This window comes from Pseudopipra pipra, chromosome 6, assembly GCF_036250125.1.
Source record: "Pseudopipra pipra isolate bDixPip1 chromosome 6, bDixPip1.hap1, whole genome shotgun sequence".
Lineage (NCBI taxonomy): Eukaryota > Metazoa > Chordata > Aves > Passeriformes > Pipridae > Pseudopipra > Pseudopipra pipra.
Window position 1 is genome coordinate 56,453,554 of NC_087554.1, and position 142,982 is coordinate 56,596,535.

Sequence of the window (142,982 nt, forward strand, 5' to 3'; positions counted from 1 at the left end):
CCTTGATTTTCGTGGGAAGGAAGCTCAGTGCTTGTTGGGATGTCTTCTTATAAGTATTTCCTCTTCTACAGTTTTACTGGCAGCTAAACAAATAGTTTCCCTAGTGCCAAATAAGTTCCAGCTATGCAACAATTTTTCCACATGCTTTCAGATGCTATAAAACAGCTTTATCTCCATTCTGTGTCTTGGGGTTGAGTTATTTTTTAGTATCTTTCCTCCTATTAATAAAAAGCAATGGAGTGATAAATGTGTGTTTTATGCAATACACATCACTGTGGATGGATCTTGCTGCTTCCAAGGGTGCAGCCAGCTTCTGCTGTATGCAGGATCTACATAGCCTCCTGTGAAACAGGAAAACCAACAGAAAGCATAACCCCAGGGAGCCTTTCATCAGCCAGGTGAAGGAGCAGGTTCTCTGCAGGGAGAGACCAGAGCCAAATCTAAACAGAAACCTCTTTACCTTCTTTGGAGACGTTACCATTTGCTAACATAAAATCATATAGAATCAGTTAGGTTGGAAAAGACCTCTGAGATCATCAAGTCCAACCCTTGATCCACTACTGCCATGGTTACTAGACCATGGCACTAAGTACCACGTCTAATCTCATCTTAAAAACCTCCAGGGATGGTTAATACACCACCTCTCTGGGCAGCCCATTCCAATGTCTGATTACCCTCCCTGTAAAGAATTTCTTCCTAATATCCATCCTAAACCTACCTTGGCAGAGCTTAAGACTGTGCCCTCTTGTCTTACTGATAGTTGCCTGGGAGAAGAGACCAACCCCCACCTGGCTACAACCTCCTTTCAGGGAGTTGTAGAGAGTGATGAGGTCTCCTCTGAGCCTCCTCTTCTCCAGGCTGAACAGCCCCAGCTCCCTCAGCCTCTCCTCATAGGACTTGTGCTCGAGTCCCTTCCCCAGCCTTGTTGCTCTTCTCTGGACCTACTCCAGCACCTCAATATCCTTCCTGAACTGAGGGGCCCAGAACTGGACACAGTACTCAGGGTGTGGCCTCACATTCACAGAAGGCCAACAACCTGTCAGGTATCCCTATAATCAATAGTATTATAGATAATATTGACAACAGATTATTACAAAAATGGTCCCACTTTACATGTGTAAACTTGACAAATTTCTGGTTTCAAGTACCTCACAGTTTGATATCATACCAGATTCTAGCTGATTACTGACATCTCTTCAATTCTTGCTCTCTCCACCTTTCCATACCTGTCTGCAGAAGCCTTTCCAAACCAGAGAAGTGTGTCTGATAAAGACCCTGTTTTTTCCTACCTACACAGACTCTGTTAATTGCTTTTAGGGGCAGAGATCCACACCAGTAGGTTAAGATGAACATTTTCTAAGCTGATCAGTACTTCATAATGCTTCATTTATGGGTTATATAACCACGGTATCTCTAACAGATCAAAGAGATCTAATTTTCAGGGTCTGAGAATTTGGAAATGAAGACTATGGCGATTCAAAGACCCTGAGATAAACTTTTCCCATCTTTAAAAGTTACTAATTGACAAACATAATTGCAATGAAGCATGTTTTCATATCAGAGCTTGTAAGTGTGTTTGCCCAGGTATGCTTCTTTTGCTCCTCCAAAATACAGTCGCTGATAAAGATGGATGGCTTTTGACAAGGAGCATGAATCATTTTCAGAAATCTGATGAGGTGACTCTGTGCTCAAATGGTTTTGCATGAGTCCAAAAAATGCTGAGCTTGGAGAATACCCTTGTCTCCATGTGTGTTTTGTAGCATCAGTAATACGTACCTCGGGAGCACTTAATCTACAGTATCAACACTATTTATGGCGTCTGGAGTTTTACATGGCTAAAGTAATTACTATGATAAATGCCAGCAATATTTTAAAATTAACATTGAAGTTTCCTTCGATTTAGAAGCAGAAGACACTTAATTGGCAAAGATGGGATTACAGTAAGTTCCATTGCTAATTAGGGTCTGATTTTGCATAGCTAATGCACAGAGGAATCTGTATTTTTATCCTGAAGTCAGTTGGTTTTCCTGAATTCAAGAGTGCTGAAATGGCCAAAAGATCAGGTCTGGTGATTCTTTTCCTTATTCACTTCCTCAGTGACTTCAGCTTCACCTTTTCCTCCTGGTGTAGGAGTCAAGAAGTCTTCTGTCCCTCTGAGCATAATCTGTGGCTTAGCTACCAGATGGACAGAGAAGGGCAACTCCATCTATTCCTTCAGCCCTGTGGTAACTCACACAACCAGTAACAGCAGAGAGGCTCAAGAATGGTCCCCAGCTTCCTCCGAATCACTTCCAAAGCACATGAGTGTACATCTTCTTATCAACCTGAGGTCATCAAAGGACTGGGACAATTCACAGGCATCTTGGAAGCTATCACCACCATCAATAAGAGAGCAGGACTGAACAATGCTGTCCAAAGGAGCAGGTTCAACCTCTGCTGTTGACTGCTCTGCGGCTGCAACATCATTTGTTGGTCAATAAAATGTTACAACATCACAGTGTAATTTTTGTGTGGAACCCCAATAGACAAAAACAGTCTCCGGGATGACAACACTTCCTCTGAATTGGTAAAGGAGTTTAGAGGAATTCCAAAATATTGAGCTATCAGAAAGTTGTCTGAGAAATTAAACATTCTGTGAGACCTTTGGATCACATAGTTGAGCCAGTCTAATGGTCACTGCACTGAGAGAGGTCAGTTCTTGTCCCTGCAGCCTACCTGCTTTCTTTTCCCCGTGCTCCCAGCTGTGTGTTCCTGCTTCTCTATTTGTGGTTGAGGTGGTTTTCTTCATCCTTGCTGGACTGATTGAACTCTCCAACCTGGCAGAAAACTAATGCAACAGAAAGTTGTGTTGGTTCATGCAAGGGTCAGGCTGGCAAACAAGGGCTGCTGCTGGAGTGCATGTGAGGGTGAGAGGAAAAGGAAGGGGAAAGAAGAAGGGAGAGCTCTTTTTTAGTGAAAATTAGTATATTGAGTCACCTTGACTGTGTTGTGTGATCATGCCTTCCATTGGGGAAGGGAAATTTCTGTTTCAAAGAATAGACAAGCAGTGCAAAGTCTTCTCCTCCTTCATCCTTTCAAATCTGCTGTAAAGTCAAATGAGCTAAGGACTATTTCTTGGCAGTAAGATAATTTTGGGGAATACTCCATTTCAGCAGTTATCTCTGCAGAAGACAGATATATTTGTGCTGAGAAGGCAGAACAGGGAACTCTGCACTACTCTTAGTTCATCTCTTTTCAGGAACAGATACAGTTTTTTAAACTCTGAAAAAAAAATGAATGGCTTCTTTCTTTTGTCAAACACTTGATCCTGCCTATAGTACATCTCTGTACCACCCTTCAGGGCCACAGCCTTTAGGCACTAACCATGCCTTGCAATCATGGTAGTATTACCAACATATAAACTGCATAATAAAGTGAATATTAAATTTTATACAGGCATAATTTCCCCTTCCCCTTCTTTACCACCAGTGAGTTAAAGGAGCCCATCTTTCATAGGCATGTCAAAGAGCTATAGTTCATGCCTGGGAGAAAATTACAGTGTTTATAGCAACTTTATAGTAAAGGGATGCCCACAATGCAAATAAAATGCAGCACATCCATGCAACACTTTATGACAGCCTGACCTCCTGCAGAGCCATCAACAGGCTACAGGTCTCCAGTGTGTTCCTACATGGGTTTCTTCAGCACATGGGAGAAGGTGATGGCACGTGCCACGTCCATCCCCTGACCTCTCTCTCTGTGGTGCCTCTGCTCTACCTAGGTTTTTAAACACTGAGTTGATTAAGTTATGAATCATGCTTTCTACTCAGTGTCCTCTGTCCCTGAGCCCTGCTCACAGTCCCTGATATTGCTAATAAAAGACTGTCTGTGCTGTTTCAAAATGAGCAAAATTTTCAGGCATTGAACAGAGTTAGCAGATACCTGATATAATCATATATTCAGCTTCAAGGTCTTCATTTAACCTGAACACAAACTGCAAGGCCTTTCCCTCTTTTCCTCAGGAATTACTCCTGTTTTGCATTCCAGAACACTTGTCACCCTGGTGAATATTAATTAAAAGTTGCAATTAATTAGAATGTCAATTAATTCCTTTATTTTATTCTTCAGGGTAATCTTGTATTCTGTGCAAGAGAGAGCAGCAAGTAAGCTTACCAGAATGAGATAGAACAAATTTCAGTGTTAAGTGCTGCACTTTGAATCCCGGAAGAAGTGATTGTCTGGCCAAGAGAGGGAAAGAGGTTGAGGGAGTGCATCTGTGACAGCAGACAGACCAGCATATTGCAACAGTTTGGGGACCACCTATGGCCAATTTAGGAGTTCCAGCTGTGATTTTATGAGTGCTCTGCGCATTTATGAGTTGGGATCGTCATTTGTTGCAGGCTCACAGTTTATCTTAGAGAGATGGGATTGCAGCTCAGTGACCATCTCTGAAACAGGAGGTGGTCAGGACCAAGACAACTGTGCTGTAGCAGAGCAGCATCTGCTTATGGCCTCAGCAAAACTATTTTTCAAGGCCTAAATTCTACCAGGGTAGAAACCAAGCAGGAAATCACCAGTGTGACCACAATGATCACAAGGCAGGAAGGGGATAGAAGCTGAAACTGCAGATTTTTTTTTCACTAGAGTTGAAAACTTTTTGAATCAAGGAAAATGTGAATGTGGGGGGACACTGCAAGAGTCAGCAGAAGTGCTGTAGTTACCCCAACAAGCATGTGCAAAGGAGTTAATTTTGGTATAGCAGCAGCTTTGCCCTGTGGTGTAGACTTACCCCAGGTGTTGCTGAAACAAAAAAGACATGTTGGTATATTTGAACATGGTAATTGAAAAGAAGTGAACTTTCTATCCAGAATGTCACCATGAGAATCATTATTTTTTTGGTATATAATATGGGAATTCTGATCAGTCCCTTCCACAAACACTACAGCTAATCTTTAACTTGTTTTAGAAGGAGAACACTAATCACAGCAATAGGCGTGGGAGTTTATTAACACAGGGATAAAAATTCCCATACGTGTAAAATCAACATATTGGCATTTTGTTTACCTGGAATTGATGATCTTCTACTCTGTTATTGTTTAATTTCCTTGCAAAGTTTCTCAGAAACCATAGTTATTGTATCTTGCTTCCTCCTCTTCCTCTCCAAGGGCAGGGCTTTCCAGATCAAGGCAAACAATGAGTTTGCACAGCATCCTCACCAGACATAATTAAATGCTGCTTTGTATACCTTTCCTGTCAGCTCACACAGATGATTCTTTTGAGAAACCTGAATTGCTTTTTAAAACTACTTTAATAATAACTGACCACAAAATGCAGTGCAATATAAATACAGCCTTTCCTTTTCTGTTTTGTGTTTTACTACAGTATTTTTCTAAATCCAGTTACATCATCACCACAAGCAGGATTTTTCTTACCAAAACGTCAGCAATGTGTCTTTTGTACCTAAGCAAGTCACCTTGACTCTGTCTACAGGCACAGAAGCATTTCCAAGACATCATTCATCTCATTCTAAAATAGATGATATGAACACTGGTGTCAAATACCTTCTTTCCATTCACTGTAGCAGGGGCCTTGCGTTACCAGCTCTGAGGTAAACACAGGCATTTTAGGGCAGGTGGCAGGCAACTTTTTCCATGAGTCTTTACTGGACAGAGAAAATCCAGGAACTAGCCTAATTTTTGATTCTGATTTTACATCTTTAATGTCAGTTCTGTAATGGTTGGGTCTTCCATAATAGAGGACATTAATTTGAGTAAAAATCCATAATTACTTTTCTTTCTGCTCATTTCGGCTTTTATACAAAAATTGCAGAGATAAAAAAATAATCTCAGGTTTCTAAGGTGATTGGTTTTCAAGTTCAGACTGTCAAATGACATGGTTACAGGTTGGCACATAGAAATCATGTGTTAGATTTGACTATGTACTGTTCCACTCAGGAGTTACATTCCTCTAATGGAGAAACAAGGGGGCATCATGACACAGTTCCAAAGACCACCAACGAGTTTCTCTTAGCAAGACCAGCTCTGCGTGTTTCTAGATTATAAAGAGGGAAGATGCTATTCCAAATGGGGACTTCAAGGTATTTAACTTTCAAAGCCTGAAATGGGAGATCTGCTCAAACCAGCACTGCTGCTGAGAAAGGCACATGAAACTGGGCTACATTCGATGCTGCTTCTGAGACCGAGTTTTAGTGGCTGAGCATTTGAAATTGCTGTCTCTAAAGTTCCAACTGGGATGTCAAAGGATTTCATTAGTGGCTAGCACTGTGGATTGGCTGGCGGATCCTTACACATACACCCAAAAGCATAATGCACATCTCACATACAAGGGAGATGATACTTGCAAGTTAGGCCCCAATTTGTAGCAGTATAACCTCAAACTGGAGGCCCAGGCAGCTGGAGTTTATTGAGGTGCAGTCCAGGCAGTGGCTTCCTTTTGCTGTCATCTCCAAACAGTCCCTGTCCCCACAAGTTTCTTCCCTGCTCTTTTGAGACAAGCCACCCTGACAATGCCCATGCAGTAGTGGGAAAGGAAAGCATGGATTATCTTGACAGAACTCTTTAAATAAAGTCAATTGACTGGAAAAGTGAGTATCTGCCTAAGGCTCCTTGCTCTGGAAGGACCCAGACTACTTCACTGCACATTCTTGTAACAGTATTTGTCCAAGCTTCCTCCTGTGATAGCAAAAAATGACTGTCTAATTGGGTAGAGCAGAGCATCAGATTAGCACACAGTACACTGAATAACATCCCAACATCTGCTGTCACAGATTTGCTGACAGCTGTTTCTGCAGAGTAGCTGGAAAATCTGATAATCCTAAACATGAAATTTCTTGTTATCTGTGCAAAGGCAAGTGCCAGTCTCTAATATGACCCTAAAGGACAATCTGCAGTATTGAGTAAATGCTGCCAGCCGTGCCTGGACGTCTCCTTCGGCACATCCTAAAGAACACACAGCTGGACACAGCTACACCAGGGCTGCCTCCCACAAGGTGACACTTCTAGCAGCCTTCCGGTGCCTAAAGGGGCAATAGAAGAACTGGAGAGGGACCTTTGACAAGAGCATGGAGTAATAAGACAAGAGGGAATGGCCTCGAACTGAAAGAGAGTATGTTTAGATTAGATATTAGGAAAAAATTCTTTACTGTAAGGGTGGTGAGGCACTGACAAAAGTTTCCAGATAAGCTGTGGATACCTCATCCCTGGAAACACTCCCCTGGAAACACTCAAGGCCAGACTGGATGAAGCTTTGAGCAACCTGGTCTAGTAGAAAGTATCCCTGGACATGGCAGGGTGGATTGAAACTAAAAGATCCCTTCCAACTCAAACCATTCTGTGATTTTAGGATATATATGAAGAAGCACTTCCCGTCCCCAAGGGGTGTTTTTCATACTCCATGGTTTTATTCTATTGGAAGCATCAGAGAGGATCCATGTTGAAGACCTCTGCCAAAGTGAACCCAGGATAGACTTATGACTGATGTGGACATTCCACAAAAGTTCTGAAGCCTCTGGAATATTTACAAAAAGTTTTCTTTCACCAGGTCCTGATTAACATGGGTGGGAATGAACCACTTCATGCCTGTTCTCTCTCCTTAATGAACCCATGTCCAACCAGACTGTAAAGGGCAGTGGAATTTAGCACAAACATACAACTGGGTTTATTTTGTAGTGAAGACCTGTTCTTGCAGGCATTCAGAAGATGCTTGTGAGCAGGGATGGAAACCAGGCAAAGAGCTGTGTGAACAAGACTGAATTCTGCTGCCCCCATGCCAGGTTTAGCAGAGATGTGCTCATGGAGTTTACCAGGGCATTGGTGCTGTGAAACACTCCTTTTCTGATGAGCCCAGTCCCGTGCTGAAACCTGGGTGTAACATTTGGTGGCTACAACTTACTTTAACTTCAATGGTAAAGAATGAGAGCAAAGTAAAACTCTGAAGCTTTTCCCTTAATTAGCATTTTAAAAATTGCTTTTACTGTAAATGACACATAAACACAAATAATATTGAGAATCAATCCTAATAACACTTTTGCAAATCACAGTTATCTGCATGGCAGCCCACAATCAGCAGCAATCCAGACACGTGTGAAATCCTGAATACAGACATTACTGAAGAGGCCCATTAAACACAATTCTCATTCCTGGTTTCACAGATTAGTGAGTAGCTGCCATGCCCAGATGCCATTTCACGGCCAGGTAGCAGCAAGGGAGAAGCAGAAGTTCCTTCTGTGGTGGGTGAACTGGGCCCTCTCTGACAATTGGGATCATGTGTAACCCTTTAAAACACAAAAATCCTAAAGAAAAAGGTTTAATCATCTCTGAAGAGCAGTATTGAAAATTACCAAGCACTGTTGTAGCAGGTCTGTTAGATGGGGAGAAAATGGGAATATTTCTCATCTTGGTGTTTTGCCAGTTAAGGACACAGTTCTATAGAGCTGCACTCTTCCCACAGTGCTGTAGATTTTGGATTTGCTCCTGGTGAGTCATGGGGATATTGCTCCAAATGCAATTTTAGCAAACAGGTTCATGCCCCAGAAACTTTTAAGTTTGGTTTTAAAGACATGATTTGCATGTTACAGATCCAATTTATGGAGATTGCCAGTGCCCTGTCAATTGGTGGCTTCATTTCCCCCAACACATTAGCTCCTGTCAACAAGGCAAATTTGACTCTACCTGAGTGCATTATCAATGAAAACTGCTGTCCTCATGACATTTATAGTACATCCAATTGATGCAGAAGAGACACCAAACCTCCTATTTTGTTGCTCCAAAAGGTGCCAATTTCAGAAGTCTAAACACTGATTTTAGAAGTCAGATGCTGGTGGCTGATGTATTAAAGCCTGTATTTCACAGACAAAAAAAAAACAAATAAAACTGCATCCATTTAAGGTGCCTGGATGTCCATGTTATCTTTGCCACAACAGGCATATTCCCCATTCCCTCCTTTTGCCTACTTTCTAGCCTTTAAAGGGGTTTGAGGTGTGGAACAAAGCAACTCACATAGGTGTCTCCTCCAAAACACAAGGAACTAAAAAACAGAAGGGAACTGCATTTCACTATTTACATATAGAAATTATCACCATCCCCAACACACCTGAACATCACCCATTTGTGTTTGTGCTATAGCAATGGTAGCACTGACCAACTAACAAGCTCCAAGTGGATGCTAAAAGAGAAGGTCCCTACTGTGAGGTGGATGATTTGGTTCTCTGCACAGACCTCCTCCCATGGCCTTACAGTGACAGTGATGATATGTGCCACATTCCTGCCTGAACTGGAGAATATATAAACTTGGAGTTTTGGAACCTTTTTACCACTCGTGGGATCCAGAGGAAGACTGCAGCTCATCGCTCTCAACCAGACTGCAGCTCACCACCCTCAACTGGACTGCAATCACCACTTTTGACCAGACTGCAACAGCTCTCCCACCAGCAGGTTTTTTTCCCCTCTCCCTTTACTTTGGACTCGGGGGGGGGGGGGGGGGCGGGCAAGAAACACCACTTTGTTCATGCCCCAGGGTGCTGGGTTATACATTTGGGTTTTGTGGGTTAAAACCAAATTGCTTGTCTGTATAACCATACTTATTGTATTATTTTATTGAATTGTTATTCTGACTTATAATCTCTCTTTTGAGTTGAGTTCATTTCCCCTGCTGGTTAACTTTTAAACCAGCACACACACACAGGCTAATGTTTGGACCTTTCAGCCTGGAGAGAGACTTTTTTAATTTCAGCAAAACATATTTCATATCATTAGCTTATTACATTAATTATTTTTTGTTATTTCACATTTTTAGTGCTTTGTAATTAAGCCAGGAGCTGTGACAGAGCATGAGTTACAGTGCAGCACCTCATGCTTTTGTGTTCCTAACCAGGAGCCTGAGGGCCGTGTGCCACCGAATGTGGAAACTATGAATTTACTGGGCTGTAAATGATACCCTCGTGTGTCTTATTGAGAAGATAAACCAGCTCACAAAGCAGAGGATTTCAAGACTAAGGATAAAAACCTCTACTGCTCCCTGGACTGAACTGTGGACCACTGCACAAATAGTCAGAATGAACGAAAAGGATACTACTGCTTCCCTGGTACCCCAGAAACATTACCACAAACTCCTGTTTTATCCTTAATTTCAGTGGTAGACACAAAATACTTTACTGGGTGTAAATTAATGAAGTTCCAATAGGTCAGATTTTATTTATTGATCTCTGTGTCTTTCCATCAGCAGAAACTCAGAGTGGCGCTGGCCATCCAGTTGGGAGGAATATAGTCACGTTCTTTCCAGCTGGGAAGCTAGCCTGATTTTCTAATCACAATCTTACAGACCTGAAAGAAGCCAAAGGAAATGTAATTCTAGGGCACATGGACACTTAAATCCCATTTTAAGCATGATAAAGGTTTAAGTGCCTGAGCCTCCCTGTCCTCACTGGCTTTCACAGTCAGTTTGGGTTCGGGACCAAAACTTTATGTGTTACCCTTTAATTTATGGAACTAGATGTGTGTTTAGCCATATTAATAAAAGTTATACTTTATCCCATTGATTTAGGAAGATGGGTCTCGGTTTCCAAATCAAATCAGTGCTCAGGTTAATGACTTTGCAAAGGTCGGAAGCCACACAAACTGACCCTCTGTGTGCTTTAACCCATTGCTCACATGAGATACAAGCCAATTTATACCTCTTTCAGGGAACCTGTGTTCGTATATTTTACTTTAGATTTGTCCCACTTAAGAGCACAGACACACTCAAGGCTGACCCTGGCTTCCCATGGTCCCAGCAAATCCTTTCCACTAACAGCCCCTGGGTCCCAAACCACAGCTTGGAAATGAGGCTTAGTCTCCTGGCTGACCCAAGCAGTAAATCATTATGTGGTTTTGAATAAAATGAGAAATAACATTAAAAAGGGGTTGGGATGGGAGACCAACATCTTTTGAGTTTTGGTAATTTGTGTAAGTATGCATCCAAATTCCAGAGCTTTGTGATCAACAGCTAGTTTTGCTGTGAAGTACTGTAGGAGCAGCATCTCCATAAACCACACAGGCAGTGCAGGGATCAACTGGATCCCTTCCAGGTAAATAGCCTTGCCCACGTGAAGAGCTAGAAGAATCTTCCTCCTCATCTCTAGGTCGTTTCAGTCTCACCTCAAAAAAAACCCAAAAAACAGAAACCAAGAGAAAAAAACCACAACAAATCCAGGTCTTGTCCCTTCACTGTGTCTCGGCAAGAAGCTGTTAACACTCCTCCTCACCACAGAGCTGTCTTTGCAGCTTTGGGAAACAAACACATCATTTATGCTCTTATGAAGTATTCCTGTTTTATATATGATGCGTTCAGACCAATCAATCTTCTGTCTTGGTGGCCTGTTTAGAGACTCAGGGAGCTGGCATTGATTAAATGCCTATAATAGAGAGCATTAATTTACCGGTCAGTGGAAAAATCACCATTGTAAATTTTCCCAGTCAGTTTGTATATCACCAAACGATATGCAGCATGTTCTGGGTGTATGTACTGAACTGCTCTCGTACATAAAGCACATTCAATTAGCAGCACCAGCATTGCTAAAGCCGGCCACAGGCAAAGATCTGAGTATTATTCTGCTGCTCTCTTTAGGATTTGTGCCTGGGACTTCACAGTCTCATAATGAATGAAGAGCAAGATCGCTCAGTGTCTGAAGACCCATAGGGAGCCTACAGCATCCCATGGGACTGGGAAAGAATTGTCATATTTCATTCTTTTGGTTATCATACTACACTGTTTATAACGTAGTTAAGATTATTTTTTGCCATAAAGGGGAGAAAAATATTCTGTGTTTGTGGAAGTACTGGAGGCTCCCTCATCTGTTGAATTTGCGATCCCAGCTGAAATATCACATATTATGCCCTTGGAGAACAAGGAGGTAGATCACAGGGCCGTAAGGGGAGGCAGCAACTAGTTTCTCTTGAGCAGTGAAACTTTAGATTTGCATTCCCCTAATCAAAAAATGTTCAGATTCAGACTGTAGGTAGCTATCTCAAGAGGAGGTATCCAGCTCCTTATTGTGGCTGTAGAGGAGGGCATGAGGGTGAGAGAGGAATGAGCTGAGTGAGGAATAACTGGTTTTGGCAGAAGGAAAAGCAAGGAATTGCCCTCTATAGGTGCCCTGGGTCACTGAGGAAAAAGATGCTCAGTAGGAGGTGTTGGGGGAAGGGCAAGGAGAATGAGTGAAACATGGCAGCAAGAAGGAGGTGAGAGCAGAGGAAAAGCTCATATCTGCTTAAAACTCTCCTCTTTAAGCTTTGTCCAGTCAGGTTCATGCCCCCTGTAGCGCTCGTGGCACCCTCCAGCTGCTACAGTCTGAATCCCTCCTCCCCAGCCATGGCACAGCCACAGCAGCCCCTGGATTGCCCCTCCATCTCTCAAATCAGTAAACATCAAGTAAAAGAAAGGTCAAATTCATCCTGCCTTTATTTTCCAAACATCCACAGAAGGAAAGGAGATTCTTCCTGTGAGTAAAATGGGCTGTTCCTGCCTCAGTGCTTACTTTACAAAGGCAATGACTTCAGATCCATCAGTCTTTCTCTTCGAAGCCTGACAGTAAAAGTGTGGTTTCCCCAAGCACTTTCTACCCTCAGGCATCCAGGACCTGCGAGGTTCTGGGCCTGCAAAGTTAGTTCACCCAGACCTCCCAAGGACTCCCTTACTCAAACCTCCTGGCACAGGAGTCAAGACATGATCTTTCCAACTGTCAGCCCTGCAGAATTAATCAAAGAGATGGAAATCTCCCCTGCCATTCATCACCACTGATAAAGGTCCTGCCAGCAGCACTGAGCTCCCAATTTTGCTGCTGATGCACAAGGCAGGAGGTGACCCAGTTCACTCTTGCAGAGCCGTCGTGACTCTGCCACGCAGTGCTGCAAAAAGCTTTCGTGCACCAGAGACTTGCACAGGCACGGCTTCAAGTCACAGATGCCTGGTAGGAATGCCTGAGTTATGCAGAAGGGTAGCATCCTTTCAGAGATTAAGGTCAAGGCTTTGGAAAACTGTTCATGATTTCAATAGTTTGACTCTTTCTGGGTGACCAGTTAAGTTATTTTTAAAGGCTCATATCTTCAAAAAGAACTGAAGAGGTTTTGGCAGCTTCTGGAAGGCAGATCTTTTCAAGGGCAGAGTAAATCTTTAGGTACAAACACTACTAAGCTCTAGCACTCGGAGCTGGTGAGACTGGAAGCTGTTGTGAATTGTTGGTTGCTGGGAAGCAAAGTAGATGGTTCAGTCACAGTCAGCACTATAGCTGCTTCCAGGCTGAGGCTGATCTTATCCCTCTCAGCTGTCTGGGTCTGGCTGGGGAGATGAATATCCAAAGCTTAAGATGTGCAGTATCCACTATTGAACTTCCACAAATTTGAACAGCCTCACATAAGCGCCCAGCATCTGCTCCACACTCACTTCAGTCCTTGCACAAAGGGTTAATTTTACTTGCAGGTCTCCCCGCTATGCACAGGTAAATCCCAGTGCATTTTTACCAGAATGATTTATAAGCCAGGTTTAGAAAACTCTAGTCTCTGAAGTCTGTTGTCAGAGTTAATGGAGCAAGAATATAGAGTGCAGCATCTTAGGGTTGCAGTCACCTCTCGATAAAGACCACCTGACAGTTTCAGGTCCAGATCTCTGCTGTGTTTGTCCAGGCTGCAGTCACACCCCCAGCTGCAGTGCAGAATTGCCTTTCCTTATGGACCACAGGGCCAAGGTGAGGCAGAGATTTCTTCTTGAGCTTTCCATCAAAAGGCTGAATCATTTGCAGCAACCTGTAGTTTGTCTCACTTTCCCCCTTTCATTTCATCCTGCAGAAAGGCAGAAGAGTTCTTTAGTTTATAAACTGCACATTGCTACCCAAAATGAAGGAATGGAGGTGACTGGTACAGAAAGAGAAAGGAGTGTGGTGTTTTGCATGGCATGCCTTGTTTGCAGCCATGGAGAGCAGTATGGCTATTATCAGGCCTCCCAGAGCAACGATCCCACATAACAAGACCAAATACTACTAGATGAAGGCACTCATGTTGTATCTGTGTACTTAAGGGTGGCTTAAATTGCCTCATAGAAACCCACCTAGACAAGATTGTTTCATCAGCTTTTAAATTCCCTGAGGCACTAAAGGATCTTTTGCCTGTTTGATAAAAGGTTCCATATTAAGGAAAAAAGCAAAATGAGGGAAAAGCTCTCTGTGTGAAGGAAAGGCAGGCATAAACTGAAAACCCTGTATTATGCCCCAACTCTGCTTTCTAGCCCCAAGAAGCACAGACAAGATATAGGTAGCAAGACAAAATGAAAGAGAATCAAAATGCCACCTGAATACCAAGAATAAAAAATGTGTAAAAAGCAAAATCCTGGCTAATAATTAAGTCATTGATATGTCATTTTCAGAATTATCTAGGAGGAAAACAAATGAGAAATGTGCCAGTTTGCACACTGTTGAGGAGCAGGGGCAAGGTCTCCGGCATCATGTGGTAGTGCTCTCCCTTCTATGCCGAGATCAAGAAGCTGACCATGTGCTGGGCTTTAAAATCAATTCAGTCCCCAGCCAGTGCCAGTAATAAAATGAGTACATAATGCCACCTCCTGGCTATAGTCGAGGACACTATAAAAACCTTGTTGGAAAGATAGTGTTTTGTCCCTCCTGCACTGAGGAGGATGATATATATCACTTGCTTGTGGAAGTCAAATTTCTCTTGCTGACTTAATCCCAGAGCCAAAATTAATCAGACATCCTAGCTAACAGGATCAGGAAATGCCATAAATTATGCTGCCTGCAACCTAACAACAGCATTAACAGGACGAAGAAGGTGGAGGCTTTTTTTTGATTAATCACTGTTTAAGTTGCCTAAAGAACCTATGAAACCTCCTGCTGGCTGACACAATGAGCAACATTTTATATTAACCCATATAAGGAAATGTCTTTAAAAGTGATGGATTATGCAGATGTGAGATGGGACTGTGTGATGTGGTTACCAAGAGCTGCAAGTGGCATGGTGGGCGCCTCTGCTGCTCCAAGCCCACCACAGCCCTCCCCACCATCCCCAGCCTACCCCAAAGAGGACACTTGTAACCCCAGTAGCTGAGCACCCTCAGAAAAAGCCACAAAACACAATGAATTGGATTGAACTGGCTGAAAGCAGAGCTAGGAAGTTTATGCAAACAAAAACAGTGGCAAATTTTTGGTGCTTTTTTAAAAATTATTTTACACGAAACAGCAACTCAGTACCCAGGGGAGGGATAGGAAAAGGAGATTTCATTTATGGTTTCTCTGGCAGCCTCTAGAACAGCATTGCTCTTTTCTGTGCAAGGAGATGTTGAGAAGCACCCAGTCAGGTGCTGCTGTGCTGGCAGCCCATCCTGTGCCGGGGCCTACAGAATGAACACGAATGGAGCTCCATAGCAAGCCAGCCCCAAGCACATGAATGTCCCCTTCTGGAGCCATAAACACAGCATCCCCCAGCAAACCTGCTGTTTTCTCTATCTTGCAGGAGTCTCTATACAGGAGAAACCCTGGGTTCTGCTGCAGGGGGTATGTTGAGTTTCCCGTCTTCTTTGGTCAGGATTTTTCAGATCCACCCTCTCTCCACTCTTATCGAAGTGAGCTGCCTCCCATCCACTGCTCCTACTGTTTGCTCTCCTGAGAAGTCTCAGCACTTTAAAAATACACTTATTTTCACTCTCTTAAAGAGATCCACTTATTGGGGTGGAGGGTTTTCAGACCATTCTTCACTGTGCTGATTGCACACCATGATTTTAAATCTACATAAAGTGGGCAACTAGAGCTTCTCAGGTGGGAAAAGCTGCATTTTACACTCTTTTTGCTCTGTTAACATTGAACATAATATACACAAAGCAAATGAGAATGAAGTCTCAGAGTCAAGACAAACTGTTATTATTGCCAAAACCCCACTGTCAGATGAGATCATGGCTGGATAGATCCTTTAGGGATCTGCATAATTTTAGGTGCAAACTGATCAATATAGGCAATCAGTTTTCTCATTCTCTTTACCAGTAAGCATTTCTGCATGGGCTGAAAATTTCCACCAACATAATCTTTTTATGGTAATTTATCCACAGTAGCAGAGTGAGAGTTTCACAGAAGAGGTAGAAATCACCAGTGCACTTGAACTCTGCAAAATGTTTTAGAAGGATTTCTAGTTAAACTTCACAACACAGGGTGAAGGAAGTATCTGTCTCCTTCCTAACCTCCCAGGCTAATGCACATCTCCCTGTCCCCACTGGACACAAGACATGTCTAGCAGCTTCTTGCTCTCTGATTTAATTCCCTTTCCATGTAGTCAGGGGTTCCTGAAAGACACATTCCCCTATTTGTCCTTTTCTGGTATGATGTCCTGACAAATACTTATGCCTTGATGGCAGTCTTGCTTCTTGACCCTACTGCTGTGTCCAGGCAGCTCTGTCTGACGAGCAATCCCTCACACAATCCCTGCCTTCCTCCTGGGTCTTCCAGCCATCCTGACTTCTGCATCAAGCTCCTGCCTGTCCTGCCTTTGGGACGATCTTCAAATGCCTGTGCTGGTTTTTTGCATACCCTAGAGAGGAGAGTATAAATATGTATAATTACACATCATTCCCATGCTGTCTGGAAGCTTGGTGAAGGTACAGGCTCAAACATGCCTAAAGCAACCAGGCCTCTTTCCTGCCACTTAAGGCAGTGGCTCAGGGGACAGTCGGAATAATCAAGACAAATCCACAGCAGGAATGACTTTAATCCCATGAAGAAAATGAAATGGCAAGAAAATACGTCACTTGAAGCCTGACTGAGAACATCCCCACAGGAATTTAACTGGCCTGAAATGATGTGCACCTGTTTCAGACCTGACTCATCTTCACTTTGCTGAGCACTGACAAACCCCAGAGGCTGCATCCTCCACAGAGAAGTGTGCTTCCTTTTTGTTGAGGGTGGAATCATGCACTTCACTCTCAGGAGGGAAGCAAGAATATATTTTATTGATATAAAACAGTGAGTTAACAAAGTTCAGTGGTAAATGCAACAGTGGTTTAACAAGATTTGATGGCAAGGTACACTTGAGAATTTACTGCATAGAGGGCAGGGTCAGACAAAACTGTCAAGGAGACCCTGCCATTAAGTCATGAGGTTCAGAAAGGACCCCCTTACATTCTAAACAGCTTCTCAAAGGAGAGTTCATGGGCAGCTGGATCCAGACTTCATCCCAAACTTGGTCAACAGTTTATGTCTAAAGGATTATATATGCACAATCCTTTGTATCACTTAATTAGCTAAGATTTCAAAGTTTCAGTGCACATACTCCCAACTCACTTACTATCTGATGATCTGATGTGATAAGGAATCTCTCAACCTCAGGAAGGCACCTTAAAAGATATTCCTTCTCAAGGGGAAATCCTGGCACACAGTCCACTCCTGTGCAGGAGAGCTCAATGGGCCCAGGGCTGTCCTCTGTTTATGGAGTAAGATAATGGAGTCACAGACATATTTGCATACAGACTACAGATGCTAATTTCTTCCAAGCTTGTCTTGAGTCGGACCTTGACCAGCCCTGTAGTTAGGTAGATGCAATGCTCAAATTAGTCTTTGGCTAATGAGTTCCTATCTGTCTCCCTCAAATCCACTTAGAGCCACATGCAGCCATTATGACCAGACACATCCATTACGACCATCACTGGTGGTTAGCACTTGAATAAGTTGGGAAATAAGGGTCAGGTTGGGAGGTAGGGGGAAGTACACTTACACCTTTGAGGCTTGCAACAACCAAGTCTCCCAAGAAGACAAAGAAAGTAAATGAATCAGTGATACAACAACTTACACCTTGCATTAGCATTACCGAGGAGTTAAAAGACTGACCTTTCCCTTCTGGAGCCTTGATTTCTAAATACCCTGTTTCAGTCTGTGCATATTCACCAGCTTCAGGTGAGCCTTTCCAGACCTCATGGCCAAGGACTGCACGAAGCTCACCTGCTCCCACCACAGGAGCTGCTGTTCAGTGCAGTAACACACCAGTGTGAAGGTGGCAGGCTGTGCTGCAGCCCCTCTCCTGTACGTTCGGTGTCATTTGGGTTTGCATTGCCCCTGGGGATGCTGAGGGTGCCCATGTCAGATGCCCTTCTCACTGGCTCTGCCAATTAAACTAGACAGGCCAACACTATTGCCTTTACTAATTGATGCAGCAAGCACACAATTAAAGGACCCCCCATTGCTTTGCATTCTTACCCGGCTATTTGACCAGGTGGAGCCCTATCACGCACCTTCCTCTCAGCAGCTACCTGTCTTTCCAGCTGCCAGTCATTAAATGTCACCCCTCTCCCAGGCTGTGGGATGATGAATGCTCTCCCGACTGCTCCACATATCAACATGCAGGAGGTCAGACACCCTCTCCACTGCCACCTCCCAGTTCGTCTGATCCAGCAGATGGATCCCCTGGTGCCTTTGTCTGCCCTGACCTATTTCTCCCTTTCATCGTCTGCCGACTGAATCTCTGGGGTGTCTGACTCACCATACATGTGGGGATGCTGCCCACACATCTCTTCTCTCCTGGTGGCAAATTAACCTTTCATTTTAGGTATGGGGATGGCCTGCAGTAATTTCCCCTGACAAGCTGTGATCTCTTCCTCACTGAAGCCAAACAATATGCAAAACACCTGCCCTCAGACCACCTCCAGCATTCTGGCAATGGCTCTCCCACGTTTCTCTGATGATGGTAGTCTCAGGGCAAACAGGATCCGTTGTCTGGGAAGACTGCTGGCTGAGGAGTCCCTGGGGTACTGGCATGGATATCCATCCTTCCTTCTACTGTCTGACTGACAGTAGGGATGAATTTGGATGGAGGCATTTCTCATACCCTGCAAGACCATTTGGTACCCTGGAAGGTGATGACGAGGTGCAGGGGACACTGAAGACAACTGTGCTGGCAGATGCAGACTAGTCCAAGAGACCACAAGAACCCCAGGCAGTGCAGAGCAGAGACTCCCAGGCTAAGCCTTGGACACTGTGGAGGAGCTCATGCTGGGCTGGCACTGCTGCAAGGAGCCTGGTCCAAGCTACCAGCCCAGGTGTTTGGCTGTGAAAGACTGAGTGACACACATGGCTGGGGCTTTTCTGAGGCTAGCAGAAGGGTATCCATCCTGTTGTGGCACCTGCAGAAGCCCACTCATCCCCTCTTTTACAGCCAGCAGACAGAGGGTCAGCAAGCAAACAGGTGCTATCAACCTCTTGCTGCAGCTGTGCCTTGAACAAGGATCAAGCATGCAAAATATGCACTGAACTCACCAACCACCTAGACAGCAAGGGGAAGAGTTGGAGACAGAAAATAATTCTCACTGCTTTACTGTCTGTCTTTGATTTATGCCACACAGTTATTTTGGGAAGCTATGGACTGAGATGCTGTGTAAGCAGTGACTGCTGTGTCTCAGTTATGGCAAATGCTCATCCTCTGCCCCACATGACTATACTGTCTAGACATGGCTTTAGAGGAGACTCCGCTGTGTGGCCGCTGAGCTGCGTGTGTTGCAGGAAGCAGGATCCACTGAAAATCCTTTTTTCCTTGCAGATTCCCCTGTATCAGGGGCTATTCCCAGCAGCAGATTTGAGCAGATCTGGTTTGTCTGTAAAGAGAGGTAGGAGGGCAGGGTGGGAGAAGGGTAAGAAGGAGATCTCTCTCCAAGCCACTTGTAATAAAAGGTGAGAGATGGCTCTGAAATGCTATTTGATGATATATCCTGATATAGAGAGAAACCGTAGAGGTGGTTTTTCCAGGAGTCTCTGAGTCTTTGCACCAGTGCCATTAAGGGCTGGACACTGACAGATTTGTATTAGCTGAGCTGAGCTGCAGAGCCAAGTCTCTGAAGGATTCATCCTGAGTCTGGGCTTAATTTCTTCTTGCTGAGAAGTGCTTGTGTCGAGTCTTAGCACAGGCACATCTAATAGCAGAGCAATCAGGCACTCCAAGGCTTAATGCAAGAGTACATGCACAGGGAAAGCGAGTGAGAAGAATTTTGATTAATTGCTATGTATTAATTTGCTGCTGCAGTGGATGGAATATTTTCTTCAAGCTTTTCTGAGAGAGACAACACGGAAATGTTTTACACAGCTGACTGGCCTTGCAGTCAAGCCCATTTGCTGTTGGTTAACTTTCAGCCCCACACTAGTGAATGAGCAGGACAAGCAAAAGCATTTTTTCACTTCCTAAGGCAGCAGAACTCACTGATGTGGCATAAAAAGAAGTGCATTACAACAGTAGCTGTTTTAGATAGACTCATAGAATGTACAATCCCCCTTTAAAAGCCTGTCTATTGCACAAGTGCTCATTTTGTGGTTGTTTGTTTGGTTTTTTCCCCCCCCAAGGAACAATCTGATAATTTATACCTGAACAACCTAATCGGAGATGGTGTCAGTTCTGGAGAGGGAAATGCAGGAACCCAGAGCTGAGCATGGACAGCTATGTTGAAAGCAAACACTTTCATCTTGTCAGGAGTGTTTTGTTTGTGTCTGATTCAGAACTGCGAGGAACGATAACCACAAATACTTCACACGGTCCTTTGAATTTAATAGCTCACATGGGCTACTCTCTGAATAACTGCCTTTTATTTTACGACTAAATTAATATTATATACATGGGAGAACAGCTAAAATACCCAACAGGGTAAAAGAAATGATTGCTGTGTTGAAAAATATAAATTTTTATGCACAGAAGTTATTAGTAAAGCCACATTCCCCAGTCCATTAATGTGCACACATTTAAATTTTCCCTTTTTTTTTTTCCTTTGACCTTTCTTTTCAGATACTACAGCATATTATCTTAAAGCTTTAATAAAACAGTAATTCACTCATGCTTTTTATGGCCTACTAATTTGTGTGTTGTGCCATATATTGGGTTTCACAACTTTTATATGCAAATCAATAAAAACTCCTTTGATATTTCATTTAAATCATTGAATAATTAACACATCCCAGCCCCCAAGTTAGCTATACTGTGAAACGGAATGCTAGCACTCACAAAACTTCAAGTAAAAGGAAGTAAAGCTGAAGATATGGAGAAATCCATCTTATTCTTAAAACATGATCAGAGAAACTATACTCAGGAAAAGGAAAAAAAGGTGAGAAAAATCTCGTGCCTGGGAAAAAATAGCCCTGAATATGTATCATATTTGCAAATGGGAAAAAAAGGGGAAGTGGAAGCAGTCAAAAATACTGGTATAAACCTCTTTGAATATGTTACCTGAGTTCTAAGAAATGCAAAATGCAGTACAGTCTTCATGGTTTGGGATTTTCCAGCTCCACCCACCACACCAGGGCTTTACCTGGGCTTTGCAAGGACATGGGCCCAAGGGCCCAGGCTCCCTGGCTTTAACACTCTTCCCCACATAAGCAGAACTGTGGGACTGTTCCTGACTTCTCCAGGCATTGCTGTGCTCCTGGCTTCCTTTTTAGGCTGGTTTCTCACAGAAACTGGTTGTCTGCAGTCCTACCACTATATGTAAGTCTTCTCCTGGTAGCCTCTAAAAACCCAGGAGCCAAGTCTACATTTTATAGAGTGCTAAGGTCTCAGAAAAATGCAAGTTCCTACAAGTCTCATAGAAAATATGAGGACAAGCAAAGGCAAGAGAGGTGATGTGTCCTAAATGCAAAGGCTGAAGTCTGAGCCCACGGAAAAGGCACATAATCCATGTGAGAGAGGGACTCTGTCAGGCATGACTGGCCTAGTGGCAACCCAGTGGTTCTGAAGATAATCCTGGGAATGCGAAGCCTGCGCAAAGGAGTCCTTGAGGCATGCCAGAGTTTGCAAATAGCCTGAATCCCAAATGTCAGGAGTATCCTCCTTGATTGGATGTTGTGCTGCCTGCACTGCTACACAAAGCTCAGCAGCAATGGGACAGGATTTAGGTGTATGGTGTATATTTTACTAAAGAGAGAGAAGATCTGATGGATGCTATTCCTTAGCCACTTGAGAATCTTCATCTGAGTGAGGGACAGGACTTCTTTTGAACTGATCAAAGCAGTTAAAAGATGTTCCCATTCTCTGCTCCCTGGACTGTCTGCATCAGCCAGAGCCAACTGCTCCTTGTGCACGCAGGAAAGGAGACAGGAGAAGCTGGCAGGAGAAGCTGGCAGTGCAGTGGCTTGTTGCTCTGAGCCTTGTTGGGAGTCACACAGTAAAGAGAGAGCCTTAATCTCACTGCCTGAAGGATGGAGGGCTTGGTCTGAGAACACCACTTCACAACTGGCCTGGCTGCACATGATCAGTGTTTCAATGCACTAAGGTACTTTCATTTATTGTCTATTTAAAGGCCCCTGCCACTCAGTCTGGTGTTGGGTTGTGCCAGTCCAAAACTGCCTGGGGAGTCCAAAACCCAACACAAGATCACTGCACAGTCATTAAATACTGAAATATTTTGAATTTTGCACACCAACATTGGCATTGTTTCTGGATTTTTACCTGTTGTAGATGGAGAAGGAAGAATTAGAGAAGAAATTAAGGACAGACTTTAACTTCGTCTTGTTTAAATAATGAGTATTTATTTAATTAACATCTGCAACATCACTTTAAAAGGAGAGCACTGCACTGAAAAAGACATTTGATCAGTGAAGAATGCATGGCAACACCATAGCATTTGGTATTTGCTGATGTCAACCACCAATAGAGACATCCCTTCTCCAAAGGAGTGATGTGTTACTCAGAGGATGCTGATTTCATTCTCTGTCTGTCAGGAGTTTTGCCCATGGTAACAGGAGGAGCAGAGATAACGCAAGCCCCATGTTGGCCTGCCATTTCATCACCTATCAATGAGGTCAAGGACAAGACAAAAAAAGTCAGATTTAAACAGGCTGGTCCACACATTACTGAATGTTTATATTGCCTATAGAGAGCTGGGACACGAGGGTAATTGTTACACAGATGCATTCAAGATTGAGGGTGCACTGTAAAAGCTGCCTAGTTCTAAATGTGCATTGGGAGAGTGCTTGACTACATTCATCACTATCTTGGAATAATTTTATGTTAATTCTTTAAATGTCAGTTGTTCGGATGTTTCTATGTTGCACTTCTAGCCTCCAAGTTATTTCTTTTAAATTGTTGCATACACCATTTAACAGGTTCTATGCTAAAGGTCCCATTTTTTTAATATTGATTTTCTTTTATATCTTGCAGCACAAAATTAGCCAGGGCTCCTACTCAGACCCCTGTCACCGTTTTGTCTTTATTACTTCTGGTACATTTTCAGTGTTTTACATTTAAATTTGTGCACTTTGTTTTATTGTGCTTGTAATCAGCTTAATTTATTTTCTGTCTCTGTTTCTTCCTACTAGTTAAAATGGACACACACACTCAATGGCCATCCACTATCATTGAACCAAAGAGCACACATCACCCAGGAAAGTTCATTGTGGAGGTATCTAGGACTATTGCCTGAGTCATGTACTTGTCTTTTCAGACCTCAGAGATTACTAATTTCTGAAAGTTGAGTGAAGCCTGGCTGGGTTCAATCAGCTCATGTCTTTGTATGCTCCATCAATCTCAAAATGGGTAAGAAAACTGCTTAATAAATTCTTTAACAAGTAGTGTCCCTGTAATTAAATGAGGCCCAAGAAAAAAGTACTGCAGTAAGTGTTTTATCAGCTTCACATCCTTATTAAAGTCCTGAGCCTTCAAAAGCTTTCCCAGGTGTGTCCCAGGAGCACTGGGCCTCACCTCTTTGACTTTAAAGATGTTAGCTACAACAGACCATGGGGCTGGGGAATCACAGAGGGACTGTACCAAGAGGCAGATCCTGACTCCCCAGCAGGATGAAATGGACTGATATGCTTTACTGAGAGTTTGTCTCACTAGCTTAAGTCCATGATTACTGTCTTAAAAGAAGAAATCTGCAAAGCACAAATCCAAGCCACAATGCAACTGAACCTCCCTGCCTCTCCCAGAGCTGGGATGCACCACAGACACTACCACCAACTCTTTGCATGAGATTACACAGAATGCCAGAGCTCCCTTTTTGGCTGGAATATTTCCCCTCCTCACCTTTAAAAATTCATAGATAACTATAAACCACCTTCTACCCAAAGTCTCATTCAGTTCTTAGAGCATCTTAAAACAATTTACCCCTTAGATGTTTGCGGCATCACTTGGCAATTTCACCTCACGGTAGAACACCCAAGCCCAAGTGCTGCTGAAGCCACAGCTCAGCAAAAACGCTTTTTTTCCAGCTTTTTTCCAGCCACGTTATTTAGTTGCAGGTGCCTGAGGATGAGAGCTGCTTCACTTGCTGCCCTCTCCTGAGCCCAAGGGAGTCCCAGCCCAGGGCCCCCCAAATCACAGCAAGGCTCAAACTAGAGCCACTTGGGTACCAGGAGTGTAGCAGCCAGCCTGGATCACAGGGGACAATGCCTGGTTTAACCATGCCATTGAGAAACCCTCATGAGAGCCCCAGAGCAGTAAGACAACACACAGAGAAAACAGCGGAACCGGAGCAATCAGCAAAGCAGTGCGAGACGTCACAGGGAGGCCTCAGGTGTGAGCCACAGCGCTGCCAGGACTCACGAGCTCTTCATTCTCCCTCTCTTTGCAGAAGAGGAAAGCTCATCCTTGTAAACCTCCTTCCCAGGTGGGTTTAGCAAGGCACACCAAAAAGTGATACGCAGGGACATTGTGGATTATGGACCCAAGGCATTAATGCAAAAGGATTCGTGGTAGCCTGCAAAAACAGTGAGCCTTCGGGCTGCCAAAAGGCACATAAATAGGAAAGTACCACCACAGGCCAGATAATCAGCTGCTAAATGAGAACAGCTACTGCAGGCAGTGGAGCTGTGCTGATGGCTGAGAAGCCATCCTCCTTCCTCCTCTTTGTATTGGAAATCAGTCAAAAACGTAGCGAGGATATACCACTGGGAGTACAGCAATGCCCCGGTTTTGCCAAGGGCTCTTTTTAAATTTGTTATCATCTCCTCATGGGAGGGGAAAAAAAAAATCTTTCATCCTCTCTCTGAGCAATTGCAATCAAAGAAAAAAGCACGATTAACCCAGGATCACTCTAAAATCATACTCGTGTCACCACTTGACCAAATTCCCAAACTAACCCAATTCTCCAAACAAATAATGATAGTTTTAATATATACATTTAGCAAATGCAAGGATTTTGCTTTGCTATGTAAGTTTAATTACTAATTAATATTTATGCAGCCATTGGCTGGAATTCTGCAAGTCACATAAATAAATATTAACTTGTAGATGATTTTAAAAAAAATGCATCTGAAATTTATTTGTGTGACTCTCTATTATTTATTCATTAATTCATGTAGAATTCCAACTCCTCTTCATTCCAGATGGAGTGGGAGGGAAGAAGGGAGCTCCCTTGGGACTGATGTGCATGGTTTTAATTCTCAATTTAGTCTCCATCGCTACAAATTAAACATTTAAAAATTCTAAACAGGGTGTTTAGCAGTGCTGGCATGTTCAAATCCATCAGCCTGCAAGACCTGGCATTTCTTCAGGTGCATAATAGTACAAGTTGAGAGTAATATACAGGACCTGAGCAGAAAGGCCACCTTTTGTGTTGTGCTTTTGGCCAGTGAAGGAGTCCCTGCATCCAAACTCTCACTGAGGTCAGCGGGTGCTTCGCTCGCTCCAACGTATGGGTTAGAGGAAAAATCAAGGACTGAGGCTGCAGCAAGTTTCTGAATTTTGAGCAATGAAAATACCAAAGGAGCACCTTCAGGGGGTTATTTTGCTATTAATTTTTAGCATGCCATCAAAAATTTGAGGGCTTCTAATTGCAGAAATACCTGACTGGGGAATTCAGGCTGTTGAGAGCAGCCTGTCAGCTTGGCTGTGCACACCCATCCCAAGTGCCACATGTGTGCTTACAGCCCAGCCTCAGCCACCATGCATAGAGGAAGCATTGCTGCTGGTTCTGGGGCCCTGGTTACCACCTCTCCGCCATCCTGCTGTCTCTGGCTGGACATATTTTGGCAAACAACTCTTGCTACACTTCGCCTGGCTGCCTGCAACAGTGACGGCTGAGGGGAGGTGCTTGCAGAGGTCCCGTGAACATTGGAGAGGGAGAGAGGAGCACCAGCTAAAAAGCACAATCATGGACCAGCTCCAGTCTCTCTGTCTCAGTATTTAAAAGCAGGGGATTGGGACTGGTTTATTATCCCCCTTGCCTGGGCCATTGCCAAAGCCCAAGTCACACATGATTCCTCTTCCCAGGGTCCCCATAAAGCTCCGATGCGTGATAGCTCTCAGGAGCCCCTGATTCCCACAAGGTAAATATCAACTGAAAGAGAACAAATTGTATATGCTTAATTACTGAAGGGACTAATTAAACAGTGAGAGAACAATCCTTGGGAACAAATAGTGATGCAAGGGAGGTACAAGTACCCCAGTGACACTGTTGGCCTCATCTCACAGCTCCAGGACCACATGAGGAGCAGAGGAGGAGAGGGACAGCACTATGGCACATCTGGACTGTAGGAATGTCTGCTTAACAGCAGTGCAGCACAAAAATACTTGGACAAGAGGTCTGGGGCCAATACCTGAGAGACCACGAGTCTTTTTGCAAGTGTGTGTGCACTGCCTCCCTCCTGGATGGATTTGGGATTGAAGGACTGCTGCAGCCTGGCTCTGTGGGGCTAGGATGTGAGGAAATCTTAGGGTCTAAGATGAACCAATGTCAGGCAGGAAGGAGAAACCTTTTGGGTACTGAAAACCAGCAGATCTGACTTTTCTTAGTGTGGATATCTGGCTGTGGCCATTACCATTAAGGCAGCCCTTTAGAGCCAGAGAAGTGGAGTGAACACAACTCAGCCCTTCAAAGATCACAGGAAGCAAAGAGGCTACATACATCTTAAATCTTTCCAGCTGTCATGGTCCAAGGAATGGCTCCTTTAAGCATCTCTCTGATGTTTTTTCTGAGCTAAATTTCTTAGCTAAATGCAGTCATTTCCAAGTAGTCACCTCTAAAGGTGCTACCTTATGAACACAGGCTTGTGCAACCTTAAGACCTCAATAATTGAAGGCTATAACTTTTTAAGAAACAGAGATTCTTCCAGTTTAAACTATGCTGTATAAGTTTCCTGATAATCACACAGCACCACAGGTAGGACATTAGAAAGGAGAGATGGGGAGCATTAAGGGATGATATTGCCAAGCTTTTATGGTGGATTTTGCACATCTTCTGAAGTGAGTATTAAAACCCACAGTCAGCCATTCAAAAAGCCTGCAGAGATCAAAATCCCAACAGCTAAAATGATGTATGTCTGCTCCTAAAGGAACTTAAATAAATTGAGGTGCTGGCTTATACCCACAGCAATCCCCAAGGCACTGACAGCCCTCACTTCATTTTTAACCTAGAAGGAGAGGAGTTCCTAAAAATATCATCGAACTATCCACATTTTCTTGCAATCACTTGCAGTTTGTCTCTGTAGTTGAAGAGGATTGATGTCTCCTGGCATGGGAGGCTCACCAGGGTAGTGTTAGTGTTGCAGCATACCAGGAACAGAGAACTGTTTATCTTAATCGCTTGGCTGCTGCCTGGCACAGCCAACTCCTCTCTCTGTGCTGCTGCATTCAGGAGCTCTGTGGATCCAGACACAGCTTTATTTCCTGATTTTTCCATCCCATTTCATCAAGGCAGTGATGGCTGGAAACACTTGTTAGTAGCACAATTTCAGCCTCACACTACCTGAATTCTGCTGATAAGATTAAGCTATAGTCCGAGACCTTATTGGTTTATATTTCACAGCTACCAGGTATCTCCTAGAAAGCAGTTTCAATGCTATGTGGTTTACATCTATTACAACTGGGTTGCCAATAAAAATGCAAAAGTACCTTAAAACAATGCAATTTGAGGAAATGTCACAGAAATTCCATCTAGGTCTGTAAAAGAGTATATATATTATGGTGCAGGAGATAGCAAAGCTGTAGCGTTATTGAGACACTTAAAGTAATATCCCTTATTACTGCAGTGAGCCCACATTCATCTGGGATTTCATGTGGGCTGACAACAGTTCCAGCTTCACTCTGTCCCACACCAGCAGTGTGGTCCAAAGACAAAGGGTGTCCCAGCCCACCAGCATGCATTTGCCAGCTGGAACTTTGGAACGGCTGCAAAACTCTTTCTAGGGGATAGGGGAGTATGCAGAAAGCACCAAGGCACCTCTTTTTTGCTGGACTCCAAAGCCAGCCCTACAAGGCAGAGCTTTCTCAGTTGTGTTGTCTCTGCTGCCATCTTTAATCAGCAGCTACTGGGTTCTTGCTCCTATTTTTCTCTAATTACTTTTTTCTAAATATTTTTGTTGCTGTTTTTGGATCAGGTTTGGGGTTTTGTGGTTTTGGTTGGTTTTTTTTGGGGGGGGGGTTGGGTTGGGGTTTTTTATGGGGCTGCTGCCTCCTTGAAATAGCAGGTTGGAAATCTGTTCTGCCTCAGAATTTGCCTCCCACTGGGATGGAAATTTCAAAACTGCATGTAACATTGTAAACGTCATATTTCCCTACATGATAAAACTTCCAGGTAGATGATGCTCTCCTTGGCACTAGAGACAAAGGCCGTTCATGTCTGAAAAATTAGGCACATCTTCATACTTCATCCAGCTGACGGTTTGTGGGTTAGTTTTGAGCGCAGGGGGCGGGAGGAGCGCGGGGAGCGGAGCCCCAAACCGTGTCTGGGCTTCCGACTCCCTCTGCTGCCACGAGCCGGCTACTGCTGCCAGTGCGAGTCGGACAGGGACTGGAAGGATTCGGCACACCCAGCACCAGGCAACACAGAGGCAGGGGAGAGCCGCATTCCCACCGGGAAGTGCTTTCCCAGGGCTGGAATCTATGGGGAATAAAAATCCCCATACCTTAGATTATTTGCCAGAAAGTACTTGGAAGAATGAGGGGGAGAGAAGCAGGGGTCAGTGTCGCCTCCGGCACACGGAGCTGCGATGTCCCTCTGGGTGTCTGCATGACCCCATGACGCATTGGGCCAGCGAGGTCTCAGCCCAGAGAAGCAGAGTTCATCTGCAAAGGCATGCACACGCTCCACTGCCACTGCTTCCCATCCTTGGCTCCCCTAAGACTGTACCTCGGTGCCCTGAAACGGGAGGACATTGGCTTGTAATATGTTTCCTTCCAGAGAGGCAGCAGCTCCCAGTTCCTGCAAAGCTGGGAGAGCCCAGGCACTCCTCCAGGAGTATACATCTCCCCTCTTCTTGCTATCGATAGAAACCAGACCCACTCACTCACCAATTAGAAAGCAAATCTAGCTTGTTTGCATTTTATTCTACAAACTGCAGACAAAAGTGGAATGAAAACTGATCAACTTAATACTGTCACCTTAGAAAAGGACATCCTCACCAGAAAAACAGTACAGGCAAAAATCTGCTGCATACACACAGCTTGCAGACTTGTAGGGACTTTACTTCAGAGCTGCAGCTCTGGGCAAGGTCACTTCGTGAAATGTGAATAAAACTTCATGTATCACTTAGAAAGCATAGGGATGTCTCTCAAGAACCACTCCACAAAGTGTTTCCCTGCAGGGTGTGCAGCTCCTCTGGAATGACATAGGAGCCACTCGTGGGGCAAAGCCTGCAGACATGTATGACTTCTGTGTGGTAGTAATTACAGAGACTTTGGAAATGGAATCAAATCTGGAAAAAAAAAAAAACTATTTAAGACTTTTTTTGATCTGCTGAGTCTGAGAGTGCCCTTCTACTTTAACTGTGTCCATGCCCTCAGCATTCCTGGAGGCAAAAGAAGCACTGTTGTCTCTGTGTGCACCACAGAGAACTGAGAGACAGAGGACATAAGGACAGGCTTTTCAGAAGCAATTGGCAATTTCGAGTCCTGTATTTGGGATATACTACTTGAGAGAGCCATTCTTGCAGAGTTGAGGTTAACAGCTTTGGCTTGAATCCAGTTTAATTGCCCAAAACTAAACAATCAAACATGAAGGTGCTTAAAAAAAAAAATAAAAATCAACAGTCACTGTTGAAATATTGACCCAAATTACTTGCCCTAGGGGATTAGGATGGGGCCAAGTAGACTGAACTGCCTCCCGAATTGCTGAGTAGCATCCAAAAAGCCCAAGTCTCCATCCTTTGGAACACTAGATGTCTCCACAGATCGTGTCTCTGCAGCACCCAGAGCTCAGCTCTCAAGTCCTGCATGGCCTTCTAACAAAGCACATTATGTGAGGGGTGCAGGGGTTTCTTTAGCATCAAGGTGGCAACAGGCCAAATTACCTTCAAGAGCAGAGGGGCAAATCATGGACTTGTATGCTCGTATCTTCCTCCATCTCTTTGTACTCCTGAGCAAACATTTGCATCCAGCCTTCAGCAACATGCTGCCCACAACTGACTGAGCCCACATCTTACCTGTTGTTGTAGTATCTTTGCTGTGTCATCCAGAACTGACCTTGGGAAAGAGATCTTATGTATATTCATAAGTCCATTTAATTTCATCATTAGTTCTTCTGTATACCCAATTTATCACCATAACTATGTCAAAGAGTGAAGCATGCAATTTCCTTACCCATATAATGTTGATGCAGTGAGAAAACATCAGTGGAACGATTACTAATGTGGTGTTCTGCCTTCCTGACTCCCCACCTGAGGATAGCTCCAGAGGAGGAAGGTTTTCTTTCTCAGCCATGCCAGTCTATTAAACTGTTAAACTTAATGAAGTTGTTGTTCCACCAATTACTCTGTTTTTAACTTAAACATATGAATAAGTCTGGGCTGGGCTTGAAGTGGAATACTTCACAGAAGTATCTTTATTAAAAAATTAGAAAAGTGTTGAGAGAGCATTAGCATCATAAATCACAATTTGCATGTGACAGCATGTCAGCAAGGAACTGATGTATAAACTCCCAGTCGATTCCAAGAGCATCTGGATCAGTGGTTAGCTTAGGTTAGTCCTGCTGACAGAAACATGTTGATAAAAGAATAAGATTTATCTTTTGTATAGCTGTCAGTCTGCCAATCTTAAAATACTCTGCAAAGCCACAAAATTCCTATGTAACAGAGAAATCCCAGCCTGAAGAGCACAGTGACAAGACTAAAGGCACTCAGCAAGGTGGTAGCAGAGCTGAGCCCAACTCCCATGACACTGTTCTGCCCACAACAAAATACAGCCTCACATCACCTCCAAGAGTGACCAGTGGCTTTTGGGTCTCTCTCACTTGTAGCTCTGACTGTACATCTCAAGAGCTCTGCAACTGCCATCATGTTCCCAGTCACTTCCCAGCACTTCAGCACTGTTCCCAGCAGCATCCTGGTGCTCTAAAGAGCTCCATGCCCCTACCCAGCCAGCCCTGCTCCTACTGAGGCCAGTGACAAAAGCTGCTGCTTGGAGTCACGTCAAGGACAAGGGGGAGCAGCTGCCAGCTGTGTGTGCCTACGTGCAGAGGGGCACACTGCAGCTCCTCTGCTGCACACACACAACCAGCACCTGCATGAGAGCACGAGGAAAATGTATTCCTGGGACCTCCTGGGTAAGGCAGGGGCACAACAACCACCAGGACAAATTCAGCCACTTGTTTCAGAGAGCCTTGTAGGATCTATGGGCTTACAGCAGAGGGCAAAGAGCCTGTCCTAAACAGGCAGCAGAGACAATACCAGGGCAGTGCTCAGAAATGCTCCAAGGATCTTCGCTTACCACCCAAGACCTGGAGATGTGCACAGACATCATTAAGAAGATCTCCAAAGGCAGCCTGCAAGAAACAGACACAGAGCTGGTTCACTAAGCAGGCCTGGAAAAGCCAAGAAACACATGGAAAAACAGCACCAGAAGTTATTTACAAGGAAATGCAGAGGAGGACAAAGGACAAAGCAGAGGAGGAAAATCTGGTGTTAAAAAAATGCACCACAAATACTTTACTTCTGAATGGTAAAGGGCAGAGTATATCAGCAAATGACAGTGGTCACCAACAGTAATTACTGCAAAAAATCATTATGTCAAAGCTTCAGGAAAGAGGGAGGAAGAATTAATACTGATTTGAAGTGATACGAAATCAGAAAAAAGCAGATTATAAACAAGCAAAGGGACTGATGGTGAGCAGGGTGAGTTCCCAGGCATTTCTCAGCATCACACAGAAAACAAACCAAACCTGCAATTAGGCAAAGCAAAATTAAAGCTTGGCAGGATCCAAATACCCCTGAGGAGATTCTAAATTACACACAAGATGTTCAGACCTTCTAAAAGTACCTTCTTTGGCAGCACGGGAGACAACTGGATATATCACCATCAGTGAGCGGGGCTTGGAGAGGTGTCCCCACATGCTGCATAGCTGCCTGAGAGACAGCTGCCACACTGCACCAAGGGAGCAGTTGAGTCCCAGATCTGGGACATGATAAGCCTGAAATGGGAAGAAGAAGCAATAGGGCTGCCATTGGTATTGGATATAGCAGCTTCAGTAAAATTGTGTAATTTTGTAATCCAAGTGAGGCCAGACTTGGAATGAAATATTCATATAATGAAAACATGGGCAGAATGAAAACATGGGCAGAATAAAAACATGAGACCAAAGCAGACTACATCCCCAACCTCCTCACATCCAAGGTGCTAAAAGGCTCCAGTCTTCAAGCACATGAGCAGTCAGTAGGTACCTCCCTGACTACACAGCATGTTAAGAGAAAATATAATAAGAGCAACACAACAAATGCCAAAGGAAGCCCAAGGAAGTCTCCAGCCATGGCACAGTTATCATGGCAGCAAATGAGCTGTGCACTTGAACAGACCCAAGCAAGCTAAATAGTGCACTAAACAACCTCCATCCAAGTGTCTACCATGAAAGAAACCTTACCTGACTTGGCAAAAGGGTAAAAAAAGATATCCCCAGTGATGAATGGCAATGTTGGAGATTGGCACGAGCTACTAGGCAATGAAAGTGGACTCCTTACCTTGTTCTGAGTACCAGTATCTAAGTACAGATGGTTGAGACTGTCATTTGGGATCAAAAGTAGAGATGCCGCCAGCAAGACACACTAACAAGACTCTCAGGGATCCATGTCACTGCTGATGACATTTAGGGGTAGAGACGAGCAGACAGCTTGCTGGAAACTGTGACAGTTAAAGGGTACAACTGACTTTGTCAGTCAAAATAATAGGAAAGCAATTGGACCCATTTGACAATACCAAGCTGAAACTGTGTTGCTGCACTCTTCACTTGGTGATCTTCCAAGGGCAGTGTGGGAGAAGTTCAAACCAGGGCAAATCCACTCAAGGGGAAACCAGCTGCTAACCATGGCTGAATGCCCCAAAACACCCTCAACACTTGCTACTCAATGGGGCACACAGATGAGAAACTTGTTCAGATCAGTCTTGTGAGTAATCCCTGCTGAAACCAAGCCTGACTGGTCCCAAAAAAGTGTGCCTTTGCCACACTTCCCAGGATATTGCACCAGATGTCTTTTAGCAGTACTCAGCCCTCTCCCCGCCGCTGGCAACCCTGGCACAGGCAGCCTGGTTTCATCACTAAGCCTTACTTGCTGTACCATGGACTGGCCTGGCCACCAGCAATTAGTCCCTGAGGAAAGGGTTTATTCCACTTGCAGCTGACTCTCTGCCAGGGCCATCAATGCTTCAGATCAGGGATGCTCAGGACCTTACTAGTACCCTCATGGGTGTTAATCTGAGGAGAGCCAGCCCTGGCACCACGGTACTAGAGGTTCCTATGTGCCACATGAGCAATGGGGCACCCCTTCTTAAAGGCTAGGCCTGTCACCTGGGAGAGGTGGTTTTGGCAGCAGCAGGCAAAGCACTTGAAGATTAACCCCTGCTCAGGGGCACTCCCCATGGAAGCACAGGGAATTTTGCCATGGACATCCCCTGTGGGCTGAAACACACCTTTGAAGACAAAAACCAAAGTCCTCCATGGGGCTTTGTTGGTCCTATGTCCAATATCGTCCCGAAGTCACCTGCTGTTGTTTTCCAGGCCCATAAGCGGAAGAACATGTCAAGTGGCAGGAGCCACAATACAGCTCAGAGAAGATTGCCAAAACAGCCTGTGGAAGGGGGGAGCTCCCAGCCCTGCACCACAGAAGGGACAAGGGGAGACCTGGGGATAGGGGGAGTCAGTGAAGACCCCTCAGCATCCCAGGAGAAGGGGACATCACTGGGTGCCAGTGAGCAGAGAAACCCCCCGTACCAGCTCCCTGTCTGCCTCTCCTCCTTCCCCAGAGCATGGAGCTGCGCTGTGCCTGTTTTTTGGCAGCTTTGCAGCACTGGATGCAGCTGCCCCACGCTGTACCCCATTTCTCAGTGGTGTGAATGGGATCTGCAGAAGCCAGAGGCATCTGATCTCTCCAGCTAGCCAGAAAGCACAGGTCAAAGCCTGAGCTGGTTGTTTCTCCAGCTGAAGGAAGGCAAGTGACAGGAGATGTGCCACAAAACTCATCTGTGCAATGCTACACCAGCAGTGCCCTCAGTGCACACTCAGACAGGCAGAGGGAATCTATGCATCAACATCAGCACTTTGGGGCATAGGATTCTGGGGGGTTTTTTCTGGTTTGGGAACCCTAAAGCTGGATTTACAGTATTGTCAAATCACAGTACACAAGAGGTCTGAAGAACTGGGAAGTTCGCAGTTCCTTCTGGGAAGATGGGTATGTTGTCAGCCCAGTGAACAAATTACAGCCAAACCCCTGCTAAAGCAGAGTTGCTCACGAACTGTATTTGCACTTTAACCCTGGTAGCACCTTTGCAATGTTTTCCCATTAAAACTCTTTAGTTAGGCACTGATTGCATTATTCTGAAATAAATCTTGGAGTTCAAGGCTGTTTAATATCAAGGGTTGGATTTGGATCCAAGCTGTGCATGTATAACCACACAAACCTCATCTGAGCTGATTCTGCTCCTCACCTGCATGCTGAAGACAGTAATCTGCATCCCCCACCACATCTGCCATGTGCACTCTGTGCTGGTGCTTGACGTGACTAGAAGCCCAGAAAAATCTCTTACTGATGCAGCTCAGCTGAAACCACAGCGGCCACAGTGATACAACTTCAGAGATGCACTCTACCTTAGCTGAGCTGGTACAGCAGAGCAAAGGCATGGCCATCAGGATCACCTACTAAGACTACAAGGGGTGGAAGAGCTCAGTGACATGGGACCTCTTGGAATGGAACCACTGCCAGCCAGCGCCAACTGGGCACAGCAGGATCTACCTCCCAAAGCACACAGGTCCCATCCAGGGCTGGTGGGGAAGGACCAGGCCTCTGAGAGTCAGTCCTGGGAGAGAACCCACCCTGACCACCAAGGGAAACCCACAATTCTTAGAAGACTTCACCGGGGCTCGCTCATGGCTGCAGGCAAGGTTTCAAGACAGCCTGAACTTTAAAGCACCCGCATGAGTGTCCATAGGATGAGGCGGAAGGCCTTAGAAAGGCTGGAGCACTCGCTCTCTAAACTCCCAATCATCCAATACAGATTTTACTTTGCTTAGAGCTCTTCAAAGGCTTTCCTGGCCAGTTAGCTATCTGCACCAGAGCGAGGATTAGTGTTTTAGCAAGATCCTCACTTGTTTGGGCTGCTTTTGTAACACTGGGGGAACTTTTGTTCCTTGAGAGCTTTTACCCCTTACCAGAAATAGTCTATTCTTATCCCTTAATAGAAAACAGTTTGCAAACCAAACAACACTCAGTTTTGGTGCCTCTGTTCATTTTTTGAAACTGACTCTCCTTGCACCATGTGAAGGCAAATGAGTTGCAGGTATGAGAGGGGAAGCAAAAATTCCAAATATGTGACATTCTCCGGTCCTCCCAATGGAGTTAAATTGGGAAGTTTGCAACGTCTTTCAACTCCTTGTGTTGAGTAATGGGAAGCAATGCTTTCCTGAATTTAGGATTATTAAATGCCAAATTCTTCTGTGCCTTCACAGCAAAGAGGTTTTTGTGCTGCAGGTAATCACTGCCATGGAGAAATCATTCCAGCAAGGAGCCACAGCTTCTGCCCTCTGGCAGACGCCAAGCAGTGCCACCAATTGCTGCAGCAGCTCCTCCCAACAGCCCCCCGCAAGAGTGCAGACATCAATGCTTCTTGGCTCTGGCTGCCCTCTGGCAGGGAAGTCCACAGGGGCACAAGTCTTTGGGGCAGGAGATGGGCACCACTCCTGCCAGGACTTGGGGCAGTGGCAGGTCTCCTTTGGCAGGGACTTGCCAGACCTGCCAATTTCGGTGCAGCCCTGGCCAAAGGGGTCAGAGCAGCATTCGTGCCCTTGCCCACATATTTGCTTCTCTGTGTAACACCCCTGTGTTTGTGATGGCCACCAGCCAGGATTTCTCCCAAGGAGGCCATGCCAGCTTCTGTGGAGGCCCCGTGCCTTTCCTGCTGCGGCTGCGTCGGCAGCCAAGGGGGCTGCTTCTGCTGCCATGAGCAGGCACAGGAGGAAGTCTTTGCTCCTTTTTGGAGACGTTCCTAAAGTTCACACCCAGCTGTCTGAGACACTTTAGGGAATGGATTCCTTGCAACCTGGGGCAGGTTGGCTGGGCTGGGGGAGGCCCCTGGGCACGTGGCAGTGTGTCACAGGGCCCTTTGTGACACGGTGGTCATTGCCAATGGGATGGGGCAGTGTGTCCAAGGGCCCTTTGTGACATGTCCTGATATAGGTGTTTGGCAGCAACACGGCCACGCCACTGTGCTCGGAGCACGCGTCTGGACAGGACGGGACAGAGCGGTGCTGTGAGGAGTTTCCTTGCAGCCAACTCGTTCCTCACTGACCCGAAGCATTTCCGAGGATTCTTCTTCTATCAAGATCTCTCGAGGCCAGACCACAGGAGCTGGTGACCCGGAGCTTCTCTGAGGCACCACCACTCCTGGTGGAAGGCGCCCTCGAGGCCACGCCACGGGAGTTGGTGACCCGGAGCTTCTCCGAGGCATCATCACTCCCTGTGGAAGGTGCCCTTGAGGCCACACCACGAGACTTGGGGACCCACAGCTTGTCTGAGGCGTCTCCAATCCCTGTGGAAGGTGCCCTTGAGGCCAGACCACAGGACTTGGGGACCCACAGCTTGTCTGAGGGGTCTCCAATCCCTGTGGAAGGTGCCCTTGAGGCCAGACCACAGGACTTGGGGACCCACAGCTTGTCTGAGGGGTCTCCAATCCCTGTGGAAGGTGCCCTTGGGGCCATTCTGCAGAACTTGCGAACAGGGGCTTTTCCGAGTTGTCTCTCCTGCAGGTGCCTTCGAGGCCAGACTGCGGCATGGCGGGGAGACGCTCCGGCCTGTGCAGGCTTCTCAGGAAGAAGAACGAAGGCCCTGGGCCTGCCCCAGCACGGCAACCTGAGGAGATGCAAAACTTCCAGCCCCTGCAGCAGGGTGAGTGCTGGAGCCGGGCCACAGGGCTGGTGGCTGCAGCCAGTTTGGCCCCTTCCCGTCCACTGTGGAACAAGCCCAGGCAAAGGGCAGGGGGAAGAGGGGCCAAGGCTGATCCCCCCAGCATCCGTGCTCCATCCACTGGGCATCCCAATGCTGGCCCTGCCTATGGAGCGCTGGGCTGGGCTGTGTTCTCTGCCATCTCCCACAACCCCACAGCCCTGACTGCAATTGCTCTTTGGCAGATCCAGGCCAGCACCGGACAGAAGAGCACGTCCGTGCCCGCGGCCGCTTCCGCAGAGCAGTTCAGGTACCTGCAGCCATCTCCACCTGGGCTGCGCCTGCTGTCACCGCTCACTGCGGTTGGAGCACTGCTGTTGGAGCACTCCATCGGAATTTCCTCTCTTCCCTGCCCTTTCTTCTCCTGCAGAGGTTTCTGAAATTCATAGGGATTCGGCGTAGAACACCCAGGACCACACCACCTGAGGGCACGGCACAGCCTGACACCAGGCCAAACGACCCCAAGGCAAAGGCTGATGTCGACTCCACGCTGACAGATCCCACGGCCACCTCTGACACTGCTTTGACCCATGACCTGACAAGCCCTATCACCACACTGACCCATCTCATGGCGACGGCTGACATCGCACCGATTCATTGTGCAGCAAACTCGGACACCGCTTTGGCTGATGAGACAACCACCTCTGGCACAGCACCGACTGATCTCATGGCAAAGGCTGACATTGCACCGATGCCGATGGGTGGCACATCAAACCTTGACGCGGCATCAATGGATGGCACAGGAATCTCTGGCACTGCCATGACTGAAGAAGTAACAAATGCTGAAACCACACCGACTGATCTCATGGAAATGTCTGACACCACAACTGAGAGCATCGGGAACACTGACACCACACCCACACACAGTGTGACTGATGCTCCCAATTTGGACTTTTTCAAGGAAAAAGGTGTCTCCAATCAGAAGCAAGTAAGCAGTCTGTGGCCAGGGTTCGAGTCCCCCAGGGGTCTTGTGGCACCTCAAGTAGGGTCTGCTGGACCCCTAAGCCTTTGAGGCCAGCACACTGTGAAGGGAAGGGAAGCATTTCTCGGGGGAAGCTGGGCAACTTGCTCACTCTGGCAGCTCTCCAACTCTCCCTCATTCTCCCTCCAGGTGCCAGCCATCGTGAGGTACATCCACCAGTGCCTCACGTTCCATGTGTCTCCAGATGTCAGCCTCCACAGTAACATTCTCAGCCTGGTTGGTGCACACCCTCGTCATGTGGTGACGTCTCTCCTGCACTGTGCCCCAGCGTGTGACAGGTACAGGGTCCAAGAGCCCTCCTGGCTCAGGGCTCACCAGCCTTTAGAACCCATCATCCCAGAGAGCCTGTCCCACCTGCTCTCACAGACAGATGAAGACTTCCAGGACCCTCTGGCTCCTCCATTTCCCAGCCCTGGCATGTCAGCCCCCAATCCTGCTGACACGTGCCCTCCCTGCCCCTCAAGGCACCATGACTCTGTCACCCGGGCCCCCACAGCTGCCCTGGCCAGGGCACTGTGGCCGAGAGCCCCCTGACACAGGGCTCTGGCTCCACAGAGCTGCTGCAATGATCTGGAGGACCATCGCCTCCTCAGGAACGACAGCAGAGAAGGTGCTCCCAACACTGCTGCAAGTGATGGAGGACTGGCCACTGTACAGCCTGTCCTCCTCCGACAGTGACAACAAAGACATCTTTGCCCTGGCTGTGAGTTTCTGCAACTGGCCTTTGCTCCTCCCCAGGTCACCTCTCCAGCGGCTCTCCATCCTCCCCCACCACTGCATCTCGCTGCCTCAGGCATTGGGCTACAAAGCTGGCTGAGGGGCAGGTTCAAGGCCACCAGGCCGGCTCCTCCCCCTGCGTCTCCCCTGCCCTCTCCCTCCCACGCTCAGGCCCTGCTCATGGACGTCTGGCCACTGAGCGCTGTCTCCACGTGGTTTTATTGCAGGCAACCCTGGCACTGCGGATGATCATCCAGGAGCCCGAGTGCCAAGATGCACTGATGATTTATGCCCCCCAACTCCTCGTGGCTCTGCTTTTCCAAGTCTACATGAGCACAGAGCAGATGCCAGAGGAGGTCAAGACCTTCTGGAGGCAATGCCGGGAGCAACATGATCTTCCCAATGACCCCAACAGGTGCTCCATCCCAGTCTCTCTCCCTCCCATGCCCTCGGGGCTGCGCCCACGGCTCCCAGCATGACCTGGACTTTGCTCTGCACACAGGTTTGCAGTGCAGACCATCAAGGCCCTGCTCTGCTGTCTACACTGGGAGAATGAGGTGGTGGCAATGGAACGCAAGCGTGGCTGGGACACCCTCCTCCATCCTGACACCCACCACCATGCAGTGGGGCTGCTGGCCAGGTGAGACATCCTTCTCCCCACCGCCATCATCATCTCTCCCATGGGCACGGGGCACCCCACACAGCCCTTGTGGTCATGGGCCAGAGGGTCTTGGCACCAAGGGATGGACGAGCAGTTAGGAAAAGGAAGCGAGAGGAGGGTGCACAGGAAGAGCCACCTCCCAAAGAGCCCATGTCCCATCCAGGGCTGGTGGGGAAAGACCAGGCCTCTGGAAATCAGTCGTGGGAGAGCTTTGACCACCCTGCTCAGGGTCGATGGCTCCTTTTTTTTTCTTGACAGGGAGATGCACAGTGTCTTGATTCCCTTCTATTCCCTGATCGCAACCCACCTGCTCGGGCTGCTCAGCAGGGAGAAGCCCCACTGGGAGCTGCCTGCCCTGGCCTTCCTTGTTGAGGTGAGCCTGATGGCAAGCACTGCCTCACCCACCTGCCTACCCCCTCTCTGCCCTCTGGCAGCCAAAGGTGCCCAAGATGTTGCCTGCAACCTGTGCTGCTGCCTGGGCCCAGCCCTCTGTGGCTCTGGGCTCCTGCTGCCCAGGCACCTCATCACTGCTCTCTGCCTTCCAGCTCCTGGACTATGTGGAGGGGAGAAAATGTCACGAGAGTGTCCTGCCAATCCTATCAAGGCACCTGCAGAGCCAGTGCCCTGAGAGCCGTCACCTGGCGCTCAGAGGACTCCTGGTGCTCAGTGTGGATCCCTCAATGGTGAGAAGGGGACACCCAGCTGAAGCCATACTGGCAGCCTGGGGCTGGGGAGCTCAGTCTCTTGGGCTTGGCTGGGCTTTGGGAGCTGTGGCAGCTGCTCCCAGCTCTCCTGCCTCCCTCTTCAGCTGCCTGAGCCTTGTGGGACAGGCCTTTTGGGCAGCAGTGTGGGGTTGCACTGCCAGAGAGCTGTTGGTGGTGCAGCTGTTCAGGGCTTCACAGCACAGCACTGTCTTCCACACAGGCCGAAAGCATCTGCAGCCTGGCTGAGCACCTCGTGGAGCTGCTTCATGATGGAGACGGAGATGTGGTCGCCATGACCCTCTCTGTATTCCTGAATATGCTCCAGGACAAGGACATTGAAGCATTCAGCTCCACTGCCCCGAAGCTGGCTGAGGCGCTCCGGCCACTCTTTGATAACGTAAGGCTCTGGGTGCCTGGTGCTGCCTGGAAACTTTGTGCCCTGTGGATTTTCAGGCCTGTACCTGTTCCTGCTGGGCCTGGAGTAGCCAGTGCTGAGGTCTTTTTCTCCTCTTTTATACCAGGACAATACCCATGTGCAACTGCTCTCTGTTCGCCTCTCCCGGGAGGTGATGGAGTTGCTTGTGGAAGAGGGAACAAATACGCAGGTGCATCACAGCCTCGTGCCACTGTTCTTCCGCTGGCACAATGAGAACCAGTGCGTGGCAGAGGTGAGCACTTGTGGGCTCTGGTGTTCTTGTGGCAGGGGGCTCAGCTGCCTCCTGCCCTGTTGCGTCGCAGGCTCCAGCCTTCTCCTGATCTTGGCCCAGGGATACACATCCTGTGCCCTGGGCTGTGATGCCATGTCCTGGTTTCTGCTGCCCTGTAGGCCTCTCAGGGATGCTAGGTACCCACTAAAGCCACTGTCTCACTCCTCTCTGCAACTGACTAGAGCAGAGAAAATCCAACAAAGGATTCAGGAGTTAAGAGCTGAGAGAGATCACTTACTGATCACCGTTATGGGCAAAACAGACTCAAAGTGGAGATATTAACTAAATTTATTACTAACACGATCTGAGCAATACAGTGAGAAGAAAAAAATACCTAAAAACACCTTCCCCCCACGCCTCCTTCCTTCCAAATTCTACCTCCTCTTTCACCAAAGAGTTCAGGGAAACAGGGAATGAATCTTATGGTCAGTTGTTGTTTCTGCTGCTGCTTAGGGAGAGGACTCCTTCCCCTGCTTCCTGTGGGGTCCCTCCCACAGCAGACACTCCTTCAGGAACCTCTACAGCATGAGTCCGTCCCACGGGCAACAATTCTTCACAAAACTGCTGCCATGCGGATCCCATTTCCGTGGGGTGCAGTTCTTTGGGAACAAGCTGCTCCACCTTGGGTCCCCCACAGGGCCACAAGTCCTGCCAGGGAAACCTGCTCCAGCGTGGGCTCTTCTCTCCATGGGCTGCAGGCCCCTGACAAGACCCTGCTCCAGCATGGGCCTCCCACAGGGTCACAGCCTCCTTTGGGCATCCACCCGCTCTGTTGTGGCTCCTCCATGGGCTGCAGGTGGATCTCTGCAGCCTGCTTCTCCTCCATAGGTTGCAGAGGCACAGCTGCTTCACCATGGTCTGCACCAGGGGCTGCAGGGGAACCTCAGCTCTGGAGCCTGGAGCACCTCCTGCCCCTCCTTCTGCACTGACTTTGGTGTCTACCTTGTTGTTCCCATCTTCTCACTCTGCCCTTCCCTGGCTGAAATTTTCCTCTGTGCAATAACTTTCTTTCCTTGCTTAAATATGTTATCATGGAGGCATTACTGTTGTTACTGATTGGCTCAGCCTTGTCCAGCAGCAGGTCCATCCTGGAGCTGGCTGGCATTGGCTCTGCCATACGGGGGGAAACTTCTAGCAGCTTCTAAAAGAGGCCAGCCCCGTAGTCCCCCTGCCAGCAAGACCTGGCCACAGGAACCCAACACAGCCCCCAATTTAGATTTGTCAAGGAGAAAGATATTCCCAATCAGAAGCAAGTAAGCAGCAAGTGGCAACAGCTGGAATCCTCCAGGGGTCTTGTGGCACCTCAAGCTGCATCTGCTGGTCCCCTAAGCCTTTCAGGCCAGCACACTGTGAAGGGAAGGGAAGCATTTCTCGGGGGAAGCTGGGCAACTTGCTCACTCTGGCAGCTCTCCAACTCTCCCCCATTCTCCCTGCAGGTTCCGGCCATCATGAGGTACATCCACCAGTGCCTCACGTTCCACCTGTCTTCAGATGTCAGCCTCTACAGTAACATTCTCAGCCTGGTTGGTGCACACCCTCGTCACGTGGTGATGTCTCTCCTGCACTGTGCCCCAGCGTGTGACAGGTACAGGGCCCAGCTGCCCTCCTGGCTTAGGGCTCACCAGCCTTTAGAACCCATCATCCCAGAGAGCCTGTCCCACCTGCTCTCACAGACAGATGGAGACTTCCAGGACCCTCTGACCCCTCCATTTCCCAGCCCTGGCATGTCAGCCACCAATCCTGCTGCCATGTGCCCTCCCTGCCCCTTAAGGGATTGTGACTCTGTCACCTGGGCCCCCACAGCTGCCCAGGCCAGGGCACTGTGGCCAAGACTCCCCTGACACAGGGCTCTGACTCCACAGAGCTGCTGCAATGATCTGGAGGACCATCGCCTCCTCAGGAACGACAGCAGAGAAGGTGCTCCCAACACTGCTGCAAGTGATGGAGGACTGGCCACTGTACAGCCTGTCCTCCTCCGACAGTGACAACAAAGACATCTTTGCCCTGGCTGTGAGTTTCTGCAACTGGCCTTTGCTCCTCCCCAGGTCACCTCTCCAGTGGCTCTCCATTCTCCTTCACCACTGCATCTCCCTGCCTCAGGCACTGGGCTACAAAGCTGGCTGAGGGGCAGGTTCAAGGCCACCAGGCCGGCTCCTCCCCCTGCGTCTCCCCTGCCCTCTCCCTCCCACGCTCAGGCCCTGCTCATGGACGTCTGGCCACTGAGCGCTGTCTCCACATGGTTTTATTGCAGGCAACCCTGGCACTGCGGATGATCATCCAGGAGCCCGAGTGCCAAGATGCACTGATGATTTATGCCCCCCAACTCCTCGTGGCTCTGCTTTTCCAAGTCTACATGAGCACAGAGCAGATGCCAGAGGAGGTCAAGATCTTCTGGAGGCAATGCCAGGAGCAACATGACCTTCCCAACGACCCCAACAGGTGCTCCATCCCAGTCCTCTCTCCCTCCCATGCCCTCGGGGCTGGGCCCAGGGCTCCCAGCATGACTTTGGCTTTACTGTGCACACAGGTTTGCAGTGCAGACCATCAAGGCCCTGCTCTGCTGTCTACACTGGGAGGATGCGATGGTGGCCATTGAATGCAAGTGTGGCTGGGACACCCTCATCTATCCTGAAACCCACCACCATGCAGTGGGGCTGCTGGCCAGGTGAGACACCCTTCTCCCCACTGCCACCATCATCTCTCCCATGGGCGCAGGGCACCCCACACAGCGACTGTGGTCATGGGCCAGAGGGTCTTGGCACCAAGGGATGGACGAGCAGTTAGGAAAAGGAAGCGAGAGGAGGGTGCACAGGAAGAGCCACCTCCCAAAGAGCCTGCGTCCCATCCAGGGCTGGTGGGGAAAGACCAGGCCTCTGGAAATCAGTCGTGGGAGAGCTTTGACCACCCTGCTCAGGGTCGATGGCTCTTTTTTTTTTCTTGACAGGGAGATGCACAGCATTTTCGTCCCCTTCTATTCCCTGATCACAACCCACCTGCTCGGGCTGCTCAGCAGGGAGGAGTCCAGCTGGGAGCTGTCTGCCCTGGCCTTCCTTGTTGAGGTGAGCCTGACGGCAAGCGCTGCCTCGCCCACCTGCCTTCTCATCTCTGCCATCTCACAGCTGCAGCTGCCCAGGATGGTGCCTACAACCTCTGCTGCTGCCTGGGCCCAGCCTTGGGCGGATCCGGGTTTTTGCAGCCCGGGCACCTCATCACTGCTCTCTGCCTTCCAGCTCCTGGACTATGTGGAGGGGAGAAGATGTCATGAAAGCGTCCTGCCAATCCTATCAAGGCACCTGCAGAGCCAGTGCCCTGAGAGCCGTCGCCTGGCGCTCAGAGGACTCCTGGTGCTCAGTGTGGATCCCTCAATGGTGAGAAGGGGACACCCAGCTGAAGCCATACTGGCAGCCTGGGGCTGGGGAGCTCAGTCTCTTGGGCTTGGCTGGGCTTTGGGAGCTGTGGCAGCTGCTCCCAGCTCTCCTGCCTCCCTCTTCAGCTGCCTGGGCCTTGTGGGACAGGCCTTTTGGGCAGCAGCGTGGGGTTGCACTGCCAGAGAGCTGTTGGTGGTGCAGCTGTTCAGGGCTTCACAGCACAGCACTGTCTTCCACACAGGCCGAAAGCATCTGCAGCCTGGCTGAGCACCTCGTGGAGCTGCTTCATGATGGAGACGGAGATGTGGTCGCCATGACCCTCTCTGTATTCCTGAATATGCTCCAGGACAAGGACATTGAAGCATTCAGCTCCACTGCCCCGAAGCTGGCTGAGGCGCTCCGGCCACTCTTTGATAACGTAAGGCTCTGGGTGCCTGGTGCTGTCTGGAAACTTTGTGCCCTGTGGATTTTCAGGCCTGTGCCTGTGCCTGCTGGGCCTGGAGCAGCCAGTGCTGAGGTCTTTTTCTCCTCTTTTATACCAGGACAACAGCCAAGTGCAGCTGCTCTCCATTCGCCTCTTCCAAGAGGTGATGGAGTTGCTTGTGGAAGAGGGACCAAAGACCTTGAATATGCAGGTGCACCAGAGCCTGGTCCCCCTATTCTTCCATCTGCACGATGAGAACCAGTGCGTGGCAGAGGTGAGCACTTGTGGGCTCTGGTGTCTCTGTGGTAGGGGGCTTGGCCGTCTCCTGCGCTGGTGCCTCGCAGGCTCCAGTCTCTTGGTCTTGGCCCAGGGCCACAGGTGCTGTGCCCTGGGATGTGATGCTATGTCCTGCTCTCTGCTGCTCTGCAGGCCTCTCGGGAAACACTGCTTTGTGCTGCAAGTTTCCTCAAGAGGAGGGATCTCGAGCAGGTGCTGAGGAGACAGCAGCCCATCCAGTTCTGCGATTGCCTGGTAAGGACGACCCCCAAGGCCCAGCCCTGGGCTGGACAAGCCCCCAGCCCCAGATGCCCAGGGTGTGGGGTTGGCCCTGTGCCCCTGCCCACTGCTGCACACACCTGTGGGACACCAGCCTGCACCCCACATGCTGCTGCCTTCCCTCGGCCCTGCAGGCTCTTCTCCAGGCTCCGCTGCCCCCGAGACAGGGGACCGCTGGAGCCCTGACCCAGCTGGGCCGTGGGGCAGGGCAGCCCCATGGCTCCCCGGGAGCAGGCAGTCCCCTGCTCCCTCCAAAGCCCAGCACCACCAGGCCACAGGGCTCTGTGGGCAGGGCAGGCCATTGCTGGGCAGAGGCAGCGCCTGGCCAAGGAGCAGAACCTCAGCCAACCCTTCCCTCCATGCCCTGCTGCTCTCTCCAGATGGACAAGGACGTCAGCCGAAGGGATGAGCACCTGCACCAAGCCCTGCCATATCTGCAGAGCCCACAGCAGCCCCTGCGAGAGGTGGCCGTCAGGTTCATGGGTGAGCCACAAGCCCGCGGTCCCTCCCCACCCTGCTACAGCTCGGCCCCAGCCCCAGCTGCTGCAGCGGCAGCAGGATGCGGCCCAGGGATGTGCTGTGGAGTCCCGAGTGCCCTGGCGGCTGCTGCCACCCTCTGCCAGCCACCCCCTTGGGTGTCCCAATGCGGGAAGGCCCCGAGCTCAGCCCCGCCAAGCCAGGAGGCCATGTGGCCAGGCTGGGGGGGGAGCAGGCCACAGCAGTGCTTGGGGGGAGCTGTGCCGCTGGGGCCCTGACACGCTCTCTGTTCCCAGGGGTCGCCGCATGGCACATGCAAGACCTGCAGCCCGTCATGAAGGGTGAGTGAGGACAGCAGGGTGTCCCTGCAGGCTGCTGGGGAGGAGCTGCAATCCCTGCCCCACCTGCACAGGGTTCTGCTCCCTGCATGGAGGAGGGTAGTGGCAGGCAGAGCAGAGACACATTTCAGGGTCATGGGGGGATTGAGGGCCAGTACCTTCTGACTCATCCTGGTGGGCCATGCTCCCTCCTGGCCATGGCAAGAGCTGGCTGGGATGGCCCTGGCAGGCAGGGCTCCTCACCTCCCCACAGATCTGGGCTCTGACTGTGGCTCCCTTCTTCTCTCTTCCAGCCCTGGAAGCCATGACCGAAGACGACTGCTCCTCCTACTCCACCATGCAGAATGCAGTCTTGTCTGCTTTTCGACGGGCAGTAACTAAGTAATCTTCTCCAGCAAGATAACCAATGTGCCTGGAACAGCACCGGACAACAGCAAAGACACCACTTCTCAGCGGTGCTGGGCTGGACCCAACTGAGCCTGACGGCAAGGCCAGGCAGCTCCTGGCCTCTCCATCCCTCTGTACAGCTCCCTCCCTATGTACAGCTCCCTCCCTCCCTGCCTATTCCCTTCTCCTGCCCACAGTTCATCCCTTTCTTTCCCCTTAGGTTAAGAAGATTCATCCCTCCCCTTTTCCCTTAGGTTAAGAAGATTCATCCCTCCCCTTTCCCTTAGGTTAAGAAGTTTCATCCCTCCCCTTCCCCTTAGATTAAGAATATTCATCCCTCCCCTTCCCCTTAGGTTAAGAAGATTCATCCCTCCCCTTCCCCTTAGATTAATAAACATTTGCTTTCTCCCCCTTAGCTGCATCTTTGTCGAAGTCAATCGGCACAAACCCTGAGCCCTGCAGCACACAGGCTCACTCCTGCCTTTCTTTTGCCCCTTGCACCTTGGGCACAGACACAGAGGCACAAGGGCAGTTCAGGCTGCAAAGATCCCTGTCCTCAAGGTCCAGTTCCACAACATTAAGTGGAGTTAGAGATCTTGCTGGACACACTCAAGGCCAGTGAATTAAAAGGCCTTTACCCACACACTTAGCACATCTCTCTATCTGGGCTTTTTCATTCATGGCAATATCAGTTTAGATCAGTCTAATTAAAAAAAACTCACTCATTTCCCACCATCTCACAGGGACAAAAGTTCATAAAATACATGTCTAGCCAACAAGGGTTAGAAACTTTTCCCTCACCAAAGACCAGATGACTATTTCAGGCCACAGACTGCATCAGCCCTAAAAATCAACACTGCAGGAAGGATGAAATGAAAGAAACAGCACATGAAATGAAAGCAATGTGCATGCATCCTTACTAGAGCATTATTAGGACTGATATTTTAGTCATGCAAATAAGGCTACCACCTCTGCAGCAGAGCAGTCCAATCCCACATGTAGCCAGTCTGGGGCAAAGAAATGCTTGATACTTTAGCATCTACTAGATGACACAGCAATACTTGTCACGAGTTTGCCTGCCTCCATCCCGGGCAATGAAATGGGAGTTTCTGCCTAATTTCTCTTCCTGCCTGCAGGACACTGAATTAAAAACTTACCCACAACAGGTCCTGGCTCAAAGTAGTTAGCTCAGCCACGTCACTGAAAGATGGATACTCATTTGGGTACTCACTAAGTCATAATAAGGCCAGGTTGTCCTCTCTCAGCATCTTGTTTGCTGCATGGAAATAGCCAGTCTGTCGAGCTGCTGCTGTAGCACCTCTGAGCATCTATAATTCATGTATGTACCCTGCAAATGTTGAAAAATATGCCAGAACTCAAGTCTTACATTCTTTGTTTTGCCTATCTGCATTTCCATGGCATCAGCCAGGTCTGCTGTACCCTCCTGGACCCCGCAGGTGTCAGGGGCTCAGCACCACCCACCCGTGCTCATTTGGATTTTTGAGTATTTTCTTCAGCTACAAAAATGCTCTTTCCTGATCTCAGATATGCACTGTATGGCATTTGGAATAAATATCTGCAGCTGCCTTTTTGATTTTTTTCCCCTCTTCTCCTTTTCCTGGTAACATTATGTTCTCCCAGGGAGGAAAAACATTAGCTTGTTGCTTGGGATGATTCAATTACTCAGCAGTAGGTCAGAGAAAAAAACAAACATTGGATTCTTCTTCTTGCATCTAAGCAAAATCCTTGCTGGAGCACAGATGAACTGGAATTTCAGAGAGCATCTTAGGACCAGTAGCCCAAAACTACTGAAATAGTTTCTTTAAAATGCTTTGTTAAAAAAGGATTTATCTACAACCAGTAGCTAAACATTCATCTTCTTAAAAATATCTGGATTCGTTACTTATTATCAGGCCTAAATATTTTTCCCATTACTTGGAAAGAGGTGTGAAATTTAGCTAACACATACAAACCCTGAGTTTCATTAATAATGATGTCTGCTTTTTGGAGAGTCCCATTCTCCTAGTAGATGTTTGGATAAACTAGAGCCAGATATAGACATCTCCCACAATTTTCTTCAAGATTTTGTTCAAAGGAAGACTGTGCGTCAGCATTTGCTACCCCAGCTCTACACTTTCCCTGGATGTTGGCACACATGAAGCGTTGCAAAAGCTGGCGAGAATTTATATTCACACAAGCATTCATGCAAGGAGTACTCATGCTGTCATCACAGTGATAGGAGATAACAAAGGGGAGGTCCCAAACAAGGGACAAAATAATGCCCAGGCAATCAGTCAGACTAGATAAATAATGAAGAAATGCACTTCTGAGAAGCTTGAAAACAGCGCATAGCAAGGACAGGAAGCTGCACTGCGAGCAAGAATGAGGAATTGATGCAACAAAGAATTTAAGCTAAATTTTGGTGCAAAGCCAAGGGCACAGCTCAAGAAAGCTTTCATTCAGCTATTACCCGACCACAGAAACACCCAGACGTTCCTCTTCGGCACTTCTAAGGCACCGGCACTCAGCCTCAGTGCCCAGGCTTGCCAGGATTGAGCAACCCAGTGCCTCCTTCAGCTCTGCCAGAGCAGACTGAGCAGCAGAGTTTGTGTACCCAGCCAGGCAGAGCACCTGCCTTCCCAGCCTGTGGGCACAGCTGCCTGAGAGTGGCCACAAATAAAGCTGGGGCATTTTCAACAGCCTAGCACTCACAGTGTGCAGCCAAAGGTGTGAAGGGAATCTCCTCTTCACATCTTAGTGCCAGTATGACCCAGCCATTGTGCTGGTCCACTCCAGCTCCCTGCCCTGAAACACTTCTTCTCTGCTGCAGAAGCCAAGAGGGAGGTCCACTCAGCAAGGCACAGCTGGTGGAAACACAAAAGCAGGGCATCCCCCTGCCATGTTCTGTCTCTGTCATCCTTGGATTTGCTCCTTGGGATGGGGGATCCTGAAGGCTGCGATACAGCCAGGCCTGGGTCTTGGCTGAGGCATGAGAAGGTCACAGGGAAGGATGCAGTCACCAAAAAGCCTTTTTCTCAGGTCTGCCTCCAAAAAGGTACTCTGAGAATAGTCTGAGCAAAATCCCACCTGCCTGAAGTTCCCTCAGAGAAGGTGACTTCGTTGTTCTTATAAGCTCCTGGACCATTACAGGTAACATCACCTCAAAATATCTGTCACTGTTGTCTGAGCTGTAGTAGGTCTTTCCCAAAGTGCTCTTTTCCTGGTTTATGGAGCCAAAGCGATTATGAAACTGTCACAGCTCCAAGTTAAGATCTTCTCCTGTTTTGGCAGGAACAACCCATCCCTTTCCAGAGCAAGGTGGGTTCCTGGTTGAGTTCTCTGCTTGCTTTGTCTTGGTTTTAAGGTGTGCAAATCAGAAAGGCTGTGTTGTAGGGTGTGCAATCAACATGGCTCTGTTGGCTTACGTCCAGGGCAGGAGCAACAGTGCAGTCCCTGAACTGACTTGCATATTTACTTTTATGATAAACCTAATCTAAGTTATCGGGGAGTTCCCAGATGGCAGACACTTCCCAGTTTTTTATCAGAGCTGGATGTGGGCATGTGCCAGCCCTTCCCTCCCTTTACCAACACACTCTGCTTCCACAGAAAAATATGCCAGTGCATATGACAAAAGCTGCAAGAGAGGATGAGTGTGGACAAGTGGCCCAAGACCCTGGAGCAATGAAAGAGTCAGAGTATGTGTAGACTCAGACACCTCTCAGAGGGTGGGACACACAAAATACTGTGCGTGACAAGATGACTCTTGAACTATTTTTCTTGATTTTCTGTGTGGGGCCTGGATGAAATACCCCTCAGAACAACATAAATATTTTTTGAGATCTCAGTGGAAACTCAGTCAACTTCAGTAAACTTTGTCAACAACAGAAATAGAGAGATCATCACAGAGATAATATATTTTATGAAGATTCTAATTTCTACTTCCTTAGTTTTAGTTTTTGAGGAGTATTTTCTTAGAAACATACTTGTCTTTTCATGTTTCCTCTACTCAAGAATCACAGCAGAGAAATGATACATTTAAATTTGACAACTTTGGTGGCTTATTTTCCTGTTGTCACATCTTAAATCAAAGGGGAGAAGAACGCAAAGAACAAGATGGCCTGAGAACTGAGATAAACCTCCTCCTCTGGTTCACTGTGTGCCTGGTAGGATTTGCAGATATAGACTATCTAATCACATAAACGGAGTGGTGTTTACCCACAAGAACACCATGGAGAACAACAGTGAGCAACACTTTGCTATGGACTTATCAGCTTAGTAGGATTGGTTCAAAAAAGGTTTGGTATATTTTGGTTTTCTAGCCTACAGCTTTTCAAATATCTGTTGTTTGGGCTGAAGTTTTATTTACTGTGTACCCATTTTAGGCTGAATATCTGACGAGTTAGTCTGGATTTCAGAAATCTGTCAGAAATTAATTTATCTCTTTCCAACAAAAAACACTAAGGGGGAGGACACCTTGTTTTGCCCATGCAAAACCCAAAATTTCCTTTCTCATGTCGTTTAGGAACAAGATGTGGAACTAAGAAGTGAAGTAAATTCTGGGTCATGAACATGGGTTTTCCCAGGCCCACGAACACCTGTCCAGATTAGTTGGTTCACAAGTTATCTCCTGACTTTGCTGCTGCTGCTTGAAGAGGGGCAAAGACCCTGCAGGAGGAAAGGGAATTTCAGCCTAAATTAAGCTCTTAGATTCACAAATTAACCACAAAGTAGCCTAGGTTATTAAGGGAAAATCAGCAAGAATAGGGATGCTAGGATGACCTTGCAGTGTAATGCCAGTGAAATCTTGTCCTGCCTCTTAGTGGGTTTCTTGCTTCCCCGGAGAAAACTTCAAGGTCATTGGCCTTTTCCCAGTACTGCTCTTTGCTTACTCTAATTGCTTCCTAATCCCTAATTGAAGCGGCAGACATGCTGGTTGGATGAAACCTAAGTTCCTGGAAAAAAAAAAAAAGACACAAATTGGCAGGAGGTTCTATGGGCATCTGGAAGAAATGAAGGACATTAAAAACTTGAAACTTCTGTGATCTCAATACATTCGGGAGCTATTTCTGTTCAAAATGAGACATGGCAGAGAGCTGGGGAAATGTTATTACAGTGGGCAGAGGGGAGAATCTGAATGAATTGCTAAGCGCTCATGGTGAGCTCTTGCCCTCACCTAAAGCAGCTCTGGGAGGTTTGAGGTGCCCAAAAAGCAAAGAGACAGAGAGATGTACTAAGTGAGGGTCCAGTCAGAGTGACCAGACTTTTTTCTTGTCTTCTCTCAGCAAAAAGGCATTTATTTACCCAAATAATCCACATTTCTGAATAGAGAAGTAGAAAATAGCTCTCCAAGCAACTGAAAGCTTAGTTTTCCCATGCTGGACACCCAAGCCAATGTTTTATTAGGAATCAAAACTAAAAGCTGGGCACACACCTTGTTGCTGACAAACAAGTCCTGATAGAAAGGATAGAAATGTAAAAGGATCTATACATGTAAAATACTGAAGTACATATATTTGTTGCATTAAGGGTATATGCACCTAAACTGGGGAGAGCACTTCATTTCTGTGCCTGACTCACCAGCAGTACCCATGGCAAGCAGCATATGTCAAGGTGCCAGAAGTCTGGAGGATGTGTGTGGGTAGGATTGAGAGGTCTGATCCATCTCTGATGGTTTTACTTCCTCTAAGTTCACAGCAGTGCAGAGCAGATCTGATTCTTGTCTGTTTCAAGTCACTACCCAATGCCCCCAGTGTTGCCTGCACAGGAATAGCAGGTATCACTTCTCTAAAACCATGAAAGGACTAGATAAGTGATTCTCAGGAAAAAAACAACAACAACAACAACAACAACAACAAAACAAACAACAAACCAAAACCAAAACAAAAACAAACAGAAACCCAAACCAACAAACAAACAAAAAATCAGAAACAAAACACACACAAAAAAAAAAAAAAAAAACAAACCAAAAACCCACACACACACACCAAACCAAACAAAAAACACAAACAAACAAAACCACAAAAACAACCCTTAAAAGTTGTCACCAGGCTGATTTACAGCAAAGGCTGGTCACTAGACCACACAGGTCCCAGAGCAGAACCCAGCACAGATCTTCTCTTTCACCTTGGTCTGGTGAAATCCAGCAACAGGATAAAGTGCAAAAAAGACGCAGACAGCAGTGGTCAAACCAAGCAGAGTGATGGAGCACTGCACTGGTCATTATAAGGAGTTTAGAAGGTCTTTCATGGTTGCATTGAATTCACTGGCACCCAAATGACCTGAGAAGAGGCAGAATAAGAGCTCAAGCCTTGGTCAAAACAAATTTCACTCTCAGCGGGGGATACAGACACCAAGTCTGGTACACCACCTAAAGGAAAGCAACATAGGTAGGCAAAGCTTATCCAACACTAATAAATCAGACCCTGCAAGCCAGGCTAGCAAGGATTAGAACCTCATAGGTGCATCTCCTTGGGATTCAAATGAAGCCACAAAGAGGTGGTCAGAGCAGGACAATGCAGTCTCCCACAGGGTTGTTCCACAGACAGGGTGATCTGGGACAGAGCTGTGCCCACATAGTTCCATCCTTTCCCTGTAAAATGCAAAGAGCACATGGCAGGCAAAAAGGAAATGTAAGCCAATTATAAATCAGAAAATCAAATAGCAGTGCCATCTGGAGTGAGCAGTGTTATTCACTCCCTATTTGCAATCCCAGTGCAAAGGACAGAGATGGTAAAGAGATGTTACAAGATCATCCCATTTGGAAACTGTCATGTTCAGATTTAAGAAGGGAAGAAGTCACACTCATATCCCTTCCAGTACTCTAGGAAAGAGAGAGGATTTGGAGGTGTGGGACACGCTTGGTTCTGTTTTCATCTGAAGTGGTTTGAATGCTCAGCCTATTCAACCTAGGAAGCTTTGGGATGATAATACAGCCCCAAAACCTAAGCAAACACCCTGTGGTCTAAAATCAACACTATTCCCATTGTAAGAGCAGCCTGCATAACTATCCAAACCCCCATTCATCACTTTAACAGAGCTGGTTTTAATGCAGCAGTGCCAATTCTGAGGGGCTACACCCTTCCACTGAGCAAACACGTTGCAAGCAAAACCTGAATGAACCTTTATCTGTTTGACAGATCAGGCGCTAACTGTTTAATTATACAGATGAGTAACACCAATGAACGGGTGCTTTTTCTTTGAAGTTTGTTACAGGGGAATGAATAGGAATTAGGCTGTAAAACAAAACAACTGTGGTGTAAATAGTGTAATTGCCGCCTTCTCATCTGTGGCAATCAATGATCTGTTAAGGCATTTTACATGGCTGCCAGGAGCCACTTCACCATCTTGCAGTCAGTGGCAATAAATAACTCCTTTACAAATGAGAGAAAGGGAGATGTACTCCAGTGTGGTACCCAGAGAGCTGCACTACATCAACGGGGACAAAGGCAGCGTGGAAAATGATGTGGGCACTCGCTTGTTGACCCCAAGGAGGGCTGGACAAGTCGAGGCGCACTTCATATGGGCAGATCCTCCTTTGACAGTTTTACCTAGGAAAGTCTCTGGAAGGGATGTTTACTTGAGGTCAAAACGTGTGCCCCAGCTTCCTCATAGAGCCTGTATGTGCCCTAAATAGCAAGTGGGGGGATTTAGACAGTGATTTCATCATGCCTCTAGTATAGCAGTCATTCTGAGCACTACTGCAAGGTCATCCTCTCCCTCAGTGCAGGCAGCTCACTGGTGAGTGGGGCCAGGGCTCTCATCCCTCTGGGCACTGCCTGGGTCTCCTCATGCCTGCACTGCCACATCGTTACAGACATTAGGGAAGAGAGTCAAACCAAAACCCTGCCATGGAGAGAACCACCCCAGCAGGCCAGAGGCAGAGAAAAGAAGGGCTTCTTCAGCTGTTGCCCCAGGGTCAGGGACCTCACTCAGCCCTTTCTCAGATAATGGAGAAATGAAATAGGGCTGTGGCTGGTTTGTCCAATTTTGCCCCAGCATGACAGTGCTGACTCAGACCACAGAGCAGCAACAAGGGCTCCAAGGGCCAGGCTTTCTTCTTCTTTCAGTTGAATGTCTCAGCCTCTCCCTCTCTGTGCAGATTAATTCATAGCAAGGAAATGTTTTCTCTCAAAAATTTGACATTCGTCATTTTCCTCCTGATAAGAAAGGTTTCATAGAATAACAGAATGATTTGGGTTGGAAGGGACCTTAAAGACCATCCAGTTCTAACCCCCTGCCATGGGCAGGGACACTTTCCACTACACCAGATTGCTCAAAGTCCCATCCAACCTGGCCTTAAACACTCACAGGGATGGGGCATCCACAAGTTCTCTGGGCAACCTGTACCAGTGTCTCACCACCCTCATAGTCAAGAGTTTCTTCCTAATATCTACTTTAAATCTCTCCTCTTTCAATTTAAAGCTATTAACCCTTGTTCTACCACCATATGCCCTCACAAAAAGTCCATCTCCAGCATTCTTGTAGCCACTTTAGGTACTGGAATGTGCTATAAGTTCTCCCCAAAGCCTTCTCTTCTCCAGAAGAGAACACCTCCAACTCTCTCAGTCCTTCTTCACAGGAGAGGTGCTCCAGCCCTCTCGCTCCAACAGGTCTGTGTGCTTATGTTGCCCCATGCAACATAATTTTTATGAGAAAGCCAAGGCACTTTTCTACCCAGGCCACAGAGAAAGGGCTGTCATGCTGCCAGCATCACAGGCAAGTGTTCAATTATTCCTGTTCAGGCCCCATCCTTCATTCCCATCCTCCGGGAGGAAGAGCTTTCACAGAAGAGTGAGAGCCAGGGTTCAAAACTCTTCTCACCAACTGCATAAGCACAGCCTCCTCCTGCAGCTCTGGCTCCAGGTGCCCTTCCTAAACAGCAGCTGGAGCTTGTTAGAGCAGCCATAACCTGCGGCAAGGTCAGGTCTGCATGAGAAATCAAACCAGAGTTGCAAAAATGGGAAGTAGAAAGAAAGCGCTCGGTGTGTGGTCACTGAGAGCAGATGGGTATGAGAGTGAGGAATGAGCACCTGCACATCTCTGCCTGGAGGTTTCTAAACCTGGAACCAGGTTTACCTGCACTGAACAAGAGCCCTGAGTGTACCATGCCAACCTACACCCACACTGCAGGGACCTCACCTTCAGCTCAGTCCCATCCACACTGAATCCAGCCTCAGGAAAGGCATAACCCTGAGCATCCCCAAGACAGGCACAGTTTGGTGTGAAACACTCTGGTTCCTTCCAGCAAAGCACCCAACACTGTGAATGAATTGTGTGCTTCAAAGGAAAACTGCTCTGCCTTTGCCATCACTGGGCACATGCACACGCACACACACACACAGGGTAGGTGTGTGCAGGAGCTACTTGGCTTCACAGCATCAGTCAGTAGCTGAGGCAGGTTACCTCAGATCTCTTCTTTAGTCTTTTTGCTCTGGCACAGCAATGTCTTGCATTCGGATGTTTTGGTCACATTTGGTCACATCATGTGGACGTTTGATCACACCTGTTCCTTGCACACATGGACACAGTCATTGCAGACCAGGTCTCACCACTTCAGCATCCATTTGCAACATGACTGGCCCCTGCACCACAATCAAAATGAGAAGGAAAGAACCTGGCCACTCTTCCAACAAGCCTGACACAAGCTGACCCCTCCTAATTTCAGTGCCATTGATTTTCCTCCTGCCTGTCTCTCCTGCAGGCAGGGCCCCTGGGGCTGTCCTGCGGATCCTCTGCCTCCCCAGCTGCCCACAGTACTCACAGGACTTCTCAGAGCAGCATCAAGACCTGGAAACAGAGAAAACATGGCTGCCTGTTCACATCTCACCCCATGAAAGAACTAAATCAGCTGGCAAGGCGTGCTTTTGTTGTGTTCGTTGAGGACAGCTAGAAGAGGGGCTTTTTTCCTCTAAATCAGTGTGAATTCAAGAAGGGAGTTCACATCCAGTTACAGGCACAATAAATAAGCACATGTGCTTGTGTCTTGCTAGAAATTATGGCCTAGCTCTTCCCAAGCTCACTTTTCCATTTGTGGCAAGAAATTCCCACCTGGCCTGTGGCAGCATGGCTGGAGTTACTGCTGCTCTTAGATTGATCCTCTGAAGGGAATTTAGTGGAGTCTCTGCTGATCCCACCAACCTCATATCTGACCTGCACAGAGCAGAGACTGAAGGCATTGCTTAAGTTCTCCCTAGCTAGTGTTTACTAAATCTGAGCAAAACAAAAAAAGACAAATGAATTGTGCAGGCATCCTCTCAGGCCCCCTGATACCACAACTCATAGCTGTTCATTTTGTAACCACCAGCAGCCCTTTTTTTATCTTCCTTCAAACAATAGTCAGTCATTTGTCCAGACAAAGTGCATCTCCCTCTCTGATCTTTACGTTGGTGCCTGGGGCCTGGCTTGGCAGGTATGGATGCCCAGATCCTCCCAGGGCCAGTGATGGCTTGAGCAGAATGATCACACAGTCTGTGAACAGGACCCTTGGACATCCCACAGGGACACTGGCAGGAATCATAACCCACAGCTTAATAACTCAGCAGATCTCAAAGCACTTAACACAGGCAATAGGATGTATCTTGTCAAGGGAAGGGCACAGGGACAAAGATAAACATCTCCAAAGGCCTTCAGGCACCTAAAGGGCTCTGAAACCAGTCACACCACTGTCCGCAGGTATGGCCAGATGTTGGCCCTCCTGGTTGCCCCCATCATTTCCCCAGTGGGTGCACCACATCAACACCTACTACGTGAAGGAAGTGTGGCAGCACTTCCACCAAACAAGATGAAAACCTTGAACACCTTCTAAGACTTCTCTGCTTTTGATTACTATCAGCATCTTCCTGCATCCTCTTGGAGAGCACCACAGCTTGCTGGCAGTGGTCCGATTTCAAGAGCATCCTGTCGGACCCGTATTTCTGGGTCACCACTGCACTGCGCACCTTTGCATGAGTCCTTGCTTACAGATACTCTATGATTCTGTGTTTTAAATCGGATCCCAAGTTTCTTTCCCCCTGTAATGATTTGTGGTTCTAAAAATGGCCAAGATTCACAGCTTCCTTTTTGACTTCTTGGGAGTGTAGTCTCATCCATTGCAGAGAAATCTAATAAACTTCATTCACCTCACTGCAGTGACACTGCCTTCAGCCAGTTGCAACTCCAAATAGCAACTGGCCACTCATTTCACACCATATTTCAGACACTTCAGTGTACATATTTCCTTCTGCTTCCTTTTTTTTTCATTTGACACAAGGTATTTTTCCTTTCTATGTCCTGTTCACATCAAAATCTGAATTTCAGAAAAAAAGAAAAAAAAAAGTTAACAGAAACTTTTTTTTGGCATGAAGAAGGCAAGAGGGATTGAGGTTCTCAATCCCACCTCTAAGCTGAAAACTGGAGTCCTCTACAGTTCCCCTGCGCCTGACATGGCAGTGAAGCCTCCCACACTCTCTCCTGCCCCTCCCAGGCAGTCCTGCGGGCTTTATCTGCCCCCTCCCATTCCAAGTGCCTGACTCCTCTGGCATTTCTGCTCACCTCCCACATTACAGGCGACCCAGACCTTTCCATGCTGTCCTCATTTGCTCCCTCCAGTCCCAAGGCTTTGCAAATGTTCAAGCTGTGGAGCTCCAGGGCACACATAACACTGGTTAAAGCCCCAACAGGCACAACTCCCTATACTGGACACTTGAAGCATCCAGAGCACACAGAGCCCTGCTGAGCATCTCTAATTGAAAAGTATTTGCCTTATATCCCTTCTCCCCTCTCTGATCATCTGAAGATAAAAAAAAAAAAAACAATAAAACCACTCCAAGACCAAACAAGGGTACCTAACTGGAGAGCGTGCTTGTAAAGGAGAAGTGAGACATCAGCCCAGAGACCTGTGTCAGTTTTAATCCAGCTGTCTGAGGAAGCAGCTCACCCACCAAACCACAGGTTTCATGTGGCCTGTGCTCTGTGGTCCGTACCCCACTGTGTCTTCTCACAGACCAGACACAACACACTAGACCACTGCCAGGTGATAAGAGGTGGCCAGTGTAAACAGGCACATTTGCACACTGCTACGCTGGTCTAGAGTGGCTCTCCACAGGCCCAAGGCAGCCCCCTTGCTGGGGGAAGGCTCCAGCTGCCTGACTTGAGCAGGGGATCAGGCCATGTCCCCAGTGAACTGCAAACCTGCTGCCTGCAAAAGGCTTCTCTGCACTCAAATACAGATGTTTGCGTATGGAGCATCTTCAGAAACCTTCAAAACAGAAGCCAGTGTGGCACTAATAAGCTCTGCGTGGGTATCTCCAGCAGCAGCAGCTATCTGGGAAATATCAGCTATTCCCAGCTAGAGGGCTGGAGGCAGCTATCACTGTCCTGCCTGTTATCAAGCTCCTTTGGTGCAAAGAGGCTGGAGTAGTTGCCTGTTGCTGAGCACAGTGCAGCAGCAGATTATGCTTCCTATGAGTAATGCAAGTTTGAACCTAGTTCTCAAAATACGTGTCTCATCAGCTAGGAACTGCTAGACTCTAGTTATTCTTAGCCCCCAAGTCACTGTGATAAGAAACTAAATGAAAATGATTCCCAACAAAAATCACACTGAAATGAAAATATTTATCATGCTGCTTCTGGAAATGAGAAAAGGCTCTTCATTTTTAGGGCAAACAACATGCTGTTTCTATAAGAAATTCATGGATGATATTTACTCATCTGGACTTTCTGAAGTGAAAATGACTGCAAGGTGTTTGTAGGGACCCTGACTCCACCCTCCCACCTGGGATTGCCTCTACATATTTGATGAGGAATTCACAGACCAAGTGAAGCAGCTGCATCAGACACATGGAATCCCAATGCAGAGAAGCTACCACAGTGTAATACTGCCCATGAATACACTGCCTCCATAGGGACAGAATGGAAAGATGAAGTCAAATGAGTAAACCCCATGCCCAGCATGGGAGATCACACAAATCTGCTGTTCTGTCTTGGTAGTGTCTAACAACAGCCTAATTACCTCTAGTAGGGTGAGCTCAGTGGAGAAACAGGCCCTTTCCTGGCAGAGGTGTTGATGCAGGGAGGAGACACGAGCTATCCATTCCCCATTCATTTACAGCTTCATTCATGGAGTTGGAAAACAGAGCTCAGCACCCACATGCCTCCCCAGCTTTTATTTCACAAGTTTCTCAGATAATAGTAAGTTGGAGCTTTGGGGCTTGTCTTTTAAAAGCTGATGACAGATTTAAAGACCAGTTTTCCTAAGCCCTGTGCAGATTTCTTAATAAATAAAAGAAAGCTGAAGACAGTATAACAAAAGATCTCTCTCCCTGCATGTCTCACACGGATTACATCCTCAGAGCAGTTACAGCTACAGTAATAATTGACTACATGAATATTCAAGGTTCACAACAATTTTCAGCAGCACTGACAGTATCTGGTCTGACTTCCTACAGTATGGCCTTTGGGATTCAGGTCTTCCTCTGCTCTGGAGAAGAGTTACAGGTCTGCAGCCAAGAACAGCCACCAGTGCTGTGGTTTGCAGGATCTGTGCTGTGCAACTGGGAGACACGGCATGGACTGCTCATCCTTCAGATTTGCCAGCCTGACACGAGCCATCTTCAGTGTTTGCTCCAGCCACACAAGAAGTCCTGTAGGTGAAAGCAGGCTGCAGTGCTGTCAACCCACCTACAATCCCTCAGCAGGTGTGATTCCTCTGAAACCTGTGTGAATCCCAAGTGCAGAAAGATGACACTGGAAATGCTTTTCCAGCTTTCCCACTCAGGCCGGCTTCTGCTGCTGGCAAGGCAAGGGCCAAACTCTGCAGCCACACTTCTCCCTCCTGTTTTCACCAGCTTCAGGTGCCCTCTGGTCTCTGTCTACCAGACATGCAGGAGACAGGGAGATTTAAAATTTGACAAAGAAGAGATCAAGGGGGCCAGACGCATAGGTCTTCCTTGTATCAGTGATGAGTTTCTCAGGGCTTTGGCTTTGCAGCTGCTGACAAAAACCTCCTGCAGTGACCCATCCTTCATTCCGAGCCTGGCCTTGGGAGAGAGAACAGATTTGTCCAGCCTGAACCAATTCACTGCACAACACCAAGGGCATGAAAATGATTTTCACTCTTTATCAAAACAGTCAGGCAAAGGGCAAGGCAATATAGTACAAATTAAACAAGCACGAGGCAGCACAGCTGATTATAACAGGGAAATGAGCTAGACAGTGACTTGAAGGCTTTCCATCAAGTAAGGAGTAGGGTTTATCCTGCCCTACCCTAATATAACCCTCTCAAACTCTTATGACTCATAGGTTCACCATGAATCACCACTCCCTTTCTGGTTTCCTCCTGCAACCGAAAGAAGTATTTTCTGTTGGCCCATGGCAATGTTAAATAACAGCCTTTCTCATGCTGACTCAGCTGCCTGGTCCCAAAGACATGGGGTGGGGATGTGGCATGCAGCTCACCTAGCTGCAGGAGGGGTCACATCAGCACATACACATCCAAGAACACAAGCAGGCAGGTCCCTTGAGCAGGCTATGGGACTAAACACACTGCTTTCTGAGGTTAACCCAAATCCCTGGGGCTCAGTGCAGCTCTTGTGTCTCTGGAAGAAGGAAAGGTTTGTTATGGAAGCAGAAGCTTGTACCAGTGAAGTGCGTAAAGCTGTTGGTCCTCCTTACCCCATCCTATTGCTAACCCCAGTTCTGAGCCTCTGCCTCTGCTCCACTGTTTAGATATTAATCAAATTCAGCTCAAAATTAGTCTTTTCCTAAAGCAGGTTTCTGATGAGTAACCAAGTCACATCAGTGGCTGAGTCATAGGAAGCAAACCTTTGAGCAGCAAGAGCAAGCAATGGAAACTCCCTGTCAAATCAGCTTTGTGACTGCCTTCAGATGTTTCTGAAAAAGCAGCTTCTCTGCACTACAGCTATCTCAAAATCTGTCATTGGCATGGGATAAATGTTTTGAAAATGTTAGCAAATGATTAAATGGTGCCTTAATTGCAAAGAACAGAAGCAGAAATGCACAAGGGGAGGTGGGTTGGTTTGCCTCATCCTATGGTACATGATCCTGTGGAGACACAGGAGATCTGAGTGCTCTTGCAGACTCTGTTGGCATCTTTGTAACTTTGGAAAAGTCAGAGTTTTGAGGTCTAGCACCAGTCTGAAGGCCAGTTTTTAAAAGACATTTGGCACCAAATTTACTGAGCTCTTTACAGCTCTGGGGAAAATTCAAGGACACTTACTGTGGGACCACACTTGGCCCATGGGTGAGGTATGGGCCATATCCTGTCTTTGGCAGCAGTGAACACTTGTGCAATAAGGACATGACATTCTAATCCAAATATTTTCTAATCCATGAGCATCTTTTGGACTTACTGATCCACACTAGATCCTTTACGATTAACAGTCTCAATGGACTTTTCTCCCTTGAATTTCTCTAATCACTTTTTGGAGCCCTTTATTCTTGAGCTTCTACAGTGAATTCTACTGTTCAATGCTAGACTGTGTGAAGAACTGGGTTTTGTTTAAAAATTCTGTTACTGAAAACAAAAAGAGTTAATTTTAGGATCCCAAGTTTTCATTTGGGGAGGAAAAAGGTAGATAATTTTGTTCACTATTCACCTCCTCTATTGCACTTACGACATTGCAGCTTCAAACACAGACCCTTTCAATCAGTCCCCTTCCTAGTAAGTAAAAAGTCTTCTCATGAGAAGAGGTCCTATTCCTATTACCATTACTGTTGCCTTTCTCCATATCCTTTCTATTTCAGCTTGGGGGTTTTTTTCAGCAAGGGAGTTAAGAACTGCTCTGGATGTGCAGCCTCCCAGCTGTGAGTGCAAAACATTTCTAGAGTAGCTTGTTATGTTTTCTCTTTTTTGTGCACTTTTCCTGTTTGAACAATACTTGATATCTGATTTGCCATTTTCTCTCTGCTGAGCATTGAATTGACATTTTCATGGGGTTATACAGGATGAGTCGAAGCTCTTCTTTCTGAGTGGCAATAGCTAATTTTAGACCTTACCGCTGTGCATGGTTAGGATTGTTTTGTTTTCCTTAAGTACATGACTTGCATCTGATATTCTACCATTCTGCCAATAACTTTTGTGAGATCCTTCTGTTAATCTCTACTGTCAGTTTTAATTTTTATTATTCTCAGTCAACTCTGCATCATCAGGAACTGCTGTCACTTCTTTATTCACTTGTGGTATATGGATACTTCCTTAGTTTCGACCTGGTTGCCAGGAAAGAGGCCTAAACCACTACATCACTCCTCTTCCAGATCGCTTATGAATATGCAGAAAAGCAACCCAAGATAAAGCACTATAGCAGACTGTTAGAATTATAGAATATCCTGATTTGGAAGGGACCCAAAAGGATCGTCAAGTCCTACTCCTGGCCCTGCACAAGACAACCTGAAGGATCCCACCATGTGCCCAAGAGTATTGTCCAAATGCTTCTTGAGCTCTGTCAGGCTTGGTGCTGTGACCACTGCTCTGGGGAGCCTGTTCAGTGCCCAACCACTGCCTGGGTGGGGAACTTTTTCCAGACTAAACCTCCTCTGACACAGCATCAGGCCATCCCCTCGAGTTCTGTCACTGGTCATCAGAGAGAAGAGATCAGTGCCTACCCCTACACTTCCCCTCATGAGGAAGTTGTAGACTGCAGGTAGCTGTAGATTGAGGTCTCCCCTTAGTCTCCTCTCCTCCAGGCTGAACCAGCTGTTAGTCCATTCCTTATCCATTTCATCTGCTTTAACCAGGCTTAATCCGTGGAAGTGGCTTCATATTTATCCCCCCTACTAATTTAGTATTCTGTTATTCTATTTACCCCCCCTACTAACTTAGTACTCTCTTATTCTTTTCTACCAATTTTCCACAGTCTGAAGTTTCCCCATGTAGTTTTCTGGTACTTTTCTGCCCCTTCATCACTGTGTGTCTTCACAATATTTGAGGAATGCAAATAGTAAATAGTAAATACTAAAAAAAAAAAAAAAAAAAAGGTCAATTTATAGGAATGCCACAAATTCTCAGAGTGAATGCTGATGATAGTCAAGTCCTTATGTATTTAGAGGCAACTCCATGTACTGAGTCATACATGTCATCAGCTCTTCTTCTGGAACAGATCTCTGTGTTCTTGGCCTGAATATTAAAACATGTGCAAAGACTTTGACGATATTAGAAAATGTTTATGTGCTGTTATGCCATGTGACATTATGTCATAGGAGACAAATCATTCATGCCAGGCTCTGACAACTATGGCTGCAAAAACTCTTGCCTAATGCCAATCAATGAACTGAATGGGATCAAAATGTCCAAGTAAAAATTGTTTCATCCAGTAAAACAACTGATGACTATTCAAGAGTCTCACCCTGCTTGTTTTGTCCTCCAGTTACAGACAATTATATCAACAAAAGCTCAAATGTTTACATTGTAAATGCAATGTGGTTTGCTATGTTTCCAGTGCAGCAACCAAAATTTTCCTTGCATTATGAGCATAACCACAAAATGCTCTGAGCAAATATGTTCCATCCCCATAAAACTTTGTGGACAACTTATAAGAACCATCACTAATCTGCATACTACCACTGCTTTACATACTTGAGCAAGAGACACTCTTCTATTGTTGGAGTATCTCAGGCACCTAAGGATAGGCTTTGGCAGTTGTATCTTCCTCCTTTTTACACACAAGGGACAACAGAAGTGGAGAGTTAGTCTATATATTTACCTCATGGGCCTCAAGTTGCCTGTAAGACAAAAGTTCTTATTGGGCTACTTATTGGTTGGCCATTAATTCAGCCAAGAAAAGGTCATTAAGAAAAAAGAGAAGTTACAGGAATAGGAGAGAGAAGTAATGAACCAGTTTAGCATCAGTAAAGAAGTTACCTCTAAAATGGTGGCAAAACTTTTTGTGTCTTGGTTATTGGGCTTGAAACTGAGACCCTTTGGCCTTGGTGGCAAGATGGACATACCTTGGCCAAGAGAATGCAGAGACACAAAATAAGCATTTCCTTGAAACCAGAATGCTAATGGGGAACAGGCTGACTTTATCCTCAAAGTGGATCCAACCATGGCCCTATTTATTTACAGCCAGGCATGATGTATGCATGTACAATAGCCAAATTATCAAATATTCCAAGCTACTGTGGGGTCAGCCTTTGTTCTGCTGCATGCACCAGCTTTGAAAGAAAGCCTTTGTAGAGGAAAATGGCCTGCTGTTAGTATCAGTTTCCCTCCCCAAAATGAATTATGCATTTCTCCCAAAGATATACACTAGGTCTAAGTCTTGCTTTCACAAAGGGGCTTTGTCTGGGTGCCTTCGCTTAGAACACAGATTTTATTTATCAAAACCGTGCATGAAATTTGGTGCCATGTTGATACTTAACATGCAGAGCATGCTGCTTCTCGGCAAGCTAGGAGAGTGGAAGTAGATCCTAGAGGAGAAGGAGCCATGCCTTGTCCTGCCACGGTACTTCCATCCTTCCACCAGCTCAGGCAACCTGGCTAAGTCAGTGCTAGCTTAGGACCAAGCTGTCTTTGGAAATAAAAAACCCCATGTCTTGCTCAAACCAGAACAAAGACCTTCTGGGGAATCAGTGACAGCTTTTTGCAGATATCATATATTTTTAATTAAGTTACTTAGCTAAAAGTTTTGCAGGCATTGTTTCAAAGAATGGGTAGTGAACCAGGCACTGCAGGGGATAGAGGGCTACCTCCACCTATAAAGGGCAGGCTGGAAGAAAGCCCAAAATACAAGACAAGCTGTACTAGGCCACACCAAAGTCTCCATCCAACTAGACCTACATTTATTCTCTGTAAGTGACCAAACTGGATGCCTCATAATTGTTAGTCCTGTCTAACAATTGATAATACCAAGCTAATAATAAACAATTATGCCATAATTAATTATAGCATATAGTCATACCCATCCATAACACCTCCTCAGTCTCCAACATTTTGCACCTTAGGGACTTCCAGAGCCAGAAGTATAATCTCAGTAGCCCTCAGACTATTTTTCTTTCATGGATTGGTCTTCCCTGATTTTTACTGTCACAACATCCTGCAGCAGGCAGTTTCACAACTTGTGTCATCTAATGTGAGGGATAAGCTCTTGTGGTTTACTTTGAACGTGTCTTCTAGTTTGCTGGGGTTTTTTCTGAAGTTCTAAATCTTTGCTGGAGAAGACACTAAAGAGCTGGATTGTGTTTTGCTGGATCCAGTCCCAGTGCCTAACATATTGTAGGGCCCAAGCATTTGTAAAAATCCTTTCCCAGAAGTGTAATATTTTTTTTGCCATATCTGCACCTCCAGTATTCTGGTAAGGGCAAAGAGGTAGGAGATGTGTCATTAACAGAGTAATTTGGCTATGACTTGTAACACACGTCTTGAGCTGGTTGGTCTTTCTTCCTGTGGCTGTGGATTGCCCATTCAAAAGCTGATGGAGGAAGTTTCCATTACACAAGACAGGCAAACCTACAGAGCCCATAACCCTTCACCTTCTGTCTCAAAGCATATGAAACACTCCAGGCATGCAGGATATGAAGGGAAAAACTTTGTGATGTGAACCACAACCAAAGCAGGAGAGGTAGGCTAAGCCTGACATGAGAAGAACAAGGAGGGAGCCAAAGGAGGGGTGACTTACCCAGAAGCACCCTTCATGTTGTGAGAGCAGCTGTCCTTGATCACTACCCAAAATGGGAGGGCAAACTCAATATCACAGCCTTTCTTCATTCCTTCAGGCTATAGACAGATATTTAAGTAAAAGGAAAGGAGAATTTAGGACTGAACCCTTTTGTGGTCACTGAAACCAGCATCTGCGGTTGCAGGCAAACCCCTCTTCAATCACTTTTCACGAAGCAATTAAGGTCCCTTTTAACTCAGCCTAGAATTTTGGCCTTTCATCTCCTAACAAACACATCACTTTTCTGACCATTAAAACCCTTGTTCTCCTCTCCAGTGTAAAGGTGTTTATTTCTTATTAATACCCATTTTTTCTTGTGCCAATATAATTCACACACTTTAATAGCTGGGGATATTTTGCTCCTGCGTGGCACTGACACCTTTCCTGAAATACTCAGAGATGATCACATCCCCTCTCAACCCTCATTTTGTTACGCTTTGTCAGCCAGAGTCTTTTAATCTCATGCTGTAAACCACCACTAGCACCCCCCTTCTCAGCATCTGTTCCGCTTTAAATTCACCATTCTGGGAATTATCTAGAATTACACACAGCATTTCAAAGGATGCTCCTAGCTGAGTTATTAGCGATGGGGACCTGAACTCCAGCAAGCCAGACATAAAAGCAGAAGGCTTTCCTGCCAGAACTGGAAACATTTCCAAGCTCTAGAAGACTTAAAGATTTTTACATCATCTGGATAAGAGGTAGGAGCATGGAGGCACACATCACCTGTACCCCCAGCCTAGCTGACAGATGTGCATCCCACCAGTGAACAGGATATCTGGATAAATATTCTCTCCTGATTTTGTAACCGGTTCCCTTATCCATAGCAAGTGACAGCAAGCATGGCTTTGATGTGTACCTGGAAGAATACCAGGAAGACAAGGAGTAAGAGATTTACAGGAAAGCCAGAGCACTGAATCAATAAAAAATTATGTCCCATTAGTCTGCGCTTTGAGTGAATAATCAGTTCCAGAACTACAGTGCTTTAAAACTCCATAACATGAGAAATACAGTCATTAATCCTAAACTGTGATTAGGTAGAAATCTGGGGGTGAAGGGAAGGAGACTTCAGCCTCTGCTTTTTAACTGCTGTGGACACTTGTTCTGGAAGCTTTTCATTTCTATGAAATCATGATTGAGATGTAGTCACTGTTGCTGGGGAAATAAACATGATGGCACATGAAGAAAAAAATGCTCTCAAGTGGGGAGTAGGCAAGAGGAGCAGATGAGCTCTTTGGAAACAAAGGACTCTCTCGCTCTCCAAGTGTCGTCTCTAACAAAACAAAATAAGCAGTAAAGTGACTGAAAACATCTTAGAAAAATTGACTGTGCTTAGTTACAGTATATAATAGGACATCAGTGAGTCTTTATCTAAATTACACAATCTGAGGCATTTCACCCATTGAGCGTCTCTAGGCTTCTTAAATGGTGGGGGTTTTCTTATCTTCCTCCCATTACAACTGAAAATGTGTGTCTAAATCCTTGTGTATCTATGCTCCATTATTGACTTACAAATACTACATTGCTTCCCAGTGTTCTTACTTAATCTCCTGTGGTTAGGGAACACTAAAACACAAAGATTATTGTGCGCTTGATATTACAGATAATATCTTTGTCTTTGAGGCTCTCGACTCTCCTGGGACCTCCCCCTCAGGAAAATTCAACTGCTGCCACTGCTTTGCGACTCAAAACCAAAAAGCACTTTTCTTCTGTGCTCTGACCTTCGCTGCAAACATTGTGAAGCGCTGAAGGGAAGAAACAAAAGATCAGGAATCCTTCTGTGCAGTACATGCTCTTAACCTCCACTGCTGGAAACGAGGCCCACTTTAATCTGAGTGGGACAAACACAAAACCAGCTCTCATCATGAGACCTTGGGACAACAATTCCTGCAGATGTGCAGTAATGACATTCTCAGCGTGGCAGATCTCTATCTAAAACTCAGCCCATTAGTAGGAAAAGGAATGTGTGCACAAACATTCATGTCTTTACGTTCCTGAGCTCTACTGCAGCCTTGCCTTCATGTCATAGGCCCCCCAAAAAATGTTTCATCTCCCCTGAGGGGCAGGGCACAACTGCAGGTAAAAAATAAGGAACTCTGGACAGCAAGAAAAAGAGAACAGAAGAAAAAAAACTTTGATCCATTTGGACTAGACAGTCATTGTAGGTCCCTTCCAACTGAAATTATTCTATTCCTATTCTATTCTGTTCTATTTTATTCTATTCTATATTAGTGCAGGAAGTGAGAACACAGCAATACAAGCTAATAACTATTTGGAAGTAGCTTGTTCCACTGAAAAAGTTGCTTTTTAAGAGCTCGGTTCAGCCAGGGCAATAATCCCCCTGAACCTCAAAGCCCCATCTTCCAGCTGCAGTGATGTTTCTTTCCATCCCTTTTACTGTGGGACCAAACAACCAAGCACAAGGATGTTGCTGGCTTTGCTATCAGCTCTTTTGCATGCAGCAAAGAAAAAAAGTGACCAGCTAGAAGGTTAGAAGAGAAAAAAGCGGCTGTGTTGTAACTAAAGAAGAATTTGGACCATGTGGTGGAGTTCTATTTACACATTTCTGACATAACTGACAGTGATAGCATCAAATAGAAATGGCAATTCAGACATTGAACAGCACCTTCAGTGATCACAGCCCCTCCAGGCAGGCAGATGGAGAGCCTAAGGAGAGTTCAGCCTGCTTTCAAGTGTGCAAGGTTTCAAGGTGCAAAGCACACTGCAGATACAGGTCCGGGGAAGCAAACCAGCTACTGCATCCCCTTGGCCACACCACATACTCTGGACATACATGCACAATGTGGCTTTATCCCAACAAAGGAGCATTTGTGTGTTCACTGTTCACCCCCGCAGTCATATCTGCTTTGGTCAAAAGGGATTTTGGCAAAAATGAGGGGTTTTTACACAGAGTTTCATTTTTTCTCCTTGCCCTGTCTTTTCTGAGTTTTGCTCCTCACTCCTACATCAGATGGTGAGAGCCTTTATAGTACAGCATGTATAATTGGTCTTCCATGAGCAATTTTTAGGGCCATGTGTACTGTCCTTCTCATGTCCACGTCAGAAAGCAGGACTGACACGCATCAAGCATTTGGGTAAGAATGAGTAAAGCAGTGACACACAGAGGAAGGAGAAGAGCTCCCTTGCTGTCTCTTATCTGCCCCAAGTACAAGGTCACTGTGTGAACTGTAGGTCTCCTGCGTGTAATCCAGCTCCACAGCCTCCCTGCTACCCCCTGGTCCTACAAATACTGCTGATAAGTGGCTTAAAGGATCCACTGGCCAACTGCCCCAGCACACACCATGTGGCACAGAGGCCACAAACCTGATGCTGAAAATACCTGAAATGGGCTTATGACTGAGGCGTCATGAGGGGAAGACCCATGGGCCACATCACAGCCAAGAGCAAGGTGTTCTGCCTAACTGCCTTCTGCATGGCCAGCCCTGACAGGGCTGCCCCAGAGTGCAAAGGGAGCAGACAAAAGCAAAGAAGAAGAAAAATGCGCTCAAGCAGGAAACATTTGAGTTCCCTGTTATTCTTCACACATCAAAGTAGAAAAACTTGCAGAGAATGGAAAAAAGGCTAAAGCAAGAACAGCAGCAGCAGGCAAAAGCAATTACTATTTCCTAAACAACAAACAGCTCTTTCAAAATCGGGTTTATACCCTTCAGAGAAAGATTGCAGGGGACACATCCATTTTGCCTATTATGTAGATTTGTAAAGCTAAGTACATGCTCACCTGAGTGTTGCATAAGATACCAATTAGGAACATTTATTTTGGGTAAAAGAAAAACTGATGAGCCACTCTGGTTAACTGCCATCTCTCAGAGAGGCAGTCTTTTTCCATTTGTCTCCTCTTCCACTAAAAACAGAGGAGTGTTTTACGCCAAACAGTAAAACCTCAGGTCCCATTTTCCAATTTGGAGTCTCAGAGATGCACAGCCCTATGTTCTTACCCTGTAACTATCCTCCAGTCTCCTGTAATCACACTCAGTGGTCTAAGCTCAGCTCTCATCAGCTTGCAGCAGCCCTTTGCAAAACACTTCATCATGATTTTTACATCAGCTATCCCCTTCTCCCTGCTCCTTAATTTTCCCTGCCAGATTTTCTCTGGATGGTGAAGCTGAGTGGCTCTGCCTGAAATCAAAACTGACTCTGGCCCCTAATGCCTATAGGAGACAGCACTTCTGACCCACAAAGGGAAACAAACTTTTCCACCAAATTCTCCCCATTGGCTGATAATATTTAATTTAACTCCACTGTTTCAGTGCTCATCTCTAGAGCTGATGTGTTTCGCTAAGGGAAAAGGAATCCTTCCCCTCTGAGGGCTTAGTTGGGTGTGCCCATTGATCTGAACTACTGCAAGATATTGAACTTGTATTGATTTCAACTTTAGGCTGTATCTCTCTGGATGTTTACATGATGACACACTCAAAATCTGTAGAAAAACGCTCAAATATCACCTTTACTAACCTGGTGCCAAGTACAAGATTCAAGCATTGGAACAGGTTTCCCAGGGAAGAGGTTGAAGCACCATCCCTGGAGCTATTTAAAAGGTGTGTAGATGTGGCACTTGGAGACATGGTTTAGTGGTGGACTTGGCAGTGCTGGGTTAATGATTGGACTTGATTGACTTAGAGGTCTTTTCCAACCTAATAGATGCCATGTTTCTACGATTCCATGTCAAAATTGAGGTGCTTAAGTTGCGGAGACAAGGGTGCTGGGGTCCCTAGAGGAAGGTGCATGGTCCCTTGGCTCTCTGACTGCCTGGGTAGCCTGTCCCCAGGGACGGGGCGCACCCGCACACACCGGGGCACAGCAGGGCTCTCAGACGGTTCTGGCTGGGGCGGGAGGGCAGCGCTCGCCTCCAGGGCGCCCACGGGCCACAGGAGGAAGGGGCACACTGCGGGGGGGTCAGGACCTCTCTGCGGCGAGAGGAGCGGCGAGGGGGATGTTGGCTCCGGGGAGGGCTCTTCCTCCGGGGATGCTCTGCCAGGGCGATACCAGGAGAGAGGACCGGCGCTGCCGCGGTGACATCCCCGGCAGGACGCGGGGCGGGGGCGGCGCAGCGGGACCCCCCGGCCGGGTGGGAAGAAACTTCCCCAGCGGGGCCGGTCCGGACCCCCCGCTCCGCCCGCGCCCCGCCCCGGAACGGGGCGAGGCTGCTGCGGGCGGGCAGAGCCCGAAGGCTGCGGGCGCCGGCGGAGGGTCGGTGCCCGCCGCAGGGTCGGTGCCCGCCGCAGGAAAGCGCCGCGGTAAGGCCGAGCTCCGCGATCGTGGGGTCCTCTCAGCCGGGACAAGTTGGGCTGAACCCCTCTCCCGGGGCTGCAGCCCGGCTGAGCATCTCCCCCTCCCTCCGCTGGCGTCCCCCCGGTCCCAGCCCCGGTGACCGGGGAGGAAGGAGCTCGGCGGGCCGGAGCTCGGCGGGCGGCTCGGAGCTGCAGGGAGGGATGGCTGAACACAGGGAGGGGTGGAGGCGCGACAGGAGCAGGGAGGTGTAGGTAGGAGCCGGTCTGGGCTGCAGGTGTGGCCGCAGGGCGCATCGCTGGGACGTGGGAGAGGTAAGAGCCGGTCTGGGTTGCAGATGCAACAGAGCGGTGGGTAGGTGGGACCTGGACCAGAATGCAGGTGCGACGGTGGAGCATACAGGTGGGAGCTGGTCCGGATTGCAGCTGCAAACATACCGTGTACGGGCTGGATGTGGTTTGGATCGCAGGTGCTGGATGTGGTTTGGATCGCAGGTGCAGCTACACCGTGTCTAGGTATGACGTGGTCCAGATTGCACGTGTAGGTGCAACGTGGTGCGGGTTGCAGGTGTGATGTGCAGGTGGGATGTGGTCCTGCTGTGCCGGGGGGTGACTGAGCATCCCCTAGCATAGAGTGTATGGCTGCTGTGCCTGTGTCCGGGCTGGGCAACTTTCAGGCTTTTATTTTGAAATATTCTCTTATCCAGTGGTTTTCGGACGTCTCCCAAGTCCTGCCCACTTTTCCCACATACTTCTCTCCAGCCTCATCCTCCCTTTTGCTCAATAACTCTGCAATGATGAAATGGCTTCTTGCAACATCAGCACGCAGAGCTGAATTCCAGAGCTCGGGGGCGGGGAAGGAGTGCTCAGACACACTGATCTTAGGAGGAATACCCCAAAACGGTTTTCGTGGTCATCCCTCCCAGTACCAGATCGACACTGTGAAATGTACATTGCTTTTCTCGGATTTCTGAAGAATTTCTCAGGGTAAACACAGTGGGAAATGACCTGAGGCTCCCTGATAAATTGCAAGGAAACTTCTGGCCTAAGTCAGTTGAAAAGAAAAGTTGGAGTCAGCAGAGTTACGGTAAGGTTGCCATCGTCCTACTGAACTTGCTCAGAATTTGGGCTGTCTGGCCACTAATCTCATTTCTCTGCCATCCACTTAAACTTGTTTTTCTGCTACACAGAGGCTGCCAAAACTGGGGGGGCAGGGGGGGAGGGGATCATAGGAACCTATGAGAATATGTGATTTTTTTTTTGTCCTGTTATAAGTTAATAATCCCATTTCTAGGCTGTCATCCAAGAATATTGCTCAAAAAATGCAAGCAGTGTACAAGACCCATTGTATAAAAGATAATCTAAATGTAGGACAGGAAGGGACCTGGCAGGTCAGCAAATCTAAACACAGAATGATATTATGCCTTATTGCACACCACTGTAATTCATTTGTCCCTGGTCTCCTGGGAAGGGGAAGTTTCACAACTTTACTGAACTGACACCGTAATTTTTTCTCCAATATATGGTTTTCTCTTACTTTGTATTTGCACTGTGACTGCTTAGTTCTCCCAGTATAGATGCTTTTCTCTCTTATCAATATAGAAATAGGAGCTGAATGCTTTTCATTGTGTCATGCCATGCAAGATAGAACTTGCTGTCTGCTTTCATGAAGCGGGCTCCAGCTTATGCTGCTCCCTGGCAGTCATGAGCTGACCTTCTTATTCTCCAACTTCCCTGCGGATGAGCAGAGCTGCCAGGCTCAGAGGTCTGTCCTATGTCCTCTCATGTTTGACATCTCACCTGGAAATAAATCCCTCAGCTGGTAGGTACTGCAATTAACCTCCTCCTCAGGTTCCTCCTGTCCTGTGATGGGGGTGGGAAACTGTGATTTTCTTCCTCAGGTGTCCATCTGACTTGTTTTCTGCTGTCAGCTCTCATCTTACTCCAGGCCTCTTATTAATCCTTTTTTTATTGCATATCCCCATGTTCTGTGCTGGTACAGTATTCCCCTAGCTTTCTCCCACTTGCTCCGTCATGAAGGGAGAACTTAAGTTTGTAGTGACCCCTGCCAAATTCAGACTGACCTCTTCCATTTGATTGTCTGTCCAATCCTTCTAGGTCTGTACCCTATTTATTACGATTTGTCATCTTTTGTTTGTTAAGTCCTGATTTTACTGAGCTGCACAGCAAGTGGCTGTATGTCCTTCAGATGTGTTTGAAGCTGAATTTTGCCCCTGTCTTGTGTACCAGGTACTCTGGGTAGGTTTCCCAATTTTCTACTAGCCGAGTAGAAAATTTTTCTTACCGAAGCAAGCTAAGTTGCATTTTGTCCTCCTTTCCCCCTGTTTACTTCCATGGCATCAGTTATTAGGGTGTTTTTTTTCTGCAACAATTATTCTGTTGATGAGGGATGTTTAATCCCACCATTGTGCTGTAACCAGCCGTGAGTAGAAGACGGGTGTAATTCAGCAGTGGGTATCAACACAGTGCTGTAGACTGGGCAGTGAACAACATTCATAGAGCTGAAACAGCTGCGGGAACTTCAGACAAACTCAGTGCTCATATCTGAGCTCAGATTTAGCTCCCAGTCGAATATCCTCGCTCTTAATATTTGCAGTAGGGTCTATCAATACTGATTCAGAGGAAGTACCACCCACTGAATCAACAAAGTCAGCTCACAAGGTACTGAACAAATCCAGCTCTGCTCGGTCCAAAATACCACAGCCAGTGTGTGTGCAGATAACCACTTCACAAGGAGTTATCCCTGTTCTGTTCATTAACATTGGACATGGCTTTTTATATAACCAGATGAAAAAAACCCAAATATTTTGCAAAAGCTAGATGCAGTTCTGCAGCATGATGCTCCTCATGTTCAGTGCATGACTACCTGCTTCTGACCTAATATACTATAAGCCCTTTGGTGTTATCCACCAAACTCAAGTTTATTCCGGTGTTTCTCAGCACTGCATGTGCAGCAGTTTATCACACAGTGCTCATGAATGTGCTGCTGCAGAGCCTGCTTTCATTTCCCAGTGGCCAGAAAAAGCACTGAGAGCACCAAGTGCTGCAACAGAGCAGGCAAACAATCTGTATTTTAATTGTACAGAGACCTCTTGGGTTCTGTGCTGTCAACTGAAGTGCTAAGAACAAATTGGGGGAAGGAAAGAAGCCGTGTCAAATTTTGAGCTTTGACTTTCTCCTTCTAATGAAGGCCAGCATCGTACTTGTAGGTCTGGTGTGGGGTTTGTCACAGCATCCCAGTTGTTTCAGTTCTGCAGGCATGCTTTAAGAACTGGAGCGAAGCACAAAACGGGAATGCTTCGAAAAAGGGTTCTCTGCATTTGGGCAACTTCTCTGTGCCTCTCAAGATTCTCGTCAAGGGCAAGTATCATCTTTTTTTCCTAGGAAAAAAATTACTAGTGAGCAACAGCCAAGCCTTATAATTGCTACCAGATAACGTCAGCGGTAGATGAGCTGGTTTAATGGAACTGAATGTGGAAACAAATAGGGGTGTGGGGTTCATGCATGAGCCCCTGAGTCATAGCCTGGCATCTACAGGAGTGCCCGCAGTTAAGTAAGTGGTTGTGTGATGTGGCAGGTGAACATTTGTTGCTGTTTTGCCAGCCAGCCTCTCACATCTGCAGAAATCATCAGGAGAGCGTCTAACAGCATGATGGTTTTTCTGTTTGATATAACGAACACATACTGTTCCCAGATTCAGCTGTTTCTACTGGTTTGATACCTGATCTGACATTTCAAAGCCCTGGGAATGCTGAAGCCACAGATCAATGAGAATCTTAAGCAATAGTGTTTGCAAAACCTCTTTAGCATTTGATGGTGTATTTCAAGGTGCTCCAAAAAAAGAGTGAGCCAGATAAAGGACATCAGGCAAAGCCAGAAAGGAGGACTGAGAGCTGGTGGATGAAGTCCTCATCCCAGCATTGGAGTCACTCAGCTGATTCCAAAATGTTTAACTACCCTAAAAGAAACAGGTCACTTCAGAAGGGACGTTGCTCCAGCACTATGTCCAGGAAAACAAGTACAGGCAAATGAAGAACTGCCAAATGCTGTAGCTGGTAAGGCAGGATGTTGAACTTGGCAAGGTTGTAGTGGGAATCACCAGGTCCTGCTACTTGGCATTGACTTCCCATTTGTTTTTCTTACCACAGCCATTATTTTGCCTCAGCTGAGGTGTAAATGGTATTAATTTGGGGGAATGTGTGAGGGCAGAGGAGGGATTTACTCTTTGCATTGCTGCTGCATTAAAGTCTGTTGAGCAGGTGTCCTCAGTCACTCCTTGGTGCTGAGAGGAATTGCCCAAAAGGGACACAAAGGAAATTTCAGTTGATGGTTTGCGTAGCTGCTCTCAGAGTACCCACAGGTTCAGTAACACTGATTTCACCCCAAATCCAACTTGCAAAGCCTTCTGTTGCCTCTGCTGCTCCCAAGCTGTGGTTAACGCCAACATAGGACATCACTAGTGGCAGCTGGCCACCTTGGGACTAAGTGGGTCTCCACTTTTCCAGCTGGGAGAGCTGAGTCACATTTTAACAAGCGAGGACAGCAGAGGAATTTGGAGATCACTCCAGGAAAGTGTGGGAAAGGAGTCACCCTGCAGCCATAAAACCTCTATATTTAGTTGTACTTTAAAATGGATTTTGCGGTTGCAGAGGTCAAATGAGTTTGGAGACCCACAGATCTGTTTTGCACGGAGCCTCTGCATGGGGAGTCATGGCCACCTGTCCCCCCACTGTGTTCCCCAGAGGTAGGGACATCCAGCCTTGTCCCTGTCCCAGGGACTGCACTGTGAGCTCATCTCTTGCTGGAGGCACAGCCTCTCCCCAGTGTACCTTGGTAAGCAGAGGAGATGAAGGGAGAGAAGCAGCAGAGCTCCTTTCCTCTCTCCAGATCAATGAATGAGGTTGGCATTATCTTTCTTTCTTTATTTATAACTTTGGTGAGCATCTCTGCTTGTGTCAATGTAGCTAAGGAATAACTTTGTTACCCTCCGCTCTGTCGGTTAAATTGCATTATTTTTAATGAGGCAGCTATCTCCATGCTGCTTCTGTTCTGCTGGTTTCCCCTATCTGGGAAGTGTCTGCTCCTCATCCATCCTGCTTTTCTGTTAAGTCATTGCCCAGCATTCTCTGGAAGCAGTGAGCTAAGTGTTAGCTTTATTTTCTGACAGAGGCCCCAAGTGGAAACAGAAGTTCCCATTGTACAAGGCAGCAGGTTTTGGTGGGTGATGCTTTTCTTCCCACACCCTGCCGAGAAGTCAAATTGTGGCAAATCAACTCATTCCACTGTCTGGCCGAGATCAAGGTACTTCACCTAAATAAAAGGATGATCCCTGCTGCCAAAGGATTTACTCCAAGGAGTGGGTGCAGCCCCTCACGGGCTGGGGGTGCAACCCAGAGGGATGCAGGAGGAGAGGCAAAGCCACATAACCCTCCCTGGACCATTCCTTGTGCACTGGCCCGTTTCTTCCATCAACACTGCAGTGCCCAGCTCCGAGATCTTTCCCTCTGTCTCAGCGGGTCCCTTGGGGGCCCCAAGTGGCACCAGGGGGTTTTGGGGTCCAGCTTTGGGGTTTTGCCCCCCTCGCTGCCCACAGCTGTGGACTCTGGGCAGCCACCTCCGCTGCATCGTCTGTGTGAGTAAGCCTCCCTCCCGCCCCAGAAACAGCCACAATCTTCTCCTTTGTGTGCTTCTAGCTCAGAAAAGGCTGATTCATTCTCTGAAGCAGATTAATTACTTCTGCTATTAAAAAAAAAAAAAAAGATAAATCCTTTAGAATTGGTCAGCTTAACTTCCAACTGCGTGCACAATTCAGTAAAGCAAGTGTGCTCTGAGCCAGAGCATGAAAGTTCGCAAGGAATAAGAAACTGGGTGTTGCAGTATTTACCTGGTATGTCAGCAGTGGGCTCTGCAATTTAGGAAGTATTTGTGAATGTGTCTTCTTCTTGACTGATATGACAAACAGTGCAAATCTGAGCCCACCGTGAAGGTGAACTGGGGAACAAATATTTTTATTCCCTGATACATTTTATAGCTTGTTTCCCTTCTGGTTTACATCACGCTGATGTGGCAGCCAGCTCCCTGAGTAGCTCGCATCTGAAGCCTGGCTGAGCTGCTCCATTTCTCCCTCGAAAGGCAGCTTTCCAGCCTGCCTGGCTCTGCTCACTTGTTTATGCACTGATGGGCTGTAGTTCCCCATTTCAGAACAAGCTGTCCAATATTCATGAGTTATTTTATATTTACCCAGTTCTGAGGCTTCTTTTGTAAGCCTGGGGATAAATTCTGGGTTTTGTTGTTTCCATTACTGGAAATGGACTGAACCTTCACAAACATTACCAAGCCTTAAATAAGGCCTCTATTTATCTAGAAAGGAAGGGAAAGGACTAACACAAAGCTAAATTGATTTACAAGCCTGTAATTCCCAAACTCCTGTTCTGATAACACTTGTAAGCAAGTGTTGGGGCAAGCCATATGTGTAGAGATGAATCACTTGTAAAATGATATCCTAATATTAATTGTGTATTAATTTGTTAGATAAATACAGTGATTTTCCTCTTGAAGATTAATGACAGCACAAGTTCAGCTGGCATAAAGCACTGCAGCTCTTTAGACTATGCAAACCTGAGGATATGACTGAACAAGTGATTTCTTTGCAAACAACAAAACGGTATCACTTATTTCTAAAGTGATTTAAATTATACTGCAGGAAAAACTGAAAGAGATCAAAATGTCAGTATAAGGTATCCTGCATGTACATTAAGGTCATTTTGCCACAGCATGAGAAATTCCCAGGATCAACCTCCAGTTGGTTGGGCCATATTAAAATCTGTTTGCATTAATTCCAAGACTGACTTAGAACTGGAAAGATAATATCAAGGAGGACAACTTTAGGTCCTCTCAAAACAGCTGGAACAAGTACTGTAGCAAAATGAGGGGTTAAGCCAGTCAATGTTTTAGGATTACTGCATTATAAAACAGGCTCTTCAGACTTTTTCACCCAACAGAAGAGCAAATACTCTGAAGGTATCTTTTGATTTCAACATAATCTTTTGGATTATGTTGAAATCATGCTAAGCTGCCCTTCTTCAAGAATTTATTTTAAACTGCTCAAATGCTTAACTTCTTGAATTAGCAGCTGAGCATGTTTTCTGGTTACTCTTAGCATTCACATTCTCACAATCTCGCAGAAAAGTACCTGGCAGTATCTGAGGCTGTGCTCCTTAATGTGTGAAATATGCGCTTCGCCCAGGCCATTAGGAATCCTGACTAGGGTCAGCCTTATCTGAACAAAAACACTCAGAATGTTTGCTTTTGGGCTGTTCACCAGGTGAGATACCAGCCACCCTGATTCATCAGCAGTTGAATGGAAAAGCTGATTTCTATAGGAGGGAATTATGTTTGCAGCCCTTTTGGAGAACAGCTGGAAAAATACTTCTCCCTTCTGTACCATTCTGGTGTCTTGGTAGCTTTTTTCCAGAACTGATGTCTGTAAAGGTTGATATGGATCTGTGTAGCTCTTTGGCTTAGTGGTGCCCTCAGCCTTTTCTCCTTCAGACCTCTGACATCAAACTGGTTTCTAGAAGATAGAAGAGCTATTCTCTCCCTGAAGGTCTTCATCCTTGTGCAAGTGAGGAGGGCTTGTGTTTGTGCTGAAAAGAGTACAGAGGACAGGACCTGCCTACCTCTCTCCCTGTGGGCAAGTCTTGGATGGTCTTTTTTCTGTAATTACATCTTCTTGCTGCTGCAGCACCAGTGTGTGTACAGGGGAGCAGAGTTCATCTGCCGTGGCAGCCTTCATCCTGGCAATGCCTAAGCAGTTCCCCTGCAGCCTTAGTACAAGTGCAATGTCTGTATGCATGATAAATAAACTGTATAAATATCAGGCTCCTTCCTTAGCCTGTGCTTAGGTGCACATACATCCTTTAGAAACCTGTACATGGGTCTGTGCCCTTTGCTCTGGGCAGAACTGCTAGTGCGGTTTGGGATTTTGGCAGAGATTTTTGCCATCACCTGCCCAAAGAAAGCACCAAGTTCCCCACAGTTAATGCTTTCATCTCCCCAGCTGGAAGCACCCTCCCCAAAACAGGATGTTTCTTTGTTGCAGAAGCTTCCTACCAAAAGAACTGCAGAGCAAGTCTTGTGGATGTTTTAAGCAGATCGACCCCATTAAATACAAAGTTCCCGGAAATATGCATGTGCTGGCAGTAGCAAAGTCTTTTATTTTTGTTATCTGAAGTATCCATTAAATAAAGACTACTTCAGAGGGCTTTTTTTTCTTCCTTTTAACATCCTCTAAAGTGAATGTATTCAGCAGAAAAGCAGTCAGAGAGCTGGTCTGTGGCAAGAGGGATGGATGGATATCAGTCTCTGAGGAGAGTAGAGAAATTCAGTAAGCAGAAGAGCCAGCAGCAGCCAGATTTGCAGTTCCTGTCTTGCTTCTGTGGCTTCCTGAGGATGCTCAGATGTCTCTGCTCCCTAAGGAGGGAGCAAACCAGCTGCTGTCACTGTGCTCTTTCTGTACCTGGGAAGGTCAGTGTTCGTTCACCCCATCTGCTTCCCAGCAGTTCTTCTGGCATCTCCTGCTTTCCCCATGGCACAGGGTCATGTTGCAAAGGCCAGACATCTTGTCGGTGAAGGGGGAGATTTGGCTCTCCCTCTAAATTTATATATCCTCACCTGGCCAAATCCCCTTTCAGTGCCATTTCAGCACTCTCTTTGACACTGGTGCTTCTGGTTGCTTAACTCAGAGCTCAGTTCTCAGATGAACAGAGAAGCTGAATTATCCACATTTCTTTCCAGTACCCTAATTTTTCCCCTATAAAAACGTGTGGTTGTCTTCACTGGCCACATAGGTACCACAATAGCCAGTAATCTGGTCCCAGAGATGCAGAGGCGAATTACACCTGTAATTCCTGAATACTGCCTATGCTGATGTTTAGTAATTTAGTAGCAAGTGATACTAGGCATTTTAGGCAGGATCACCTAAAAAGAGCCAACTCAGCAGACCTCTGGCTGGCATCTGTCCCTGCCAGCCAGAAATGAGCTGGGTGTCTCCTTTCCAAAACCCTTCACACGTCTTGCTTGAAAAGCCACTGGCACGGGAATGGGTTTGTCACAGAAACGCAGAGCAGTGAGAAGACACTGATTGCTGTAATTAGGAATAATCTAATTCCTAAAGGCAAATGGGCTGTATTTATGTCTGTTTAATTGGATTCCTGCATTTTGTGGACCTGCCCTGTGGGCAGTGAAGCCATTGCACTGTGCTTCAGAGGCAGCAGAGCGATACTTGACGTGTAGAGGATCTCAGCTCTGCCTTACCTACCATGGGACTAAACTCTTAGTTCTTGATATAATCTGTCTGATTTTGGTGTAGTTACTATTCAGAGGACCACCAAATCATCTGCTAAAACTGGGGTAAAATTGGGCTGATTTGCTGGGGGAAAACCATTAGCCTTCTCTCTGAGTGACTTGAAAGTAAAGTTGGTAGGATGGAAGCTCAGACATGAGGGAATGGATCCATAAAAGGATTTATGCCCTTAACACCCTACATCCTTGTGGTTTGGGGGCAAAGCTTCACTCCCCAGGTTAGCACTCAGCTCTCCTGGAAGATAAGCCTTTGGACTCCCACTGGCACCCTTCTCCAAGCACATCAGCTTGGGGCTGCCGCTGCTTCCTCTAGAGGAAGAGTAGGCCAGATGTGCTGAGGAAACCCTCTCTCCCCAGGCAGTGCCCAAAACATTCCATCAGAGACACAACCCCATGCCTGGATTCTTTCTAGTCATGCAGTGAAAAGCAAACACCTTTGCTGGGGCCAAGTTACAGACAGTCAGGTTGATGGACTTTGGCCAGAGCTGAGCTCAGCAGGGTGCAGGAACATCCATCTTTCCACGAGGTGCTCCCACTCAGGCTGGCATTAGAGCATGGTGAGGGTGTGGGCAGCTGTCTGCAGCAGGCAGAGCAGCAAACATCTGGAAGCAGCAAGAGTGATGCTTGGGTTCTTGGGAGCAAGAGCTGGGTTCCAAATGACCTCATTTTTCTCAGATGCTGCCCACTGCTGCTGCTGTTCATGTCCATGGGGCCCACAGACAGCCACTGCAGCTCTAGAGCTGTTTTTTCTGCTTTTCAGCCGAACTTCTCTGCTTCTGCTTTTTCTTTTTCATTTTTATGTGGGAAATGATGCAGCCTTTCTAAGAGAAGCATTTCTGGCATTTCTCACAGATCCAGGCTTCAGATGAAATCTGATGGGAGCTGACTGATAGCCTTTTACATTTCTTCCATGGTTTTCAGGGACAGGAATGTTGCACCATCACAATCCTTTCTTTGCAGGACTTTTTTTTCCCTTAATTTTTTTTTTTTGTTCCCTAAAACCTGCTGTGAGCCTGGTCCTGCTCCTAGGAACCCGATTAGTAACTAATCTTCTGAGGACTTGAGGATTAAACTTCAGGAGTGAATGCTATGCATAGGGACATTTACTTGCTGTTGTAAAACCCATTGTGAATTAACATTAGTCTTGGATTGTATAGACACACCCCCAGAGTGTTTCCTGTGGCAGGATGGGGAATTATGTGGAGTCATTTCCTTGGACATTAAATTGTTGTGGTGAAACTGTTTTAATTAGAAAGCACGTGGTAGTTGGTCTCTTAAAGGCCAGCTGAATTTGGACTAAAGGGCAGACAGATCAGTGGATTTCTAATACTGGTGGAGTTGTGCTCATGTACACAAGGGTTGAGTTTCCCACCTAAGGCAGGAAGACTCTTGCTGTGGGCTCCAACTTTTGATCTAGGAGGTTCATTTCAGGGTAGAACCTCACAGAGTAAGAAATAAGCAGTATTTGAAGGCTGCTACCCTGAGCTGGGCAGGAGGCCTATGCTAAAATGGGCCATGTTGAAATATTCACAATTTAATAATGACTGGGTTTCAGTTAACACCTCCCGAGAGGCTGAATGGATGCACTTGGCAGCTGTGGCTCACAAACTAGTTTCCACGTGAAATGTCAACCAGAAAGGCACAGAGATATTTTCTGTTAAAAAGAGCTTTTAATATCTTCAGAGCCTGCTCAGCCTGTAAAAGCTGGGCTTGACTGAAGTTCAGCAGGACTTTAGAGGTGCCCAGTGAGGGCAGGATTCTCGTCATTGAGCCCCTGCCCAGAGGACACTGCCTGAGCCCTCGATCTTTGCTTTGCTGATCCTCTCCCAGCTCCCACGATGGGCAGCCTTGGGTTAGACATCCTCAGTATTTTAAACTGTCCTGGCTCTTCCAGTATTGCAAAGAGCCCTGAGATCTTACAGTGTTTAAAGCTCTGGTGTCACAAAGCCAGAAAACCCAGTGCAGCTCATGAAAGATGCAAGGGGCTGTCCCCACCCACCCCCATGCTCTCCATCCCACCACCCTGGCCATCCTGCATCCTCTTTTTTTCTTTTCTATTTTTTTCCCTTTCCTTTGCCAGATCATTTCCCTGCTTTGGTCATTTCCCTTCTCTGAGTCACCCCATGGCAGGACTGCTTTCTGATGCTGGCAGATGGACTTGGAGTGGGTGCAAGGCTCCCGCCTTCCCAGCCCATGGGGAAGTGTCACCCTCCCAGTGCAGTGTGAATGAGAGGGGTGACAAATGACATGCAAATGCCTTCCCTGGAGGCTACAGAAAAGTCACTTCCTCGCACCTTTCCGAAGGCTGGTATTTGCATACTATTAGACACTGACATCCTGTTGAACTTTCTTAGAGCGTGCGATTTGTAGACGTGCTCGTTTGGGGATTTAGACTTTATTGACTGAAGGTTGCTTGGCAGAGAAGGAGAAAAGGAGCTGGCTGGGGAAGGGCAGGCTTGCACAACTGGTACAGAAAGATCCTTCGATGTGAGAGAGACAAGGGAATTATTTGGCTTCAGCTCTGAAGTAGGAATTCTTCTCTCTGACAGTTTTCTCTGTCCTCTTGGCATCCTGTGGAGGTGTTTAAAAACATCAACAACAAAAAAAGCAATAATAGGGTTTTGCCACTCATAATATCTGCTTGTGTGACAGCTTCCCACAGAGCGGAAGCTGGAAGTCTTAGAAAGTTACCACTGCACTGTCCATGTTGCTGGGTAACAGCTCCTGCTTCTCGCATGACCCCCAAATTGGAATAATAAATTGCATCCGGAAATGCTGAATGATGCTGGGATTGCTAGCAGGTGGAGGTGCTGCCTGAGCATGGGGGCACTGGAGCAGGGAGTCCTCCAGACCTGCCTTACTCCCAATCAGTGTTTTCCTGGGATCTGGACCTAAGTCCTGTTTCTTTCCAGCTGGGGTCCGAGGCTCCCACGGATCTGCTGATAATAGCAGGGGGGAAGCCCCAGTGAGGCCGAGATGAAGCATTGGTGGTCCAATTTGCTGCAGCACAGCTGGGTGCTGACACCCTCTGTCTTCATGGGGCAAGTGCTGGCTACCACCTCACATCACTCCAGCACAAAATCCACCATGCCTCCCAAGGCCTATGAGAGCGTGTGAGGATGCCCAGGGCTCATACCCACCATGGAAAGCTTCTTATATTGGTTTGGCTGACTGGGCACTCATATAGACGGGGAAGGCTGGTGCCTTGCTTCTGGCCGGGTCTCCCCAGTGGCAGTGGCCATTACCAAAGCAAAGGTCTGAGATCTGCACCAATCTGGCTTAAACCTGGCTCACCAGGTCAAGGGATATGGTTATTGAGTGTCTTCACACAGTGTCATCATAGTAACAATGAGTGGTTTTAAACCCATTTAAAGCAAAGCTCATGGAACCTTTCAGTATATAAATAAGGGTTTAGATGCCACTGAAGATCCTGACGTAAACATCCTTGAGCATCTCACTTAAGCTTGATTTGTGTGTGGTACCTGTAGCAGCCTGATGATTTATGTATTTGTTTATTTACTGTGAGGAAGAAGGCACTGGTGACTTTTATTTCTCAGTGTGGTTAAACCTGGTGTAACCCCACCACTACCAAGACATACTGAATGGACACATTTACCCTCTGTGTGAGACATCACACAATATTGTAGCTTGTATTTGCCCAGGAGAGAAAAGTTGTGCTGGCACACAGCATCCTGATAGTGGTGGATGGGACTGAATTAGGACAATGTGTTTTTCCTTTATTTGTGAAAGAATAAGCTATACTGGCAAAATACATACAAATTTATATCAGTATGGCCACGTTTTGTCTATGCACTGAAGTCCTTCTCTGCAAGTTTGCTGGCAGAAGCAGCCATGGCCCATGCCAGGCCCAGTCAGCATGTGGATGGCACAGCTCCTGCCCAGCTGCAGCAGGCTGTGTATCCGTGCTCTCTCATTTCCTAAAGACAGAACACTCCTCGTAAAGGTGTGGCACTGCTGTGGGCACAGACAACCCTGCACTGTGTTGTGAGAACTCCTGTGTGCCTCACATGAGGGGTGTGCCACAGCAAAGGATAGCATGCCAGAGACTCCATGAGCTTCTTCAGTATTGAAGAACAAGATTGGGCACTCATTCCAAGACCTTTCATTTTTTGAGCATAAATCGCACATTCTGGCTTCTGATACGGTTGAGGATAAAGAACATGTAAAGCTAAAGGCTACTGTGGCTACTGGCCATGGCAGCAGAAGTGTGGAGCAGCACTAGGTTTGTGTGCTGAGTCGAGGACAGTTGGGCAAACCAATGCCTTTGTCTTGCCCGCCTGCATTTCCCACTGTACCCTTACCCTCAGCTCCCCTGGGAGACTGAGAACACTGCAGCTTCCTACAGAGGCTAATGGGCTAACACCAGGGGCTCAGGTTGGTTTCTAAAATAGAGATATGTGGTTCCTCCCAGCTAGTCTTAGTGTGTGGGAGGATGGTTTTGTTAGTCTGTATGTACGCGAGCTGTTCCGACTCTGCACGGGAAAACACAGCAGTACAAATGAAAGCAAAAGGAGAGGTGGAGAAAACCTGTCACACTTCTGAAAGTGATTTAGCCAGGATGTTTTTTCTTTTTAGTGACTGAGTAGTCTGACATGTTGCAAAATACAAAGGCTCGGCATATTCCCAGCAGCAGAGTGAAAGCTGGAACTACCCAGAAGCAAAACCTGTCATTAGCAGTCAGCCAGGCAGAACGGGCTCCTGAGTGCCAGGAACAGGCACGGAAGGAAGGAGGGGCTGAGCAGCTTTTCTCAGGGGCCAGCAATGTGCCCCAGCAGCCTTGCAGAGGGCTGTGAGGGCAGAATGTGGGATAGGGATGCTCCCAGACTTCGAAGGGCAGCAAGGAGCTACTGTTCCCCCTCACGCACCCCCATTCTTTAGCACAGGCAGCGAGTTTGCTCCAAAAAAATCAGACCAGTTTTGATCTGCAGTTTTTCTCCCTGTTGTTTTCACTCAGTTATACTTAGCTGCCCTGAGAAATCTCTTTTTACATGTCCTCCCCAGTCCTTGCTGTGATCCATGTCGTCCTGGAGGCATGCAATAATTTAGACTGTGTGCTGTGCAGCTCTGTTCTCCGCAGCTTCACAGGATGGAGAAAGTATTGACGTGCCCTGATTCATCTCTCACAGATGTCATCTCCCTAGGAGCTGACTTGAAGGACAGAGGGGCACAGAAAACTCAATCTGGGTAGCACCTGATTCAGAAAGAAAGGAGGAGGAAATTTTATGAACTGGGTTGGATGGATGCAGGGAATATTACAGCTTTGCAAACCCAATGATCCAAGAAGTCAGCACCATGAACCACAGTGTTGCTGTGGCCGGGAGCACGAGGGCAAGCCTTTAGGATGCCTTTATGTTTCCAAAAGGAATCTTCCAAAATTAAGAATGTTTTTACATTGATGCTTCTTCAGTTGTCCTTACCCATCAGGCCTGACCAACCTCTGAGGGAGAGAAGGAGATGAGGAGAATGTTGTATTTAAGACACGTAGATGTGGCACTTGGGGACACGGTTTAGTGGTGGGCTTAGCAACAGTGGCTTAATGGTTGGACTCAATGACCTTAAAGGTCTTTTCCAACCTAAACTATTCCATGATTCTTTGCTGTGGCTGTGGGTGTCCCCACAGCAGTAAGCACAGACGCACTGTCAGGATGTGCCCAAGGGAGCAGCACACCCAGCACCCATGCTGAGCACACAGCTGGGGAGAGCAGAGAATGGATGCTGCAGGAATGGTTGGACACAGAGTCTGAGGACATTGCTCCCACCATCACATCCTTTTCTATGGCCTGGGCAGCAAAAAGCAAAGCTCCCCATGCCCGTCTACTGGCAAGAGGTGAGGTGTATTCTGGCATTGAAGTAGAGCATCTTGCCTGGTTGTGTCAGGGGACTGTCCTTCCCTCAGCCAACATAGTCTAAATGGCCTCTCTGAGCCAGCCAGATAGATGTGTTCCATTTTAATCATTGTCCGTCTCACTCTGCTGAGATCATTTACCTGCTGATAAGCTCCTGTGGTCAGAGATAAAAGGTGAAACTACCAGCCCTTTAAGGATGTATCTGAACATCTTTGCAGCACTTTGCTTCATGAAAAATATGGAAAGATGTTTCATTCATAGTATATCACTCATATCTATGTTTGTAAACAGATTTGTCACACCATCTGCAGAATCGTACTGCTGTCTCCTATCCTCCATATTAATTTCCTTTCCATTTATATAGTACAGCTCCTATTTATTTTATTCCCTTTTTACAGTTAGATACATTAGGCATCTCTTTTTCTTCCCTACAAAAAGTGTGCACTCTCTGTGGGGAAGAATATTTAGTCAATCCGATTTTTTCAGTCTGGTGCATAAAAACACAAGCTAGGACTGTTTGGAGAGGTACCTGCCTGGTTCTGTTTCTCATCTCTTCACATCTGTGTGGAGCAGGTGGGAGAGAAGGATAATTCAGAACAAATGCGCTGGTAAACAGGATGCTCTGTCTGTATTTCCTGTCTCCTGTTGCACTGGTGGAGCTTAATTTTCAGGAATCAGCTAAGCCTCAGGTCAGTAATGCTATTATAATTTCTCTGACTTGCTGTAGCTGATACAATATAATACAATACAAATACAGTATGGTGAAGTATTTATACACCTGGGAGCAAAAAGCCAGCCTGCTTTGTTATCTGATTTGATAAGAAATGTTTAGACATGCTCAAATTTAAAAAGTGATTTGCTGAGTATAAAAAAGAAGTCACACAAGAGAGAGGAAGCTTGCAGTTGGCAGCCACTTCTGCAGCCCCTCGGGCTGACCAGCACCCAGGTCAGATGGTCCTCAGCACTGCCCTCACCAAAGGTCCAGGCACTGGGAAGGGGTGGCTGGGCTCAATACACATCATGGAGCAGGATTTGACAGGTCTGTAGGAGCACCTCTCCGGCCCCATGACCGTAAATTCACTGTGGTGAGAGGTTTCAGACACTGCCTCATCAGTGACCTGAGGCAGGGCACTCTCGCTTCTCTCCCTCCAGGGAGGGAGGATCTTTCTTCTTCTTTGCATCGAGCCTAACCCAAATACCTGAGCTTGGGTACAAGGGAGGGACTGGGGTTGACTAATCCCAATAAGAATTTTACCAAGGGTGAGTAAGGGCTCTGGGATGCAGACAGTGATAACAAATCTTAGAAACTCAAGCCTGTGCTTTGGCAGGAGAGTTTGTTGTTTGGGATTTGGTTGGTTGGTTGTTTTTTCTTTTATGGTCTTTCTATCACTTTTCAGCTGTACAGTGTGTTCTCAGATGGTATATCCACAACTTCATGTTTTTCAATTGTGGCCATCATTTTTTTCAGCCAACAGAGTAGGGAACAACTGGGCAGTTGGCCAGCTCCTTTCCCATTGAAGCAAAAGGAAACTCTGCAAGAGAGTTTCTCCAAAGCTCTCTAAAGGGATTTTCTGTCGCCATATCCTGCTAACTCCTCCACTCCTCTGACCTCTCAATGCAGACTTTGATGCTGTGAGCTGAGTGCCCCTGCCAGAGAGTCCCACCATCACCTTCTCTCAGGGAAATTGTTCAAATATCCTGTCCCATCACGCTTTGCATCTTTCCAAGAGGCATGTTTAGGCCTATAATATCATGCCTAACACAAGCAAACCCTTTGGCTGTATATTTGCCAAGGTGTGACTGCCAAAATGGGTTTCTGGGTAAAGCAGAAGCCATGTGGCTCGGCTGTGGGGAAGCAGCCAGGACCTTTCCCAACAGTGCAGTCCCCTGGAAAAATCACAAGGTAGGCTTTAAAATGAGATTACTTCCAACCATATGTAAATGGTCCATCCTTTGTCTTGGCTGTCTGGCAAATAAAACCTTCCAGAGATTACTCAGTTTAGATTTTTCCAGCCTTTTCTCTGCAGGGCTAGAAACCCTTGTGCTGGAGCTGGGAAGGAAAAATGAGACTCTCCCATCATCCCTTCAGTCCCCTAAGTGCTGAGTTTTGGGCACCAATTGGCCCCCAGGTTGTTTTGAGCCCTGTGCAGGCTTAGCAGCCCAGGGGAACAGAGGTCCTGGGGGCATGGCAGGGAGGAGAAGTCGCGTCCATAGATGGCTTTGGTCCACCAGGTTTATCCCCTTCTTGTTGGGCAAACTGTCGTCTCTGGGAGCAATTCAGCTTTGAAACGATTGCATGCAGCTTTGAAAAGGACTTGCATTGTATAACTTAATCGCTGTGGGTCTGAAAAATAATAATCCTGCCTAAAACCATAAAATCTGGCATCAAGAGTTACACTTGGCTTTACAGTTTCTTTATGCTGAATCAGCTCCTGACCCTCCTTGCTGCTATAACAACCTGGCTGAACAGGCCATGCCCTCCAGGGAGATGAGCCATTGCAGCCTGTAGTGGGTTGACCCTGGCCAGATACCAGGTACCCACTAAAGCCGCTCTCATTCTCCCTCTGCAACTGGACAGAGGAGAGAGAAAAAAAACAGCTAAGAACTGATGAGAGCTAAGAACTGGGAGAGGTCAGTGACTGATTACCTTCACGGGCAAAACAAAACTCAAAGTGGGGATGGTACTTATATTTATTACTAACAGGATAAGAGCCAAAGAGTGAGAAATAAAACAGTTTTAAAAGCAGCTTCCCCCCACCCCTCCTTCCATGTTCTCCCTCCTCCCCCCCAGCGGTGCAGGGGGACAGGGAATGGGGGTTATGATCAGTTGTTGTTTCTGCTGCTGCTCAGAGAGAGGAGTCCTTCCCCTGCTCCTGTGGGGTCCCTCCCACGGGAGACAGTCCTTGATGGACCTCTCCAGCGTGAGTCCATCCCTCGGGCAGCAGTTCTTCCCAAACTGCTGTCCCGTGGGTCACTCCTCCATGGGGTGCAGTCCTTCACAGGTGAGCTGTACTGACGTGGGTCCCCCACAGGGGCCACAAGTCCTACCCGGGAAAAACCTGCTCCAGCACGGGCTTCCCTCTCCATGGGCTGCAGGTCTCCAGCAGGACCCCACTCCATCCTGGGCCTCCCATGGGGTCACAGCCTCCTTCCTGCATCCACCTGTTCCAGCATGGGCTCCTCCATGGGCTGCAGATGGGTCTCTGCACCCCGATGGTCCTCCATGGGCTGCAGGGGCACAGCTGCTCCACCATGGTCTGCACCAGGGGCTGCAGGGCCACAGCTCTGGTGCCTGGAGCACCTCCTGCCCCTCCTTCTGCACTGACCTTGGGGTCTACTTTGTTGTTCCCGTGTTCTCACTACACTCTTCCCTGGCTGGAATTTCTTCTGTGTAACAACCTTCTGTTCTTAAATATGTTATCACAGAGGTGTTACTGTCACTCCTAATTGCCTCGGCCTTGGCCAGTGGCAGGAAGTCTGTCCTGGAGCTGTCTGGCATTGGCTCCATGGAACAGGGGAAGCTTCTAGCAGCTTCTAACAGAAGCCACTCCTGTAGCGCCCCCCCCACCACCAAAACCCAGCCACAGAAATCCACTATACTGCCCATCTCCAAAAAGGTGCTCTGCTGTTTTCTCAGCCTCCCTCTGCTGTCCCTGCACTCACAACCTGTCAGGCTCTCACATTATCATGCACAAACACCACGTTTGCAAACATATTTGCTATTACAGCAGACAGGAAGTGATTTAAGTGAGTGCTATAAAATTAACCTCAACATCAGTCAAAAGAAACAAAAGCAAAAGAGAACAGGGTGATTAGATGCTCTTATGAGCAGGATATGCTCAGAATTACTTCTCCATCCCATTCCAAACGCTTAGAAACTGCACAGCCTCTCCAGCACGGTGAGATTTTAAAGTGGTTTAATGGGCATTAGGAGTTTAGAACTGATAATGCCACTTCCAACCTTATCCTTTCACTGCATGAAAATAGGTGGTGACTATTGACTGGCCTAAATTGGCTAGTTTTAAAGCTGTATTTGCTGGCTTGGATGTGCTAAAAGTCTCTCCGTGGAGTTTTCAGAGCCTGAATGTAATGTGTGTGTTTATGGTGGGGATATATTGAGTTTCTTCAATAGAGGGCTGGTTCCAGTGTGTTCTCTACATGCTGAAGAGCTGGGACCTGCTGTAGTTGGGCTTCACATCCTGATAACTGGAGAAAAAGCAGGACTACTGGGTGGTTTATGCTCAGTCCAGACAAACATCTCACTTTGTCTCTTCTTTTTTTCTTTCAGAACAAACTGTTCACGATGTCAATCAAAAAGGAAGGTGCCCACAAGAAGTGGGCTGCCCTGAAGGAGAAACTCGGACCCCAGGAGACTGACCAGTCAGAGGCCAACCTGGAAAATGCAGAGCCGGAGCTGTGCATCCGTCTCCTGCAAATGCCATCGGTGGTGAACTACTCTGGGCTGAAGAAGCGTCTGGAGAACAGCGACGATGCCTGGATGGTCCAGTTCCTGGAGCTGTGTGGGCTGGACCTCCTTCTGGAAGCCCTGGACAGGCTGTCTGGGCGAGGAGTGGCCAGGATATCCGATGCTTTGCTTCAGCTCACCTGCATTAGCTGCGTGCGAGCCGTCATGAACTCCCACAAAGGCATCGAATACATTGTGAGCAACGAGGGCTATGTCAGAAAACTCTTCCAAGGTGAGAAGACATCTTCCTGCTTCATTCATCACATGGCATGGTGGGGGGACTTCCTGTTGCTTATCCTTCTGCCCTGTACCAGGCTTGTTGAAAATTGTTGGTCGCAATGGACTAATGAGATTGTTTTCTTCTTTAAAATAATACTACCATGAAATCACATTGCCTTTGCCACCCAGTGCTGTTTCCACACAAATACTGTCATAGTTTACTGAGAAAGCTGGGGATAAACCCAGCCTTAGCTGTGTGCAGGTATGACCCTTCAGTTGTCAGCAGACATTTGCTATTCAGGCTTTGTGAGCCCCAAGGGCAGAGAGAGAGGAATTGAAAGGGCTTGGAGTCTTGTAAAGAGGAGGGAAAGTGGCATGGTTTAGACTCAAGAGAGCCTGTTTTCTGTGCTGCTCCATCTCTTCCTTCTAGAAGATGGTAGGTAACACCCTTACATTCTCTTGCTATTCACTTGGCTCGTCGTTAGGTATGAAATGCATCAGGGCATCTCCTAGAATTTTTTGTACAGCACTTGATGGTGCTGGTGCCAGAAGGATGACTTCTGTGCTGCTCCACGGAGATCACAGCTGCACCCAGAAACCTTTATTAATATCTTTTTAAAATGCATTTAGTCTGAAAGCTGTCTTGCTCCCCTCTTCAGTTTTGAAGTCCCCTTCCTTCCTCTTCACCCTGCGTTTTCTTAACCTGTGTGAAATATGGAGCTGGCCTTTTTATGCTGTGAAAAACAGCGAAGTATCCTGGGCTTTTCAGTGTTCGAGCTTCTTTGTGTACTAATAAAGGAGAAATAAGATGGTCTAATCCACTCCCTCCCAGCTCCTAGGGCTCACAGAGAAAGAGTAGTGGAAAAAGGGAATACATGGGGACTGGTTAGAACAATTGGTCTAATTGATATGCATATTGGTCTCTTCTGCACTAAAAATAAGAGTCATTAATTGAGGAAAATGGTTCATCTGCTGTTCTAGAAAACACCCATATGTGAAAATGGGAATTAAATTGTGAGATTGTCACTGTTGAGATCTTGGCTGCTGTTTCAGCATGCCACTGGGACATGGAAGAGATGAACAACTACAGGCTGCACCAAAATGCCAATAGGGTACCTGTAGCATTTACTGTTCCCACTAGAAGTTACTATCACATAATGTTATTGAGATGGGATATCTAGACACTGAGATATTTTTCTTCCCATCTTCCATGTAGTGGGTCCCCTCCTTCTGTCTTTTTTCTGCCACTGGTCATAACCCATATAGCAGAAGACACTGAGATTCAGAACATTATTGTAATTTTAAATTCTGCTTTGTTTTGTTCTGTTTTTCTTCCAGCACTTGACACAACTAATGTCATGGTCAAAAAGCAAATATTTGAGCTCCTGGCTGCACTGTGCATTTACTCATCAGATGGCCATGCTTTGGCTCTGGATGCCTTGGACCATTACAAGGCAAGTGTTGGGTTGGAGCAGGAGGTATGGATCAGCTCTGATCCGTGCAGAAAAGGGTGGGAATGAAGTTTATTTTGCATCATTTTAGTAAAAGAAGCGGGAATTTATAAGGTGAAAACGGTAGGAAATTTGTCCTGGTCAGCATAAGTCTAGGGTGCTGGTCTGTGACTTGTCTGGATGGATGACTACCAACCACAATGTGCTTTCTGGCACCAAAAGCACCACCAGATCAGCAAAATAAATGGTGCCACATTCACAGGTTTCACTGCCCAAGTGCACAGGTATATGCATCAGTTATCAGAAAGCATGAAGGGATCCAAGAGATGTTTCACTGACTTTCTCTGCCAACTGGAGCCTGCTCCATAATGGAGGAGTGCTGCTTTTACCTGTGTCTTCCTGTCCTGTCCACAGTGGGATAAACTGATGTTTTAAGGTGCTAATTCTATCTGAGAGCCTGTACCACAGTGATAGACATTTATGTCTATATAGACTATTCTTGTCATAGAATCATAGAATCATAGAATCAGTTGGGTTGGAAGGGACCTCCAAGATCATCAAGTCCAACCCTTGATCCACTACTGCTGCGGTTGCTGGACCATGGCACTGATGCCACATCCAGTCTCTTCTTAAAAACCTCCAGGGACAGAGAATCCACCATTTCCCTGGGCAGCCCATTCCAATGTCTGATTACCCTCTCTGTAAAGAAATTCTTTCTAATATCTAACCTAAACCTCCCCTGGCACAGCTTAAGACCATGCCCTCTTGTCTTGACCATGCCCTCTTGTCATAATATCACCTGTGTTATTAACAGAGTGTGAAGAACCAGCAGTATCGATTCAGCATCATAATGAACGAGCTCTCCAACACAGACAACGTGCCATACATGGTGACACTGCTGAGTGCTATCAATGCCATCATACTGGGGAAAGAAGAGCTAAGAACAAGGACACAAATCAGAAACGAATTCATAGGTAAGCATGTGTGTTGCACCTAACTTTCTCTGGAGAAAGTCAGTTATCAAGCAGTTTTTATTTCAGATATGTCCACAAGGTGCCTGAACAGGTCTGGGGAGCAAAACTGCAAATACTAATTTTTCCTCTTTCTTTTGACCTCTATTCTCAATAACCTTTCTGTCACCAGATTTTTTTAACTTTGCTGCTTTCCCATAGCTTTGATTTTTTCTGCAATCCCAGCAACACTATATCACTTGAGCTTCTTCAGAACAGTTCTATAACCAACCATCTTATATGGCCACATTTCCATATGTTGCAACTCCTTGTAACAGTTGATGAGGTTTCTTCACTCTGTGTCTACTCAGTTGAGCCACAGAAGCTGTCCCGTGACTCAGAAATTCTTTCCAACTGTTTGAATCCTGGGATCCTAGTTACCATTGTTGAGATACACCTCACGTAATGAGAGCATCTGAGCTGGTGAGCCTGGGCTCTGTTTCTTTCTGTGTAGAGCAAGGGACATTGGACCATGACGGATTTTAGATATCTAATCTGGACTCATGTCCCAGAAGTGCCTGTGTCCCTCAGTAACTCCACGGGGATTGTGGTTCACACAGTTGCTGCAGATGTGTATTGAGGTGTCTCATCATTAAGCAGATGACCCTACCCACTTTGATAGATCCATATGAAGATATTTTCACTTTTTTCTCTCTGCAAAACATATTTATAAACATAACATTATATAAAGATCATAATAAATCAGTACCAAATGGGTCATAATGCAAATATATCTTTTTTTTTTTTTGTGGTTCTTCCAGGGCTTCAGCTGTTGGATGTTTTAGACAAGCTAAGGTAAGGATCACTGGTTACATTTATTTTATAAGTGAGATTCACGGTCAGGTATCTGTGAAAATTTAATACTTATAAACCTTCAGTTGTGTGAAGTGCAGTGCACCTGGTGGAGTGGACCACTCTTGTGTGCACCCCTTACAGGGGGACCAAAGGCATTCAGCCAGTGTCAAGATGCTCTTGCCAGCCACAGTGTCACAGGGACAGCTGTTGGCACAGATGGCACAGACAGAGGCTCTGGGCACAGATGGAGTAGCAATGTCCTCACTGAGGCTGTGTTCCAGACTGAGCCTGGAGCAATGCTGTGGGCTCACTGAGCAGCTCACTGTATTCAAAACCACTTCACTGCTGCTGTTGGTCCCAGAAGCATCCAGCTAAAACAATTTACTAGTGCATATCTGGACATAATTTAAAAATTATGTTCTGTCAGAAACATCCATGATAAATTCTAGAATGCGTTTTATGTGAGTTGCAGTTATCCATGTAACTCGAATTGCTCCATCCAACACCATAAAAATCAGGGAAGAGAAGACCTTTTGATAGTGCAGCAAGGGTAGAGTTCTTACACAGAGTGGTTTCGAGAGTGTTGAAAAAGTTAGAGTATCTGGGATTTTTTTAATCCAATTTTGAGTAACAGAGAAGGAAGTTTTTCAAACAGAAACGTCACTGGAATATTTTCAGTTTGTCTTGACTTTAAAAAAGAAGAAAGAAGGTGGCCCAGTTTCAAAAAGGTGGTGATGCCACTCTGTTGTTACAGCTCCAAGGAGAATTCCATAGCAAGCATACACTGGGCCAGGTTATGCCATGAAAAGTCCCATTCGTTTGTATATGTTGACTGTAGCAAGAGGTATATTCAGTTCAAGAAAGGATGCACTGATGGCATCTGATCCTTTATATATAAGGCACAGTTGGGTGCTTCGAATGCTGACTGGCTGAGTCTGAGAGGCAAAGAGATAAAAACCATTTAAACAAAAACAATCATCTGAAAATTAGTGAAGGGCTCTCCAGTGAAAATGAGTGCTGTAATATTGCAGAGACATCGAAGAGGAGGATCTGCTTATCCAGTGTGATACATTTGAGGAGTTCAAGGTAGAAGATGATGAGGAATTATTAAAGATGTGTGATGGCATAAACATGAATGATCATCATGAGGTCTTTTCATCTCTCTTCAATAAAGTAAGTAGGCCCTCCCATGGGGTGCAAAATCACACAATGGCAAAGTTAACCCACTTTGCTTGGAACCAGCCTTGCTGTGATGGAAAGCTGCCCTGTCTTCCAGGTGAGCCGCTCTCCAGTCTCCGTCCAGCTGCTGTCCATCCTTCAGAGCCTGCTGCACTTGGAACCATCTCATCAGTCCAGCCTCCTGCTGTGGGAGTCCTTGGATGCTGTAGTGAACAGAGCCCTTTTGCTTGCAAATGACAGTAAGAATGACATATCCATCCAGCTTTGCACATTCCTCTTGTTTTACCTTGTCTCACCCACAGCCCACAAAAGTCATTCCCAAATAATCTGGAAATAATCTGTGGGACTTGATATGAGCTGAACAGAAGCTGGGACAAAGCTACACCTCCTGTATAGGGTCAAGTCTTCATGTGAAGCTCCATCCATGTGGGATGGCCACGTTTAGGAGTGGGCTTCGGATTCACAGTCTTGCTTTCATGGTTAATCCCTGAGCTTTGGGTCATGGGAGTCATTGGGAATCTGTCCTCATTGGCATGCTGCCACTGGCACTGGCTTGTCTTGCTGGCAGGCTTTTTCAAAACAGTGTTTGTGGGCTGGGAGCATGGGAAGGAAATTGCCTGGAAGCCAAAAGTGTAATTGTGTAAAGTGACACCATGGAGTGGGCTCTGTGGCTCCAGATCTGCTGCTTAGTGAGGGTTGAATAGCATGAACCAGCCTTGGAACCCTGTTCCCTTCTCTGACCCTGACTCCTTTCTCTAGTTCAAGGGAACACAGTTGAAGAAGTCATGGAGAGGTTGCTGTCTACCAAGAAACATCCAAACAAGCAAAAGCGAGCTGAGAACCGGCTGTCTGGGAGTGCAGCTGGAGGCGCCCAGGGTGAGCCAGAACCATGTGCACGTGCAGCTCGGAGTCCAGTGGGATCATCAAACCCCTCCAAGGCACCGACAACGTCCTCAGGGCCACTTGCCAATGAAAAGAAGATCTCATCCTGCCAGTTCACAGGCTGCTCTGCTTTGCCAGAGATGTCTAACCCTCCACACAACACTGGTTCCACCCCGGCACCTCCACCCCCGGCACCTCCACCCCCACCCTCTGGCACAGCAGCCATGAACCCCACATCCCTGATGACGAATACACCTCCAGCCCCTCCACTCCCTGGTGTCCCTCCACCCCCACCCCCACTGCCTGGCATGGAGGGTATTCCCCCTCCTCCTCCACCATTGCCTGGAATGGTGGGCATCCCTCCACCCCCACCCCCATTGCCTGGCATGGGTGGTATCCCACCTCCTCCACCCCCATTGCCTGGTATGGGTGGTATCCCACCTCCTCCACCACCATTGCCTGGCATGGTGGGCATCCCTCCACCCCCACCCCCATTGCCTGGCACGGGTGGTATCCCACCTCCTCCACCACCATTGCCTGGCATGGGTGGTATCCCTCCCCCTCCCCCTCCGTTGCCTGGCATGGGTGGCATTCCACCCCCTCCACCCCTCCTGCCTGGCATGGCAGGAGATCACATAGAAGCTGTGGTGGCCTCCCAGTTCAGCTGCCCTCTTGGCATGGGCCGGCCTCCCCGCAAGGCAGTGAAGACGCCAACGCTGAGAATGAAGAAGCTGAACTGGCAGAAGCTGCCCTCCAACGTGGTGAGAGGTGGGTGGCATAAAGTCACAGCTGCTGTAGGGGTGACCCAGGGGAGGAAACACTATCTTTGAGCTTGTCAAATGTGGTTTACTCCATTTAGATACAGAACTTTCCTGATTTCCTTTACTTTTGACCTGCAGAGCTTAAATAAATAAAAGTAGCGTGAAACTACTAGTATAATACAGTAACCATTCCAACTAAATCAGTACTTTGGGATAGCTTGTTTATAACTAAAATAGTTGGAAATTAAAAGAAAAGAAAGGGAGATGGGAATATTTTCCTAATCCACCATGACATGCCTTAGGCCTGAGTCCTCAACAGGCTCTGATCTGAGTTCCCCAAACTTTCATTCCCCACTTGGTCTATACTTGTATCTTGGAATATTAAAGTCATGAGTAAGAGTGCATTTGAGGATCACATCACATATCTCTTGATTTTTGGGTTACATTTCCCTCTCCTAGTGGATCCAAAGAGGAGCATGAAATGTGAGAAGAAGCCAGGACAAGCAATGTCAGCTTAGTTCTATACAAGCAAGGCATCCAGTGCATAGAAGTAGGCAAAGGTGAAATCTAAATAAGCCATGTTTTCAATCACAAGAGCAGTAAGTTATTTGGATTATTTCAGTAGAGACTTCCAGAGGCATGTTAGGGTGCTGATTGTTTTTAAAATAGATTTTAAGAAAGTACAGTGGAAATTCATTCAAGCAGTCCCATAGCCAGCATTATACAAGAAAGCTCAATTATAAAATGATAAATGGAGAAGGTCAGAGTCAGAAAATGTCCAGGTTGTGCCCAGTCCCTCAGTTAGCATGCAAGGAAGCAAAAATAACATCAGCTAGGGGACTAAAAAAGAAATGTCCAAGCTCTCTCTTATGCTGACCCAGTTTGCCCACCCTGAAGGAAGATGCAGTTGTACAGAGAGGGATGGGGCTGTACAGCCTCTGTGTGCCCAGTGCTGCCTCCCCTTACCAGCACATCTTGGGGTGAAGCACCAAGTTGAATTGCCCTTCAGGCCCTTTGGATCCCATGTGTGGGAATTGCCCCTCCTCAATAATGACCATTTATCCAGCAGTAAATACACCCCTTCTTATTTCATTCATCTTCTGAGGAGTGTCCCTTCTAGCAACTCACTTTGCCCCGAGAGCCAGGAGTTTTCAGCTGTCCCTGTAGCCAGTCTGAACACTTTGTCTCTTTTTCAGAGGGTCACTCGATGTGGGCTTCGGTGAGCAGCAGCAGTGAGGAAACTATAGAGCCCAACTACACCAGCATAGAGCAGCTGTTTTGCTTTCCACAACCAACCCCCAAGGAGAAGACAGTCACCCCAGTGAAGGCAGAGCCAAAGGAGGTGAGGAGGTCCCACTCATTCTTTTGAGTAAAGATCACTGCAGACAGCTCATCTAACGTGAGATATCTTCTTTTTCTTTAATGAAGATCACATTTTTGGACTCCAAGAAAAGTCTCAATTTGAACATATTTTTGAAGCAGTTTAAATGGTAAGATATGGCCAGTTTTCGTGACAGTTGACAAAACTTTGAGCAGGTTTTGCGGTACCTGGAAGGTCCTCACGAAATCTGTTCTAGCCAATGTGCTTTGGTGGTCCATGTTACTGAATGATCTGAACATTCCCCTGCTGGTCCTACACTGCCTTTAAAATACTGAGTTTAGAGGTTTAGTTATGTTTTTACATGCAACATCCCCATATGTTGGCAAAGGCATTACATCTCCATGTTACAGATAAAGTTGTGGCACAGATTCTTAGGGTGACTTAGGCTGTGAGATGCATCTGGAAGTCAAATCCCTCCTCAAATCAGGTCCAATGGAAAAGTTAAGAATTAAATTTTCTCTTAAGATAAAAACGTGCCCAGAGACAGGATGTGAGTTGCAGGATTCATCTCTGGCCTGGAGTCATTTGACCAGGGCCAGAAGCAAAATTTGGGTCATAGCAGGGATCCAGATCCAGATTCTAATTTAATTGTGGGGAGGTATCTTTCCTTTTGGATTATTGCGACTCTCACTAGGGAAAGCACAGAGTGCTTGCACAGATAAAAGTCTTGGTAGTGTGTGATAGTGGAAGAGTGGTCTTTGGGTGATGGCTGCCTCTTCTCCTCCTTCCTGCAGCTCCAATGAAGAGGTGACTGCCATGATCCGGAATGGGGACCGGACCAAGTTCGATGTTGAGGTTCTGAAGCAGTTGCTGAAGCTGCTTCCTGAAAAGCATGAGGTCAGGAGGAAAATGGTACCCTTACCAAAGGTTCACAAAGCTGAACACACAGTGCAGTCCTGCAGTCTTAATTCTTTATTTCCCATTAGATAGAAAACCTGAAGGCCTTCAAAGAAGAGAAATCAAAGCTAGCAAACGCAGATCAGTTTTATCTTCTCCTCCTTCAGATTCCCAGGTAAGGATGTTGGTCATGAACTTCAGCCCAATCTTTTTCTTGGTTTACCTCTGGGAAATTTAATTCTGTTTATAGGAGCCTGACAGACCAACACTGATGGGTATAACTGGTGGATTCCCTTTTCCACCTTAGAGCTGTCCCTTTCCCTGTTAGCCCTAGATGGAGGGCTATTCCTGCTCCAGCACCTCCTCTCCCTCTGAAGTAGCAGAAGCTGATCCAGACGCAAGATCAGATCTGCCCGAGGAGGCTCCATAACTTACTGAAAGGCAGTGCCAAATGCAGTGCCAAGAAGGGGGAGCCCACCTCTCACACAGTGGTCAGTCTTCTCTTTGCTGATCACAGTGTGTCAGCAGAACCTACATCCCCACTGGCCCTCAGGGCGAGAGGCAGCCCTTCGCCTCCCTCCACGACCCACAGACAGTGGTTTGATGTGGATGTGGTGGGCAGCAGTGCTGTGGGCTGGCACGGACTTGCTGGTGGTGTGGGAAGAGGGCTGCTGCGGTGGCCAAGATCCCAGTTCCTTTACACTGTGAATCAATCTCCATCCTCAGCTATCAGCTGCGCATTGAGTGTATGCTGATCTGTGAAGAGACCATCGTCGTGCTGGACATGATTCAGCCTAAAGCTGAAGCCATCCGGAGAGCCTGCGAAGGTAAGTGACCTGAGCTTATTTCTGGATCTGATTTATGACAGGAAGCTTTAATCCCCACCCAAACTCCCCTGGAGCACTGCACTGTTAACCCCAAAACTGCCCTGGAGCTCTGCAATATTACTACCCAATCCCCAAAGAACTCCCCTATGGTCCATTCACTGGTTTGTTGCAGCACATGAGGTGCAGCTGTAGGTATCTCCAGTGATGGTCAAGGCCATTAACAGAACCAAAGATCATTTTCCCTTACCCTCAGCCCTCTTTTTCTGCAGCAGATGTGTTCCTCTGAAACAATGGTGAAGCACTGGAAACTCATCAGCCCTTTCAAAGGAGCTGAATTTAGACAGCAGAGCTGGCCCCATTGCAGCTAATTCATCCATCCAGCATTATTTGCCAAGTTAAGACCTTCATACAGCAATTTTCTCTGCTGCCAGAAAAGTCCACCCCAAACTTCCCCCAGAAAGTAGTGGTGCTTTAACATTTCCCTGCCTACAAATGGAACCAGAAGAATAAGCTTGTTATTTTGGGTTATAAAACTGCTGATGCTCAAATTTGGTGAGTACACGGGGAGATTAGGCAATAGGTTTTGGCTTCCTATGGCAGAAACCTCTGGTCCCACTCCACTGAGAGCAGGATGCTCTTCTTGGCACTGCCAAGTGTTACCTGTCCTACAGAACCGGTTCCGCCAACTCCTGCTGTGGGTTTCTCCAGCTGGCATTACAGCTGCTTGCTGGGATAAAATGAAGCTCTCCCAAAAAGTGTCTTCCCAGCAGCCCAGTTGTCCTTTTGGAGCTGTTCTTGACTCAAAGCTGAGTGCTTCAGAGGGCACACCACTGCAGCACCCTGTCATAAGAGCGAGGACAGGGACTGTACCCTTCATGCCCAGATGATAATCACCTCCACCATGCAAGACCAAGAACAGGGTGAGAGTGTCTGGTTTTAGCAGCTGGCAGATAATCACAGGGCTGTCAGAACTAGCTTCACCGCACAGCTGAATGAAGTTGGCAGGATTAAATTTGCAGCCCAGTTACCCTCACCCACACTGGGGCACTTCCAAGGAAGGTGGTGAGTTGAAGCCTGTAAGCGAGGAGGGTCCAACTCCAGGTTATTTGCTGTTAGGAATGAGAGACCAGATTGAAGACAGAAACATAAGTCAACAGAAGCTTGTACAACTTGTGGAATTGAATCTATTTAAACCAGTTTCTCTGCAGGTTGTGCCATTGGGCTGCAAAGCTGAAATACCAGATTTGATTTGGTGGAATTCAGAATCCCAATTTCAGTTTAGGAAACGTTCTGGTGTAACAGAGGCTTTTATTTAAAAGTCCTTTATGTTTTTCAGATCTTCTGACCAGTCATCGCCTGCCACTCTTTTGTCAACTGATTCTCAAAGTTGGAAACTTCCTGAACTATGTAAGGGCTTATTTTGTCTTGCCCTCGCCCATTACAGTCTGTGATTGATCTCCTTTAGGGTTGTAATTTGGGTGGACACGAGTTACATGTGCTTTCTTTCTCTTGTAGGGGAGTCACACGGGCGATGCCGATGGGTTTAAGATCAGCACTTTGCTCAAACTAACGGAAACCAAAGCAAACCAGACCCGCATCACACTGCTCCACCATATTCTAGAGGTACCACTGCCAAGTCCTGCACAATAGGGAAGAGGGAGGGTTTTATTATGGATGAACCATTTTTCCTACTCTACTCCCAGTTAATGCCACATGCTCATACTCATACCCTCCCCGGCTACCCACAGAGTGTCACAAGTCAGGAGTGTTTGAATCACTTTGGCTGGGGGAGGTTGCTTGTTGTCACTACTCAGGAATCTCCTTATTTTAAGACTTGCTCTGCTTCCCTCCATAATCTTTCCCTACAATGTCTGGAACTTCCTTTTTCATATTTGTGCAATCTGCACATCAGCAGCTGCAAACCACAGAGCGTGTGACTACCAAAGCTGTCGTGGCTGCTCTGTACCCATTCAGCCTTTCTGCTTTTCCATGGCCTCTCCCTTTTCCACCAGATTATGCTTGAGCTTTTCATGCTATTTCCTAAGCCCCTGTGGCTTTCTTACTCCCTGCAATGCTGTTTTTACCTTTTTTCTGAATGCTCTGCTCTGCCACTTTCATTCATCAAGGTCCCTCTGTTCTGGTTATGCATGTTCAAGCACCACTTTAGCTGGCAGTAGCTTCAGCAAGGACAGCTGAGAAAGTAAAGAATGCAAATAAGATTCAAGGCCTTTTAGTACCCTCCTGAGACTGTAGGAAGTGTCAGACTGCATCAAAGTCCTGCCTCCTCCCATCCTCAAGAGTAGGTGTCTCAAAAAAGGGCAAAAGAAGAGCTTAGCTTTGCTTTGAACTATGAGTATTTCTCAGGGTTCAGTGCTCTTGTATGTTTTTATAGCCCAGAGAGATGCTTTTCCTCTCCAAATGTGCAAACTACAGACAGCTGGGCAGCAGCAGGTCATGGCACAGTCATCCTTCCTGGACACTTCTGGCCGTGTTCCTTCCCCCCAGTTTCCCCTCAGTTCCTGCCACACAGCAAATAACTCTTCTTTCTCTCTTCGTCTTCAGGAAGTAGAAAACAGCCACAAGGACCTACTGGAACTGCCAAAGGATCTTGAATATGTTTCAAAAGCAGCAGGGTAAAATTGTGTGTCACTTCCTTTGAATTAAAAACAAAAATAAATCGCATGAACATCAACAATATACCAGAAATTAGGACACACACAGCTGGCATAGCATATTAACAAGATGGCATCTTATATAGTTTGAACCAAAAGATTTGGTTGATGAATGTTGAAAGCCCTTTAATATATAATAATTCTACTACAGCTGGCAACACTTAGGGCTGAAATTTGCAGAGCATTCAGTTAAAGCTGCCTTCCAGACCCTTCCAAAATATGCACTGCCTTTGTGGTGGCAGGAGCTTGTGAAGGCCAGCTACCCAGAAGCATTTCTGAAGTGCCTTTGGCCAGGGAAAGTGAGCTAATGCTGAGCACTCCAGGTGGATAACAGTTTTGTGAATAGGTGGACTTTTTTTGGCATTCATCTATCCAATACACAAAGTTTTAGGTAGACCTGACAGCCTTTCCATAAGGTCTGTGGAAGGAAGCTGTTTTCTGCAAGCTTGGACTGTACAGAGAGTTCAGAGCTCAGGTTTCGGTTCAGTGAAGTGGTGGGAAGCAGAGGGACATCCAAATCATGAGCTCAGACTTGCCCACTCTTTGTTCAGCACAAGATGCTGGAGTGTCAACTAACGGTAGGGTTCTGTATGATTTCAGAATTAATCTTGATATTATACGCACGGAGTCCAGTACCAATTTAAAGAAGTTGCTGGAGCTTCAGCGGAAAGTCTTATCATCAAATGATGATGTGAAACAACAGTACGAGAAGCCAATCCAGGTCAGTAATGGAGCTCACTTAGGTCTCCCTCATTACGCACTCAGAAGCTGTGCGTGGTACATTTGCAGCTGAGAAGGCTCAAGACAGGAGGGAAAATATTGCCACAAGACATGCTCTCAGATGTGGAAATAGGCTGCAATGCCACACAAACCATTGTTGTGCAGTTGCTAGCTCCACTCCAAAACTATATACCTTTGGTGAGGCCATTTCTTGAGGTGTATGTCCCAGCTGCTCTCTCCATGCTTTTGTGTAACTCCTCACTTTAAGTGAAGATGTTCACCCGCTGTGGGGATCACCAGAGTAAAGCCCTTTGCTCAGGATTAAGCTCTGCATGGAGCTTTCCATGTCTTGCTCAAGCCACCCCTTTAAACTGGCACAGGATGGTTGCCAGGAGCAAAGATCATCTGCAAATCTTCATTTCTTCCTACCTGCTTCCAATAAGCTCTGCTTCAGTTAAAAGCCAGGACCCAGAGTCCTGCTCCAAGCTCTTACATCCTTTCTCTGTAAGTGCACTTCACTCCTTGTCCTCTGGATGGTGTTTTACTGCGTGTGTTTAATGCATTTCAGGATAGCATCGATGCCTCCAAAAAGCTGGAAGAAGAATTTGAAACCATTGAAAGGAAGAGAGAAGAACTTGCAAATTATCTCTGTGAAGACCCAAGCAAGTTGTCCCTAGAGGACATATTTAGCATCATGAAGACCTTCAGAGATCTATTCATCCGAGCTCTGAAGGTTGGAATGATGCTGAGCATCCCTAGTACTGGCACATCCTCCACTCCAATAGGCAGGGATGGGATGGGCACTGGAATCTGGTGGAGGGAAGATGCTGGTTATGGGCTCCTCCTTTTGGCACTTGGCATGAGGCACCCAGTGAAGCGCTGTCTTAACCCTTCTCCACTGCATCCTCGTGCAGGGGTGGTGCTCCTGACCTGGCCCCTCTCACCCTCTTGGCAAGACAGCCCTTATTCCCAATGCCCATTATATTTATTGCACAGGATAAGGCCAGAATTTTTCCTACTTCATCTATAGATCTTCTTTCTCTTCATCAGCTTCTAGCAGACATTTAGCCAACCTTCTCATGCCCCTGTTACCTCACTGCAGGAAAACAAGGACAGAAAGGAGCAAGCTGCCAAAGCAGAGAAGAGGAAAAAACAGCTGGAAGAGGAAGAGGGGAAGAGACAAAAGGGAGAAAATGGAAAAGTCAGTGAGTATCTGAAATGGCTTCAAAAAAGAGATATGGAGCCAAAGGAGCTCTTTGCTGGTCCTGCTTTAATGGACCAGTAGTGGTAATCTATTTTGTGGGTTTCCAGGTGCCAGCTGACTAAAGGCTTTTAGGTGTCTTAGAGCCATAGCTAAGAATTGACTTTCTGCAGTTGCAGCTGGGCAGAGAAGTTAATTTTAGGTTTGCTGACTGAACAGAAGAAGAAAAAAAAAACACCACAAATTAAAACATTTCAGTTAACTTTTTCAGTTTCTAAACATAACTTTTGAATACCAAATCTAACAAGAAATTTGTCTTCTCCTCCAAAATCCTTGTACACACTTGAATAATTTCTCTTTATCACAGACTACTGATGTCCCAAAAATCTTGCATATAACTTATAACTTTCATCTCTGGATGAAAGTGAAAGACTGAAAAATATGATTGAAAGAAGCTGAGAGGACAGAAAAATCAAAAGTGTTTTCCCTCCAAAAAAAAGGTCCCCCACCAACATGGATAAGAAACAGGGCATATTTCAAGGTTGTAGCACAACCAGGGACACATCTGGGCTGAGCTGGTACCACTGGTGCCAGCCTGTAGCACTGAAACTTTGGAGTAAATGCCTTTTCTTCAGCTCGTACACACTGTTGTGGGGTTACAGAGCATGAGCTGCTCCCAGGCCTGATATTGGTGCCTTGCTCTTGCCCAATGGTTACTTGTACTGGGACAGCAGTACCCACCCCATGGGCAGATTTAACACTCATCTCTCTCTCTCTCCCAGTTAAGAAGGGTTTGGGGAAGCAGGACGAGGTGTGTGTCATCGATGCACTGCTGGCCGACATCAGGAAAGGGTTCACACTGAGAAAGACAAAGAACAGGCACGAGTCGGATGCAATTCCTAAACCCTTGTCTGAGGAGAGCCCGGAGGAAAGCCAGTCTGGTAAGGGCACAGACCTGACTGTACTGCTGCTATTCATTCCCATCTGCCTCTGAGCCTGAGCCAAGCAAGCACCAGCAAGAAGCCTCTGCGTTTGCATTTGGGGCATTTTATTTAAGAAAGCTTTGCAGCCAGTGCTGAGGAGAAGAGGAGCAGAGAGCCTTGAGCTGTTGCCAGACAGATCTGTTCCAGTATTAGCAGGAAGTTGGAGCAGTATGGCCTTGCACCTGTGCTGATAAACCCTCTGAGATGCTTGACCCACATGTCAGCCACAGCACCATGCTGATGGGGCACTGGTGTTATCCCCACACAAGTCCCCTCCGTGCTGTTGAGTCTCAGTAGCACAGTGTGTCACTGCCTTGGAGTCTGCTGCACCCCGTCTTAGTCTATGCTTGGGAATCTGAAGAAGCCCTTAAGAAAAGATTAGAAACCCTATTTGCAGAAGCACCCAAGTTCTTCAGGTGTTTGTGAGGAGACAGCCCGTGGGTTTAGCTTTTTCTTTGGTCTCTTGACCTCAGTGTCAGTGCACACTAGGTAAGTCCAAGGACATTGGTCTACCATAGAGCCCATGGCTTTCCTAGACCTGTTCTGCAAGGGCAGGATTAGACTGGTTAATGGGCAGCTCTGAAATCCTCACACAGCCAAGCCAACAGTCCAACCTGGTTCAGGACCTTACAGGTTCTCTCTTCCTGCCATAGACCTTCAGGCCTCCTTGCAAGTCCAGGAGCTTCCATGGAAATCACTCAGTTGGCAGCAAAACACACCTGCTGAAAACAAAGTGGGGGCTTTGCTGAGCTGGAGCCCTGTAGTCCAGCCAGGGTGACCATGTGGGTATAAGGCGGGGAGAGGGACAGGGAGGATAAACTAGTGCTGCCTCTGCATAGCTGCTTTAGGGTCAGTGCTCCCTCTGCAGGCAGCTGCTCACCTGTAACCTCTCCCAGTGGCAGAAGCATCTTGGTTGATCCCTGGTGCAACTCTGCAGCTGTGGCTGATTGCATGTTTTTTGTTTAAAGGAAAGAGCATAAAGGATCCACAAGAAGCCGGGAAGCAGATCAGTGATGAGACCAAACAAAACAAGGATGGTGATCACTCAGAAAGCACTCCCCCCTCAGCCACTGCCCTGACGGAGATGGGCAGAGGTGTTACAGATGCTTCACCTTCAAACCAGGTGTTACCTAAAAACAACGCTGGAGGAAGTTTGCCATTTGACTCCCAGACCGAAAGTCCATCCGTGAGCTTGGTGGAAGCTGATGGGGCTGGTCAGCTCATGCCTGGCACTGGGATGGAGCAGACAGACAACTGGGCAAGCCTCCAGCCGAGCACAAAGGGCAGCTCCCTTGCCTTCTCTTTGGCTGACACAGGCTCAAGGATAAGCTTTGTGAGCAGCAGTTCAGCCACTGCTCTGAGAGACCAGCTCAGCTGGACTAATGGGTCCCTCTCAGAAGGCCAGGACAAGGAATGCCTAGCTGATGGTTCAGAGAGCTACAGGCTGGCACAGGAGCCAGAACCCCAGCTGAGCAAGACCAGGACAGACCCCGGCAGCGCTCAGTCTGCTCCCTGCAATGAGGCTCATCAGGCAGAGTCAAAAGAGATGACAAAAGAAAATGAAGACCCTGGTACAGACTCGCTGTTGGACACCTCTCAGGAGAAGTCCTTCTCAGAGGAGCCAGCCACTGACTCCTCTTGTTCAGCAACACTTACTCCAGAGCAAACTCACACCGACAGGGAAAAGCAGAGGCCACCTGGGAAACGGAAGAAGAAGAAGAGGCACAGCAAAAGCTACTCAGGTAGCCTATGTCATAAATAGCCCTTGGGAACTGACTTCAGTGTGGGAGCCCTCCTCATATATTTGTATATAGCTGTTCCTCCCCACTTCAAGGCCCAATGCCACCTGCCTCTAGAGCCACACTGTTTCACAGAGCTTATTATTTTTTTAAACCTGAAAAACCCAAGCATAGTTCATTTGGGTGACATTTATAAGTAGTTTATAAACGGGTAATGATGAATCAATAATTAAAAAGCCCATTACACATACGCAGTAAGGATGGCAATAAGCACATCTGTCAAGTGTGCTAAAGACAGCTACAAGGCATGGTTATGTGCAAACAAGAGCTCCATTAGGCTCCAGAGCAGTGATTAAGAGCAGTTAATACTCGGTACTTAATCAGCGATCACCCCCTCTGAACTACTTATAAACACATAAAGGCAGCAACATCAGTGCTGCCGTGGGGTTGTTTGGTTTTTCCCCTGCTAAGCCTCCTTGAAAGAGCACTTTGCCTGACAGCCTGCCCCAGGGGTACTTTAGGTAGCTCCTAAACATCAGGCCCTCAAACCATTACTGCAGGGTGAGGGGAAAAAGTCATTAAAAGTCATTAAAAAAGAGCATCTTGCTGATGCTTCTGCCCCCGAATTGGGCTGCCCTGCTGGTGTTGGGAGAGGGCTCGGCTGCTGGAGCCACACAGGTCTCCACCTCACAGCAGAAGTCCACACCAAGTCCAAAAACTGGGAAGAATATCCCAATCCTTTAGACTCTACTGAGCTGAAGCCACCTTTGGGTGGCTAATTAATCCCAAATTAGAGATGACTCATAGGGAAGACGTGGGTCTGTCAGCCTTTAGAAAGATACAATATACTGTCCAAAACCTGTTTTCTGCAAGATCCTGGGGTCAAACAAATGGGCAGGAAAGTGGGAAAGTCTCTTTTTATCAGCGTTTAATGTTTTTTCCTTCCAAGGAAAATGGAAGAGAAAGGAAAGGAGGGCTTGAGCATCCATTTCTGAGAAAGACAGCATGGGTTGAGCAGCGACCACAGAGGGACTTACCCTTTTAATGCAGCACGCCCCAAGGCTGTAGTTATTTACCTTTCTAAACCTGCCTCTTTCCCCTAGTTAAAAACAAGCCACAAAACAGAAGTGGTTTCCTAGAACAGTGGTATCCAAACTTGCTTCCCAGGAGGCAGGAGCTGCAGCAATGGGAGCATCCCATGCTCCCAGACCTGGTGATGTTTTCCTGACACCTGAAATTAGTACTTCTAGCTTAAGAACTGACCCCATCCTGCAAAAGCTACAGGGTTCCCTGGGGCATCCAGGGATGGCATCAGAGGGGTTGGAACCAGAGTATCTTTAAAGTCCCTCGCAACACAAACCATTCAATGATTCCATGTTCCTGGGAACGTCTCTGCTATTAGACAGCATTTTCATCATCAAAAGTTCCCTGTTGTTACCTTTGCCTTGCCATGATCAGATATATTTAGTGTCTCTCTTTTGTTTAAAAGCAGAGGTTGAGAGTGATACTGGAGATAATAAAACAAAAAAAGGTTGTGTGACACAATGAGGTATGTAAACTCACAAAGGTGTTTTTGTGTGAACTAACCACAGCATTGGGACTTCACAGACCTAATCAGTATTCAGCATATCAGCTAAGCTTTTTGTCTTTGTGTCTAATCATGAATACATGTGAAATAAATTTGTTACTCTGATTTTTACTCTCCAGGGTGTTGATCTTGCATTGAGTGGAGTCAGTGCTGACCTCCCTTCAACACAAGATCACAGCCCCCATGTTCATCCTCTGTGTCAGCAGCAGCCAAACTGCCTTTCCCTGCAAATAATTAAAAGTCTAGAATAATTATTCTAACCAAATAATCAAACTTCACATGATGAACAAAGTCCTTGCTTTGATCCCATTATTTTCTCAAAAACTGTAAAAATGCAATTTCAGTACCTACCTCCAGCAAAGAATGGTTGGTTTGCTTGTGGGTAACCACTTTCTGTAACACCATTTAAATATGGGTATCTGGAAAAGGGGATAAAACACTGGACTCAGGAACAAGTACTTGTTGGGGCAACATACCAGCTCCCACTCAAAGCTAATTTCGACTCCAGAGTTGCACACAAGTTCCCTGCATCCTCCACTGATGCTGCCAACATATGGTTGCCCCTCAAAAGCAGTTTCAGGATGAGCCTCTCCCTTGCAAAACTTTGTCTGTTTTTACAGCAAGTGGAAAGAAAAGCAAGAAAAAGAAACAACCAAAACACCCACTGTACTGAAATTGCATAGTTACGCATTGCCCTTTCCATGCTGATGAGCATCTCTTATGAACTAAATCAATATTGTCAAATTGCTCTTTGTCTCATTTCCTCAAAGGAATGTATTTATTCTCCAGCATGCCCAGTTCCCTGGGGCTGGGAGCCCAGCTGGGAGCCCTGCTCCCACACAGCCCATCAGCCCCAGCCCCTGGGATGGCAGAACAGAGGAATCTGTGCAGGATTTCCCCACAGGACTGCTTTTGTTCCTGCACCTGGATTATCATTTCTAGCAGAAGAAAATGGGATACGCGTTGGGTAGTTACAGTCCTGACTACTCCTGCCCTCCTCTCAGCCCTTTCTGTGCAGTACCACAGGATCACATTAAGTGGAAGTAGCTCTGTGGGTTTAAAAATCCTAAGGAAGATTTACTGCAGGAGCAGAAAATAGTAGCAGTGAAGCATAGGTGGGAAGTACATCAGGACCAGTGATCGTGCTGCACTGGGAGGGCAGCTGGAACTGTGAGTTAAGCTTATTAATACATATTAGAATTCATATATTATATGTATTAATACATAATACAAATTATGTATCTTTTCAAGCTCTGGGGTTCCAGCATGCAGGCTTAAAAACGTAGTCTTTGAAAAATTAAAAAAAAAAAAATAAAAAGAAGAAAAAAACACAGACAGCTTTGCTTTGTCCTTAAGAAGACATAGGAATGCAACACAGAGGAAGGCTTGGACAAACAATGTCTTAATGAAGTGGCCAAGTGAGGCAGGAGTTTCAATGCATCCTTGGAATGCAGTACCTGGCATCACACCAGGAGCATCTACATGGGCTTCAATGCCAAGAGGGCAGAGATGAGCTGCACCTTGAAATCTACAATTCTCTTTTTCCACTCCTCCTATCTCTATGTCACACAGCAAGGTCAGCAGGGAAAAAAACCCATTTGCTTCTCTTTGTCTCCCACCACAGTGCTTCCTCTCCCAAATGCAGATCAGGTCCATCCCTCTTCATATGACAGACTCAGCAAGCCTGGAGTGCTCCCATTCAATCTTTTTGACTAGGATGTTCCACCTGACTTTTTTTATTTTATTCTATGTTTTGGCACAAGCACACCTGATCTGTTCAAGTCACCATCTTGGTAGAAGATATTGCAGATATTGAGTTCTGGCCTCACCTTGACTATATCTTGTTATGCAGAAATTTCTGTGGTAATGTTGATGTTCCTTAAATGTCAGCTTTTTCACCCAAAGATTAGTATCCCACATTATCTTCATGTTCCTGAAAGAAATGGTTTAGTTGGTTTTCCTCTGAAATCAATGTACAGGTGGGTATACTGTGTTTGTGTGCACACTGGTAACATCTGAACTCATTTCCAACCAAATTCAGAAAGAGCTGGAAGAAAGACCATTTAACAAAGGTGATAGTCAAACAGAACAGACACTGTAACAATGCCTGAACCCAGGAGAGCTGCTGTTTAAGTTTCCTTGCTTAGACTCTAGAGAATTCCTACTGACAAATGCTCTTGTCTGTTTGTGCAGCTTCCCTATTCCTCTCCTCCCATCTGTATGTTACTTGGAAAAGTTAGGAGAAAGAAAAGCCTTGAAAACATAAGTCCATAAGCAACTGGGCTTTGGCAATTTCCCTGCTCACAAATCTACTTGATTTATTCCCTAGAAAATAAAAGAAAAACCAAACCAGGAGCACAGGCCAGCACTCAGAGACCGCAGCTTGGTGAGGAGGGAGGGAAGGGGCAGAAGGGCAGCTTTGACATGCACATGGCACAGCAGCACATCAACCCTTGCAAAGAGACAGAAGTGTTTGAGAGTCAAGGTTTTTCTTTAATTCTAGAGGAACAAATGTTTCACCTCCCCTTCTGCAGACCCAGTATTGTCTGTGGGCAGTTTTTAAATGGACCACGAGGATGTCATCGAGCTAATGCTCATCCTCCTGTTTGGCCTTTGCCTTCGTGTCTGCCATTAGAAATGGTATTTGGTTTGGTTATGGAGTAAGACAGGCTCTTAAAAGTGTCAGTGTGCTGCCCCAGCCTTCTGACAGTCCTGCTAAATCCTCTGGATTTAGTAAGTTCAGTGAGTTAATACCTAGAAAAATATATGTTGTTGGACTGAACTAGCACCCAGCTTGAAAGCAAAGTTGCCCAAACTCTTGAGCATTAGGATTGGTTCTGGAAACATGAGGTTTTTATTAAATACATAAAACTCTACCTGTTTTTAGGTTATCTGAAGAACAGATGAAACTGGTTTCCCTAGTAGTGCCCCGTTAGATACAGATGCATGCAAAAACACGCTTCTGTTCATAGTTCCAAATAATTTGCGTTTCCCCCTCCTCCTGCAGGTGTCACAGCAAGGCAGAAGGTATAAGAGGGACCAAGTGAACCACTCTCATGTCCCTGGAGTGCTGCCAGCTTGTCAGAAACGAGGTTCTGCATCAACGAAATGCCACCATGGACACCTTCTGCCCCACCTAGATGCACCACTTCTCCTCCTGCAGCCTTTCCCTCCCCTCCCGAGGACCTAAAGAGCCTTCTCAGAGACTTTGGACCCCTCAGCCCATGCCTTACACTAGGCATCTGGGAAATGGGGGACAGTTCTGCACATGGCAGCAGTGAAAGGGTCAGACCTGTCATCCACCATCCTGGAAGCTGAGTCTTTCAACCTGCTCTTAGGCCAAACTCTTCTTGAAATGACAGCTGAGTGTGGCCTAAGAACGGACTGCAGTGTTTAGCCCTCAGAGAAACGTTAAAAATAGCAGTGCCTCAACTAAATTAAGGGTATAAATTAAGCAGTGGCTGTACCACCACAGGTGGAAGTGTGTTAACTCCCTCCTCTCATCGCCCACTGACGATTTATATTGGATCAGGTCCAAGACCCAGATGAGACAAATGTATTTTTACTCTCAGTCATTTAAAGCAAGGGAAATCAGTTACAGGGAGAAAAAAAAAACATGTAAAAGAAAAAAGATATGTTTTAGTAGGCATATGGCCATATAAACAGTGTCTGGTTCCTACATGATACTTATGTGCAATTAAGTTGAAGCACGTCAGTAGTCTTAAGTAGTCTTGTCACACACACTGATGTGTCCATCAACTTTTGGAGAACCAGGGGCCTAGTTTCTCTTATTAAAGCAACAGGAAGATGTTTTCCAGAGTGCTCTGCCAGACACATTTTCAGCTTATCCCTTAGTAAATCTCTGGGTTTGACTTCTGTTGTCAGCTGCTTGCACTCAAGAGTCTATGTCCAAACTGCAGAATGTTTTGAGTCATGTTACTTTGGCTTTAAAACTGGGACTGTGCAGTATTGTGTTTTCAAAATACAGAGCTTTATTTCTCAAGTTTTGTAATAACACTGTATCATAGTTTTGTACATATCTGTCCATTTTAAATGATCTATGTTTGTTGAACTATAGTGTGATACTGTGCTGAAACATGAATCAAGTGGAAGAGCTCGGTACATTTCAGAACTATTCTTTTATATTGCAACTCACTGTGGCTAGACTAATGTGCAGGCTTTGCTCAATAGGACTTGTAATGTCCTTGTAACGCTGGAAACTTAGAAATGAAACCAAGAATTAAATGACTGATTTGCTTTAACCAAAGCATCGCTATGAGCATACTGAGAATTGGTCAACAAAAGCAGAGATGAATTGGGAGCAGACACATGGGCAGATTCAGTGCAGGAGAACCTGCAGAGCAGCACAACCCCATTGCAGCAGAAAACCCACTCCTGCTGGCAGAAACAGGCATACTCCCACCATTCCCTGCAGAACCATGGCACTCACTCCAGGTTTGACTTGCAGGATTGTCTCCATCACATTTACACGTTTCCACTTTTTCCCCCTCTTTTCCAGTCTCAGAGCACATCACTCATGCATCATCCTTTTGCTCTTCAGTCTAGCTCCTCTGCTCTCAGACTAGACCCCAGGCTACAAAAATCTGAGTATGAAATGCATTTTCCCAGCAGCTCTGCAACCCCCAGGTTTCCAGCAAGAGCCTGCAGCCCAGGCTAGCAGCGCACAGCCAGCCTCCTCCTCACCACCCCACTGGTTTATCAACAGGAACAACATCATTTGGAGATGCAGGACTGGGGAACAAACAGATTTTTGTGTAACAAACAGGTTTTTTAGTCTATGTAACAACACAGGTTTTCTGTGTTACCCTTGCCTGCTGATGGACTCAAAAGCTGCTTGCTTCAGATGCTGCAGCATGTGTCCATTTCTCCACCTGGATCTTTCAGCTTCCCCCACCCATTTCCACTCAGAGAGAGCTACTCATTTCCACAGCCAGTTTTTATTGCTCTGTGTTCTTACCTTGGCCTTCAAAGAGAGAATGTTTGGCATTATTTTCCCACTGCTTTTAAGAGTTTACAGAGAAATGGGTAATTTTGGGCCACTGGAGGCTCTTTGTTCAACAGTCATCTGTGAAAACTATATTAAATTATCTATTCAGTCACATCCCAATAAGCAGACTCAAGCACAGTATTTATAATTTATTACTCCAGAGCAGCTCTGCTTCCATTACAGTGGTTATTTAAGAAAAGCAGGGGAACAGAATCAGAGCAGGCCAAAGACTGATGCTCAACTGAGATGTGCAGTTTTACTCCATTTGTGAGCTTGAAATAAAGCTCATAATCCTGAAGATTTTTCAGTGGTTGCAAGGCCAAATTAATTGCCCATAAAAGAAAAAATCACTCATAGCTACTTTAACAGGACTGTGGTCATTTAAGCCAACAGTGAGTTTGGACCTCAAAAAAGAATTCTTGTGGTATATTACAACAACTGCACATGGACTCTAGTACATAAGCCAGGCTGTGACCACCACAAGCTTCCTGCTGCCAAATAAATGCATATTCCTTAATTAAGCATTGGCTATGAGATAAAATGAAAGTATGAGAGGAATCAACAAAAGTCTTTCCCAAGTATTTGACATCAAAAATGAGATATGTTTAATGAGATGGATTTTCAGTGTTAGTTTTTGGGGACTTTTGGTTGTTAATTTTTTTTTTTATTTCAATACTGAAAATATTTCAAAGTTTAGAATAAAATAAGTACTTGATGAGTTTCCTTTCTCTGGTGGGGATGGAGAAGACCTGTGATTCACAAGAATTTGTACATCTAAGTCCTATATTTCCCACACAGGATACAGAACACCTAAGCATGTAGTTCTTCTATATACTTAGTAATAATTACCAATTGTTTTGCTCTTCTGCCAGCTCACTCAGCGCTCTCAGGTGGATCCCACCCAGCCCCATAGACTTGTGAGTGTCTAAGTGGTGCAGCAGGTCACTAACTAATTACTTCTGGATTGCAGGGGTCTGTTCTGCTCTCTGTCCCTGTCTACCTGATTGCCCTGAAGATAACCAATCTTACTGTTAAAGACTGAGGCAAAGAAGGCATTGAGTACTTCAGCACTTTCCTCATCCATGGTGACAGTGTTCCCCTCCACATCTTATAAAGGGTGCAGTTTTTCTTTGGCCCTCTCTTGTTGATGTATTTATAAAAACACTTTTTTATTATTTTTCACAGCAGTATAGCCAGATTGAGTTCTAGCTGAGCTTTTACCTTTCTAATTTTCTCTCTACATGACATCACCATCTCTGGAAGTGTTTAAGAAAGGACTCAGTGTGACACTTACTGCTATGGTTTAGCTGACACGGTGTTTGGTCAAAGGGTGGACTCAATGATCTTGGAGGTTTTCTCCAACCTTAATGATTCTGTGAAACAGAGACATATAAATGGAGCACCACCACAGCCTTTGACTGTACTTAGAGCATGGCTGAATTCTCAAAGCTATGCCAGTATCTTTTGGGTTGAGCATACCATTTAGTCCTCCCCTACATTCTGTAGAGTAGAGGGGGCTGAGAAACACCCTCTGTTCCAGTTAGAAAGAGAGAAGATAAATTTAAATAAAAGAAAAATGCGTAAGTTTCATCAAAATTAACCAGTTTTCATTCTGTCTAAACATCAAGCCTGGATCTATGGCATCATATTGCTGTTTTACACAGCGGTCAACCAAGTGCAAGGTACAAATTTACCAATGCTAAACATTAGCACTGTACAAACCCTAGCTCGCTCTGTCTGTGTGGTAACAGTCATTGCCACAAAATATGGGTGAACATGTTAGTCCACATAATGTATCTGAAAGCAAATACAGTCATGAAACAGCTCCATCACAAACCACATTTTGTTTGGTCACCTCACAACCAAGCTGTGGGTAGGATATGATAAACAGCTTTCCCGTGTCTAGAAGCGTAACTACAGAGGGTTAAAAATGGGGCAGAGATAGTGACAGGACCTCTCTAGGTGTTCACAATTACTGCATAGTGACAATCTTGCAAAATAACCACATGATTTGCAGGATTTGCAATGGAAATTAGGTCCATAGTACAGGAAAAGGTCTCCAAGTCCTTAGTTCAGAGCAGGTACCAGACCTTAAATTAGCAGCAGAGATTTTGATCACTGGAAGTTATTCAACATATTCAGCACTGTGAGTAACTCACCCCTTCATCCGTGCTGTGCTGGCACTTAATTCACATTAGGGACTCTCTAATGCTCACTTTGGTGCAGCATAAACAGCTCCTGCAAGAACTGTGTGTGACAATTCATACAGAGCCAGATGTCGGTAGGAATTAGCAGGAGCCCTGCGCTTCCTTAATGGAGACTTTAAGCAGGCTCAGCTTCCATTACTCAAAGTCAGAAGACAAGAATCACTCTGTGGCAGTCAGCTCCTATCAAGTCAGTTTAGATACATGCCCGGCCTGTCAAAGTAGGGGTTTTTTTCTAGGATCAGCAGTCCTCACTGATGACACCTACATTACAGTTATGGTTGATTTGCCCTGCTCTGGGCATGCAGAACTTGATGTGTTTGTTTAGTACTTATGCAGCTTCATACAGCATAATCTGCTATGAGTTTACTCATGAATTGGTGACAATTAATTACCAAATCCATCAGTCAGAATAGATGGAGAAAGAGGAGAAGCAGAGGCAGCACATGCAAAAAAGGTAATAGCTCTACAAAGTCTGGGTTCTTTCAAACCTTTGAAACCCACTACTCAATTTTGTAACCTAAATGAAAACCCCAATAGCACACAAAGGAGTGATCCTTTGGGACCAACAGGTTTTTCTATACATTTCACCATGTTTTTTAATCTCCATTCTTTCAGGTTTTCACAGCTCAAGGTTTTCACAGACCGTACCAGCAGTCTACAAATCCATCCTGAATCACAAATGTAGTGGGTTTCTGTGGGTGGGTTTTGGTAGTGGGGGTGGGGGGAGGGCTACAAGAGTGGCTTCTGTTAGAAGCTTCCCCTGTCCCATGGAGCCAATGCCAGACAGCTCCAGGATGGACTTCCTGCCACTGGCCAAGGCCGAGGCAATTAGGAGTGATAGTAATGCCTCTGTGATAACATATTTAGGAAAAGAAGGTTGTTGCACAGAAAGAATTCCAGCCAAGGAAGAGCAGAGTGAGAACAACAAAGAAGACCCCAAGGTCAGTGCAGAAGGAGGGGCAGGAGGTGCTCCAGGCACTGGAGCTGTGGCCCTGCAGCCCCTGGTGCAGATCATGGTGGAGCAGCTGTGCCCATCTGCAGCCCATGGAGGAGCCCATGCTGGAACAGGTGGATGCATGAAGGAGATTGTGACCCCATGGGAGGCCCAAGATGGATCAGGGTCCTGCTGGAGACCTGCAGCCCATGGAGAGGGAAGCCCATGCTGGAGCAGGTTTTTCCCAGGTAGGACTTGTGGCCCCTGTGGGGGACCCACGTCAGTACAGATCACCTGTGAAGGACTGCACCCCATGGAGGAGTGACCCACAGGATAGCAGTTTGGGAAGAACTGCTGCCCAAGGGATGGACTCACGCTGGAGAGGTCCATCAAGGACTGTCTCCCGTGGGAGGGACTCCACAGGAACAGGGGAAGGACTCCTCTCCCTGAGCAGCAGCAGAAACAACAACTGATCATAACCCCCATTCCCCGTCCCCCTGCACCGCTGAGGGGGAGGAGGGAGAACATGGAAGGAAGGAGGGGTGGGGGGAAGGTGTTTTTTTTAAGACTGTTTTATTTCTCAGTCATTGGCTCTTATCCTGTTAGTAATAAGTTTAAGTATTATCCCAGCTTTGAGTCTGTTTTGCCCATGAAGGTAATCAGTCACTGACTTCTCCCAGCTCTTATCCCAACTCATGAATCCTTAGCTGTTTAGTTTTTTTTCTCTCTCCTCTGTCCAGTTGCAGAGGGAGAGTGAGAGAGTGGCTTTAGTGGGTACCTGGTATCCAGGCAGGGTCAACCCACTACAGTCTTTTTGGTGACCCATATGGGGAAGTCATGAGGATTTTGAGATAAGGATAGTGACTGGGAGAGGTAATGGGCAAAATAAGTACTGAACAATATTAGAGAATTAAATGATCGTGGGGAATTTTTGCTGTAATTATGGTAAAGGTAGAAGGGGTGAATTTTCTGTAAATTGTCCACTGTGTTATGATGACGTTATTTTGATTTTTTGTGGGGGGAATTTTTGTTATATTCTGTTTTGGTTGGTTGTTATCTTTGTTTACGTAAGGGAAGGTTGTGTGATGAATGTGGAATTTAAAATTCTTAAATATGGGATTCACAGAGGCAGGGGTGGAAGCTGGGAGAGGTTGTGTTGGGTCTGGCTGAGCTGGAGTTCGTTTCCCCACAGTAGCCCTCACAGTGCTGTGCTTTGCATTGGCAGCCAGAAGGGTGTTGATAACACACCGTTGTTTTGGCTACTGCTGAGCACAGCATCAGCACTGTAACATTCCTCCTTCAGCTGAGAGCAAGATCCTGGGAGGGGACCCAAGTAGGCCAGCTGACCCAAACTGACCAAAGGGATATTCCATACCATATGACATCAGCTCAGATATAAAAGCTGAAGCAAGGAGCAGGAAGGCGGGCATTGATTGTTTCCAGTGGCTGCCTGCTGAGAAACTGTCACGCATGCTGAAGCCCTGCTGCTCAGGAGTGGCCAACCATCACTGCTCATGGGAAGTAGAGAATAAACCCTGCTATCTTTCGCTTTTGTGCACGCAAGCTCCACTTTACTTTTTGCTTTAGATAAACTGCCTTATCCCTACCCACCTTACTCTCTCTCCTGTCCGGCTGGGAAGGGGAGTAATAAGGCAGCTGGGTGGGCACTTGGCATCCAGTCAAGGTCAACCTACCACAACAGACAAATGGTTTGTTTTTCTAAAAATATCTCTTTAACTGAAGAGACCCCAGGGAGAACAGAACAGAAGGGGGTTTTCTCCCTTCAAGTATTTTCAACTGCTTTACTTAGCTTTTAGAAACCTGGACCCTGACCTCCACAAGGCATGTTCTGTGGTACTTACAGCTGCCTGCAAAGGCCTGAGTGCAAACCACAGCACAACTGCATGTAGATGAAATGGCAGCCACCACGGTAATCTCTTCCCAACCATGACCTATCTCAAACCTAGCAAATATCCAGAGATTAAAGCTATTATATCCTGTCTCTAATCCCTTCAGCTATACAAGCCCAAATTGAAGTAACTCTTAAAATTCCTTTCCATTTTGAGGACTTTTCCCCTAGTCTCTATTAACTGATCCTACGACACACCATCTCCCAGCCTCCTACCTTTCACAGTTCATCTCCATACTTCACATACACCTTCACATGGTTCCTTGGTGGAACTGCCTCACTGTTTTGCTGCAGGGCACAGAGACCAGCAAAGGGGTCTTAGCAGCACTCTCCCCCACATCTGCCACCCACTGCTGCTGCTGCTGGCCCAGGCTCCACCTGCAGCAGATACCAAGGCTCTTGCCATCCCAGCAGCTGCCAAAAAGTGGAGCCAGTTGCCTTAGAGGGCTTTTTCATTAACTTCATCACTAGGATCGAGCCCACAGGCATTAAGCACACAGCCACACTCCCGCCTGCAGCAGGAACAGTTACAGAGTGAGAAGCGAGTGCTTTCACTTTGTTTCCAACCTTTTCCAGCTGCTTCCAGTTTTTTGATATGAGAAAATGAAGGTACAGCAGTAGCTGGATCTTAATAAGGGAGAGGTGGATTGTAAAGACTAAACAGATTTTTGACAGCCAAAGCTCTCTTTGAAGTGCAGGAAATGCTGTGAACTTGGGCTACTGAGATCACTCATTTTCTGCCACTGGCTTCCTAAGAGGCTGTAGGCAAGCCATTTTCCCGTGCCTTGGTTTCCACATCTGTAAAATGGGGACAATGGCTTCCTTTGAAACACTTTGACAACAATTGATGTAAAATACCATGAAAGAAATATTGTTAGCTATAAACAAAAACAAAACAAACAAACAAACAAAAATAATTCTGCTCTTCTTCTATTTTTTGACATCATAACATATGTTCGTAGCCATATTAGAGTCAAAACAAAAGGAAGAGGGAAACTTTCAAGGAATTACTGTTCTCCTAAGGCCTCTCTGAACTCAGCTTGTAGAAAGACCTTGGAAACCCCTAGGAATGTATTTCAAAGGAAGAGAGTGAACCTTATACCAAGAAGATTGCTTGTGTAAGAAAGGATTAAGATCTCTAATTTCTTCTACTTCTTATTTTTATCCTTGTAAGAATCATAATCATCAAGAATAAATTACACCTGAAAAGTCAACAGTGAGGAATATCACAGTGGGAGCATCTCAATGCAAGCCAGTCCCTGAATCCAAACCATAGAAAGTGGAGCCCACTGAGAGGTAACAACAGCTTTGTACTAGTCAGGGAACACCTGTCTGCATAAACAAGTGACTAACCCTCTCCCCAGTTGGGTTATACATCCTGTCACTCACCTCCAGCCACGTGGTAAGCAGTACATCTTCATATCTTCAAAAATATCTTGTATTGCAGACGTGAACTCTGTGCTTACACTTTTGATGGTTACCTTGAAAGTGTATGGGGCACAGTTTTTAAACAACAGCTTCCCCCTCAAAAAACCCCTTTAGGTCTTCTGGAGCATTCATTGAAATCCCTGTTTCCAGTATAATAATGACCAATAAATGAAATTCCAACTACAAAGAAAATCAAGATTTAAAAAACTAACATAGTCCCATAGCAGCCTGCGATCAACAAAAGAAATGAAAAACTGAGAATTCTTATGTGACCCAAGACACAGAGGTAAGATAGTTTTTGGATCTGACTTAAAATTCTAAACCCTGTGCCATCAAAATACAGCTTCTCTTTCTAGGCTAATGAGAAGCGTGCCTATTTTTAGCATGTCAGTAAGCAGATGGAAATGAAAGCCTATATTGTCCTGGTCCCCAAACATCAGCAGCTTTCCCAATAAAACAAAAGGTGGAGTAGCAGAGCACGGAAAACAGCTTCACAGTTAATTGCAAGTTAATTGATTCAACTGGATCATCAGAATTGGGCTGGTGTATTCAGTCAGTCTCTGTTCCCTGCCCTGCCCAAATCGTTCCAGCCGCTTACTGAGCCTTTGGAGCTTTCCCCAGCATGATAGTCCTTGTCTGCTTGCATGGAGATATGTGTGTATTTATGTATGTATTCACCAGAAGGGAGGGTTTGCACTTTCTGAGGAGAAATGCCACGCAGAGATTTCCTTTTAAAATATACCCGCAAGCTCATTTGAAAAGTATCAGCAATGTAAGTTAGAGCTGCCTTGAAGTTATACCAAAGCTTTAATCTTCCTAAGAGCATGGATTTCTCTACACAGTCTCCAAAGTATAATCTTTGGAGATACATTATTATAAGCCTATTTATCATTCAAAGCATATTTGCTGTTTCTTGTGTAGTACTACTTGTTAGTAGGCTTTTTAAAAATAAGACTTTCCTTGACACAAACCCTGTAGCAATTTAGATGAGCACTCTGATTTAAAAAAAAAAAAAGCTTCCTAATTAATAGTCTTACTGATTCTCCCAATAGCTTAATTAAAATAAACAAGCAGCAGAATTTTAACATGAGCATTTCTAATATGATTTTTTTTTTAATCAGCTCATTTTACTCCTAATATTTCTAGCAGAAAGTGGCTTATTTCTCATTAGGTTTTCTCATTTCTCATTAGGCTTTCTCATAGGGCTGAATCCCTCACTTGTCCTGTTAGGGTAATTACAGACATCTGTACAAGTTAACCACAAAGATTGTGAAGTCCTAAAGGGGATACATTAAGTTGTTTACATAAATTAAATGTAAGCCTGTTTTACCTTTGGGAAAGTGTTAGTGCTTATTTGTGCAAAAAAACATTATGGAAACCAACAACAAATTAATCCAAGTAAACTGCAAACACAGTTAATATTAATTTTCTATTATAGGCCTTTCACTTAGTTATTTTAACTGGTACTATTTAGTAAATCAAGTGCTATTTTCTAGTTGATTTCATGTTTTTAATGTAAGCCGTTCTTACTAAATTAAGACTGAAAACAAAAATCAAAGGTTTTATTTCTTTCTTTTGCGTTAGAGCCATTGGTTCACAGTTTTACAGAGGCTGTAGTAAGAGCTGAAGACTATGATCAGTATGAACCAGTAGGTTTCAAAGACAAACTGTTCTAAATTATAAGAGATGCTTTACAGGTATGCTATTGATTAGAGGTGGATGAATTCTCAGTTTTAATGCAGCTCCCTTAAAGAGTTTTGTCTGTGTAAATCATTGCCTAAAATTGCTGTGTCAGGAGGAAAATGGTCATTCAAAAGTATTAATTTAGCCCTTCGAGAACATAAACATGGTATGTATACCAAATAAATCTCTGATCCTGCACTGAAAATGAAAGTCCCCATCTAGTCAACTCTGTTAAAGCTGCCGATGCCACTAATGTGTGTTTTGTTAAAGACTGGGATGGCAGGGGCTTTGTTTCTGCTTACATACAGTCCCTAAAAAAGCTGCACCTACTGTGTCATTGTTTCTGGAGCACTGAGAGTTGGTCATTGCTCCCCTTTTACCACATGGGGTTTCTGCTGCTGCAGAGGTTATCAAGAGAGAAATCACACAGCACCTCCAGCTACTGAGATTTAGTGTCCCAGGACACTGCTCATCCTCAAGAGATCCAGTTGTTTGCAAAATAAAGGTTCACTTCAGTCAAGCAAACAAAACCAAGTCCTGAGCCAGCAAGTGCTGTACTAACTTTGGTAGCTCTGTCTCCAAGTATAAAACTGGGCATACACACAAGATGGGGACTTCTGCAAAGTCTTCTGCAAAAGGCTCTGAGAGAAACTGTGTAGGCAAATACTTGAGAAACTCAAGGCAAATATAAAGATTTGCTCTGGAAGAAAATTTGAGGGGCATAACAAGACTGTCTTACTCATTTTAATTCTTACCAGTCATCTCATGTGAGCCCACAGATACCTAATCAGCTCAGCCTGTCCTCCTCCTCAGCTGTTGCTTGTTTAATTCATTAGGCTGTTTTGAAAGTTTCTATTAGAATCCCCACCCTTCTGCACTCAAGGTAAGTTGTGGCAACACAGTTTCTCTGGAATAAGTGACTCTGTCCCTGCTGTTTGAGATGTCCCCTCCATAGACCGACTGTAGCAGAGGCATCCATTTATCCCCTTGAAAGAAAAATCCCACTGAATGGCTGAGCAGCAAGAAGGAAAAAACAACCAGGTAGGGATTTACTTTGCTCATAGCATTTTCTCTTTTTTTTTTTTTTTTTCCCTTGTGTCACAAGAAGGCAGAAGGACCAAGAGAAGTCAAAAAGGAGCCTTGTGGCCAGCAGTACTGCTTTGCTCTGGACTTGCACAGCTGAAACCACGGGGAAATGTCCCTTGTAAAGCACTTGGAAATATTCCTGTTGTTTACCTTAATAGGAAGGTCACTGTTATTTCTGTGTCTCTGTGGGAGTTAGCAGTAGCCAGCAGTTTTGCTAATCCATGCACCTCCTTGTCTCGTAGAGCAGGAAAATGGGATCAGAGCAAGCCATGGAGAGCCTGCTATCAAGCATGCAGAGCCCACTTCACTGCAAAACAGTGTCTAGAAGATCTGTTCAAAAGGTGGACAGGTGCACTGAAGTTGATATGGACTCGGGAAAGGAGAACCCCAGCGCAGACCTGAGCCTTTCTCCAACAACTGGCCTTTCTGGAAAATCACAGCAGTGTCCAGGGAATGTGTCACCTTCCCAGAAAAGCGTTTCCTCGTCCTCCCAAGGACAGTCTGTCATGCCAGCTCTGCTACCACAGCTGCCAGCCCCTCCACCTCTACCTCCTGGGCACAAGGTGCCTCTTCCACCCGTTTCTGTGCCTGGCACAAACACCTCATCGCTCCCACCTCCCCAGCCATGCAGCAATCCTGGGTGCAATCATCTTACCTGTGGATGTGGGGGGCGGCCCCCCCCTCAGAAGACACCAAGACTGAGGATGAAGGTGTTCCACTGGCAGAAGCTCTCCTCTGACGTGGTGAGACGTACGTGCTTGTCTGTAATGCTGGGCTGATCAGTTCATGTGCTTTGCACCCAAAGGAAAACACTGACACTGGGGGGCTAAGCCTTGACTCGTTAAGTCAGGTCACACAGGTGGTCCCATTGCTTACTCTCAGTTGTGCAAAAAATTAGTAATCACGAATAAATATAGAAGGCTGGGCCTTTGCCAATAAATGGAGGAAATAGTAGTTTGAGAAAAGCTCCGAACTGAGGTTCTGTGGCTGCTAAAATTATATTCTCTTAACCTCTCAATCTCTGTTTGTTGCTTATTAAAAGGCAGTTGTGAGTCTGCACTGATTAAGGTTTGCAAAATGCTCTGAGTGCTGTTGAGTGGAAAGATCCTTTGAACAGTTGTGCTCTGGGGTTCTTCCTGATGAACTCCAGTGAGTAAACTCTCAGCTGAAGCTTTTGCTTTTTTTATTTATTTTTTTCCTTGCACAGCCAGAAGATGCATCAGCCAAGATCTGGGGCTGAAAATTCTTGTCAGTAGGGCCTGGGGAACATGTACCCTCAGCATAGCCCTCAACTTCATTTCATACTGACCACAGCTGTGTGATTTGTGGGGGGTTTCCCACCCAATAACACTAAGGTCTGTGCTTACCCTGTGTTCTGCCAAAGGGGTTTGAAAGTCCTGTTCAACTTCCAGCAGGGAGACTGGGAACATATTTCCATTTTTACTATGGCTTTTAATACTCAGTTCACACAACACAGATCTCAGTTGTTCTCCCTTGCTTATCACCAAGACAGGGGGACATCAAGGGTAAGAACTTGCTGTTGTGATAAAATACATAAACACAGATGTAAAAAAACCTGTTTGAGCCAGAGTCTGCTTTCTTGGGCAGAGATACAAGTTGAGATTCATCCCCAGTGTATTCGGTGTCACTGCAGCAGTCTCTCCTAAAGAAGAAGGAGGTGAGATCCTTTGTTAAAGGTTCCGGTGTTGTACACAAGTTCATGTTTTGAAGTTCTATGTGTTATTTGGATGGCTCCTGATGATTCTGGTAATAATGCTGGGCTTGGGACTCCTCATCTCTTGCAAAAAGAGATGTTTACCTACTAGGACGCAGCATCCCCTGTTTGGGTACCACAATTCTGTGACGTGTAGCCGGTCAGCATTAGCAAAACCAATTTGGAGCAGCCCATTAAGTTCATCTGCTGCCTTCAGTTCAGCGAATCTAATGTTGCAGCAGTTTTCCAGGTTTAATTAGCCTTCAAACCTTCGGGATGCTCTCTGTGGGAGCTGTCATTCTTAAATAATTAACATTTGTCCAGGACTAATGAGCATCATATTTCATTCATCCTCTAAAGTGTTTTCCCTTTCACAAATCACAGTGCCTTGGAAGTGCTCCTCAAACTCTGTGGTCCATCTTGAGGTGTTATTCTCTTCCAGAAAGCCGCTCCATGTGGGCTGTGACACCAAGCAGCAGCAAGGAGCTTCTGGAGCCTGACTATGCAAGCTTGGAGCTTCTTTTCTCTGTCCCAACAACAACACCTCAGGAGAAAAGGGGGCCAAAAATAAAGAAAGCAAGAGAGGTACTTGGACTGCTCATTTTTTGTAAAGCCTGGCAAAATTCTTGAAATGAAAAGCTTATTCGCTCTTTGTTGTTGTCAGTCATTTATAATAAGAAAGTTTGAAATATTTTGAAGTCCATTGCCTGAAGTTACCTAAAAAAAAAAAAAAAAAAAAAAAAAAAAAGAAAAGCACAGGAGAGGTTTAGCATTAAGCATGTTAAAGTAACTGCTGAGACAGATCTTCATCTGAGAGAGGGAGGACATGGGAATTTCAGTATTCATTCTTATAAATTGGAATATTCTAAACAAATCAATTTCCTTCTCTATGCCTTTGCCTCTTTCTAAAATAGATCTAATTGTCTGTATTCTAAATTGCTTGGGGCTTGATCAATGAAGGTTGGTGATAATGTTATTACCAGAGAAGAATGAATCCAACTCAATAAACAAACAAAAGCTCTAAAAAAAAATCTGTTAAAGTCCAGATAAATGTATTTCTAGCTGACTGATTTTTTTTTTTCTTTTCACAGATCACATTCATAGGTCCAAGGAAAAACTTCCTGCTGAGTATATTTCTGAAGCAATTTAAGTGGTAAGATTTGGAGAGTAACATCTGAATTACTGATTTGAGTATGTCTATGTGTTTATTCAGACCTTAAATGAAATTTATTTGGCAGATATACTTTACAACCACTATCTTTCTCTAACAAGGAGTCAACTTTTTTTCCCCCTTTTTTTAACATAATGAGATGTGGCAGTCTTTCTCCAGACAATTAATACCATGTCTCAAACTGGTATTAATTCTAAAATGGACCCACTAATTCCTAAAGAGACAATATCGAAAAATAACAGCACAATCATGTGGAAACATATTTTTCTTTGCTATTATTGACATAAATATCAAGTTCTGGCAGGAGCTGTTAGTGAAGATCATTGAATGGAAGTTTCAAGTTAGTTAATTGCTTTTAAAGAGACATTTCTAGTGGTTCAGATCCAAAGTCATATATAGTTTTTATTTGCAGTTTTCCTATAAATAGGAAACAGTTTGTATAATTAAACAAATGGAAATTTACCAAGTCACAGTCCTCACAGGGAGGTGGAGGATGGGGGATGGGGAAGGAAAGGAATCTCTACTAGTTCTTGGGAAAATGTCTTTACTCTTAGATTCCCTGAAGCTACTGCAAGATGAAGATGGATGTTCTGCTCCCTCCCTGCCCTTTGTGTCATGGCCCTGTTGAAAGGGCTTCAAGAAGCAGCTCAGCCTAGGAGTTCCTTTGTGTAAAGAATAAATCAGAATCAGTGAGAGGGATTTTTTTTTTAATTATTATTATTCTTTTTCCATTACAAACTGCTTCTCAGTGGGGGAGAACTGTGCATAGCCTAATCCAGATGCTATTTCCTCTCTCTTCATGATTCCCTGGGCAGTGGTTGAGCTCTCCTGAGAGCAGCTGGTGACCGTGGGATCAAAGAGCTGGGCCTTGCCTGCACTCATGAGGGAGGAGGATGCTCTGCAGCCCAGTGCTGCCTCTGTTAGTGCTGGTGGCTGCAGGGAGCCCAGACCCCCAGAGCCCAAACCACAGCAGTCTGGAATCATTTCAAAGACATGTTGCTTGCCAAAGTTTCTGGCAAGGATTTGGGATAAAACCTTCTGGGAGCCATTGGGTTTATCCTTGTCTTTGCTGCAAGCAGTGGAGGAATTCAAATGTAAACCTCTTCTCGGTGACACTGGACACCCACAGTAAAAGGAGAGCTTTGGAGGTTCATTGTGTAAAGATGAACAGAGCCTGGAATGCATACATAAATTATAAGGAATATTGCTTTAGGCATAAAAAAAATCCTTTGCATTTTCATATCTCCACCATGCTTTTGACAACTATGAACCAAAATGTAATGGGAGGCAAGTATAGTATGAATTACTTCACCTACACCTGCAGTGCTAGCTGAGAGCTTGGAGTCTCATGTTACTCCCCCTTGCTTCACAGCACTTCTCTCTTTCCTGCAGCTCCAATGAAGAGATCGTTGCCATGATTCAGAAAGGGGATAGATCCAAGCTGGATGCTGAGATACTGAAGCAGCTACTTAAACTGCTGCCTGAAGACCAGGAGGTATCAATTAATGTGTCATTCTGATGGAGTTCAGTGTGTTGTGTACTCAGCTTCAAACATTTGCACTGCTAAAGCAAGAAGCTATGACTAGATCCCACATCCTCCTGCTCTGTCTTGGTCAATGACATTCCAAGGCAGAGCAGTGGGAAGTCCAGCCCAGTAACAGTTTGGCCTCTTTACACAGAGGTTGAGCAAGAGCACATTGGGAGACTGAACACAGGTGTAGATCAAGTGCTGTTCTCTGTCCCATTGTTTTAATTAGGTGGATGAAGGACATTAGGATTTGTGGACTTAGGTGAATAGAGAAACTTTCAGAGCAGGTTTCAACGAGGAGAAAGGAAAAGGATCCATCCCTTAAAGGGGTTTCTGTGTGTCTGTGCACTATAACTTGCTGAATCCCTGCCTACAGATTAGGAATTCATCCTAGGAGATTCTGTACAAATGCAAAAGATCTTCCAGTCAAAACCAAAACCTATATGTTTGCCCTTGAAAACCAGTTCACGTGTAGAATTTATTGTCCATCTGCCTCAGTCCCAGTGCATGTGCACACAGCAAGTTCAGAGAAGCCAGTTTCATGGCTCTAAGAAGCAACAGGCACCATGAATATATGTGTGGTTATTTTACTCCTTTATTCCCTGTCAGATAAAATATTTGTGTGGTTATTTTACTCTTTTATTCCCTGTTAGATAAATAGCCTGAAAACTTGCAAAGAAGAAAAATCACAACTAGCAAATGCAGATCAGTTTTATCTCCATCTTTTGGAAGTTCCCAGGTAAGCAAAACTTCGCTTGTCTTCAACCCTTGAGTGTGGTTCTTATAAGATTCATCCATAGGAATTAAGGTCTCTGCTTCCTGGGCTAGAGGGATGTTCCTGGTATTTGGTCTTCAGGATGAATCATCTGACTGCTATTTGTAGAGCTGGTTTGAGAAATTTTTCCTTTGCAGAGGCCAAAGAGACTTTCAGGCACCTTCAGCAAACTACAGTTAAAATAACCTTGGTATGAAAACACTCTTGACTGTTGAACAGCTACTCCTGTGTGGCGTGAAGTTGCAGACTGAATCCTGTCACCAGGCTGCTGATTCACTCCACCCCTGGGCTACAGATTCCAGTTTGCCAAAGAGAGCCCACAATCCCCTGAGTGAATCACAGCAGTGCCTGTGCTTTCACCACCTCCCTTGTTTTCACCAAGTCAAATGAGGTGCACACAGAGAAAACCTTCTGCTGTTCATAAAAACATGGTGATATGTCATAATTAATAGCAATATCCTTTCATAAATCTGATCAGTTGCCATGCCACAACCAGAGACACTTTTTTGAAAATGTGGTGGTGAAAATGTGGCTTTTCATTTTCTCAAACTTCTGGTTAGCTTTAAAAGTACTTTAGAAAATGTTTTCATGGCTCTTAAGCAATACTAATTCATGGCAAGGCATGAATGTCATTAAAGGACATCACTGCCAAAACATTTCAAATTTCTGTTTGTGAAGTTAAAAGGAGGAACTAAAATCTTGGCTAGTGCAGAAATTGTAAAAAATTATGGCTTCATTATGCAAGGTAGTCACTGCCAGATGTCAGTCCAGCATTACTTTCTGAAAGAGGAGATGATAATTGTTTCTAGGAGATCTTAGGAAATATCTATGTTTGATTTATTTATAATCCAGTTCTCATGTCAGAGCACTAAAGAGAACATAAGAATGCTGGTACTGTGCTTTGCCTAAAATGGGTGATGCTCTTGCTGAACACAAGTCAATTAATCAAGCCTGTGGAGTTTTGTTTCTTGTGGTATTTGTTGTGGTTTTTTCCACTGATCCCTTTTAGTTACCAGTTGCGGATTGAATGTATGCTGATTTGTGAGGAAACAAAAATTCTGCTGGAGCATCTGTGGCCAAAAGCACAAGCCATCAGGACAGCCTGTGAAAGTAAGTACATCAGTGCTGCACCAGAGCCCAGGTTCAGCCACCCTCTTCTACTTGATTAGCAGCAGTGGTAGCATATGCTATAATCTAATCAAAATTAACCTTTTAATTGCTGAATATGTAGCAAACATCAAAATGATTCTGTAGATTCCTGCTCCTGGAATTCATTCTGCAGAACTGTAGTTTGTACTGTTCTGCTTTGGAGTGGAGCTTCTGTTGGCAAGAATAACATAAATCTCTCTGGTGTCAGTGGTCCGGCAGAGAAGAAGGAAATTTCCTTAATCATAAAATGGTTTGGCTTGGAAGGGTCCATCCTGGCCTTGAACACTTCCAGGGATCACGAAATCACAGAATTAGTTAGATTGGAAATGACCTCATCGAGTCCAACTTTTGACCCATCACCACCTTGTCAATTAGATCTCAGCACTAAGTGCCACATCCAGTCATTTCTTTAACACCTCCAGGATGGGTGACTCCACCTCCCTGGGCAGTCCATTCCAAAGCTTAACAACCCCTTCTGTGAAGAAATTCCCCCTGTGTCCAACCTGAACCTCCCCTGGAGAAGCTTGAGGCTATGTGCTCTCATCCTGTCACTTGTTGCCTGGGAGAAGAGGCTGACCCCTACTTTGCTACAACCTCCTTTCAGGTAGTTGTAGAGCGTGATAAGGTCTCCCCGAGATGGAGATGTCAATGCCAGAATCTGTTTGAATACAGGTTAAATTTTTGTGTGCAGTGGAGATTTTTGTCCATAGGAATGAATCAGTTCCAGTTTCTCCTGTAGTGTGCACAGGCTGCAGTCCAGCTCAGCTCTTCAGTGGAGCAGGCCATCATGGCATACCAGAATCAGGTTTGGCTGCCAAAGAGGACATCCCAGATGATGTTCACCAATGTTTCAGGAGACCCTTTCACATAAAATTAGCCTTAGTTTTAAGTTGTCTCTTTCTTGAAGGTGCTCTTGGATTCCAGCTTCAGTTCAATGGTTTTGGAGAATCATTGTTCTCCTGTTGAACATTTAAAGTGCAAAACCTTTATGTTTGCACAAACTTGGCTATACCTGGTTGTCTGATGCCAGTGCTGTGGTTACTGTTCACTGGGGTGCAATCAACAGCCCTCTGCAGTCCCCCCCGTCATGCCCATCCCTCCTACATTCCATTGTGTGAGTCAGCATTTCTATTCTAGTTCTACCAAAAACTTTATTCTTACCCCAGATTCCCCTGCTAAAATGCACAACTTCTGGTCATTGTTCTCACTAATGATGATAAAAAGGCAAAAAGCCCTTTGCTCTTCTTAACCTAGCATATGTGCTGGGAATGGGGGCTATAGACTTTCACAAGTTTATACACTTTCTCATATGTGGTTCTCCATCATAAAGGTTGCAGGGTTGACACATCTGTACTCCAAACTTAATGTGAAAACTAGTTTTCTATCTACTTGTAAAGAAGAGATCACAATAGAAACTTAATCATTCCACTTCCATTCAGCTGATTTATTTCTGTGCTGGTATTTTTCCAAAGCCATAACAATGGCTTGACATAATCTTGGATGAAAATTTTGTTACCATCACTGTCAAACCTAAGGAAAATCCTATTTCAGATAATTTAATTTAATTTATTAAGAATGTCTCTCTTCTTATTCTTTAGCACTTCTTACCAGTCACCGACTGCCAGTTTTCTGCCAATTGATTCTTAAAGTTGGAAACTTTCTGAACTATGTAAGTAAACTGATTTCTTTACTTGCTATATTCTAAAGATAACAGAACATACAAGGCACGACTTGGCAACTGAAGGAAGGAACTTTTTTTCTGTATCTTCTAGGGGCATCACACTGGAGATGCTGGAGGTTTTAAAATTAGTGCCTTGCTCAGACTAAAAGAAACAAAAGCAAACCAAAGCCACATCACTCTGCTTCACTATATTTTGGAGGTACAACAAAACTGGGAAATTATTCCTGTGTGCATCATTCTCAAATATTAATTCCCCAGAACCTAAGGGGCTTTCACTTCAGTAGTATCCCTCCATTGGTATCTGGATGGTGAGCCTCCGTGCATGAAATACAATGAAATCTTTTCCACATTTCTCTGTGCAGATGGGATCAAACTCATTTGCAATAATGTTTAGAGAGTTAGCACTAGGTTTCCTTTCTCAAGTTCACTTGACATGTCTGCTTGGTGTTTTCTTTATCCTCTTCTCCAACTGCTCTCTTGCACTGACGTATATCCTAAACGTGTCTGTCAAAGGAAATTTATTTTGGTGGTATGAAGACAACATCAGCCTGCACACTGTGGCAGCTCATGGGATGTAAGCCTGGGCACTTAAAAGAGCCTTTTGCTTTCTTTTTAACTCCCTGTGGGTGCCAACATGAGGAAAAGAATGAACAAGACTGAATTTATCCCTACAGTTATAAGAACGAAACTGGGGTGTTAATTTTTCAGTCCTGATGTTGTCCAGCTGAAAAACTTTCATACCCTTAGACTGCCTGTGTAAGCTAACAATTTTTTTCCCTTCAATTTTAGGAGGTCGAAAAAAACCACAGAGATCTGCTGCAGCTTCCCAGAGATCTTGACTTTGTTTCCAAGGCAGCAGGGTAGGACTTTATTGTTTGTTTCTGTCATGTATGAATTGCCAACCTCTTTAAATCTAACGAGGAGCTGAGTCATTTTATGGTGGTGTAATAAGGTCACAGGACTTCTCTGCTGTGGGAGAGAGTGGTTGCCTTCCAACACCAAACAATGTTGAGATTTATGAATCAACCTGGCTAACTTTTATGTGGGGCTCAGTGTGATTTTTCTTTTGATTGTTGCAGTACTACCTTAGTAGTAAAACTGTGTAGACAGGAAACTTCCCTGATTTTCAAGGACTAGATTCTTCTTCCACATATTTCAGTAGAGACATAACTTCCCTGAAATTTCTCAGTCATTTTTAGTTGCAAGCCCATCAGGAGGTGCAGAGCAGGGGTAAGGAAGGAATGACTGAGATGATTTATGGCAACTGGGGGACCTCAGGACTCCCTGAGTGGAGTATCAGCACGTTTCTAATATATGTGGGTAGAAAGAAAAAATCTGTTTCCTCAGACTTTCAACTTTCATCCCATGTGCCTGAAAGGCTCATGAGTCTATCAGCAGCTCTTTCTGTTAAGCTCAGATGAATCACATGGAGATATGTTAAATTACGTTAATCAGAATCCACATTTAAAGCACCAGGATTAACATCTTTAATCCTGTTATGAATTCATGGGATTAATAGGAACCTTGAAGTGGTTTAGATTTGTAACTCGAAGCAGGGGTAACTTCTAAATCTGGAGATGTACTGACATTTATAATGTAACAGCTAAATAATTTTTTAAAAGTATTTTAATTTGGTAGTTGAACAGAAAACACTTCAGCCTTTGTGAGTTATCTTTGCAGAATTTAAATTGGATGTTGCTCTGAACCATGAATTTCTTCTTGGATTGTGTCATAATAGAAATACTTTTCTTATCCGAAACTAGATCTTGCTCATCAATGATACAAATATGCTCTTCTTTACAAAGTAATTGCCCTCTAGTTCAGTCAAACTCTAAAACTTACAAAATTGATTTGCTTAATCAACCTGTGGAGAACTGTGGACAATGCAAATCCTGCAAGGGACTCTTTTAGGGCTGCTTACATGTGGATGCACCGTGAAAGACCAAGCCAAGTTTTGCTGATTCAGTAGATTTTGTCTGGCACGAAGAGTAGTTCAGAAGTACAGAGGATGTTGGTTTGGCAGCGTTTGGGTTTGGATCTCCACGTGAGCTAAAGTAACTCAGAGAAGAGATACAATTTTGGACTATAAATAGACTAGGGAGAAAAGGCAAGGAGGGAAAAGAACTAGCTAAATAAGGACACTATTGGCATGGGGAAGATGAGCTTGTGTTGCCTATGAATAAAAATAGGCTGGAAATTTTTTGGAGTTTTTTGAATACTAGGACAGGGAGGTTCTGTGAGGTTCTTCCACAGTCTGTCCAGGGAGGTAGTGAAGGCAAAAGCACAGATTCTTTCTTAGATGAAGATTTGAGCACATAAAAAAAGAATTTACATAGAGGAGAACCACCTGCAAAAGCAGGGCTGGACAATTAATTCTACATTCATTTGCAGAGATTATAATGTTTGTAATAACCTTACAGAAAACAAAAGACTTACCCCTTCAATGTATCTTTGTGGACCTTTCAGAATCCACATTGATGTCATGCGGGCTGAGGCAGGTGCCAATTTGAAGAAACTGTTGGAAATAGAGAAACGTTTATTGTCATCAACAGACGATTTAAAAGTACAGCATGGACAATCTGTTCAAGTAGGTCATGTGAGTGTGGCACACTTCCCATATTTCCCATATTTCTTCCTAAACCCCCTCTGCTCAAAGGCACTGTGATTCAGGTTGCAACTGGATGCAGAGCCCTATGGGAAAGGGGTCATAACTACCCTCCTCCTGTGTCCTGATGGAAGGAGCATCCCGGATTTTCCTCCATTTTTGTAATGTGATACTGGGATATGGACACAGCTGTAATACTGGGATATGGCAACAGCTGAGGATCAGACAGCTGTTTGTGTGGGTAAAAGAAAGGAAGGCCCTAAATATGAAAATTAGGCTGCAACTATAAATGTGTATGGTACAGTACAGAAACATGTTTTGTTTGGGGGTTAAAGTGAACAGATTTGCAATATGATTTTTTTCTCCACACATATTTCCTAACATCCTAGCTTTTCATATTTGCAAAACAGGCCACTTAACTAAAGCTAAAAGGTAGAAATCCTGGTGCTGTATTTCCCTTGGCCAGTAATCCCAGGTAGTGCCTAATTTCCACGGGGCTGTATGGAGAAGTGCAACTTTCATCATGGAATGAGCTGCTTTGGGCCAAATGAAATGAGGGGAAATGCAGATGGTTGGATTCAGAAGTAAATATCACACACTGTGAACCAGCCTTATTTGTCAGTTTTTTAAAAACTGACTGCTCTCTGTTAACTGGCTTGAGTCTTGTGGGCAGCTCAGAACATGCTACTTCTTAATTTGCATAAATTGTGTTGCAAAATGTGTCTCAGGACAGCCTCGATGCTTCAAAGGACCTGCAGAAGGAGTTTGTCACCATTGAAAAGAAGAAGGAAGAACTTGCTGATTATCTTTGTGAAGACCGAACAAAATTGTCTTTGGAAGATGTATTTAGCACAATGAAAACCTTCAGAGAGATCTTCCTCAAGGCCTTACAGGTGGTTTGCATTTGTGAATGTTTAGAAATAGGTTGAGAACTTTTCTTTTTTTCTTAAGCAAGGAAGAATTTGCTTTTTCTTCTATTTCAAGCTGGGCTACCTAACCCTGGCTGCAGAAGCAAATGAAAGTAATTTTATGTGCTTGCAACCTGCAGTGGCAAATGGGCATGTGGACAAATATAAAATGGGATTTTTTTTTTTTTTTTTTTGCTATGGGGAGCTAAGGACCCTTCAAGTTGTTTTTTCCACTGTAAAATTATTAGCCAGTCCTCAGTGCAATAGGAGCTTCATGGCATGTGAAGGAAATGCAACATGACATGCTTTATAGGCTTTGCAGATAGGCCAGAGGTAGATTTTCCAACAGGCAAAGCCTAATTGGAAGATATGTTTACATGTCAGTATTTCATTGTACTAGTTAGTTCCAAACAGTATGTTTTGGATTCCCAAGAAATCCCTGATTCTCCCAAGAGATTATATTTGGCACTTTATTAACTTATAGGATTGTGCTCCTTGCAATAAGGGGTCAGAAAACAGCAACTTCCCTGTAAAAGTTGTGTAGAGAACCTCCCAAGCAGTAAGCCTCCAGTAAGCTTCCTTTTCACAACCCCAGCTACATACTAATGTATGTTCCTCTAGGGTTTTCTTAATGCCAGGGGACAGTGGCTTCACATTTAAATATTTTAACAGCAATAATTTCCCGCTCCTGTGCTGACTCCAGGAGAGGCCCAGCCTTGGATTTGCCTTATGTAGAGGCAACCATCCACCTTACAAAAAGAGTTGCAAGAATACAGACAGCTCTGCTGGTCAAGAGAGGCTGGAGGAGTGTTTTAGGGCAGACCATAGCTTCAGATGAAAACAATGGAGTTTCTGAGGAAGTGGTAGAAGATGAAAAATATATCCTGTACTGTTCCCACTACCTGCTTCTCCTGTGGGGCACTGGGCTGTAATGTTCCAAGCAATGCAGATACCCAGGTTCTGAAATAATGTGATACTGCCACAGACAGTCTGGAGAACAAACCCTACAAACCACAGATGTTTTGGCAATATGCTTGATCCTCAAAGTTTATAAAACTCTGAACACGAAGGAAAGAATTAAGAGAGTCAGGAACAGAATGGCTCAGCATCTGTGGAGAGCTATACTGGAAATTTACTGTGAGGGGTAATTCCAGGTACTGCAGTTCTTTTAAGAAACAGTCGTAATAAAGGCTGTGTAGTGTCCTAGTATAGCTGCAGGAGATGTAAACTACATTTCTGGGTGCTGCTTGTTCACAGCCAGGTTGGAGCAACTAGAAGGAAGCTTCTTTTTATATACCCAACACATAAACTCCCTTTCATCCTATTTTCAGTTCCATTTCTCAGCAGCACCTCCCCTTGAAGGTACCACAGCTGTTAGCCATGTTGTGTGCATCTCGTACCTTCACTGCAGACCTGTAAATAATCTCCTCTTCCTTCTCGCCTTGCTTTCTCCCTATGGCTGCAGTTTGAGGTGAAAAGTTGAAGGTTTTAATTTTTAAAGCATCTTTTTGTTCTGTAATTTTGATTTTTTACTACAATCAGCCACAGCCGTCTTCTCTTCCCAGTGCCATTTACTTTAAGCTTTAATGCTAAGGTGTAACTTTTATTTTGAGATCAGTCTTCTGTGTAAAGCAGGTCTCTTAGTGCTACCAAAATCATTAGTGCTATCTTTCCGTTCCCACATCAAATAAGAAGAGAAATAGTTTTGATAAATAGTGGTTCTTCATGTCTCCTGAGCTTACCTACAGAGATTTTGGTTTTGTTACCTTGTATAAACAAGATCTTTCTCCCTTCCCTGAGGGTTCTTTCCCACTTCTTGTCCTCCAGGTAACAAAAAGTGAGCCACACAAATGGAATTACTATAATAAGGTTTTGCCATATTTCTCTCCACCTCCTTGAAGAGAGTAAAAAAAAAAAAAGATCTCCAAAACTGACTCAGTGAAAGGGAACTGGTTCATCACCCAGGGCTGATGACTGTTTCACCAGTTCTCAAAAAATAAAAGGAGCAGATGGCAGGAGGAAGGAGACAGGGAGAAAATAGCTTCTCAGCTCAAGGAAAAAAAAAGCCAGAATTGGAGTTGTGCTGAGAACTGAGTGGTAAAATTGTGGGGAAAAGAATCACTGTGTGATTATAAGGGAGTGGGGGGAAACATTTGATTTCCCTTAGCATTTGCAGCTGTTTAAAGAAGGGAGGTCCCAACACAGAGATGGTCCAATCTTGGGATAAAGAGAAAAAAATGTTAACCAAAATCTACTCTAGGAAGTACTCAGTTGGTGCCAGAGGTTATACAGACAGCTCTGCACAGGGATAGTTCCTCGCAGTGCTCCCCTGGGACAACTGAGCTGGAGCAGCTGCTCAGTAGGGTGCCTGTGCTGTTGGAACAGGATGTGCTTTAGACAGTGTGGGGATAAAGAGTTGTCATGGAGCATCTTTTAATTCAAAGATAAAGCAAGTATCTATCATCCCACAAAGTGCAAATCCAAAGCAACATCGTTTTTCACTGAATCTCATCCCTGCAGCTGCTTTCAGTAATCCAGGAGGGTGGAGAGGGGATTGTGAATATTCATTCCTCTGCCTTGCAACCACTTTACCTTCTTGGGCTTTCTTGTGCTGAAGAAACTCTGTTAATTTGCATTGAATTGTTATGCGGGAATTTTATTTTTTTTTTTCAATTTTTCTGAAAGATTCAGTTCAGGCTTGTTTAATCTATAAATTTATTCTTAATGTGTTTCAGTTTGTTCTAACTACTGTGTGTGCTGCTCAAGTAGCAGGACAATGTATCCATGAATTCATCTCCTTTATTTCTTGTGTCATATTACGTAGAAACCTTCTCCCAGGACCCACAAATCTGCAAGTCTCTCAACAACCATAATACTTCAAAGACTTCATGGTAAGGCACAGCAAGAATTAATCAGGCAAGCATGTAGGAGGCATATACTGATAGAAGGCTTCTAGCCCTCCAAAAGACTTCACCACCTGTACCTCATTCTTTCAGAAGCACCCTCTGTTCAGGGCCAATAGATCCTTTTCTTTCTTTTTCAAGAGTACAATGTTTTTCTTTCCTTTTCTAGGAATCCAGTGAAGGTCCCTATAGCCTTGAGCCTATAATGCTCCTATATTTCAGACAGAATAACTCTGTTGATGTTTACAAGTTTATTTGTTTGGAAAGTTCTTAAAACAAAAGGATCCTAGGCTTTTAATTTCTATAAAGGCTGTAAGAAACCTGTGCATGTTTCCTGGGACTTATTCTGCCCATCTTATGGAAATAGTGGCAGATGATCCGTAGAAATCAACCAGGTTTGTCACTATAATGGGAAAATGTATTTTCTGCTTCAAACTCTCTGCAAAGAAGACCAGACATGTCTCATCAAGAATCCTATCTGTACCAAATCATCAATATCTTTCTGGATGTTATTAAGTCTTTTCATATGACACAAATCTCTGTGACAGCAGGCCTTATAACTACTGATCTACCTGCAATGCATAGGTTAGCTACTCACTGGTTGCAATGAAAAGCTGGGAAGCTTCCAGGTGGGATGACAGTGTTCTGGTGATGACTACAGCTCTGGAACAAGGACTGCATTTAAGAAAATGGCTTTTATCATCTTAATGTTCTGCTACAGGCATCTCAGTTGTTCAGAACTACTTTTTCCTAAAACTGTGCTACTTATCAAAACCCAGAAATACTCTTCCACTGAGAGTAATGCTCTTCTTTTACTAGTGATAATCGTTCAACTTCTTTTTCTTCCTCCACTAATCATATCATTCTGGTACCAGCAGCTCTGTGGAAACCAGAGTCCTGCCTGTCTGCATAAATCCCAACAGGATTTATTCCATCCTGGCAGTTATGTGAGTGGTACTAACAAACATCCAGCCTGGCCTCTGCCCCTGAACACTAATGCAGAAATACTGCTGGCAAATTTAACGGGAGCCTGAAGAGAAACTGTGAATTGCTGTTTAACACAGTTGAACAGCTCCTGAAAATTCTGGTAGAAATCCCTGAATACAAACAAGGTTGCTACGGGATAAATCTCTAGAATGCTAATTAAGTTAAACTAATGTTCTGTTTTGTGGACAAAGGGACTAATTAAGAAGAATGCATTTCAGTCCATAGTGAAAAGTTGCAGTTAAAGCTGATTAAATAGTTTGCTGGTAACATCATCACATGGAGAAGGCCAAAGGGATTGACCAGGAAGCTCCGTTCTGCTGTTTACCCCCAAATCCCGGCAGCTGAGATTTTTAAGTGTGCATAGGTTGTGTCAGAGTAGCTATTCATTGCAAACTGAGTTTCTTAACAAGCTTCTCCTTCAGTAACTCTTATTTACTTTTTTATTTGTTATTCTGTTCGAATGCAGGAAAATCAAGAAAGGAAGGAGCAGGTTGCAAAGTCTGAGAAAAGGAAGAAAGAACTTAAAGGAGAAGATGCAAAGAGGCTAAAGAGAGAGTATGGAAAGTACAGTACATTTAACAAAAATTGATTGTTTTTATTAGCCAGTCTTTTGTTAATTAGAAGGAATTTATCCATAAACTGTGGCTGATCTAATACAATGAGAGTGATTTTGCCATGGATGATGTTGTCAAGCAGATAGTGTGTTAAGACAGCAATTATCAATTTTCCAGTGCAAGTGAATGCTTGGAAGAAATCATGATAGGGATGCTGGAAAAAATGTCACCCACCACTTTGCTAAGAGGTGAAGGGTATCCTGCTATTGCTCTGCATAGTTGTTTGGAGACTTTTAGGGGTATGGAAAGCTGCACAGACTTGAAATTCATGCAGCATGTGTCTGGTGTTATTGTTACCACAACATTGCTCTTTTCTCATCAGAGATCTGATTCCTTAAAGCAGTTATGTCTGTGCTTGAAGGAGTCTCTGTGCTCTGCTGAAGCACAGCTGATTGATGCAGTAAAGCACTTGCTGTGCTGGGCCTCCCTGGGTGTGAAGCACATCTAATGCTAACATTGGCATGTGTATATTTTAAATTTTTATTTTGGCAAATACTTGGCATCCACTTTTATTGAAGACTTCTGCCAATAACATTTGGTTATGATTCTTGGTTCTTCAGAGAACCGCTGCAAAAAAGGCATTAGTAAATCTGAGTGGAGTTCATGCACATTACACTGGATGATCAACCCTTGGAAGAATGTGTTTTTTCTTGTAGCTGGTGTCTAAATAGATGACCTTCTTTTAGCTCCTCTTTCACTGTTATCTTTAGAAATACAGTTTTAAAATACATAAAATCCATTGAAAACTGACCAAAACAAAGTTTTTAGTGTTGTCTTGACAAGTTCTACCACAAATGTTTTGCATACTTTGCAGTCATAACACACTGAATGTAAAGCTGCAGATTAAAACAATAAACCTTTATGCTATAAATACAGAAAAGTAATTTAGTATATGATAAAGTGACATTAAAAGCAAACGTCACCAGCTGTAAGAATTAAAGGGCTGCTTGAAGCCTATAAAGAAAAAGAGCACCAGACCAGAAGAACCTTCTGTATTTACAACAGGAAGTTTAGGTGGAACTGTTGTTATTTTTGGTCCTTTGTGAGAAGGCGGATTTAATTCTAGGGGGGTATAAACTTAAACATGAAAGAGCATTTAGAGTCTGAATTATTTTTCAGCACTTGTTTTAGAGAACTGTGCATAACAGTGGTAACAATGAGAATCAGGAATTTTTATAATCTATTTTGATCTTGCTTGGGATATGGTGACGTAAAATAAAGAGGGTGTCAGCCCTGGCATCACAGGATGTTGAAGCTCATCTTAACATTCTTCAGTCTATGTAAAACATTTTTTCTTTCTTTTTTTTCTTTAATCATATAATCAGCAAGTTAAGTCTTTATTTTCTGAGGAAGGGAACAAAAAGACAGTAAATCAGTTGAACCCCTATCAGCACGTGCTTACAGGATTATCAAGGCCTGGTTTGGTTCCACAAAGAATGAAGCACACCTTTAACTTTGCAGGTATCTCCCTTGGTGCCAGTGATATGCAGCACACAGGGCAATCCTGCTTAAGGTCCCAGTTCTGCAGTCTTTGAATCTCTGACCTTAACCGCAGTCACATGCTCCGTCAGTGTGAATATCTGGTTTATCCAGTTGTCTGAGGATCATTTCCCTGCAGCTGACAGATCTGCCAGGGACAGCACACAGCAGCAATATCCTGTAGGGCAGGCAATAGTCTCGCTCTCCTCAGTTCAAACAGGAGAGGTGAAGGCAGAAGCACCCATCGCTGATGTGTCATTAACAGATTACAAGGGAGGGCTTGAGGTACTGAGAGCTGCTGAGAACCAGGCCAAGTCAGAGATTGTGGTTCAGACGTATGGTAAAATTAAGAGAAATGAGCAATATTCTACTGGATTCCACATATTAAAAACAGGTTTCCTGTGAATAATATTTAAGATAGGATTTCCAAAATTTGGTGACAGGCTCCTGATTATTTTAGGGACTCAGACATTTAGATTTTGGGGTTTTTTTTAACTTCTCTGAACATGTTTACATATGTATGTACATTAAGATTTTTTTTCCCATGTTTGATAGTGGATTAAGCAACTCTCCTGCTTTATTTTCTTCAGCTTCTGTTGCAGCCATTACTGGGCATTTAAATTCTTCTGGAGAATTCTGTCAGATACTTGCAAGGACTATATTCTGTATGTTACTTCAAGAAAAACATCATATATTATATATGTGTTATTTCAAGAGAAATAGCAACCAGAGGTTTCTTTAGCTAACCAAGTGGAAAAATGAGCTGCTTCTAATGGAAATTTGGGAGTGCAGCTAATGACCAGAGTAAGCAACAGAACAAAAACACTTAAGAATAAAATATGCAATTGTGCAGTTAAGTATCTGGCGAGAATTTATGTGTGTTACTATAATACTGTAACTGCAGCAGAAAATGAAATGGTATTAAAAGATAAAGAGCAAGTAAATTTTGATGATCAGTACAGGAGTTCCAGAGCATAACTACCATTGTTACACATAGAAACCAACGGCAAAAGCAGATCTCCATTCCAATTTCATATATTGACATATCCAGGGTAACATACAAGAGCTTTTCTCTGGCAAAATTCTTATTCTATGTACTTACACAGGACTTACTCATTTGGCTGTAAGTATCCAGCTGATATATGATAAAATGTCAGCAACAGAAATTGGTCTTGCAATAGTAAAAGCATCTAGTCTTCAAGAGCTGGGGAAATCAGCTAATATTCTGCTGATAAAAGCTTACTAGATTACTGTTGTATTGCTTGGATTTGTTTTTTTTAAAGCACCTAATAATGGTTTAAAAACTGTGTATTGAGGATAAGTGCAACTTTCAGTGTGGAGTTTTCTTACAACAATTATACTATAATACGTTTTGTAATCCAGGGTGTATTTCACTTTTGTATGTCTTCATTTTAGTAAACAGAGCTAAACAAAAGTACCTGAATCTGTGAATTGCGGGTTTAAATCACACACTAGCAAATAAGACCCTGAGCAAATGTTTTTCCTGTGTTGATTGTGAATACTGTCATGGTATTTTTATTTTATTTATTTTTAAGTGCAAATGAAAAGATAGACTATCTGGCCTTTAATCTCCTAAGGAAGATGGTGAGTAAATGAGAAAAAAGCTTCTTAATTGCATCTGGCAATATAAAACTGTTAAGGAGTTAAATTAATTGCACATGAACTCTGGAAAAC

The 142,982-nt window shown here is 45.6% G+C and overlaps 2 protein-coding genes and 1 long non-coding RNA gene across 12 annotated transcripts; 2 read left to right on the forward strand and 1 right to left on the reverse strand.

Moving 5' to 3' along the window:
* Window positions 1-22,490: 22,490 nt before the first annotated feature.
* On the reverse strand, window positions 22,491-48,231 carry LOC135416303 (uncharacterized). Of its 3 annotated transcripts, none has more exons than XR_010431531.1 (4): window positions 47,894-48,231; window positions 32,178-32,328; window positions 29,056-31,683; window positions 22,491-22,777 (listed from the first exon to the last, which is right to left on the reverse strand). It is a non-coding gene; the product is annotated as an uncharacterized LOC135416303 (long non-coding RNA). The 3 variants fall into 3 exon arrangements; XR_010431532.1 differs by having other exon boundaries at window positions 22,491-29,185; window positions 30,504-31,683; window positions 47,894-48,228; XR_010431530.1 differs by having other exon boundaries at window positions 22,491-31,683; window positions 47,894-48,217.
* On the forward strand, window positions 36,588-47,077 carry LOC135416302 (uncharacterized). Of its 3 annotated transcripts, none has more exons than XR_010431528.1 (24): window positions 36,588-37,285; window positions 37,528-37,592; window positions 37,713-38,270; window positions 38,454-38,602; window positions 38,880-39,027; window positions 39,269-39,456; window positions 39,544-39,681; window positions 39,961-40,075; window positions 40,248-40,385; window positions 40,627-40,803; window positions 40,928-41,074; window positions 42,550-42,698; window positions 42,976-43,123; window positions 43,365-43,552; window positions 43,641-43,778; window positions 44,058-44,172; window positions 44,344-44,481; window positions 44,723-44,899; window positions 45,024-45,179; window positions 45,335-45,436; window positions 45,841-45,943; window positions 46,234-46,278; window positions 46,569-46,882; window positions 46,917-47,077. XR_010431528.1 is itself a non-coding variant. In XM_064659323.1 (23 exons), exons 1-23 carry the CDS (start codon window positions 37,171-37,173, stop codon window positions 46,658-46,660), a joined length of 3,489 nt encoding a protein of 1,162 aa, XP_064515393.1. In that variant the 5' UTR covers window positions 36,588-37,170; the 3' UTR covers window positions 46,661-47,077. The 3 variants fall into 3 exon arrangements, 1 of the variants encoding a protein (XP_064515393.1); XR_010431529.1 differs by having other exon boundaries at window positions 46,950-47,077; XM_064659323.1 differs by having other exon boundaries at window positions 46,569-47,077.
* A 23,219-nt stretch (window positions 48,232-71,450) lies between the features above and the next one.
* On the forward strand, window positions 71,451-113,785 carry INF2 (inverted formin 2). Of its 6 annotated transcripts, none has more exons than XM_064659329.1 (23): window positions 71,451-71,566; window positions 91,097-91,505; window positions 92,831-92,946; window positions 93,758-93,917; window positions 94,715-94,748; window positions 95,780-95,921; window positions 96,025-96,166; window positions 96,687-97,577; window positions 98,767-98,912; window positions 98,999-99,060; window positions 99,686-99,788; window positions 99,878-99,963; window positions 100,515-100,615; window positions 101,952-102,022; window positions 102,131-102,238; window positions 103,178-103,248; window positions 103,888-104,008; window positions 104,576-104,740; window positions 105,110-105,212; window positions 105,991-106,149; window positions 107,160-107,933; window positions 109,420-109,479; window positions 112,526-112,662. In XM_064659329.1, the coding sequence occupies exons 2-22, from the start codon at window positions 91,112-91,114 to the stop codon at window positions 109,476-109,478; spliced, it is 4,008 nt and encodes a 1,335-aa protein (XP_064515399.1). In that variant the 5' UTR covers window positions 71,451-71,566; window positions 91,097-91,111; the 3' UTR covers window position 109,479; window positions 112,526-112,662. The 6 variants fall into 6 exon arrangements, with proteins under 6 accessions (XP_064515399.1, XP_064515397.1, XP_064515398.1 ...); XM_064659327.1 differs by having other exon boundaries at window positions 71,475-71,566; window positions 109,423-109,479; window positions 112,526-113,785; XM_064659325.1 differs by lacking the exon at window positions 71,451-71,566 and adding an exon at window positions 72,053-72,073.
* The last annotated feature ends 29,197 nt before the right edge of the window (window positions 113,786-142,982 follow it).

Coding starts and splice junctions, on each gene's coding strand:
- INF2 (XM_064659329.1), top strand. CDS start 91,112: ATGTCAATCAAAAAGGAAGGTGCCCACAAGAAGTGGGCTGCCCTGAAG. Junction 98,913..98,998: donor TGAAGGCAGAGCCAAAGGAG/GTGAGGAGGTCC, acceptor TCTTTAATGAAG/ATCACATTTTTGGACTCCAA. Junction 102,023..102,130: donor TTGGAAACTTCCTGAACTAT/GTAAGGGCTTAT, acceptor TTTCTCTTGTAG/GGGAGTCACACGGGCGATGC.
- LOC135416302 (XM_064659323.1), top strand. CDS start 37,171: ATGGCGGGGAGACGCTCCGGCCTGTGCAGGCTTCTCAGGAAGAAGAAC. Junction 38,603..38,879: donor TGTGCCCCAGCGTGTGACAG/GTACAGGGTCCA, acceptor CTGGCTCCACAG/AGCTGCTGCAATGATCTGGA. Junction 41,075..42,549: donor AGAACCAGTGCGTGGCAGAG/GTGAGCACTTGT, acceptor TTCTCCCTGCAG/GTTCCGGCCATCATGAGGTA.